General features: G+C 52.9%; 7 protein-coding genes across 11 annotated transcripts in view; 3 read left to right on the top strand and 4 right to left on the bottom strand.

The window, feature by feature from the left end:
* The window catches only part of LOC136303826 (alanine aminotransferase 1-like), a 19,986-nt gene extending 5,728 nt beyond the window's left edge, over window positions 1-14,258 (bottom strand). The window contains 10 exon segments of the mRNA XM_066207542.1: window positions 2,800-2,938; window positions 5,420-5,591; window positions 6,925-7,058; window positions 8,501-8,580; window positions 9,463-9,706; window positions 10,572-10,722; window positions 11,993-12,014; window positions 12,064-12,214; window positions 13,296-13,477; window positions 14,101-14,258. Coding sequence (XP_066063639.1) covers window positions 2,800-2,938; window positions 5,420-5,591; window positions 6,925-7,058; window positions 8,501-8,580; window positions 9,463-9,706; window positions 10,572-10,722; window positions 11,993-12,014; window positions 12,064-12,214; window positions 13,296-13,477; window positions 14,101-14,245 — 1,420 coding nt within the window. The 5' untranslated portion in view covers window positions 14,246-14,258.
* A 29-nt stretch (window positions 14,259-14,287) lies between these two features.
* Window positions 14,288-33,575, top strand: LOC136303917 (alanine aminotransferase 1-like). Its single transcript, XM_066207633.1, has 11 exons — window positions 14,288-14,358; window positions 15,850-16,044; window positions 17,063-17,125; window positions 17,792-17,900; window positions 18,280-18,410; window positions 22,464-22,707; window positions 23,718-23,797; window positions 25,259-25,392; window positions 26,790-26,961; window positions 31,396-31,508; window positions 33,384-33,575. The coding sequence occupies exons 2-11, from the start codon at window positions 15,862-15,864 to the stop codon at window positions 33,472-33,474; spliced, it is 1,320 nt and encodes a 439-aa protein (XP_066063730.1). The 5' UTR covers window positions 14,288-14,358; window positions 15,850-15,861; the 3' UTR covers window positions 33,475-33,575.
* Window positions 33,576-34,857: 1,282 nt separating this feature from the next.
* On the bottom strand, window positions 34,858-52,373 carry GPT (glutamic--pyruvic transaminase). Its single transcript, XM_066207711.1, has 11 exons — window positions 52,117-52,373; window positions 46,960-47,049; window positions 46,760-46,868; window positions 46,540-46,670; window positions 44,997-45,240; window positions 40,760-40,839; window positions 40,482-40,618; window positions 39,619-39,793; window positions 38,462-38,617; window positions 36,508-36,620; window positions 34,858-35,174 (listed from the first exon to the last, which is right to left on the bottom strand). Exons 1-11 carry the CDS (start codon window positions 52,306-52,308, stop codon window positions 35,084-35,086), a joined length of 1,518 nt encoding a protein of 505 aa, XP_066063808.1. The 5' UTR covers window positions 52,309-52,373; the 3' UTR covers window positions 34,858-35,083.
* An 8,394-nt stretch (window positions 52,374-60,767) lies between these two features.
* On the bottom strand, window positions 60,768-75,127 carry PPP1R16A (protein phosphatase 1 regulatory subunit 16A). Of its 5 annotated transcripts, none has more exons than XM_066202344.1 (11): window positions 75,029-75,127; window positions 70,458-70,984; window positions 69,252-69,322; window positions 67,107-67,252; window positions 66,891-66,994; window positions 66,683-66,807; window positions 65,350-65,475; window positions 65,178-65,253; window positions 64,971-65,100; window positions 62,811-62,982; window positions 60,768-61,199 (listed from the first exon to the last, which is right to left on the bottom strand). In XM_066202344.1, the coding sequence occupies exons 2-11, from the start codon at window positions 70,738-70,740 to the stop codon at window positions 60,885-60,887; spliced, it is 1,548 nt and encodes a 515-aa protein (XP_066058441.1). In that variant the 5' UTR covers window positions 70,741-70,984; window positions 75,029-75,127; the 3' UTR covers window positions 60,768-60,884. The 5 variants fall into 5 exon arrangements, with proteins under 5 accessions (XP_066058441.1, XP_066058525.1, XP_066058610.1 ...); XM_066202428.1 differs by lacking the exon at window positions 75,029-75,127 and adding an exon at window positions 74,108-74,249; XM_066202513.1 differs by lacking the exon at window positions 75,029-75,127 and having other exon boundaries at window positions 62,811-62,978; window positions 70,458-71,317.
* A 3,699-nt stretch (window positions 75,128-78,826) lies between these two features.
* FOXH1 (forkhead box H1) lies at window positions 78,827-91,398 on the bottom strand. The gene is made up of 4 exons (XM_066203226.1): window positions 91,201-91,398; window positions 85,254-85,367; window positions 80,294-80,713; window positions 78,827-78,898 (listed from the first exon to the last, which is right to left on the bottom strand). The coding sequence occupies exons 1-4, from the start codon at window positions 91,396-91,398 to the stop codon at window positions 78,827-78,829; spliced, it is 804 nt and encodes a 267-aa protein (XP_066059323.1).
* A 1,421-nt stretch (window positions 91,399-92,819) lies between these two features.
* Window positions 92,820-95,487, top strand: TMEM276 (transmembrane protein 276). The gene is made up of 3 exons (XM_066203213.1): window positions 92,820-92,951; window positions 94,023-94,145; window positions 94,968-95,487. Exons 1-3 carry the CDS (start codon window positions 92,820-92,822, stop codon window positions 95,463-95,465), a joined length of 753 nt encoding a protein of 250 aa, XP_066059310.1. The 3' UTR covers window positions 95,466-95,487.
* A 1,831-nt stretch (window positions 95,488-97,318) lies between these two features.
* Window positions 97,319-120,546, top strand: ZFTRAF1 (zinc finger TRAF-type containing 1). Its single transcript, XM_066207332.1, has 4 exons — window positions 97,319-97,712; window positions 108,507-108,745; window positions 114,316-114,527; window positions 120,075-120,546. Exons 1-4 carry the CDS (start codon window positions 97,353-97,355, stop codon window positions 120,464-120,466), a joined length of 1,203 nt encoding a protein of 400 aa, XP_066063429.1. The 5' UTR covers window positions 97,319-97,352; the 3' UTR covers window positions 120,467-120,546.
* Window positions 120,547-139,969: the final 19,423 nt, after the last annotated feature.

Raw genomic sequence — 139,969 nt, 5'->3', positions numbered from 1 at the left:
GTGTCCCCGCAGTGTCCCCGCAGTGTCCCCGCAGTGTCCCCGCAGTGTCCCCGTGTCCCCGCAGTGTCCCCGCAGTGTCCCCGCAGTGTCCCGCAGTGTCCCCGTGTCCCCGCAGTGTCCCCGCAGTGTCCCCGCAGTGTCCCCACAGTGTCCCCGCAGTGTCCCCGCAGTGTCCCCGCAGTGTCCCGCAGTGTCCCCGCAGTGTCCCCGCAGTGTCCCCAGTGTCCCCGCAGTGTCCCCGCAGTGTCCCCGCAGTGTCCCCAGTGTCCCCGCAGTGTCCCCGCAGTGTCCCCGCAGTGTCCCCGCAGTGTCCCCCCAGTGTCCCGCAGTGTCCCCGCAGTGTCCCCGCAGTGTCCCCGCAGTGTCCCCGCAGTGTCCCCCCAGTGTCCCCGCAGTGTCCCCGCAGTGTCCCCAGTGTCCCGCAGTGTCCCCGCAGTGTCCCCACTGTCCCCGCAGTGTCCCCGCAGTGTCCCGCAGTGTCCCGCAGTGTCCCCAGTGTCCCTGCAGTGTCCCCGCAGTGTCCCCAGTGTCCCCGCAGTGTCCCCAGTGTCCCCAGTGTCCCCGCAGTGTCCCCAGTGTCCCGCAGTGTCCCCGCAGTGTCCCCACTGTCCCCGCAGTGTCCCCGCAGTGTCCCGCAGTGTCCCCGCAGTGTCCCCAGTGTCCCCGCAGTGTCCCCGCAGTGTCCCCGCAGTGTCCCCAGTGTCCCCGCAGTGTTCCCGCAGTGTCCCCGCAGTGTCCCCGCAGTGTCCCCGCAGTGTCCCCAGTGTCCCCGCAGTGTCCCCGCAGTGTCCCCGCAGTGTCCCCAGTGTCCCGCAGTGTCCCCGCAGTGTCCCCGCAGTGTCCCCACTGTCCCCGCAGTGTCCCCGCAGTGTCCCCGCAGTGTCCCCGCAGTGTCCCGCAGTGTCCCCGCAGTGTCCCCGCAGTGTCCCCAGTGTCCCGCAGTGTCCCCGCAGTGTCCCCGCAGTGTCCCCACTGTCCCCGCAGTGTCCCCGCAGTGTCCCCGCAGTGTCCCCGCAGTGTCCCGCAGTGTCCCCGCAGTGTCCCCGCAGTGTCCCCAGTGTCCCTGCAGTGTCCCCGCAGTGTCCCCAGTGTCCCCGCAGTGTCCCCAGTGTCCCCAGTGTCCCCGCAGTGTCCCCAGTGTCCCGCAGTGTCCCCGCAGTGTCCCCACTGTCCCCGCAGTGTCCCCGCAGTGTCCCGCAGTGTCCCGCAGTGTCCCCAGTGTCCCTGCAGTGTCCCCGCAGTGTCCCCGCAGTGTCCCCAGTGTCCCCGCAGTGTCCCCGCAGTGTCCCCGCAGTGTCCCCAGTGTCCCCGCAGTGTCCCCGCAGTGTCCCCGCAGTGTCCCGCAGTGTCCCCCCAGTGTCCCCGCAGTGTCCCCAGTGTCCCCCAGTGTCCCCGCAGTGTCCCCAGTGTCCCCAGTGTCCCGCAGTGTCCCCAGTGTCCCCGCAGTGTCCCCGCAGTGTCCCCAGTGTCCCGCAGTGTCCCCCAGTGTCCCCGCAGTGTCCCCCAGTGTCCCCGCAGTGTCCCCGCAGTGTCCCCGCAGTGTCCCAGTGTCCCCGCAGTGTCCCCAGTGTCCCCGCAGTGTCCCCGCAGTGTCCCCGCAGTGTCCCCAGTGTCCCCGCAGTGTCCCCGCAGTGTCCCCGCAGTGTCCCCAGTGTCCCCGCAGTGTTCCCGCAGTGTCCCCGCAGTGTCCCCGCAGTGTCCCCGCAGTGTCCCCAGTGTCCCCGCAGTGTCCCCGCAGTGTCCCCGCAGTGTCCCCAGTGTCCCGCAGTGTCCCCGCAGTGTCCCCGCAGTGTCCCCACTGTCCCCGCAGTGTCCCCGCAGTGTCCCCGCAGTGTCCCCGCAGTGTCCCGCAGTGTCCCCGCAGTGTCCCCGCAGTGTCCCCAGTGTCCCGCAGTGTCCCCGCAGTGTCCCCGCAGTGTCCCCACTGTCCCCGCAGTGTCCCCGCAGTGTCCCCGCAGTGTCCCCGCAGTGTCCCGCAGTGTCCCCGCAGTGTCCCCGCAGTGTCCCCGCAGTGTCCCCGCAGTGTCCCCAGTGTCCCTGCAGTGTCCCCGCAGTGTCCCCAGTGTCCCCGCAGTGTCCCCAGTGTCCCCAGTGTCCCCGCAGTGTCCCCAGTGTCCCGCAGTGTCCCCGCAGTGTCCCCACTGTCCCCGCAGTGTCCCCGCAGTGTCCCGCAGTGTCCCGCAGTGTCCCCAGTGTCCCTGCAGTGTCCCCGCAGTGTCCCCGCAGTGTCCCCAGTGTCCCCGCAGTGTCCCCGCAGTGTCCCCGCAGTGTCCCCAGTGTCCCCGCAGTGTCCCCGCAGTGTCCCCGCAGTGTCCCGCAGTGTCCCCCCAGTGTCCCCGCAGTGTCCCCAGTGTCCCCCAGTGTCCCCGCAGTGTCCCCAGTGTCCCCAGTGTCCCGCAGTGTCCCCAGTGTCCCCGCAGTGTCCCCGCAGTGTCCCCGCAGTGTCCCCAGTGTCCCGCAGTGTCCCCCAGTGTCCCCGCAGTGTCCCCCAGTGTCCCCGCAGTGTCCCCGCAGTGTCCCCGCAGTGTCCCAGTGTCCCCGCAGTGTCCCCAGTGTCCCCGCAGTGTCCCCGCAGTGTCCCCAGTGTCCCCGCAGTGTCCCCAGTGTCCCCGCAGTGTCCCCGCAGTGTCCCCAGTGTCCCTGCAGTGTCCCCAGTGTCCCCGCAGTGTCCCCGCAGTGTCCCCAGTGTCCCCGCAGTGTCCCCGCAGTGTCTCCGCAGTGTCCCCGCAGTGTCCCCGCAGTGTCCCCGCAGTGTCCCCAGTGTCCCCGCAGTGTCCCCCAGTGTCCCGCAGTGTCCCCACTGTCCCGGGATCCGGACGCGGGGGAAGGCGCGGGGACCCCCGGCCGGGGCCGGGCACCGGATCCCGGGGGCGCGGCCCGGAACCCGCTGGAGCCGCCGGGCGTTGGCGGCCAGAGCCGCGCGCAGCCCGCGCCGGTGCTGCGGGATTCGTGCGGCAGCAATTAGCGGGGCGGTAATTAAGGGGGGATCAATTAATGGGGGAATAATGGGGGATTAATGGGGGGTTAATGGGGGCAACAATGGGGGCATTAATGGGGGATTAATGAGGCATTAATGGGGAGTTAATGGGGGAAATAATGGGGGACTTAATGGGGGAACTAATGGGGTATTAATGGGGAATTAATGAGAGCATTAATGGGGTAATTAATTAATGGGGGAATTAATGGGGTCATTAATGGGGGAATTAATGGGGCATGAATGGGGAATTAATGAGGGCATTAATGGGGGAATTAATGGGGGAATTAATTAATGGGGGCATTAATGGGGCATTAATGGGGAATTAATTGGGGAATTAAGGAGGGAATTAATTAATTTAATGGGGAATTAATTGGGGAATTAATGGGGGAATTAATGGGGGAGTCAATGGGGGAATTAATGGGGTATTAATGGAGAATTAGTGAGAGCATTAATGGAGGAATTAATTAACGGGGGCATTAATGGGGGAATTAATGGGGGAATTAATGGGGTATTAATGAGGGCATTAATGGAGGAATTAATGGGGGCATTAATGGGGAATTAATGGTGTCATTAATGGGATCATTAATGGGATCATTAATGGGGGAATTAATGGGGGAAATAATGGGGTCATTAATGGGGTCATTAATGGGGGAATTAATGGGATAAACATGGGAAAGTGGGATAATGGGATAATTGGATGTCAGGATAATGGGACTGGGATTGATGGCATTGGGATCAATACCAGCATTGGGATTATTAATGGGATTGGGATTATTAATGGGATTGTGATTTATGGGATTGGGATTTATGGGATAATGGGGTTGGAATTAATGGGATTGGGATTATTGAGACTGACGGGATTGGGACAATGGGACGGGATAATGGGATTGATTTGCATTGGATTGATTGAATAATGGGATTGGTGGGATTGGGATTGTAGGGATTCCGATTAATGGGGGTTGGGATTAACGGGATTAACGGGATTATTTGGATTAACGGGATTAACGGGATTAACGGGATTAATGGAATTAATGGGATTAATGGGATTAATGGGATTAACAGTATTGAGATTGATGAGATTGGAATGGCGACTGCGATTGGCGTAATGATGGAGGAATAACGGGATAATGGGATGGAATGGGATGGGATTAATGGGATAGGATCGGAGTGGGATGGGACTGGGATAGGATGGGACAATGGGACAATGGGACAATGGGACAATGGGACAATGGAATTGGGATTGGGATTGGGATAATGGGACACTGTGATATGGGGATAATGGGATTGGGGTAATGGGATAATGGGATAATGGGATTGGGGTAATGGGGTAATGGGATAATGCGATAATGTGGTAATGGGATAATGGGATTTGGATTGGGATAATGGGATAATTGGATAATGGGGTAATGGGATTGGGATACTGGGATACTGGGATACTGGGATAATAGGGTACTGGGATAATGGGATGAGTTAATGGGATAATGGGATAAATGAATGCTCTTGAGGTAGGGATTGACGGAATTGATGGGACTGATGGGATGGGGATCGGGATTTGGATTGGAACTAGGATTGGGACTGGGATCCGGATTGGGATTTGGATTGGAACTAGGATTGGGACTGGGATCGGGATTTGGATTGGAACTAGGATTGGGACTGGGATCGGGATTTGGATTGGAACTAGGATTGGGACTGGGATCGGGATCGGGATTTGGATTGGAACTAGGATTGGGACTGGGATCGGGATTTGGATTGGAACTAGGATTGGGACTGGGATCCGGATTAGGATTTGGATTGGAACTAGGATTGGGACTGGGATCGGGATCGGGATTTAGACTGGAACTAGGATTGGGACTGGGATCGGGATTTGGATTGGAACTAGGATTGGGACTGTGATCGGGATCGGGATTGGAACTAGGATTGGGACTGGGATCGGGATTTGGATTGGAACTAGGATTGGGACTGGGATCGGGATTTGGATTTAGATTGGAACTAGGATTGGGACTGGGATCCGGATTTGGATTGGAACTAGGATTGGGACTGGGATGGGGATGGGGATTTAGATTGGGACTGGGATCGGGTTTGGGATTTGGATTGGGACTAGGATTGGGACTGGGATCGGGATCGGGATTGGAACTAGGATTGGGACTGGGATCGGGATTTGGATTGGAACTAGGATTGGGACTGGGATGGGGATTTGGATTTAGATTGGAACTAGGATTGGGACTGGGATCGGGATTTGGATTGGAACTAGGATTGGGACTGGGATGGGGATTTGGATTGGAACTAGGATTGGGACTGGGATCGGGATTTGAATTGGAACTAGGATTGGGACTGGGACGGGGATGGGGATTTAGACTGGAACTAGGATTGGGACTGGGATCGGGTTTGGGATTTGGATTGGGACTAGGATTGGGATCGGGGTCGGGATTTCACGCCCCCGACCTCCTCCATGGCGTCCGCGGCGGGATCGCCGTGTCCCGGCAGCTCCACGGCCACGTCCAGCATCACCTGGCCCAGGACGGGCGGGTACACCGAGAGCCCCCAGGTGTGGAATTCCCGCAGGACGCTCCGCTCCACGTTCACCAGCGACAGGAAGCCCGCCCGGGCCCCGCCCCTGCCACACGGAATTCCAGGGAAATTCCATGATTTTTCTGGAAAGGGGGGGGGGGGGTTGGGGGATTTGGGGGGGGATTTTTTAGGGATTTTTTTAGGGATTTTTTGGGAATTTTGGGGGGATTTTTTTTTGGATTTTTTGAGGATTTTGGGGGGGATTTGGGGGGATTTTTAGGGAGAATTTTTGAGAAATTTGGGGAAATTTTTTTTAGATTTTTTGGGGGTTTTTTTTGAGACTCTATGGGGATTTTTTTGGGAGTTTTTGAGAAATTTGGGGGATTTTGGGGGTATTTCTTTGGAATTTTGGAGATTTGGGGGTCAAATTTTGGGGGGATTTTTTTTTTTGCAATTTTTTGGGGAAATTTTTGGGGATATTTTGGGATTTTTGGGGATTTTTGGGGGGATTTTTGGGGATGTTTTGGGGGGATTTTTGGGGATGTTTTGGGGGAATTTTTGGGGATGTTTTGGGGCGATTTTTGGAGATTTTTTTTATCTTTTGGGGATTTTTGGGGGATATTTTGAGGAAAAGTTTTCTGATTTTTTTTTAGGATTTTTTGGGAGATTTTTTTTTTAAATTTTGGGGGAATTTTGGGGGGAATTTTGGGGGATTTTTTAAATGGGAATATATGGGGATTTTTTTTTGGATTCTGGGGATTTTTGGGGGTAATTTTTGAGACATTTGGGGGATTTTTGGGTTTTTTGGGGAATATCTGGGGATCTTTTTGGGATTTTGGGGATCTTTGGGGGATTTTTTGAGAAATTCGGGAGATTTTTTTATTATTTTCTGGGGATTTTTGAGGGGAATTTTTTATTTTGGGGGATTTTTGGGGGATCTTTTGGGGGAATTTTGGGGGTTTGGGGGGATTTTTTTGGGAATATATAGGGATTTTTTGGGGAATGGGGGGAATTTTTGGGGGGAATTCTTGAGAAATCTGGGGGATTTGGGGGGGATTTCTTTTTGATTTTGGGGAATTTGGGGGGGTATTTTTTTGGATTTTGGGGATTTTTGGGGGGGATTTTTTTGGATTTTGGGGATTTTTTGGGGGGATTTTTTTTTTGGATTTTGGGGATTTTTGAGGGGAATTTTTGAGAAATTTGGGGGAATTTTTGGGGGGGATTTTTTTGGATTTTTTGGAGAATTTTGGGGGAAATTTGGGGCTTTTTTGGCAATTTTGGGGGGATTTTTTTTTGATTGGGGATTTTTTGGGGGGGAATTTTTGGGAATTTTTTGGGGGGATATTTTTTGGGGGATTTTTTGGGGGATTTTTTGGGGAATTTTTGGTGATTTTTTTGGGAGTTTTTGGGAATTTTTTTTTTTGGGAATTCTGTCTCACCCCGCGATGCCACTGGAAAGGGAGTAGGTGGAGATGATCTGGACGCTGGTGTCCAGCGGGGGCCCCAGCTCGGCCAGGATGCGCCGGAAGGACAGGAAGGGGTGATCGGGGGAGAACGCCAGATCCTGGTGAACCTGCGGAGGGGATTTGGGGAAAAGATTCCCGGGAAAAATGGGAATTCCCCCCAAAAAATTCAACCTGGAAAAATTCTGCCCAGAAATTCTACCCGTTCCCGTTCTCCCGTCGTCCCGTTCCCCCGGTCCTGCTCACCTTGTCCGCCAAAATCCAAAAAAATCCCCCCAAAAATATCCCAGAAAAAAATCCCCCAAAAATCCTCAAAAAATCCCCCAAAAATTCCCCCCAAAAATTCTCCCAAAAATTTCCCCCAAAATTCCTTCAAAAATCCCCCAAAATCCCAAAAAGATCTCCCCAGAAAATCCAAAAAAATCCCCAAAGTTCCCCCCAAAATCCCAAAAATCCCATAAAATCCTCCCCAAATCCTATAAAAAATCGCCAAAAATCCCCCACAAAATCCCCAAAATCCAAAAAAATCCCAAAACTTTTCCCAAAAAATCTCCTCAAAACCCCCAAAATTCCCCTCTAACCCCATCCCCTCCCCGTAGTTCCCACTCACTTCATCCACCAAAATCCCAAAAAATCCCCCCAAAAAGCCCCAAAACCAAAAAAAAAACCAAACCCAAAAATCCCGGAAAGTCCCCCCAAAAATCCCGAAAAAATCCGAAAAATATCCCCAAAATATCCCAAAAAGTTCCCCCCAAACGCCCCCCAAAATCCAAAAAAAATCCCTCAAAAATTCCCAAAAAATTCCCAGAAAATCCCCCAAAATCCCCCCCAAAATCCCCAAAAATACCCCCCCGAAATTCCCAAAAATTCCCCCCAAAATTGCCAAACACTCCCCAAAACTTCCCCCCCCAAAAATACCCCAAACATCCCCCCCAAAATCTCACAAAAATCCCCAAAGAAATCCCCAATCCCCCCAAAATTCCCCTAAAACCCCCCCCCAAAATCTCCAAAAAATCCCCCCAAAATCCCGAAAAATTCCCAAACCCTCCCCCTCCCCAAAATCCTAAAACAATCCCCCAAAAATCCCAAACCCCCCCTCCGAAAAAAACCCCAAAACCCCCCAAAATTCCCCTGTGACCTCGTCCGCCAGCAGCAGCAGCGACTCCAAAAATTCCCCCAAAAAATCTTATAAAAATCCCCCCAAAATCCCCCCCAAAATATCCCAAAAAAATTTCTCAAATATCCCCCAAATTCCCCCCCCAAATCCCCCAAAATTCCCCAAAATTCCCCGAAGAATTCCCCAAAATTCCCCAAAAGATCCCCCAAACCGCCCCCCGGCAAAAAAATCCCCCAAAATTTCAAAAAAAATCCTCGAAAAAATCCCTCCAAAATTAAAAAAAAAAAAAAACACTAAAAAATCCCAAAAATTCTCAAAAAAATCCCCCCAAAATCCCAATAAATCCCCCAAAATTCCCCTGAAAATTCCCAAAAACTTTTCCCGAAATCCCCCCAAATCCCCCCCGGAGCGCGGTCCCGTCCCCGCCCCGCTGACCTCGGCCGCCAGCACCAGCAGCGACTCCTCGGCCGCCAGCACCAGCAGCGCCCGCATGAGGGCGACACTGAGCACGTGACCTGCCGACACCCAGGGGACACTCGCCCGGGGACACCCGGGGGACACCCGGGGACACACAGGGGACACCCGGGGACACCCAGGGGACACCCAGGGGACACCCGGGGGACACCCAGGGGACACTCGCCCGGGGACACCCGGGGACACCCGGGGACACACAGGGGACACCCAGGGGACACCCAGGGGACACCCAGGGGACACCAAGGGGACACCCGGGGACACCCAGGGACACCCAGGGGACACCCGGGGGACACCCAGGGGACACCCAGGGGACACCCAGGGGACACCAAGGGGACACCCAGGGGACACCCAGGGGACACCCCGGGGACACCCGGGGACACCCAGGGGACACCCGGGGGATACCCAGGGGACACACAGGGGACACCCAGGGGACACACAGGGGACACCCAGGGGACACCCGGGGGACACCCGGGGACACCCAGGGGACACCCGGGGGACACCCGGGGACACCCAGGGGACACCCGGGGGACACCCCGGGGACACCCAGGGGACACCCAGGGGACACCCAGGGGACACTCAGGGGACACCCCGGGGACACTCACCCAGGGGACACTCACCCTGGGGACACCCCGGGGACACTCAGGGGACACCCAGGGTACACCCGGGGACACCCAGGGGACACCCGGGGACACCCAGGGGACACTGAACGGACACCCAGGGGACACCCGGGGACACCCAGGGGACACTGAACGGACACCCAGGGGACACCCGGGGACACCCAGGGGACACCCCGGGGACACCCAGGGGCGGGGCCACACGGGCGGGGCCAGCCCCCCGCGGGCCCCGAGTCCCGGCGCCGCCCGCGCTCCCTCCCCCGCGGGGTCCCGGCGCCGCCCCCCGCGCTCGCTCGCTCGCTCGCTGACCCGCGGGGTCCCCGGGGTTGAGCGCCCAGAGCACGGCGGGCCGGCAGCGGCCCCGCGCTCCCCGCAGCTCCCGGCGCGGCGCCGCCTCGTCCGGGGCCCGGCCCCGGGCCGCGTCCAGCGGGTACGGGACGGGCACGACCCCCGCCGGCCCCGCGGCCGCCGCGCACAGCGCCGGGCCCGGCACCGGCACCAGAACCCCCGCGGGCCGCGCCGGCGGCGGCTGACGGGACAGCGACAGCACGAACTGCCAACGGGAGAACGGGAAAAGGGGTGGGGGCAGCGATATCCCAAACCCCGGGCCCAGTCTGGGGTCCCCGTTCCCAGTCTGGGGTCCCCAATTCCCAAACCCCGTTCCCAGTCTGGGGTCCCCGTTCCCAGTCTGGGGTCCCCATTCCCAAACCCCGTTCCCAGTCTGGGGTCCCCATTCCCAAACCCCGTTCCCAGTCTGGGGTCCCCATTCCCAAACCCCGTTCCCAGTCTGGGGTCCCAGTTCACAGTGTGGGGTCTCCATTCCCAGTTTGGGGTCTGCATTCCCATTCCCGAATCCCATTCCCGTTCCCAGATCTCACTGGCAGTTTGAGATCCCCATTACTGGATGCAATTCCTATTTTGGGGTCACCATTCCCCTTCCCATTCACATTCCCACATCCCAAATCCCACATCCCAAACCCCATATCCCAAATCCCACATCCCATATCCCAAATCCCACATCCCAAATCCCAAACCCCAAATCCCAAACCCCAAATCCTTAATCTCACATCCCAAATCCCAAACCCCAAATCCCAAATCCTAAATCCCATATCTTACATCCCAAACCCCAAATCTGTCATCCCAAATCCGAAATCCCACATCCCAAATCCCACATCCCAAATCCCACATCCCAAACCCCAAATCCCAAATCCGAAACCCCAAACCCCAAATCCCAAATCCCAAACCCCAAACCCCAAATCCTAAATCCCAAATCCCACACCACACATCCCAAACCCCAAATCCCAAATCCCAAATCCCATATCCCAAATCCCATATCCCAAATCCCAAATCCCAAATCCCATATCCCACACCCCACATCCCAAACCCCAAATCCCAAATCCCAAATCCAGTTCCCTCACCGGGATCACGGTCTCGACCCCGCTGCACAGGATGATGTTTTTGGGGTCGCAGGGGACGCCATCCCGGAATTCCAGGAACCGGGACACGGTGGCCGGGACCTTGTGGGATCGGTGCTCGTGGTTGTACCCCCCTGTGGGAACGGGATCGACCCCAAATCCAATGGGATCGGCCCCAAATCTGATGGGATCAACCCCAAATCCGATGGGATCGGCCCACATCCAATGGGATCAACCCCAAATCCAATGGGATCGGCCCCAAATCCAATGGGATCAACCCCAAATCCGATGGGATCGGCCCCACATCCGATGGGATCAACCCCAAATCCGATGGGATCGGCCCCAAATCCAATGGGACCGGCCCCAAATCCGATGGGATCGGCCCCAAATCCAATGGGACCGGCCCCAAATCCGATGGGATCGGCCCCAAATCCGATGGGATCGGCCCCACATCCGATGGGATCAACCCCAAATCCGATGGGATCGGCCCCAAATCCAATGGGACCGGCCCCAAATCCAATGGGACCGGCCCCAAATCCGATGGGATCGGCCCCAAATCCGATGGGATCGGCCCCACATCCGATGGGATCAACCCCAAATCCGATGGGATCGGCCCCAAATCCAATGGGATCGGCCCCACATCCAATGGGATCAGCCCCAAATCCAATGGGATCGGCCCCAAATCCAATGGGATCGGCCCCAAATCTGATGGGATCGGCCCCACATCCAATGGGATCAACCCCAAATCCGATGGGATCGGCCCCAAATCCGATGGGATCGGCCCCAAATCCAATGGGATCGGCCCCACATCCGATGGGATCAGCCCCAAATCCAATGGGATCGGCCCCAAATCCGATGGGATCGGCCCCAAATCCAATGGGATCGGCCCCAAATCCGATGGGATCAACCCCAAATCCGATGGGATCGGCCCCAAATCCGATGGGATCGGCCCCACATCCGATGGGATCAGCCCCACATCCGATGGGATCAGCCCCAAATCCAATGGGATCGGCCCCACATCCGATGGGATCAGCCCCAAATCCAATGGGATCGGCCCCAAATCCGATGGGATCGGCCCCAAATCCGATGGGATCGGCCCCAAATCCAATGGGATCGGCCCCAAATCCGATGGGATCGGCCCCAAATCCGATGGGATCGGCCCACATCCGATGGGATCGGCCCCACATCCGATGGGATCGGCCCACATCCGATGGGATCGGCCCCAAACCCGATGGGATCGGCCCCAAATCCAATGGGATCGGCCCCAAATCCGATGGGATCGGCCCCAAATCCGATGGGATCAGCCCCAAATCCAATGGGATCGGCCCCAAATCCGATGGGATCGGCCCCAAATCCGATGGGATCAGCCCCAAATCCGATGGGATCGGCCCCAAATCCGATGGGATCGGCCCCAAACCCATCCCTCCCCAGGTGACCCCAAAATCCCTTTGGGATCGATCCCACCGACACTCCTGGAATCCCCAAAACCCCAAACCCCTTTTAGGATCGGAATTCCGGGAATCCCGGGAACTCCCACCGATATTCCCGGCGTCCATCTCCCGCAGGATGCTCCGGGCTCGATCCCGCGCGGCCTCGGGCAGCGACGGGGATTCCAAAAGTTCCGGCCAAGCGCAGGCGGCCAAAATCTGGGAATGGGGACGGGGACCGGGGGTTGGGGGCACTGAGGGGACATTCCCGGGGGACACTCAGGGGACATTCCCGGTGGGAATCCGTGGGGACATTCCCGGTCGGATCTGGGAGTGGGATTGAGGATTGGGGACACTGGAGGGGATATTCCGGGGGGGACACGAGGGGACATCCCTGGTGTCCCGGGGGACAGGAGGGGACATTCCCGGGGGACAGGAGGCGACATTCCCAGTGTCCCTGGGCACACAAGGGGACACGAGGGGACATTCCCGGTAGTCCCCAGAGCCCTGGCAGGGGACAGGAGGGGACACGAGGGGACATTCCCGGAGCTCCGGGGGACAGCAGGGGACAGCAGGCGACATTCCCGTGCCCTGAGGGACAGCAGGGGACATTCCCGGAGTCCCAGGTGACAGGAGGGGACAGCAGGTGACATTCTCAGTGTCCCAGGGGACAGCAGGTGACATTCCCGGAGCCCCGGGTGACAGCAGGGGACAGCAGGTGACATTCCCGGAGTCCCAGGGGACAGCAGGCGACATTGCCGGGTGACAGCAGGGGACAGCAGGCGACATTCCCGTGCCCTGAGGGACAGCAGGGGACATTCCCGGAGTCCCAGGGGACAGCAGGCGACATTGCCGGGTGACAGCAGGGGACAGCAGGCGACATTCCCGTGCCCTGAGGGACAGCAGGGGACATTCCCGGAGTCCCAGGTGACAGGAGGGGACAGCAGGTGACATTCTCAGTGTCCCAGGGGACAGCAGGTGACATTCCCGGAGTCCCAGGGGACAGCAGGCGACATTCCCGTGCCCTGAGGGACAGCAGGGGACATTCCCAGAGCCCCGGGTGACAGCAGGGGACAGCAGGCGACATTGCCGGGTGACAGCAGGGGACAGCAGGCGACATTGCGGGGTGACAGCAGGGGACAGCAGGCGACATTGCCGGTGCCCTGAGGGACAGCAGGGGACATTCCCGGAGCCCCGGGTGACAGCAGGGGACAGCAGGCGACATTGCCGGGTGACAGCAGGGGACAGCAGGGGACATTGCCGGGTGACAGCAGGGGACAGCAGGGGACATTGCCGGTACCTGGCGCAGCACGGGGATCGGCTCCCGGCCCATGGCCTGGGCGTCGTCGCCGCCGCAGTCCAGGGGTGGCACGAACGGCGACACCGGCGGCGGTGACACCGGGGGAGGTGACACCGGGGGAGGTGACACCGCGGGAGGTGACACCGGGGGGGGTGACACCGGGGGAGGTGACACCGGCGGGGGTGACACCGGGGGAGGTGACACCGGGGGAGGTGACACCGGGGGAGGTGACACCGGCGGGGGTGACACCGGGGGGGTGACACCGCGGGAGGTGACACCGGGGGAGGTGACACCGGGGGGGGGTGACACCGGGGGAGGTGACACCGCGGGAGGTGACACCGGGGGAGGTGACACCGGCGGGGGTGACACCGGCGGGGGTGACACCGGGGGAGGTGACACCGGCGGGGGTGACACCGGGGGGGTGACACCGCGGGAGGTGACACCGGGGGGGGGTGACACCGGGGGAGGTGACACCGGGGGGGGGTGACACCGGGGGAGGTGACACCGGGGGAGGTGACACCGGGGGAGGTGACACCGGCGGGGGTGACACCGGGGGGGGTGACACCGCGGGAGGTGACACCGGGGGAGGTGACACCGGGGGGGGGTGACACCGGGGGAGGTGACACCGCGGGAGGTGACACCGGGGGAGGTGACACCGGCGGGGGTGACACCGGCGGGGGTGACACCGGGGGAGGTGACACCGGCGGGGGTGACACCGGGGGGGTGACACCGCGGGAGGTGACACCGGGGGGGTGACACCGGGGGAGGTGACACCGGCGGGGGTGACACCGGGGGGGTGACACCGCGGGAGGTGACACCGGCGGGGGTGACACCGGGGGAGGTGACACCGCGGGAGGTGACACCGGCGGGGGTGACACCGGGGGAGGTGACACCGCGGGAGGTGACACCGCTGTCCCCAAGGTCCCCGCTGTCCCCTCGGGGGCCGCCATGGCTGTGACGGCGGCGGTGGCCGAGCGCCAGGGGGGAGGGGACAGGGAAAGGGGACAGGACACGGGGACAGCCGGGACGGGGGAAAGGACGGGGAATCGCGGCTGGAAAAAGGGTAAAATGCGGGAACTTGGGGGAGATTTGGGGGAATTGGGGCTGGAAGAGGGAAAATCAGGGATATTTGGGGGAAATTTGGGGGAAATGGGGTTGGGAAAAGGGGTAATGGGGAAAATTTGGGGGGAATTTGGGGAAAATTTGGGGGAATTGGGGCTGGAAATGGGATAAGGGGGGAAATTGAGGGAAATGGAGCAGGGAAAAGGATAAAATGGGGGAAATTTGGGGGAATTGGGGCTGGAAAAAGGGGAAATGGGGGAAATTTGGGGGGAATTTGGGGGAAATTTGGGGGAAATTTGGGGAAAATGGGGTTGGAAATGGGAAAATGGGGAAAATCGAGGGGAAATGGGGCGGGAATTGGGGAAGGGAATGGGATAATGGGGAAATTTGGGGGAAATTTGGGGGAGATTTGGGGGAATTGGGGCTGGAAAAGGGAAAATCAGGGATATTTGGGGGAAATTTGGGGGAAATGGGGTTGGGAAAAGGGGTAATGGGGAAAATTTGGGGGGAATTTGGGGAAAATGGGGTTGGAAAAAGGGGAAATGGGGGAAATTTGGGGGAAATTTGGGGAAAATTTGGGGGAATTGGGGCTGGAAAAGGGAAAATCAGGGAAATTTGGGGGAAATGGGGCTGGAAATGGGGTTCAAAAAGGGGAAATGGGGGAAATTTGGGAGAATTTGGGCTGGAAATGAGACAGTGGGGGAAATTTGGGGGAATTGCAGCAGGAAATGGGATAATGAGGGAAATTTGGGGGAAATGGAGCAGGGAAAGGGCTAAAATGGGGAAAATTTGGGGAATTTCGGCAGGAATTTGGGCTGGAAATGGGATAAGGGAAATTTGGGGGAAATTTGGGGAAAATGAGGTTGGAAAAGGGATATTGGGGGAAATTGGGGCTGGAAATGGGAAAATGAGGGAAATTTGGGGGGAAATTTGGGGGAATCGGGGCTGGAAAATGGATAATGAGGTGATTTTGGGGGAAACGGGGCAGGGATTGGGGTTGGGAGTGGGATAATGGGGAAATTTGGGGCAAATTTGGGGGAAATTTGGGGAAATTTGGGGGAAATTTGGGGGAAATTTGGGGGAAATTTGGGGGAAATTTGGGGGAATTGGGGCTGGAAATGGGAAAATCAGGGAAATTTGGGGGGAATGCGGGGAAAATGGGGTTGGAAATGGGATAATTGGGAAAATTTGGGGGAAATGGGGCCGGAATTGGGGCAGTGCCCAGGACAGCGCGGTGTCCCCGTGTCCCCGTGTCCCCATGTCCCCCGTGTCCCCGTGTCCCCGTGTCCCCGTGTCCCCGTGTTCCCGTGTCCCCCGTGTCCCCCGTGTCCCCGTGTCCCCGTGTCCCCGTGTCCCCGTGTCCCCCATGTCACCCGTGTCCCTCGTGTCACGTGGCGCAGGGACCGGGCGGGGCCCTAATGATTAACCCGGAGCCCAAATCATTAATTAACCCGGAGCCCAAATCATTAATTAACCCGGGCCCTTCCCACAGGGCCGCGCTTCCATGGATCCCGATCCCGATCCCGATCCCGATCCTGATCCCAACCCCGATCCCGATCCCGATCCCGATCCCGATCCCGACCCCGCCCTGGCGGCCCCGCCCCCCGCGGGGGACAGCGATGTCCCCACGGCTGCGGTGACACCTCGGCGGGAGGGGGACGGGGACATGGCGGAGGAGCCGGCACCGGTGAGACCCCGAGGGGACGCCTGGGGACATTGGGGACACCTGGGGACACCTGGGGACACCTGGGGACAGCCAGGGGACATTGAGGACACCTGGGGACATCTGGGGACATTGGGGACACCTGGGGACACCTGGGGACAGCCAGGGGACATTGAGGACACCTGGGGACACCTGGGGACACCTGGGGACAGCCAGGGGACATTGAGGACACCTGGGGACATCTGGGGACATTGGGGACACCTGGGGACACCTGGGGACAGCCAGGGGACATTGAGGACACCTGGGGACATCTGGGGACATTGGGGACACCTGGGGACACCTGGGGACACCTGGAGATATTGGGGACATTGGGGACACCTGGGGACATTGGGAACACCTGGGGATATTGGGGACATTGGGGACACCTGGGGACACCTGGGGATATTGGGGACACCTGGGGACACCTGGGGACACCTGGGGACACCTGGGGACATTGGGGACACCTGGGGACACCTGGGGACACCTGGGGACAGCCAGGGGACGCCTGGGGACACCTGGGGACACCTGGGAACACTCAGGGGACACCTGGGGACAGCCAGAGGAGGCCTGGGGACATTGGGGACACTCAGGGGACACCTGGGAACACCTGGGGACATTGGGGACACCTGGGGACAGCCAGGGGACACTCAAGGGACACTCAGGGACACCCAAATGTCCCCAAAACCACTCAGGTGTCCCCAAGGCCACCCAGAGACCTCCAAAGTCACCCAAATGTCCCCAAGGCCACCCAGGTGTCCCCAGTTCCTGTCCCCAAATTCCCACCCCGGAATTCCCCCTGGGATTTTTGGGGACAGGGGAGAGGGGACACGGCAGTGACGTCACTTTTGTCCCCAAGGCCGTCCTCGATGTCACCCAGGGCCACCCCGAGGGCCACCAGGCGCCTCAGGGTTTGGGATTTGGGGGGATTTGGGGGGATTTGGGGGAATTTTTTGGGATTTGGGGGATTTTTGGGGATGGTGGTGACGTCACTTTTGTCCCCAAGGCCGTCCTCGATGCCACCCAGGGCCACCCCGAGGGCCACCAGGCGCCCGAATTCCTGCGGCAGGTCACGGGAAAATCCCGGCGGAAGGGCTGGGGAGTTTGGGGGAGTTCGGGGATTTGGGGGATTTTTGGAGATTTTGGGGATTTTGGGGGATTTGGGGGATTATTTTGGGATTTGGGGGATTTGGAGGGATTTGCGGGGGATTTGGGGGGATTTCAGGGATTTTTGTAGAATTTGGGGATTTGGGGGGATTTGGGGGATTGTTTTTTTATTTTGGGGATTTGGGGGATTTTTTGGGATTATTTGGGGATTTTTTGGGATTATTTTGGGATTTGGGGGATTTTGGGGATTTTGGGGGGATTTTGGGGGAATTTTTGGGATTTTTGGGGGACTTTTTGGGATTTTTTTGGGGATTTTGGGGGGATTTTAAGGATTGTAGGAATTTTGGGGGATTTGGGGGATTTTTAGGGATTATTTTGATTTTGGGGGATTTGGGGGGATTTTTGTAGAATTTGGGGGTTTTTGGGGATTTGGGGGATTTTTATTTATTTTGATTTTGGGCGTTTTGGGGATTTTTTGGGATTTAGGGGATTTTTTTTAAATTTTGGGAAATTTTTGGGAATTATTTTTTGGGGGGGGATTTTTATTTGGGATTTTTGAGATTTGGGGGGATTTTTGGGATTTTTTGGGGGGGATTTTCGGGAACTGGGGACAGCGGTGTCCCCGCAGGTGGCCGCGGTCTGCGCCTACCCCGCGCTCCTGGACAGCGACAGAATTCCCGAAAATGTGAAGGAACGGGCGAGACGGATCCTAAAGGAGCTGCAGGGAGGGAGCGCAGGTGGGCTTGGGGATTTGGGGATTTGGGATATGGGATTTGGGATATGGGAATTTGGGGAGGGAATTTTTTGGGATTTTGGGAAATGAGGGGATTGAATTCTTGGGAAATTTTGGGGAATCTCGGGAATGGAATCTTCGGGGATTTCGGAAATTGCATTCTTGGGAGTTTTGGGAATGGAATTTTGGAGAATTTGGGGAGTTCCTGGAATTTTGGGGGGAATTTTGGGAAATTTTTTTTTTTTTAAATTTAAAAATTTAAAAATAGGGGATCCGGGATAACGGGATTTGGGATTTGGGACAGACCCAGGACAATCCCAGGGATCAATCCGGGGATCAATCCCGGGATCAATCCAGGCCAATCCCGTGGAATTCCCGCCCAGGTTCCTATAACCTGGAGTACGTCATGGGCCCGGTGGCCGCGCGCGTGTCCCGGTTCCTGTCCCACCGCGACGGCGTCACCTGCGACCCCAAAAACGTCGTCCCCTGCTCCGGCACCGCCGCCGCCATCGTGGTGAGAGAGGGGACAGTGAGGGGACGGCCAGGGGTGGCCTTGGGGACGGCGGTGATGCCGTTGTCACCGTGGCTCTTCCATGCCTGTCCCATCTCAGTTTCATTCCGATTCCCATCCCATTTTCCCATCCCATTATCCCATCAATCCCATCAATCCCATTATCCCATAAATCCCATAAATCCCATCCTCATCCCATGCCATCCCATCATATCCTCATCCCGTTTTCCTGTTACCCCATTATCCCATTATCCCATTATCTGATTAATCCCATCCCATTGATCCCATCCCATAAATCCCAGGAATCCCATCGTTCCCATCCCATCACATCTTCATCCCATGATCCCATTGTCCTGTTATCCCATCCCACTGATCCTGACCCAGTCCATCCCACTCCATCCCATAAATCCCACAGATCCCAGAAATCCTATCCCAGTCCAATTCCATCCCACTGATCCCATCCCACCCCAATCCCCTCCCATGGAGCCCTTCCATCCCATTATCCCATTACCCCATTATCCCATTTTCCCATCCCGTCTCATCATCCCATTGATCCCATCCCCTTATCCCATTGATCCCGTTAATCCATTGATCCTGTTATCCCATTGGTCCCATTATCCCATTGATCCCATTATCTCATTATCCCATTGATCCCATTGACCCCATTAATCCCATTGATCCCATTGTCTCATCTCATTGTCCCATTGATCCCATTGACCCCATTGATCCCATTGATCCCATTGATCCCATTGACCCCATTGACTCCATTGATCCCATTGATCCCATTGACCCCATTGATCCCATTGATCCCATTATCCCATTGACCCCATTGACCCCATTGACCCCATTGACCCCATTGATCCCATTGACCCCATTGACCCAATTGATCCCATTGATCCCATTGACCCCGTTGATCCCATTGATTGCATTGACCCCATTAATCCCATTAACCCAAATAATCCCATTGACCCCATTGACCCCATTGACCCCATTGACCCCATTGACCCCATTGACCCCATTGATCCCATTGATCCCATTGACCCCATTGACCCCATTGACCCCATTGATCCCATTGACCCCATTGATCCCATTGACCCCATTGATCCCATTGATCCCATTGACCCCATTAACCCCATTGACCCCATTGATCCCATTGATCCCATTGACCCCATTGACCCCATTGACCCAATTGATCCCATTGACCCCATTGATCCCATTGATCCCATTGACCTCATTGATCCCATTGATCCCATTATCTCATTATCCCATTGATCCCATTGACCCCATTAATCCCATTGATCCCATTGTCTCATCTCATTGTCCCATTGATCCCATTGACCCCATTGATCCCATTGATCCCATTGACCCCATTGATCCCATTGATCCCATTGACCCCATTGATCCCATTGATCCCCTTATCCCATTGACCCCATTGATCCCATTGACCCCATTGACCCCATAGATCCCATTGATCCCATTGACCCCATTGACCCCATTGACCCCATTGATCCCATTGACCCCATTGACCCCGTTGATCCCATTGATTGCATTGACCCCATTAATCCCATTAACCCAAATAATCCCATTGACCCCATTGATCCCATTGACCCCATTGACCCCATTGACCCAATTGACCCCATTGACCCCATTGATCCCATTGACCCAATTGATCCCATTGACCCCATTGACCCCATTGACCCCATTGATCCCATTGACCCCATTGATCCCATTGACCCAATTGACCCCATTGACCCCATTGATCCCATTGACCCCATTGATCCCATTGACCCCATTGATCCCATTGACCCCATTGACCCCATTGATCCCATTGACCCAATTGATCCCATTGACCCCATTGATCCCATTGACCCCATTGATCCCATTGACCCCATTGACCCCATTGATCCCATTGACCCAATTGACCCCACTGACCCTATTGACCCCATTGATCCCATTGACCCCATTGATCCCATTGACCGAATTGATCCCATTGACCCCATTGACCCCATTGATCCCATTGACCCCATTGATCCCATTGACCCCATTGACCCCATTGACCCCATTGATCCCATTGACCCAATTGATCCCATTGACCCCATTGATCCCATTGACCCCATTGATCCCATTCATCCCATTGACCCCATTGATCCCATTGACCCCATTGACCCCATTGATCCCATTGACCCAATTGATCCCATTGACCCCATTGACCCCATTGACCCCATTGACCCCATTGACCCCATTGACCCAATTGATCCCATTGACCCCATTGACCCCATTGATCCCATTGACCCCATTGATCCCATTGACCCCATTGACCCCATTGACCCCATTGATCCCATTGACCCAATTGATCCCATTGACCCCATTGATCCCATTGACCCCATTGACCCCATTGACCCCATTGATCCCATTGACCCCATTGACCCCATTGATCCCATTGATCCCATTGACCCCATTGACCCAATTGATCCCATTGACCCCATTGACCCCATTGACCCCATTGACCCCATTGATCCCATTGACCCAATTGATCCCATTGACCCCATTGACCCCATTGATCCCATTGACCCCATTGATCCCATTGACCCCATTGACCCCATTGACCCCATTGATCCCATTGACCCAATTGATCCCATTGACCCCATTGATCCCATTGACCCCATTGACCCCATTGACCCCATTGATCCCATTGACCCCATTGACCCCATTGATCCCATTGATCCCATTGACCCCATTGACCCAATTGATCCCATTGACCCCATTGACCCCATTGACCCCATTGATCCCATTGACCCCATTGACCCCATTGATCCCATTGACCCCATTGACCCCATTGACCCCATTGATCCCATTGACCCCATTGACCCCATTGACCCCATTGATCCCATTGACCCCATTGACCCCATTCATCCCATTGACCCCATTGATCCCATTGATCCCATTGACCCAATTGATCCCATTGACCCCATTGACCCCATTGATCCCATTGACCCCATTGATTCCATTGACCCCATTGACCCAATTGATCCCATTGACCCCATTGATCCCATTGACCCCATTGACCCCATTGACCCCATTGATCCCATTGACCCCATTGACCCCATTGATCCCATTGATGCCATTGACCCCATTGACCCAATTGATCCCATTGACCCCATTGACCCCATTGACCCCATTGACCCCATTGATCCCATTGACCCAATTGATCCCATTGACCCCATTGACCCCATTGATCCCATTGACCCCATTGATCCCATTGACCCCATTGACCCCATTGACCCCATTGATCCCATTGACCCAATTGATCCCATTGACCCCATTGATCCCATTGACCCCATTGACCCCATTGACCCCATTGATCCCATTGACCCCATTGACCCCATTGATCCCATTGATCCCATTGACCCCATTGACCCAATTGATCCCATTGACCCCATTGACCCCATTGACCCCATTGATCCCATTGACCCCATTGACCCCATTGATCCCATTGACCCCATTGACCCCATTGACCCCATTGATCCCATTGACCCCATTGACCCCATTGACCCCATTGATCCCATTGACCCCATTGACCCCATTCATCCCATTGACCCCATTGATCCCATTGATCCCATTGACCCCATTGATCCCATTGACCCCATTGACCCCATTGACCCCATTGACCCCATTGATCCCATTGACCCCATTGATTCCATTGACCCCATTGACCCCATTGACCCCATTGATCCCATTGACCCAATTGATCCCATTGACCCCATTGATCCCATTGACCCCATTGACCCCATTGATCCCATTGACCCCATTGACCCCATTGATCCCATTGATCCCATTGACCCCATTGACCCAATTGATCCCATTGACCCCATTGACCCCATTGACCCCATTGATCCCATTGACCCCATTGACCCCATTGATCCCATTGACCCCATTGACCCCATTGACCCCATTGATCCCATTGACCCCATTGATCCCATTACCCCATTACCCCATTGATCCCATTATCCCACTGACCCCATTGACCCCGCTGACCCCATCCATCCCCCCGTTCAGGACGTGCTGTCGCTGTTCCGTCAGCCGCTGCCGGCGCTGCCCGCGGGGGTTCTGGTGCCGGTGCCGGGCCCGGCGCTGTGCGCGGCGGCCGCGGGGCCGGCGGGGGCCGTGCCCGTCCCGTACCCGCTGGACGCGGCCCGGGGCCGGGCCCCGGACGTGGCGGCGCCGCACCGGGAGCCGCGGGGAGCGCGGGGCCGCTGCCGGCCCGCCGTGCTCTGGGTGCTCAACCCCGGGGACCCCACGGGTCAGCGAGCGAGCGAGCGCGGGGGGCGGCGCCGGGACCCCGCGGGGGAGGGAGCGCGGGCGGCGCCGGGACTCGGGGCCCGCGGGGGGCTGGCCCCGCCCGTGTGGCCCCGCCCCTGGCTGTCCCCGGGTGTCCCCTGGGTGGGTGTCCCCGGGTGTACCCTGGGTGTCCCCCGGGTGTCCCCTGGGTGTCCCCCGGGTGTCCCCCGGGTGAGTGTCCCCTGGGTGTCCGCAAAGTGTCCCCTGGGTGTCCCCTAGGTGTCCCCTGGATGTCCCCTGGATGTCCCCGGGTGTCCCCTGAGTGAGTGTCCCCCGGGTGTCCCCTGGGTGTGTGTCCCCTGGGTGTCCCCTGGGTGTCCCCGGGGTGTCCCCTGGGTGTCCCCTGGGTGTCCCCGGGTGTCCCCTGAGTGAGTGTCCCCTGGGTGTCCCCTGGGTGTCCCCTGGGTGTCCCCTGTGTGCCCCCCGGGTGTCCCCTGGGTGTCCCCTGTGTGCCCCCCGGGTGTCCCCTGGGTGTCCCCGGGGTGTCCCCTGGGTGTCCCCCGGGTGTCCCCTGGGTGTCCCCGGGTGTCCCCTGGGTGTCCCTGGGTGTCCCCGGGGTGTCCCCTGGGTGTCCCCGGGTGTCCCCTGGGTGTCCCCTGGGTGTCCCTGGGTGTCCCCTGGGTGTCCCCGGGTGTCCCCTGGGTGTCCGCTCGGTGTCCCCTGGGTGTCCCCTGGGTGTCCCCTGGGTGTCCCCTGGGTGTCCCCGGGTGTCCCCTGAGTGTCCCCTGTGTGTCCCCGGGTGTCCCCTGGGTGTCCCCTGGGTGTCCCCTGGGTGTCCCCGGGTGTCCCCTTGGTGTCCCCTGAGTGAGTGTCCCCTGGGTGTCCCCTGGGTGTCCCCTGGGTGTGCCCCGGGTGTCCCCTTGGTGTCCCCTGGGTGTCCCCGGGTGTCCCCTGGGTGTCCCCTTGGTGTCCCCTGGGTGTCCCCGGGTGTCCCCGGGTGTCCCCGGGCGAGTGTCCCCTGGGTGTCCGCAGGTCACGTGCTCAGTGTCGCCCTCATGCGGGCGCTGCTGCTGCTGGCGGCCGAGGAGTCGCTGCTGCTGCTGGCGGCCGAGGTCAGCGGGGCGGGGACGGGACCGCGCTCCGGGGGGGGATTTGGGGGGATTTCGGGAAAAGTTTTTGGGAATTTTCAGGGGAATTTTGGGGGATTTATTGGGATTTTTGGGGGGATTTTTTTGAGAATTTTTGGGATTTTTTAGGTTTGTTTTTTTTTAATTTTGGAGGGATTTTTTCGAGGATTTTTTTTGAAATTTCGGGGGATTTTTTTTTGCCGGGGGGCGGTTTGGGGGATCTTTTGGGGAATTTTGGGGAATTTTTCGGGGAATTTTGGAGAATTTTGGGGAATTTTGGGGGGGGAATTTGGGGGATTTTTGAGAATTTTTTGGGATATTTTTGGGGGGGATTTTGGGGGGATTTTTATAAGATTTTTTTTGGGAATTTTTGGAGTCGCTGCTGCTGCTGGCGGACGAGGTCACAGGGGAATTTTGGGGGGTTTTGGGGTTTTTTTCGGAGGAGGGGTTTGGGATTTTTGGGGGATTGTTTTAGGATTTTGGGGAGGGGGAGGGTTTGGGAATTTTTCGGGATTTTGGGGGGATTTTTTGGAGATTTTGGGGGGGGTTTTTAGGGGAATTTTGGGGGGATTGGGGATTTCTTTGGGGATTTTTGTGAGATTTTGGGGGGGATGTTTGGGGTATTTTTGGGGGGGAAGTTTTGGGGAGTGTTTGGCAATTTTGGGGGGAATTTTTGGGAATTTCGGGGGGTATTTTTGGGGATTTTGGGGGGGATTTTGGGGGATTTTCTGGGAATTTTTTGGGAATTTTTGAGGGATTTTTTTGGGATTTTGGGGGGCGTTTGGGGGGAACTTTTTGGGATATTTTGGGGATATTTTTCGGATTTTTTCGGGATTTTTGGGGGGACTTTTCGGGATTTTTGGGGATTTTTTTTTTTTTTTTTGGTTTTGGGGCTTTTTGGGGGGATTTTTTGGGATTTTGGTGGATGAAGTGAGTGGGAACTACGGGGAGGGGATGGGGTTAGAGGGGAATTTTGGGGGTTTTGAGGAGATTTTTTGGGAAAAGTTTTGGGATTTTTTTGGATTTTGGGGATTTTGTGGGGGATTTTTGGCGATTTTTTATAGGATTTGGGGAGGATTTTATGGGATTTTTGGGATTTTGGGGGGAACTTCGGGGATTTTTTTGGATTTTCTGGGGAGATCTTTTTGGGATTTTGGGGGATTTTTGAAGGAATTTTGGGGGATTTGGGGGGATTTTGGGGGGAAATTTTTGGGAGAATTTGGGGGGGGAATTTTGGGGATTTTTTGGGGATTTTTTTTTGGGATTTGGGTATTTTTTGGGGGGGATTTTTTTGGATTTTGGCGGACGAGGTGAGCAGGACCGGGGGAACGGGACGACGGGAGAACGGGAACGGGTAGAATTTCTGGGCAGAATTTTTCCAGGTTGAATTTTTTGGGGGGAATTCCCATTTTTTCCGGGAATCTTTTCCCCAAATCCCCTCCGCAGGTTCACCAGGATCTGGCGTTCTCCCCCGATCACCCCTTCCTGTCCTTCCGGCGCGTCCTGGCCGAGCTGGGGCCCCCGCTGGACACCAGCGTCCAGATCATCTCCACCTACTCCCTTTCCAGTGGCATCGCGGGGTGAGACAGAATTCCCAAAAAAAAAAATCCCAAAAAGTCACCAAAAAAATCACCAAAAGTTCCCCAAAAAATCCCACAAAAAATCCCCCAAAAAATATCCCCCCAAAAAATTCCCAAAAATTCCCCCCCAAAAAATCCCCAATCAAAAAAAAATCCCCCCAAAATTGCCAAAAAAGCCCCAAATTTCCCCCAAAATTCTCCAAAAAATCAAAAAAAATCCCCCCCAAAAATTCCCCCAAATTTCTCAAAAATTCCCCTCAAAAATCCCCAAAATCCAAAAAAAAAATCCCCCCAAAAAATCCCCAAAATCAAAAAAAATACCCCCCCAAATTCCCCAAAATCAAAAAGAAATCCCCCCCAAATCCCCCAGATTTCTCAAGAATTCCCCCCAAAAATTCCCCCCATTCCCCAAAAAATCCCTATATATTCCCAAAAAAATCCCCCCAAACCCCCAAAATTCCCCCAAAAGATCCCCCAAAAATCCCCCAAAATAAAAAATTCCCCTCAAAAATCCCCAGAAAATAATAAAAAAAATCTCCCGAATTTCTCAAAAAATCCCCCAAAGATCCCCAAAATCCCAAAAAGATCCCCAGATACTCCCCAAAAAACCCAAAAATCCCCCAAATGTCTCAAAAATTACCCCCAAAAATCCCCAGAATCCAAAAAAAAATCCCCATATATTCCCATTAAAAAAATCCCCCAAAATTCCCCCCAAAATTCCCCCAAAATTAAAAAAAAATCTCCCAAAAAATCCTAAAAAAAAATCAGAAAACTTTTCCTCAAAATATCCCCCAAAGAATCCCCAAAAGATAAAAAAAATCTCCAAAAATCGCCCTAAAACATCCCCAAAAATTCCCCCAAAACATCCCCAAAAATCCCCCCAAAACATCCCCAAAAATCCCCCCAAAACATCCCCAAAAATCCCAAAATATCCCCAAAAATTTCCCCAAAAAATTGCAAAAAAAAAATCCCCCCCAAATTTGACCCCCAAATCTCCAAAATTCAAAAAAAAAATACCCCCAAAATCCCCCAAATTTCTCAAAAAATCCCAAAAAAATCCCCATAGAGTCTCAAAAAAAACCCCCAAAAAATCTAAAAAAAAATTTCCCAAATTTCTCAAAAATTCCCCCTAAAAATCCCCATATATTAAAAAAAATTAAAAATCCCCCCCAAAATAATCCAGAACATCCCAAAAAAGCCCCGCAAATTTCTCAAAAATTCCCCCCAAAAATCCCCCCAAAATCCCTCCCAAAATCCTCAAAAAATCCAAAAAAAATCCCCCCAAAATTCCGAAAAAATCCCTAAAAAAATCCCTAAAAAATCCCCCTCCCAAATCCCCCAACCCCCCCCCCCCTTCCAGAAAAATCATGGAATTTCCCTGGAATTCCGTGTGGCAGGGGCGGGGCCCGGGCGGGCTTCCTGTCGCTGGTGAACGTGGAGCGGAGCGTCCTGCGGGAATTCCACACCTGGGGGCTCTCGGTGTACCCGCCCATCCTGGGCCAGGTGATGCTGGACGTGGCCGTGGAGCTGCCGGGACACGGCGATCCCGCCGCGGACGCCATGGAGGAGGTCGGGGGCGTGAAATCCCGACCCCGATCCCAATCCTAGTCCCAATCCAAATCCCAAACCCGATCCCAGTCCCAATCCTAGTTCCAGTCTAAATCCCCATCCCCGTCCCAGTCCCAATCTAAATCCTGATCCCGATCCCAGTCCCAATCCTAGTTCCAATCTAGATCTCGATCCCAGTCCCAATCCTAGTTCCAATTCAAATCCAAATCCCGATCCCAGTCCCAATCCTAGTTCCAATTCAAATCCCGATCCCAGTCCCAATCCTAGTTCCAGTCTAAATCCCCATCCCAGTCCCAATCTAAATCCTGATCCCGATCCCAGTCCCAATCCTAGTTCCAATCCAAATCCCGATCCCAGTCCCAATCCTAGTTCCAATCCAAATCCCGATCCCAGTCCCAATCCTAGTTCCAAGCTAAATCCCCATCCCCATCCCAGTCCCAATCCTAGTTCCAATCTAGATCTCGATCCCAGTCCCAATCCTAGTTCCAATCCAAATCCCGATCCCGATCCCAGTCCCAATCCTAGTTCCAATCTAAATCCCGATCCCGATCCCAGTCCCAATCCTAGTTCCAATCCAAATCCTGATCCCAGTCCCAATCCTAGTTCCAATCTAAATCCCGATCCCGATCCCAGTCCCAATCCTAGTTCCAATCCAAATCCCGATCCCAGTCCCAATCCTAGTTCCAGTCTAAATCCTGATCTCAGTCCCAATCCTAGTCCCAATCTAAATCCCCATCCCAGTCCCAATCCTAGTTCCAATCCAAATCCCGATCCCAGTCCCAATCCTAGTCCCAATCTAAATCCAAATCCCCATCCCAGTCCCAATCCTAGTTCCAATCCAAATCCCCATCCCAGTCCCAATCCTAGTTCCAATCCAAATCCCCATCCCAGTCCCAATCCTAGTTCCAATCCAAATCCCCATCCCAGTCCCAATCATAGTTCCAATCTAAATCCTGATCCCGATCCCAGTCCCAATCCTAGTTCCAATCTAGATCCCGATCCCAGTCCCAATCCTAGTTCCAATCTAGATCCCGATCCCAGTCCCAATCCTAGTTCCAGTCTAAATCCTGATCCCGATCCCAGTCCCAGTCCTAGTTCCAATCTAAATCCTGATCCCAGTCCCAATCCTAGTTCCAATCCAAATCCCGATCCCAGTCCCAATCCTAGTTCCAATCCAAATCCCGATCCCAGTCCCAATCCTAGTTCCAATCTAAATCCCGATCCCGATCCCAGTCCCAATCCTAGTTCCAATCCAAATCCCCATCCCAGTCCCAATCCTAGTTCCAATCCAAATCCCGATCCCAGTCCCAATCCTAGTTCCAGTCTAAATCCCGATCCCGATCCCAGTCCCAATCCTAGTTCCAATCCAAATCCCCATCCCAGTCCCAATCCTAGTTCCAATCCAGATCCCGATCCCAGTCCCAATCATAGTTCCAATCTAAATCCTGATCCCGATCCCAGTCCCAATCCTAGTTCCAATCTAGATCCCGATCCCAGTCCCAATCCTAGTTCCAATCCAAATCCCGATCCCAGTCCCAATCCTAGTTCCAATCCAAATCCCGATCCCAGTCCCAATCCTAGTTCCAATCTAAATCCTGATCCCGATCCCAGTCCCAGTCCTAGTTCCAATCTAAATCCTGATCCCGATCCCAGTCCCAATCCTAGTTCCAATCTAGATCCCGATCCCAGTCCCAATCCTAGTTCCAATCCAAATCCCGATCCCAGTCCCAATCCTAGTTCCAATCTAAATCCTGGTCCCGATCCCAGTCCTAGTTCCAATCCAAATCCCGATCCCAGTCCCAATCCTAGTTCCAATCCAAATCCCGATCCCGATCCTAGTTCCAATCTAAATCCCGATCCTGATCCATGTCCCAGTCCTAGTTCCAATCCAAATCCCAATCCGGATCCCAGTCCCAATCCTAGTTCCAATCCAAATCCCGATCCCAGTCCCAATCCTAGTTCCAATCCCAATCCGGATCCCAGTCCCAATCCTAGTTCCAATCCAAATCCCGATCCCCATCCCATCAGTCCCATCAATTCCGTCAATCCCTACCTCAAGAGCATTCATTTATCCCATTATCCCATTAACTCATCCCATTATCCCAGTACCCTATTATCCCAGTATCCCAGTATCCCAGTATCCCAATCCCATTACCCCATTATCCAATTATCCCATTATCCCAATCCAAATCCCATTATCCCATTACCACATTATCGCATTATCCCATTACCCCATTACCCCATTATCCCATTATCCCATTATCCCATTATCCCATTACCCCAATCCCATTATCCCCATATCACAGTGTCCCATTATCCCAATCCCAATCCCAATTCCATTGTCCCATTGTCCCATTGTCCCATTGTCCCATTGTCCCATCCTATCCCAGTCCCATCCCACTCCAATCCTATCCCATTAATCCCATCCCATTCCATCCCATTATCCCGTTATTCCTCCATCATTATGCCAATCGCAGTCGCCATTCCAATCTCATCAATCTCAACACTGTTAATCCCATTAATCCCATTAATCCCATTAATTCCATTAATCCCGTTAATCCCATTAATCCCGTTAATCCCGTTAATCCCGTTAATCCAAATAATCCCGTTAATCCCGTTAATCCCAACCCCCATTAATCGGAATCCCTACAATCCCAATCCCACCAATCCCATTATTCAATCAATCCAATGCAAATCAATCCCATTATCCCGGCCCATTGTCCCAATCCCGTCAGTCTCAATAATCCCAATCCCATTAATTCCAACCCCATTATCCCATAAATCCCAATCCCATAAATCACAATCCCATTAATAATCCCAATCCCATTATTAATCCCAATGCTGATATTGATCCCAATGCCATCAATCCCAATCCCATTATCCCATCATCCAATTATCCCATTATCCCACTTTCCCATGTTTATCCCATTAATTCCCCCATTAATGACCCCATTAATGACCCCATTATTTCCCCCATTAATGATCCCATTAATGATCCCATTAATGACACCATTAATTCCCCATTAATGCCCCCATTAATTCCTCCATTAATGCCCTCATTAATACCCCATTAATACCCCCATTAATTCCCCCATTAATGCCCCCATTAATTAATTCCCCCATTAATGCTCTCATTAATTCCCCATTAATACCCCATTAATTCCCCCATTGACTCCCCCATTAATTCCCCCATTAATTCCCCATTAATGACCCCATTAATTAATTCCCCCCTTAATTCCCCAATTAATTCCCCATTAATTCCCCCATTAACTCCCACATTGATGACCCCATTGTTGCCCCCATTAACTCCCCATTAACCCCCCATTAATCCCCCATTATTCCCCCATTAATTGATCCCCCCTTAATTACCGCCCCGCTAATTGCTGCCGCACGAATCCCGCAGCACCGGCGCGGGCTGCGCGCGGCTCTGGCCGCCAACGCCCGGCGGCTCCAGCGGGTTCTGGGCCGCGCCCCCGGGATCCGGTGCCCGGCCCCGGCCGGGGGTCCCCGCGCCTTCCCCCGCGTCCGGATCCCGGGACAGTGGGGACACTGGGGGACACTGGGGACACTGCGGGGACACTGCGGGGACACTGCGGGGACACTGCGGGGACACTGCGGGGACACTGCGGGGACACTGCGGGACACTGGGGACACTGCGGGACACTGGGGACACTGCGGGACACTGGGGGACACTGCGGGGACACTGCGGGACACTGGGGACACTGCGGGACACTGGGGACACTGCGGGGACACTGGGGACACTGCGGGGACACTGCGGGGACACTGCGGGGACACTGCGGGGACACTGCGGGACACTGCGGGGACACTGCGGGGACACTGCGGGGACACTGGGGACACTGCGGGGACACTGCGGGGACACTGCGGGGACACTGGGGACACTGCGGGGACACTGGGGACACTGCGGGGACACTGTGGGGACACTGCGGGGACACTGGGGACACTGGGGACACTGGGGACACTGCGGGGACACGGGGACACTGCGGGGACACTGCGGGGACAGCGGGGATGGGACAGCGGGGACACCAGGGACAGCGACACTCCGGGGGGGACAGGGGCCACCGGGGGGTGACAGGGACACACCAGGGGGACACTGGGGGGTCAGGGGAACCCTCTGGTGTGGGACAAGGGACACCCTGGGGACACCCATGGGACACCCTTGGGGACACCCCGGGGACACTGTGGATGTCCAGGCCACTTTGGGGCCACGGGGACACCTGGGGATGGCCCTGGGGACACCCTGCGGCCATGGGGACACCCTGGGGACACCCTGGGGACACCCTGGGGACACCCTGCGGCCATGGGGACACCCTGGGGACACCCTGGGGACACCCTGGGGACACCCTGGGGACCCCCGGGGCCCCCGGGGCCGAGGCCGTGGCGGTGTCCCCGTGTCACCCCCGGTGCCCCGGGCAGGCGCTGGGCCTGGAGCCCGACGTCTTCTTCTGCCGGGAGCTGGAGGAGGCCACGGGGCTGCTGGTGACACCGGGGAGCCACTTCGGGCTGGGCGGGGACAGCGGCCACCGGGGGTACGCCTGGGGACACCGGGGGGACGGGGGACACTGGGGGGCAGGGGGACACTGGGGACACCGGGGGGACGGGGGACACTGGGGACACTGGGGACACTGGGGGGACAGGGGGACACTGGGGACACCGGGGGGACGGGGGACACTGGGGACACTGGGGGGACGGGGGGACACCGGGGACACTGGGGACACTGGGGACACCGGGGGGACGGGGGGACACTGGGGACACCGGGGGGACGGGGGGACACTGGGGACACTGGGGACACCGGGGGGACGGGGGGACACTGGGGACACCGGGGGGACGGGGGGACACCAGGGACACTGGGGACACTGGGGACACTGGGGACATGGGGACACCGGGGGGACACTGGGGACACTGGGGACACTGGGGACATGGGGACACCGGGGGGACGGGGGGACACTGGGGACACTGGGGACACTGGGATATTGGGGACACTGGGGGGGACATGGGGGACATTGGGGACAGTGGGGGGGACATGGGGACATTGGGGACAGTGGGGACATTGGGGACGCTGCTGGTGGTGACACTTCGGGCTGGGCGGGGAGGGGCCACCTCGGGTACGCCTGGGGACAGCGGGGGGACACTGGGGGGACATGGGGACACTGGGGACAGTGGGGTATTTGGGACATGGAGGGGACATTGGGGACACTGGGGACACCGGGGGATGTTTGGGCCTGGGGGCCGGGGGTGGGGTTGGGTGTTGGGATTTTGGGTCTTGGATTTTGGGGTTTTGGGATTTTGGGGACGTTGGGAGTTGGGGTTTTGGGGTGTTGGAATTCTGGGTTGTTGTGATTTCGGGGTGTTGGAATGTTGGGATGTTGGAATGTTGGGATTTTGGCTGTTGGGACGTCGGGCCTTGAGGATTTGGGGATGTCGGATTCAGGGATTTGGGGGTGTTTGCGTTTGGGGATTGTTGGGATTTTTTGGTGCGTCTTGGGATTTTGGGATGTTGGGATGTTGGATTTGGGGATTTTGGGGGGTTTGGATTTCGGGATTTTTGGAGATCGGCTGTTGGAATTTTGGGATGTTGAATGTTGGGATTTTGGGATTTGGTCTTGCTCGATTTTGGGCTCGTTGGACGTCGGGATTTTGGGATGTCGCACGTTGGGATTTTGAGTGTTCGGATTCGGGGATTTTGGGATTGTTGGGATTGTTGGTGTTGGGTCTTGGATTTTGGGATGTTGGGATTTTGGGGTGTTTGGATGTTGGGATTTGGGGATTTTGGATTTGGGGCTGTTGAATGTTGGGATTTGGGGGTTTGGGGGAGTTCCGTGTCGGGATTTTGGGATTTTGGATTTGGGCATTTTGGGGTGTTTGGATTTTGGGATTGTTGGTGTTGGGTCTTGGATTTTGGGATGTTGAATGTTGGGATTTTGGGATTTGGTCTTGCTCGATTTTGGCCTTGTTGGATTTTAGGATTTTGGGATGTTGGGATGTTGCACCTTGGGATTTGTTGGTGTTGGATTTTAGGACGCTGGATGTTGGGATGTTGGAATTTTGGGGCGTTGGGATTGGTGGGGTTTTGGGATGTTGGAATTTTGGGGCGCTGGGATTGGTGGGGTTTTGGGATGTTGGAATTTTGGGGCGCTGGGATTTCGGGTTTTGGGATTTTGGGATGTTGGGATTTGGGGTGTTTGGTGTTGGATTTTGGGATGTTGAGTGTTGGAACGTTGGGATTTGGGACGTTGGGATTGTGGGGATTTTGGGACGTTGAACGTTGGGATTTTGGGGATTTGGGGAATTTGAATGTTGGGATTTCAGGTTGTCGGGAAGTTGAGATTTTGGATTTCTGAGACTTGGGAATGTTGGGAATGTTGGGAATTCGGGGATGTGGGGACTCCGGGCTGTGTCCCCAGGCTGTCCCTGCTGCTGCCGGCGCCGGTGCTGGAGCGGGCGCTGCTGCTGCTCCGCCACTTCCACGGACAATTCCTGCGGGAATTCTCCTGAGCCGGAACCGCCGGGAACCCCAAATCCCGGGAATTCCCAGCCCCGCAGCCGGGATGATCCCACGGCTGTCGGGACATGGAAAAACTTGGGAATTCCAACAGAGCGGCCACACCCACAAAATTCCCGATTGTTTTTCGGAGGCTCACGTGGGATTTGGGGGCCTGGGATTGGGATTTTTGTGGAATCAGAGAGGATTTGGGAATCGGGGATTGGGATTTGGAGTCTGGGATTGGGATTTTTGCGCAATCAGAGAGGATTTGGGAATCGGGGATTGGGATTTGGAGTCTGGGATTGGGATTTTTTTGGGAATTTGGGGTTGGGCTCAGGAAAGGGGGATTGGATTTTTTTGGGCTCCGGAAGCGAATTTGGGAATCTGGGATTGGGATTTTTGGGAATCAGGGACTGAATTTTGGGAACCGGCCACTGGAAATTGGGAATCTGGGATTGGGATTTTTGGGAATCAGGGACTGAATTTTGGGAACCGGCCACTGGCATTTGGGAATCTGGGATTGGATTTTTGGGAATCTGCCATTGGCATTTGGCGTCTGAGGTTGGATTTTGGGAATCTTCGATTGGATTTGGGAATCTGGGATTGGATTTTTTGGGCTCCGGAAGCAAATTTGGGAACCTGCCATTGGAATTTGAGGTCTGGGATTGATTTGGGAATCTGGGATTGGGATTTTTGGGAATCTGGGACTGGGATTTGGTGTCTGGGATTGGATTTTGTAGCTCTGGAAGCAAAATTGGGAACCTTGGATTGGATTTGGGAATTCGGGATTGGATTTTGGGAATCTGGGAACAAATCGGGGAATTCGGGATTTGAGTTTGGGAAACTGGGATTGGATTTTTTGGGCTCTGGAAGAGAATTTGGGAATCTGGGATTGGATTTTGGGGACCTGCCATTGGAATTTGGGGTCTGGGATCGGATTTTGGGAACCTGGAAACAAATTGGGGAATTCGGGATTGGGATTTTGGAAGCTGGGATTGGGATTGTTGGGAATTTGGGGTTGGGTTTGGGAAACTGGGATTGGATTTGGGAATTTGGGATTGGATTTTGGGACCCAGGAAGCAAATTTGGAAATCTGGGATGGGGATCTGGGAGTCTGGGATTGGGATTTTTGGGAATCTGGGACTGGATTCGGGGTCCGGGATTGGATTCTGGGGCTCTGGAAGTGAATTTGGGAATCCTGGTTTGGATTTGGGAATCTGGAAACAAATTGGGGAACACGGGATTGGGGTTGGGAATCTCGGATTGGATTAATCTGGGAATTTGGGAATAAAATCCAGGACCGAAATCCCCCTTTTCCAGGTCCAAAATCCCCTTTTTCCGAGGGGAAATTCCCAAGGGACGCCCCAAAATTCCCTCCATCCCATAAACCCCCGGCCGGTCACTGTCACTTTATTTTGGGGACACGGGGACAACCCCGAGGGGAGGGACGGAGGGAGGGAGGGAGGGTGGGGACCTGCCCCAGAATTCCCGGAAAAATAAGAAGTCAGGGAAAACCTGGAGACCGCCCGGGGCCCTGTGGGAATTTTGGGGACGGAGGTGACAAGGGAGGTGACAAGGGAGGTGACAACGAGGTGACAGCGAGGTGACATCGACGCCTCGTTAAGAGAATTCCTGGACGAATTTGGTGTAGAAGGAGCTGAGCTTCTCCAGGAGGATCTTCAGCTTGTCCGTGGGCGGCAGGATGGTCATCCTGGAGGGGGGCGGGGAAAAAAAATCGGGATTGGGGATTCCCAAATCCCGGGATTTGGGTTCCAAAATCCCACCCTGGGGGGTCAAAATCCCTTTTTTCCCGTTTTTTTTTTACCCCCCCCCAGGGTTCCCAAATCTGCCCCAAAATTCCACCCCCGGCGCCAAAATCCCTTTTTTCCCCTTTTTTTTCAAAGGATTCCCAAATCCGCCCCAAAATTCCACCAAAATCCCTTTTTCCTTTTTTTTTTTCAAAGGATTCCCAAATCCGCCCCAAAATTCCACCAAAATCCCTTTTTTCCCCTTTTTTTTCAAAGGATTCCCAAATCTGCCCCAAAATTCCACCCTCGGCTCCAAAATCCCTTTTTCCCCTTTTTTTTCTCCCAGGATTCCCAAATCCACCCCAAAATTCCACCAAAATCCCGTTTTCCCCCGTTTTTTTCCTCCCCAGGATTCCCAAGTCTGCCCCAAAATTCCACCAAAATCCCTTTTTTCCCCATTTTTTTTCCCCCCAAAAAAAGTTGTTGAGTTGGGTGTAAAAAACTGGGTGTGGGGGAGAAGGAATTTGGGATGAGGGAATTTGGGAATTTGGGGTGCAAATCCCAAAACCAGTATAATTTGGGATGGGATCACCCAAAACCGGAGAATTTAGGATGGAGGATCCCAAAACCAGTAAAATTTGACATGAGATTTCCCAAAACTAGTAAAGTTTGGGATGGGGAATCCCAAAAACCAGGGAATTTGGGATGGGGAATCCCAAAACAGGGAATTTGGGATGGGATTTCCCAAAAACAAAGAATTTGGGGCGGGGAATCCCAAAACCAGTCAAATTTGGGATGGGAGATCCCAAAACCAGGGAATTCGGGATGGGAGATCCCAAAACCAGTCAAATTTGGGATGGGAGATCCCAAAACCAGTCAAATTTGGGATGGGAGATCCCCAAAAGAGGGAATTTGGGGTGGGATCTCTCAAAAACAGGGAATTTGGGGTGGGGAATCCCAAACCCAATAAAATTTAATTTGGGATCTCCCAAAACCACAGAATTTGGGACGGGACTTCCCAAAACCAGAGAATTTGGGATTGGGGGATCCCAAAGACAGGAAATCTGGGAAGGGAGATCCCAAAAGCAGGGAATTTGGGATGGGGGTTCCAAGAACAGGAAATTTGGGAAGGGAGAGTCCAAAAATACGGAATTTGGGATGGGATCTCCCAAAACCAGTAAAATTTGGGAAGGGAGATCCCAAAAAGAGGGAATTCGGGATGGGATTTCCCAAAAAACGCAGGATTTGGGATGGGATTTTCCCAAGAATTCCCGGGAATTTGGGGCGGGATCCCACCGGAAGTGGAAGGTTCCCTCCTTCTGGCCGAAGCCGCTCCCCGGGACGACGCAGATCCCGGTCTCCTCCAGGAGCCTCATGCAGAAGAACATGTCCGGGGCCAGCTTCTTCTCCTGGGAATCCGGGGTCGGAAAAACGGGAATCAGATCGCCCAGTTTGGACCCGCCCATCCCGGTTCGGACCCGCCCATCCCGGCGTGGACCCGCCCATCCCGGCGTGGACCCGCCCATCCCGGTTCGGACCCGCCCATCCCGGTTCGGACCCGCCCATCCCGGCGTGGACCCGCCCATCCCGGCGTGGACCCGCCCATCCCGGCGTGGACCCGCCCATCCCGGTGTGGACCCGCCCATCCCGGTGTGGACCCGCCCATCCCAGTTCGGACCCGCCCATCCCGGTTCGGACCCGCCCATCCCAGTTCGGACCCGCCCATCCCGGCGTGAACCCGCCCATCCCGGTTCCGACCCGCCCATCCTGGTTCGGACCCGCCCATTCCGGTGTGGACCCGCCCATCCCGGTTTGGACCCGCCCATCCCGGTTTGGACCCGCCCATCCCGGTTTGGACCCGCCCATCCCGGCGTGGACCCGCCCATCCCAGTTCGGACCCGCCCATCCCGGGTCGGACCCGCCCATCCCGGCGTGGACCCGCCCATCCCGGTTTGGACCCGCCCATCCCGGTTTGGACCCGCCCATCCCGGTTCGGACCCGCCCATCCTGGCGTGGACCCGCCCATCCCGGTTTGGATCCCACCCATGCCGGTGTGGACCCGCCCATCCCAGTTTCGATCCCGCCCATCCCGGTTTGGACCCGTCCATCCCGGTTCGGACCCGCCCATCCCGGTTCCGACCCGCCCATCCCGGCGTGGACCCGCCCATCCCGGTTCGGACCCGCCCATCCCGGTTCGGACCCGCCCATCCCGGCGTGGACCCGCCCATCCCGGTTCGGACCCGCCCATCCCGGTTCGGACCCGCCCATCCCGGTTCGGACCCGCCCATCCTGGCGTGGACCCGCCCATCCCGGGTCGGACCCGCCCATCCCGGTGTGGACCCGCCCATCCCGGTGTGGACCCGCCCATCCCGGTTTGGATCCCGCCCATCCCGGTTTGGATCCCGCCCATCCCAGTTTGGACCCGCCCATCCCGGCGTGGACCCGCCCATCCCAGTTTCGATCCCGCCCATCCCGGTTTGGACCCGCCCATCCCGGCGTGGACCCGCCCATCCCGGTTCAGACCCGCCCATCCCGGTTCGGACCCGCCCATCCCGGTTCGGACCCGCCCATCCCGGCGTGGCCCCGCCCATCCCGGTTTGGACCCGCCCATCCCGGTTTGGACCCGCCCATCCCGGCGTGGACCCGCCCATCCCGGTTTGGACCCGCCCATCCCGGTGTGGACCCGCCCATCCCGGTTCGGACCCGCCCATCCCGGCGTGGACCCGCCCATCCCGGTTCGGACCCGCCCATCCCGGCGTGGACCCGCCCATCCCGGTTCGGACCCGCCCATCCCGGTGTGGACCCGCCCATCCCGGTTCGGACCCGCCCATCCCGGCGTGGACCCGCCCATCCCGGTTCGGACCCGCCCATCCCGGCGTGGCCCCGCCCATCCCGGTTTGGACCCGCCCATCCCGGTTTGGACCCGCCCATCCCGGCGTGGACCCGCCCATCCCGGTTTGGACCCGCCCATCCCGGTGTGGACCCGCCCATCCCGGTTCGGACCCGCCCATCCCGGCGTGGACCCGCCCATCCCGGTTCGGACCCGCCCATCCCGGCGTGGACCCGCCCATCCCGGTTCGGACCCGCCCATCCCGGTGTGGACCCGCCCATCCCGGTTCGGACCCGCCCATCCCGGCGTGGACCCGCCCATCCCGGTTCGGACCCGCCCATCCCGGCGTGGACCCGCCCATCCCGGTTCAGACCCACCCATCCCCGTTCGGACCCGCCCATCCCGGCGTTCCCGGCGCACCTGGGCGGCGGCGATGGCGCGCGGCGGGAGGTCGATGCGGGGGAAGGAGTACATGGCGCCCTGCACGGGGTTGCAGTGGATGCCGGGCGTGCGGTTAAACATCTCCTGCGTCAGCCGCGCCTTCTCCGCCAGCGAGCTCAGCACCGCCGCCTTCTCCTGCGGGACCCCGGGAATTCCGGCAGGCCGCCCCGAATCGCTGATCCCAGCCCCAGTCCCAGCCCGAATCCCATCCCAAATCCCATCCCAACATCAAACCACCACATCCCATCCCAAATCCCATCCCAAATCTCATCCCAACATCAAACCACCACGTCCCATCCCAAATCCCATCCCAAATCCCATCCCAAATCCCATCCCAAATCCATCCCAAATCCCATCCCAAATCCCATCCTGACATCAAACCACCACAGTCCATCCCAAATCCTGTCCCAAATTCCGTCCCAAATCCCATCTCATCCCAAATCCCATCCCAACATCAAACCACCACAGCCCATCCCAAATCCCATCCCATCCCAAATCCTAAATCCCATCCTGACATCAAACCACCACAGCCCATCCCAAATCCTGTCCCAAATCCCATCCCAAATCCCATCCCAAATCCCATCCCATATCCCATATCCCGTTCCAATCCCATCATCCCATTATCCCATCCCAAATCCCATCCCCAATCCCACCCCTCATCCCATCCCGCTCCAAATCCCATCCCATCCCAAATCCCGTCTCATCCCGTTATCCCATCCTCGTTTGCATCTCACCCATCCCGTCCCAAATCCCATCCCATCATCCCATTATCCCGTTATCCTCCTCTCATTCCCATCCCAAATCCCATCCCATGAAGTCCCATCTCATCCCGCGGATCCCATCCAAACACACCCCACCCCATCCCAATCCCAAATTTCATCCCATCCCATGGATCCCAATCCCACGGATCCCAGTCCCCAGTGCTCCGTACCGCCTAGAAGCGCTCACAGGAGACGTCTCCGGGCCTACGGAGATCCCATCCCATGGATCCCAATCCCACGGATCCCAATCCCACAGATCCCAATCCCCGGTGCTCCGTACCGCCCGGAAGCGCTCATAGGATTCGTCTCCGGGCCTGGGGAGCTCCCATCCCATGGATCCCAATCCCAGGGATCCCAGTCCCCGGTGCTCCGTACCGCCCGGAAGCGCTCGTAGGATTCGTCTCCGGGCTTGGGCGGGTCCACGATGGCGTCCAGGACCACCTGTCCGGGCACGGGCGGGCACAGCCGCACCGACACCAGCTTGGAGAGCTGCGCCTTCACCTCGGCCTGCAGGTTCACCACCTCCACGTAGCCGCTCCGCAGGCCGCACCTGCCGGAATTCCCGGCGCTCGCCATCGCCCGGGAAACGGGGACGGCATCCGCCAGGGGAGGAGGCCACGGAGGGGGGGAGACGGGGGGGGGTCCCCAGGGGGATGGGATCCAGGGATGGGATCCAGGGATGGGAACCTATGGATGGGATCCAGGGATGGGATCCAGGGATGGGAACCTATGGATGGGATCCAGGGATGGGATCCAGGGATGGGAACCTATGGATGGGATCCAGGGATGGGATCCAGGGATGGGATCCAGGGGTGGGAACCTATGGATGGGATCCAGGGATGGGATCCAGGGATGGGATCCAGGGGTGGGAACCTATGGATGGGATCCAGGGGTGGGAACCTATGGATGGGATCCAGGGGTGGGATCCCATGGGTGGGAATCTATGGATGAGATCCATGGGTAGGAACCTATGGATGGGATCCATGGGTGGGAATCTATGGATGGGATCCATGGGTGGGAATCTATGGATGGGATCCATGAGATGGGACCCAGGAGATCCACAGGGTGGTGACACCTCCATCCCCAACCCCCGGAGATCCACAGGGTGGTGACACCTCCATCCCCAACCCCAGGAGATCCACGGGGTGGTGACACCTCCATCCCACATCCCTCCCCCACATTGCCGTCCCGCGGGGCGCGGCGGGGCGGGGACAGGAGGTGACAATCGCGGCGCTCACTCTCCGTGGTAGCCCTTGGAGATGGAGTGGAAGGAGGCCAACTCCACCGTCTCCGAGTAGGGCGGCCCCATCTCCATCAGCACCTTCTTGAAGGAGTGGAAGGACGAGTCCTTGTCGTAGATGTTGTCCTGGTACACCTTGAGGGGCGGGCGGGGAGGGGACAATTCCCGCCGTGTCACCCCCCGAAATTCCGGGGAGGGGTGTGGTTTTTTTTTTCCCGGGAATTTCGGGGGGGACACACCCCCACCCGCCCACCCCCGGGGGGTGGCCCCGCCCACCTCGTCGGCCATGAGGAAAAGCTTCTCCTCGTAGGCGAACTTGATCACCTCCTCGATGCACTCGCGGCTCTGCACCTGGCCTGGGGACACGGCGGGGGACGTGGGGACACCCACGGGGGGACAACGTGGGGACACCCACGGGGGAACACCCAGAGAGGACGTGGGGACACCGGGGACAATGTGGGGACACCCACGGGGGGACACCCAGAGAGGACGTGGGGACACCGGGGACAACATGGGGACACCCACGGGGGGACACCCAGAGAGGACGTGGGGACACCGGGGACAACGTGGGGACACCCACGGGGGGACAACGTGGGGACACCCAGAGAGGACGTGGGGACACCGGGGACAACGTGGGGACACCCACGGGGGGACACCCACAGGGGGACAACGTGGGGACACCCACGGGGGGACACCCAGAGAGGACGTGGGGACACCCACGGGGGGACGACGTGGGGACACCCACGGGGGACACCCAGAGAGGACGTGGGGACACCCAGAGAGGATGTGGGGACACTGGGGACAACATGGGGACACCCACGGTGGGACACCCACAGGGGGACAACGTGGGGACATCCACGGGGGGACACCCAGAGAGGACGTGGGGACACCGGGGGAGACATGGGGACACCCACGGGGGGACACCCACGGGGGGACAACATGGGGACACTCAGAGAGGACACGGGGACACCCAGAGAGGACATGGGGACACCCACAGAGGGACACACCGAGGGGACATGGGGACACCCAGAGAGGACATGGGGACACCGAGGACAACATGGGGACACCCACAGGGGACATGGGGACACCCAGGGGAGATGGGGACCCTAGCAGGGACATGGGGACACCACAAGAACATGGGGACACCCACAGGGGACATGTGGACACCCACAGGGGGGGCATGGGGACACCCGCAGGGATCAGACCCCACCCCATGGATGCCACCCCATGGATCCCATCCCACCCCATAGATCCCATCCCACCCCACGGATCCCATCCCACCCCACGGATCCCATCCCATTTCAGCTCACCCCACACACCCCACACATTTTTACCCGTGGGGTTGCCGGGGTTGATGATGCACAGCACCCCACACACCCCACACACCCCACACACACACCCCACACACCCCACACACACACCCCACACACACACCCCACACACCCCACACACACCCCACACACCCCACACACCCCACACACACACCCCACACACACCCCACACACACCCCACACACACCCCACACACACCACACACACACCCCACACACACCCCACACACCCCACACACCCCACACACACACCCCACACACCCCACACACCCCACACACACACCCCACACACCCCACACACACACCCCACACACCCCACACACCCCACACACCCCACACACCCCACACACACCCCACACACACCCCACACACCCCACACACCCCACACACACCCCACACACACCCCACACACACCCCACACACACACCCCACACACCCCACACACACACCCCACACACACACCCCACACACCCCACACACACCCCACACACACCCCACACACACACCCCACACACACCCCACACACACACCCCACACACCCCACACACCCCACACACCCCACACACACCCCACACACACCCCACACACCCCACACACACACCCCACACACCCCACACACACCCCACACACACCCCACACACACACCCCACACACACCCCACACACACACCCCACACACCCCACACACACCCCACACACACACCCCACACACCCCACACACCCCACACACACCCCACACACCCCACACACACCCCACACACACCCCACACACACCCCACACACACACCCCACACACCCCACACACCCCACACACACCCCACACACCCCACACACACCCCACACACACCCCACACACACCCCACACACACACCCCACACACCCCACACACCCCACACACACACCCCACAGACATTTTTACCCGTGGGGTTGCCGGGGTTGATGATGCACAGCACCCCACACACCCCACACACACCCCACACACACACCCCACACACCCCACACACCCCACACACACACCCCACAGACATTTTTACCCGTGGGGTTGCCGGGGTTGATGATGCACAGCACCCCACACACCCCACACACACCCCACACACACCCCACACACCCCACACACCCCACACACACACCCCACACACCCCACACACCCCACACACACACCCCACACACCCCACACACACACCCCACACACCCCACACACCCCACACACACACCCCACACACCCCACACACACACCCCACACACCCCACACACCCCACACACCCCACACACCCCACACACACCCCACACACACCCCACACACCCCACACACACACCCCACACACCCCACACACCCCACACACCCCACACACACCCCACACACACCCCACACACCCCACACACCCCACACACCCCACACACCCCACACACACCCCACACACACCCCACACACACACCCCACACACCCCACACACACCCCACACACACACCCCACACACCCCACACACCCCACACACACCCCACACACACACCCCACACACACCCCACACACACACCCCACACACCCCACACACACCCCACACACACCCCACACACACCCCACACACCCCACACACCCCACACACACCCCACACACACCCCACACACCCCACACACCCCACACACCCCACACACCCCACACACACCCCACACACCCCACACACCCCACACACACACCCCACACACACCCCACACACCCCACACACACCCCACACACACCCCACACACCCCACACACCCCACACACACCCCACACACACCCCACACACACACCCCACACACCCCACACACACCCCACACACACACCCCACACACACCCCACACACACACCCCACACACCCCACACACCCCACACACCCCACACACCCCACACACCCCACACACCCCACACACACCCCACACACACACCCCACACACACCCCACACACACACCCCACACACCCCACACACACCCCACACACACACCCCACACACCCCACACACACACCCCACACACCCCACACACACCCCACACACACACCCCACACACCCCACACACACCCCACACACACCCCACACACACCCCACACACACCCCACACACCCCACACACACACCCCACACACCCCACACACACCCCACACACACCCCACACACACCCCACACACCCCACACACACACCCCACACACCCCACACACACCCCACACACACCCCACACACCCCACACACACACCCCACACACCCCACACACACCCCACACACACCCCACACACACACCCCACACACCCCACACACACACCACACACACACCCCACACACACCCCACACACACCCCACACACACCCCACACACACCCCACACACACACCCCACACACCCCACACACACACCCCACACACCCCACACACACCCCACACACACACCCCACACACCCCACACACACACCCCACACACCCCACACACACCCCACACACACACCCCACACACCCCACACACACCCCACACACACCCCACACACACACCCCACACACCCCACACACACCCCACACACACACCCCACACACACCCCACACACCCCACACACACCCCACACACACACCCCACACACACCCCACACACCCCACACACACCCCACACACACACCCCACACACACACCCCACACACCCCACACACCCCACACACCCCACACACACCCCACACACACCCCACACACACCCCACACACATTTTTACCCGTGGGGTTGCCGGGGTTGATGATGCACAGCACCCCACACACCCCACACACACCCCACACACACCCCACACACACCCCACACACACCCCACACACCCCACACACCCCACACACACCCCACACACCCCACACACCCCACACACACCCCACACACACCCCACACACCCCACACACACACCCCACACACACCCCACACACCCCACACACACACCCCACACACACCCCACACACACCCCACACACACCCCACACACACCCCACACACACCCCACACACCCCACACACACCCCACACACCCCACACACACATTTTTACCCGTGGGGTTGCCGGGGTTGATGATGCACAGCATCTCACACACCCCACACACCCCACACACACCCCACACACACCCCACACACACCCCACACACACCCCACACACCACACACCCCACACACACACCCCACACACATTTTTACCCGTGGGGTTGCCGGGGTTGATGATGCACAGCACCCTGGGGCAGCAGCGCCGCCGGCCCTCGCCCAGCGCCCGGCGCAGCTCGGCCACGTCGAGCGCCCAGCAGCGCTCCTCGGCCAGGTAATAGTTCACCTGCGCCGCCTCCAGCTCGGCCAGCGCCGCCGAGTACAGCGGGTACTGCGGGATGGGGATCAGCACGCCCGTGCGCGACGGGCCCGAGCCCGACACCAGCAGCCTCAGGATGTTCTGGGGGGTGACAGTGAGGGGACAGTGAGGGGACACACGGGGGACAGAGGGGACACACGGGGGACACACACAGCGGGGACTGCGGGATGGGGATCAGCACGCCCGTGCGCGACGGGCCCGAGCCCGACACCAGCAGCCTCAGGATGTTCTGGGAGAGGGGACAGTGAGGGGACAGTGAGGGGACAGTGAGGGGACACACGGGGGACACACGGGGGACACACACAGCGGGGACTGCGGGATGGGGATCAGCACGCCCGTGCGCGACGGGCCCGAGCCCGACACCAGCAGCCTCAGGATGTTCTGGGGGGTGACAGTGAGGGGACAGTGAGGGGACAATGAGGGGACAGAGGGGACACCGAGGGGATGGCGTGGGGTGGGAATCAGGAGATCATGGGGACAGCGAGGGGACAGGTTGAGGCGGGAATCAGGACATCGTTGGGACATTGTGGTGACGATGAGGGGACAGGTTGGGTGAAGATCGGGACAGTGAGGGGACAGCGTGGGGTGGCTGTCAGGACATCGTGGGGACAGGATGGGGACATGGGGACAACGAGGGAACAGCGTGGGGTGGGAACCAGGAGATCGCGGGGACAACCAGGGGACAGCGAGGGGACAACGTTGGGCGGGAATGCGGACGTTGAGGGGACACGATGGGGAACACCACGGGGACATCATGGGGACACCGCTGGGGTGGGCATGGTGACAACGAGGGGACGTCAACGGGGACAGGGAGGGGACAGGACGATGGGGGCACAGGGACATCTTGGGCACTCGGTGGATGTGGACATGGGGACAGTGAGGGGACATCGGGGGACACGGTGTGGACATGGACACGGGGACATTGCGGGGACAATCAGGGGACAGGTCGGGACGGGCATGGGGACATCACGGGGACCCGGCTGGGTTGGCCACGGTGACAACGAGGGGACAGCACAGCGGGGACAACGGACAGGACGGCGGCGACAACGAGGGCACAGGAACTCGGGGACAGAGGGGCGACATCGCAGCGCCACCACAACCCCGGCAACCCACGCGGCCTCGGTGACAACGCGGTGCCACCTCCCCCCGCCCCCCACGGAGCTGGCACCGTCCCCGGGGGAGGCGTGGGGACACCAAGGACACGCCACCGAGCGCCACCACCCCCCGTCCCTCCGTCACTGCCAAGAGCGGCACAAAGGTCCCTTTGTCACCCGCCGCCGTGGGAACGGCCGGGGGGTGGCAGCGCGCCCGCTGTCCCCTCGGTGACATCCCAAGGGGGGGGTTGGTGGCCCCCAGGATGTCGCGATGATGTCGCCGTACCACGATGGCGTCGCTGGCGCCGGTGGACAGGAAGATGTCGCCGGCGCTGGCGGGGACACCGTCGCGACGCTCGATGTAGCGCGCCACGTTCTCCCGCACCAACGGGATCCCGGGGCTGGCGCTGTAGGAGCCTGGAGGAGGAGGGAGGGGACAGCTCGGGTGACAGGCAGGTGACACACGAGGAGGTGACAGTGGCCCCCGGCGGGGAGGTGACACCCACCCAGGCTCTGGCCGCCGCAGGCCGCCAGAAGTCGCCGCGCCCGCTCCTTGGCGTCGTCGGGCAGCGCCGGGTCCTTCATGAGCTCCGGGCACAGGCACAGGGCCACCACCTGAGGAGGGGACAGTGACGGCGACAGCGACAGGGGGTGGCGGTGTGTCCGTGTCCCCCCCCCCCCGCTCGCGGTGTCGCCGGGGCCGTACCTGGCGCAGGAAGGTGATGGGCTGCTGGCCCATGGCGTGAGCGTCACCGATGTTGGCCTTGATCACCTCGGTGAAGGGCTTGGGGACACCCTGGGGGCGACAGCGGAGGGGACAGCGGTGGGCATGGGGACAGCGGGGACGGGGACAGCGGGGACGGGGATAGGGGATGGGGACAGGGGTGGCAGGACAGGGATGGGGACAAGGGACAGGGATGGGGACAGGGACAGGGAGGAGGACAGGGACAGGGACAGCGGAGATAGGGATGGGGACAGGGTCGGGGACAAGGGACAGGGTTGGGGACAGGGACAGGGATGGGGACAGGGATGGGGAGAAGGGACAGGAGGGACAGTGGGAGGGGTGGGGACAAAAGACAAGGATGGGGCCAGGGACAGCGGGGGACAGGGATGGTGACAAGGATGGGGACAAGGGACAGGGACAAAGACAGGGACAGCAGGGACAGGGACAATGACAGGTCAGGGGTCACGCCCTGCCTGTCCCCACCCGGGGCCACCCCCGCTGTCACACGGGTGGCACCGCCGCGTCCCCTGCGCTGGGAGTGGCCGCCACACGGGGACCTCGGGGACCTCGGTGGCCTTGGGGACTTTGGGGACCTTGGGGACTCCAGAGACCTCGGGGACCTTGGGGACTTTGGGGACCTCGGGGACTTTGGGGACCTCAGGGACCTCGGGGACCTTGGGGACCTCGGGGACTTTGGGGACCTCGGGGACTTCAGAGACCTCAGAGACCTCGGGGACCTTGGGGACTTTGGGGACCTCGGGGACCTCAGGGACCTCGGGGATTTTGGTGACCTTGGGGACTTTGGGGACCTTGGGGACTTTGGGGACCTCGGGGACCTCGGGGACCTTGGGGACCTCGGGGACTTCGGGGACCTCGGGGACACGGTGCCAGCCCGGCAGGGCGGTGGCCATGTCCCCACCCCCAGCCCAGGTGACCGGCCGGACTTTGGCCGCTCTCGGCGGCGACACCGGACGGACTCTGTCCCCCGGGGGGTGGCACCGCCCCCAAAGTGTCGCCTCTGTCACCTCGGCCTCAGCCCTCTGTCACCTCCTGTCACCGCCGGGATGTCCCCAAATCCTCCCCTCCCCCCCCTCAAAAAAAAGGGTCCCCCCAGGGCGTGGGAAAGTCCCCAGGTGGGAGCAGGGACAGGGGGAGGGGACACTGGGGACACCGGGGACACCGGGGACACCGGGGACACTGGGGACACCGGGGACACTGGGGACAGTGGGGACAGTGGGGACACCGGGGACACCGGGGACACTGGGGACACCGGGGACACCGGGGACACCGGGGACAGTGGGGACACCGGGGACACTGGGGACACCGGGGACACCGGGGACACCGGGGACACTGGGGACACTGGGGACACCGGGGACACTGGGGACAGTGGGGACACCGGGGACACTGGGGACACCGGGGACACCGGGGACAGTGGGGACAGTGGGGACACCGGGGACACCGGGGACACTGGGGACACCGGGGACATCAGGGACACCGGGGACACTGGGGACACCGGGGACACCGGGGACACCGGGGACACTGGGGACAGTGGGGACAGTGGGGACACCGGGGACACCGGGGACACTGGGGACACCGGGGACATCGGGGACACCGGGGACACTGGGGACACTGGGGACACCGGGGACACCGGGGACACGGGGGACACTGGGGACATCGGGGACACCGGGGACACGGGGGACACTGGGGACACCGGGGACACTGGGGACACTGGGGACACTGGGGACACCGGGGACACCGGTGACACGGGGGACACTGGGGACACTGGGGACAGTGGGGACACTGGGGACACCGGGGACACCGGGGACACTGGGGACACCGGGGACACCGGGGACACCGGGGACACTGGGGACACCGGGGACACTGGGGACACCGGGGACACCGGGGACACCGGGGACACCCGGACTTGGGGGAGGGGAGGGGTTGGACCGCGGATTTCGGGGTAAAAAACTTTTTTTGGGGGGGAAAAATCGATTTTTTGGGGAAAAATGGCTTTTTTGGGGGAAAGAATGGATTTTTGGGGGGAAAAATGGATTTTTGGGGGAAAAAATGGCTTTTTGGGGGGAAAATGGCTTTTTGGGGGGGAAAAATGGCTTTTTTAGGGAAAAAAATCCGCTTTTCTGGAAAAAATGGCTTTTTTGGGGGAAAAATGAATTTTTTGGGGAAAAATGGCTTTTTTGGGGAAAAAATTCTGCTTTTCTGGGAAAAATGGCTTTTTTGGGGGAAAATCGCTTTTTTGGGAAAAATGGCTTTTTTGGGAGGAAAAAATCCGCTTTTCTCGGAAAAATGGCTTTTTTTGGGGAAAAAAAGGCTTTTTTGGGAAAAATGGCTTTTTGGGGGAAAATGGCTTTTTTGGGGAAAATGGCTTTTTTTGGGAAAAATGGCTTTTTTTGGGAAAATGGCTTTTTTGGGGGGAAAAATGACTTTTCTTGAGGAAAAATGGCTTTTTGGGAAAAAAAATGGCTTTTTGGGGGGGAAATTTTGCTTTTTTGGGAGGGAGAAATCGATTTTTTGGGGGGAAAAAATCAGGTTTCTTGGAGAAAAAAAATCACTTTTTTGAGGGGAAAAAATCTTTTTTGGGGGTAAAAATCAAATTTTGGGGGGAAAAATTGCTTTTTTTGGAGGGAAAATTTGCTTTTTTGGGGGGAAAATGCTTCCTGGGGTGTCAAACTTCTTTTATTGGGGGGGGAAATAGCTTTTTTGGGGGGAAAAATCCCTTTTTGGGGGAAAAATCGGTTTTTTTTTGGGGAAAAAAATCCGTTTTTTGAGGATAAAAATCCTTTTTTGGGGAAAAAAAGCCTTTTTTGGGGGGAAAATGGCTTTTTTTTTGGGGGGGAATCGCTTTTTGGAGGGGGAAAATCCTTCCTGGGGCATCAAATCCCTTGTTTGGGGAGAATCCCCAAAATCCCTTTTTTTCCTCCCTTTATTGGGGACAAATCGCTTTTTATGGAGAAAAAAAATCCTTTTTTTGGGGGAAAAAAAACCCTTTTTTTGGGGAAAAGTCCCTTTTTGGGGGAAAATCCCTCTTTTGGGAATTTTTTTTTTTTTTTTTGTGAGAGAAATCCTTCTTTTGGGGGGGAAAACCCCTTTTTGCTGATAAAACTCCACTTTTTTGGGGATAAAATCCCATTTTTTGAGGGGATGAACCCCATTTTTTGGGGGGGATAAAACCCCTTTTTTTTGGGATAAAACTCCCATTTTTGGGGGTGCTTATGGGTCCCGATTTTGGGATTGGAGATCCAAATTTTTTGGGAATTCTCCCAGTTTTGGGGGGAAATATCCGGGTTTGGGAAGGGAGTCCTGGTTCCAGGGGAGTTATCCCGGTTCCAGAGGGGTTAACCCGGTTCCAGGAAGGTTATCCCGGTTCCAGGAAGGTTATCCCGGTTCCAGGAAGGTTATCCCGGTTCCAGGGGGGTTAACCCGGTTCCAGGGGGGTTATCCCGGCTCGGGGTCAGATTATCCCGGTTCGGGAACGGTTATCCCGGTTCCAGGGGGGTTAACCCGGTTCCAGGAAGGTTATCCCGGTTCCAGGGGGGTTAACCCGGTTCCAGGAAGGTTATCCCGGTTCCAGGAAGGTTATCCCGGTTCCAGGGGGGTTAACCCGGTTCCAGGGGGGTTATCCCGGCTCGGGGTCAGATTATCCCGGTTCGGGAACGGTTATCCCGGTTCCAGGGGGGTTATCCCGGTTCCAGGGGAGTTATCCCGGTTCAAGGAGGGTTATCCCGGTTCTGGGTCGGGATATCCCGGTCTGGCATGGGCTATCCCGGTTCCAGCTCAGGTTATCCCGGTTCCAGGGGGAACATCTCGGTCCGGGAAGGGTTATCCCGGCTTTGGGTCGGGATATCCCGGTTCCAGGTCGGGATATCCCGGTCCGGGGCTGCTGTTCCCGGTCCGGTACTGCTTGTCCCGGTTCGGGATGGGATATCCCGGTTCGGGATTGCACTCTCCCGGTTCAGGACCGCACCCTCCCGGTTCGGGACGGGATATCCCGGTTCGGGATCACACTCTCCCTGTCGGGAACGGGCTGTCCCGGTTCAGGACCGCACCCTCCCGGTTCGGGACGGGATATCCCGGTTCAGCACCACACTCTCCCTGTCCGGTACTCCCTGTCCCGGTTCGGAACTGGTTTTCCCGGTTGGGGATTGCACTCTCCCGGTACGGGACGGGATATCCCGGTTCGGGACTGCACTCTCCCGGTTCGGGACGGGATATCCCGGTTCGGGATCACGCTGTCCCGGTTCAGGACCGCACTATCCCTGTCCGGTACTCCCTGTCCCGGTTCGGAACTGGTTTTCCCGGTTCGGGATTGCACTCTCCCGGTTCGGGACGGGATATCCCGGTTCGGGATCACGCTGTCCCGGTTCGGGACGGGATATCCCGGTTCAGGACCGCACTCTCCTGGTTCGGGACGGGATATCCCGGTTCGGGATCACGCTGTCCCGGTTCGGGACGGGATATCCCGGTTCAGGACCGCACTCTCCCTGTCCGGTACTCCCTGTCCCGGTTCGGGACGGGATATCCCGGTTCGGGATCGCACTCTCCCGGTTCGGGACCGCACTCTCCCGGTTCGGGACCGCACTCTCCCGGTTCGGGACCACACTCTCCCGGTTCGGGACCGCACTCTCCCTGTCGGGAACGGGCTGTCCCGGTTCGGGACCGCACTCTCCCGGTTCGGGACCGCACTCTCCCGGTTCGGGACCGCACTCTCCCGGTTCGGGACCGCACTCTCCCGGTTCAGGACCGCACTCTCCCTGTCGGGACCGCACTCTCCCTGTCGGGAACGGGCTGTCCCGGTTCGGGACCGCACTCTCCCTGTCGGGAACGGGCTGTCCCGGTTCGGGATCGCACTCTCCCGGTTCAGGACCGCACTCTCCCGGTTCAGGACCGCACTCTCCCTGTCGGGACCGCACTCTCCCGGTTCGGGACGGGATATCCCGGTTCAGGACCGCACTCTCCCGGTTCGGGACCGCACTCTCCCCGTCCAGGCGGGCAGTCCCGTTTCCCGGGCTCATTTCCCCGGTTCTCCCGGGATATATATACATACATATATATATATTTTTTTTTTTTTTCCCGGGGGATCATTGGGATTTTGTGCGGGGTTTTATTTTTTTTTTTTTTTACCTGTCTGAGCTCCTGCTCGATCTCCAGCGCCCGCACGACGATGGGCCCGCGCACGGCGTACTCCACGCGGCGCACGGCGGGGTTCATGCTCTCGGCGGTCAGCACCGGGCCCCGCCGGGCGCCGCCGGCCGCCGCCGCCGCCGCCGCCATGGCCGGGAGCCTGCGGGGCCACAGCGCCCTCAGCGCCCGCATCGTCCCCCGAGGGGACAACCGGCCCCGCCGGGGGTTGGGGGATGGGATGGGGGGGGACACACGCGAGCGACACACCCCAAAAAATGAACCCCCCCCCCCCCCCCCAAAACCACCAAACCCCCGCGACGGACGGAGAACCCTCCCCCGGGCTCGGCTACCGGAGCGCCGCGGGTCCGCCGGGGCAACGGGCAACGGGCGGCGGGCAACGGGCGGCGGAAGGGCAACGGGCACCGGGGGAGGGGACACGGGACACGGCGCGTGGCCCAGGGGACGGAGGGGGTGGGGAAAGGGGGGGACGGCGGGGATGGGACAGGGACAGGGACAGGGACAGGGGCAGGGGTGGCACCGGGGATGGGACGGCGGGGACAGGGACAGGGGGGTGGCACCGGGAATGGGACAGCGGGGACAGCGGGGACAGGGAAAGAGGGGGACGGCGGGGATGGGACAGGGACAGGGACAGGGACAGGGGGGTGGCACCGGGAATGGGACAGGGACAGGGACAGGGACAGGGGGGTGGCACCGGGAATGGGACGGCGGGGACAGGGACAGGGACAGGGGTGGCACCGGGGATGGGACAGCGGGGACAGGGACAGGGACAGGGGGGTGGCACCGGGGATGGGACAGCGGGGACAGGGACAGGGGGGTGGCACCGGGGATGGGACAGGGACAGGGACAGGGACAGGGGGGTGGCACCGGGGATGGGACGGCGGGGACAGGGACAGGGGGGTGGCACCGGGGATGGGACAGGGACAGGGACAGGGACAGGGGGGTGGCACCGGGGATGGGACAGCGGGGACAGGGACAGGGGGGTGGCACCGGGAATGGGACAGGGACAGGGACAGGGGGGTGGCACCGGGAATGGGACAGGGACAGGGACAGGGGGGTGGCACCGGGAATGGGACAGGGACAGGGACAGGGGGGTGGCACCGGGAATGGGACAGGGACAGGGAAAGGGGGGTGGCACCGGGAATGGGACAGGGACAGGGACAGGGGGGTGGCACCGGGGATGGGACAGCGGGGACAGGGACAGGGGGGTGGCACCGGGGATGGGACAGCGGGGACAGGGAAAGAGGGGGACGGCGGGGATGGGACAGGGACAGGGACAGGGAAAGGGGGGCGGCACCGGGGATGGGACAGCGGGGACAGGGAAAGGAGGGTGGCACCGGGGATGGGACACGGACAGGGACAGGGGGGTGGCACCGGGAATGGGACAGCGAGGACAGCGGGGACAGTGGGGACAGGGACAGGGGTGGCACCGGAGATGGGACAACGGGGACAGGGAAAGAGGAGTGGCACCGGGAGCGGAGAGTGGGGACAGCGGGGACAAGGAAAGAGGGGTGGCACCGGGGATGGGACAGCGGGGACAGGGACAGGGAAGGAGGGGTGGCAGCGAGGACAGCGGGGACAGCGGGGACAGCGGGGACAAGGAAAAGAGGAGTGGCAGCAGGGATGGGACAGCGGGGACAGGGACAGGGGTGGCACTGAGGATGGGACGGGGACAGGGCTGGCACCTGGAGCGGAGAGTGTCACCGCGGATGGGACGGGGACAGGGGTGGCACCGGAGATGGGACAGCGGGGACAGGGGTGGCACCGCGACAACGGGAAAAGGGCAGGGGTGGGTGGGTGGGTGACAGCAGGGACACCGGGAATGGTGGCACCGGGAACGGGACACAAGGAGCGGGCGACACGTGGCAGCGGGGACAGCGGGCAAAGGGCAAAGGTGGCACCGGGACACCGCGGGTGGCACCGGGGACAGCGGGGACAACCAGTCCGCGGACCGGTGACAGCTGGCACCGGGGACACGGGGGTGGCACCGGGGACACGGGGGTGGCACCGGGACCGTGTCGCCGCAGGCCTTGGGGACAGGCGACACGAGGGCGGCGGGACGCGGGGATTTGGGAATTTGGGGCCACAGAATCCCCTCCCACCCCGCCACGCCCCAAAAATTGTCCCCAAATGTCCCCCACAGACATGGCGCCCCCCAGCGGCTCCCACCGTCGCGCCCGCGCTGGCCACGCCCCCTCCGGTGTCAATCAGCGCCTGTCCCGCCCGCTCGAAGCTGATTGGCAGAGCGCGGAGGAGGCGGGCCCGGGAGCGGCCAAATGCGGCGCGGGGGGCTCTTTAGACCCCGCCCCCTTGTGAGACCCCAAAAATCCTCATTGAGTGTCCCGATAGGCCCCGCCCCCTTGGGAGACGCCCAAAAATCCTCATTGAGTGTCCCCAAAGGCCCCGCCCCCTTGGGAGACCCCAAAAATCCTCATTGGGTGTCCCGATAGGCCCCGCCCCCATGGGAGACCCCAAAAATCCCTCCGCATTAAGGGACCCCATAAATCCCCCCCCAATTGGGGTCCCTGAAGTCCGCCCCATTAGGGACCCCAAAACCGCCCCCAAATGTGGGAAAACCCCAAATCCCATTTTCCCATAAATTCCTCCTTTTAGGATCCCCAAACCCCACAAATTCCCTTTAGGATCCCCAAACCCCACAAATTCCCCTTTTAGGATCCCCAAACCCCACAAATTCCCCTTTAGGATCCCCCAAACCCCACAAATTCCCTTTAGGATCCCCCAAACCCCACAAATTCCCTTTAGGATCCCCAAACCCCACAAATTCCCCTTTAGGATCCCCAAACCCCACAAATTCCCCTTTAGGATCCCCAAACCCCACAAATTCCCCTTTAGGATCCCCCAAACCCCACAAATTCCCCTTTAGGATCCCCAAACCCCACAAATTCCCCTTTTACGATCCCCCAAACCCCACAAATTCCCTTTAGGATCCCCCAAACCCCACAAATTCCCCTTTAGGATCCCCCAAACCCCACAAATTCCCTTTAGGATCCCCCAAACCCCACAAATTCCCCTTTTAGGATCCCCAAACCCCACAAATTCCCTTTAGGATCCCCCAAACCCCACAAATTCCCTTTTAGGATCCCCAAACCCCACAAATTCCCTTTTAGGATCCCCAAACCCCACAAATTCCCCTTTTAGGATCCCCCAAACCCCACAAATTCCCTTTAGGATCCCCCAAACCCCACAAATTCCCCTTTTAGGATCCCCCAAACCCCACAAATTCCCTTTTAGGATCCCCAAACCCCACAAATTCCCCTTTAGGATCCCCAAACCCCACAAATTCCCCTTTAGGATCCCCAAACCCCACAAATTCCCCTTTAGGATCCCCAAACCCCACAAATTCCCCTTTAGGATCCCCCAAACCCCACAAATTCCCTTTTAGGATCCCCAAACCCCACAAATTCCCCTTTAGGATCCCCAAACCCCACAAATTCCCTTTTAGGATCCCCCAAACCCCACAAATTCCCTTTAGGATCCCCAAACCCCATAAATTCCTCCTTTTAGGATCCCCAAACCCCACAAATTCCCCTTTAGGATCCCCAAACCCCACAAATTCCCTTTTAGGATCCCCCAAACCCCACAAATTCCCCTTTAGGATCCCCCAAACCCCATTTTTTCCCCTTTTAGGATCCCCCAAACCCCACAAATTCCCTTTTAGGATCCCCCAAACCCCACAAATTCCCCTTTTAGGATCCCCAAACCCCACAAATTCCCTTTTAGGATCCCCCAAACCCCACAAATTCCCCTTTAGGATCCCCCAAACCCCATTTTTTCCCCTTTTAGGATCCCCCAAACCCCACAAATTCCCCTTTAGGATCCCCCAAACCCCACAAATTCCCCTTTAGGATCCCCAAACCCCACAAATTCCCCTTTTAGGATCCCCAAACCCCACAAATTCCCTTTAGGATCCCCCAAACCCCACAAATTCCCCTTTTAGGATCCCCAAACCCCACAAATTCCCCTTTAGGATCCCCAAACCCCACAAATTCCCCTTTAGGATCCCCAAACCCCACAAATTCCCTTTAGGATCCCCCAAACCCCACAAATTCCCTTTTAGGATCCCCAAACCCCACAAATTCCCCTTTAGGATCCCCAAACCCCACAAATTCCCCTTTAGGATCCCCAAACCCCACAAATTCCCTTTAGGATCCCCCAAACCCCACAAATTCCCCTTTTAGGATCCCCAAACCCCACAAATTCCCTTTTAGGATCCCCAAACCCCACAAATTCCCTTTAGGATCCCCCAAACCCCACAAATTCCCTTTTAGGATCCCCAAACCCCACAAATTCCCCTTTTAGGATCCCCAAACCCCACAAATTCCCCTTTAGGATCCCCAAACCCCACAAATTCCCCTTTAGGATCCCCCAAACCCCACAAATTCCCCTTTTAGGATCCCCCAAACCCCACAAATTCCCCTTTAGGATCCCCAAACCCCACAAATTCCCTTTTAGGATCCCCAAACCCCACAAATTCCCTTTAGGATCCCCAAACCCCACAAATTCCCTTTTAGGATCCCCCAAACCCCACAAATTCCCTTTAGGATCCCCCAAACCCCACAAATTCCCTTTAGGATCCCCAAACCCCACAAATTCCCTTTAGGATCCCCAAACCCCACAAATTCCCTTTTAGGATCCCCCAAACCCCACAAATTCCCTTTAGGATCCCCCAAACCCCACAAATTCCCTTTAGGATCCCCAAACCCCACAAATTCCCTTTAGGATCCCCAAGCCCCACAAATTCCCTTTAGGATCCCCAAACCCCACAAATTCCCCTTTAGGATCCCCAAACCCCACAAATTCTCCTTTTAGGATCCCCAAACCCCACAAATTCCCTTTAGGATCCCCAAACCCCACAAATTCCCTTTAGGATCCCCCAAACCCCACAAATTCCCTTTAGGATCCCCAAACCCCACAAATTCCCTTTTAGGATCCCCCAACCCCACAAATTCCCTTTTAGGATCCCCCAACCCCACAAATTCCCTTTAGGATCCCCAAACCCCACAAATTCCCTTTTAGGATCCCCAAACCCCACAAATTCCCCTTTTAGGATCCCCCAAACCCCACAAATTCCCCTTTTAGGATCCCCAAACCCCACAAATTCCCCTTTAGGATCCCCAAACCCCACAAATTCCCCTTTAGGATCCCCCAAACCCCACAAATTCCCCTTTTAGGATCCCCCAAACCCCACAAATTCCCCTTTAGGATCCCCAAACCCCACAAATTCCCTTTTAGGATCCCCAAACCCCACAAATTCCCTTTAGGATCCCCAAACCCCACAAATTCCCTTTTAGGATCCCCCAAACCCCACAAATTCCCTTTAGGATCCCCCAAACCCCACAAATTCCCTTTAGGATCCCCAAACCCCACAAATTCCCTTTAGGATCCCCAAACCCCACAAATTCCCTTTTAGGATCCCCCAAACCCCACAAATTCCCTTTAGGATCCCCCAAACCCCACAAATTCCCTTTAGGATCCCCAAACCCCACAAATTCCCTTTAGGATCCCCAAGCCCCACAAATTCCCTTTAGGATCCCCAAACCCCACAAATTCCCCTTTAGGATCCCCAAACCCCACAAATTCTCCTTTTAGGATCCCCAAACCCCACAAATTCCCTTTAGGATCCCCAAACCCCACAAATTCCCTTTAGGATCCCCCAAACCCCACAAATTCCCTTTAGGATCCCCAAACCCCACAAATTCCCTTTTAGGATCCCCCAACCCCACAAATTCCCTTTTAGGATCCCCCAACCCCACAAATTCCCTTTAGGATCCCCAAACCCCACAAATTCCCTTTTAGGATCCCCAAACCCCACAAATTCCCCTTTTAGGATCCCCCAAACCCCACAAATTCCCCTTTTAGGATCCCCAAACCCCACAAATTCCCCTTTAGGATCCCCAAACCCCACAAATTCCCTTTAGGATCCCCAAACCCCACAAATTCCCCTTTTAGGATCCCCAAACCCCATTTTTTCCCCTTTTCTCGCTCTTTCCGGGCCGCCCCATTTCCCTTATCAGCCCCTTCCGGCACCCCAAAAAAAAAAACCCAACCCCAAAAAAAACCCCAAAAACGCCCCCAAACCCCACGACCCCGCCCTACAACTCCTCCTCCCCAAAGTCCCTTTTGGGGTTTTTGTTTTTTTGGGGTCACCCCCACGAGGAGCTCTGACCTTTCCCTGCAGCTGCCGCGGGGCCCGAAAATAGATTTTGGGATTGGGGGGGAGGGGAGGATTTGGGATTTTGGGGGAGCCCCGCCCCCATAAAGGGCCAACCCCGCCCCGAAAATATTAAAGGGTTTGTGGGGGTTGGGATCCCCGGAAAGTTCCTGGAGGGGATTTGGGGGGGATCCTAAAATCCCAAATGTGGATTTGGGGGATCCCAAAAGTTCCCTGGGTGGGTTTGGGGGATTCTAAAAACCCCAAGTGTGGATTTAGGGGATCCTAAAAACCCCAAATGTGGATTTGGGGGATCCCAAAAGTTCCCTGGGTGGGTTTGGGGGATCCTAAAAACCCCAAATGTGGATTCTTGGGGGAATCCCAAAACTTTCCCTGTGGGATTTAGGGGATCCCAAAAACCCCAAATATGGATTTGAGGGATCTCAAAACTTTCCCGTGGGATTTGGGGGATCCCTAAAACCCCAAATGTGGATTTGGGGAAATCCCAAAACTTTCCTGTGGCATTTGGGGGATCCCAAAAACCCCAAATGTGGATTTGGGGGATCCCAAAACTTTCCTGTGGGATTTGGGGGATCCCAAAAACCCCAAATGTGGATTTTTGGGAAATCCCAAAACTTTCCTGTGGGATTTGGGGGATCCCAAAAACCCCAAATATGGATTTGGGGGATCCCAAAACTTTCCTGTGGGATTTGGGGGATTCCTAAAACCCCAAATGTGGATTTGGGGAAATCCCAAAACATTCCTGGTTGGATTTGGGGTCCCCAAAAGTTCCCAGGGTGGATTTAGGGGATCCCAAAAACCCCAAATGTGGATTTTGGGGTCCCCAAAACCCCCCCAATGTGACTTTTGGGGTCCCCCAAACGCCCGAGGTTAAATTTAGGGGATCCCAAAAACCCCGAATGTGACTTTGGGAAATCCCAAAACTTTCCTGTGGGATTTGGGGGATCCAAAAATCCCAAATGTGGATTTGGGGGATCCCAAAACTTTCCTGGTGGGATTTGGGGGATCCCAAAACCCCCAAATATGGATTTGGGGGATCCCAAAACTTTCCTGTGGGATTTGGGGGATTCCTAAAACCCCAAATGTGGATTTTTGGGGGATCCCAAAACTTTCCTGTGGGATTTGGGGGATTCCTAAAACCCCAAATGTGGATTTTTGGGGGATCCCAAAACTTTCCTGTGGGATTTGGGGGATTCTAAAAATCCCAAATGTGGATTTTGGGGAATTCCAAAACTTTCCTGTGGGATTTGGGGGATCCCAAAAACCCCAAATATGGATTTGGGGGATCCCAAAACTTCCCTGTGGGATTTGGGGGATCCCAAAAACCCCAAATGTGGATTTGGGGAAATCCCAAAACATTCCTGGTTGGATTTGGGGTCCCCAAAAGTTCCCAGTGTGGATTTAGAGGCTCCAAAAACCCCAAAATGTGACTTTGGGGGATCCCAAAACTTCCCTGTGGGATTTGGGGACCCCAAAAGTTCCCAGGGTGGATTTAGGGGATCCCAAAAACCCCAAATGTGGATTTTTGGCGTCCCCAAAACCCCCCCCAATGTGACTTTTGGGGTCCCCCAAACCCCCGAGGGTAAATTTAGGGGATCCCAAAAACCCCAAATGTGACTTTGGGGAATCCCAAAACTTCCCTGTGGGATTTGGGGGATCCCAAAACTTCCCTGTGGGATTTGGGGGATCCTAAAAACCCCAAATATGGATTTTTGGGGAAATCCCAAAACTTTCCCGGTGGGATTTGGGTCCCTAAAAGTTCCCAGTGTGGATTTAGGGGATCCCAAAAACCCCAAATGTGGATTTGGGGGATCCCAAAAGTTCCCTGTGGGATTTGGGGGATTCCTAAAACCCCAAATGTGGATTTTTGGGGAAATCCCAAAACTTTCCTGGTTGGATTTGGGGTCCCCAAAAGTTCCCAGGGTGGATTTAGGGGATCCCAAAAACCCCAAATGTGGACTTGGGGGATCCCAAAAGTTCCCTGTGGGATTTGGGGGATCCCAAAAACCCCAAATGTGGATTTTTGGGGAAATCCCAAAACTTTCCTGGTTGGATTTGGGGTCCCCAAAAGTTCCCAGGGTGGATTTAGGGGATCCCAAAAACCCCAAATGTGGATTTAGAGGCTCCAAAAACCCCAAATGTGGATTTGGGGGATCCCAAAAGTTCCCTGTGGGATTTGGAGGATCCCAAAACCCCCAAATGTGGATTTTTGGGGTCCCCAACCCCCCAAATGTCACTTTCGGGGTCCCTTGTCCCCCTCCCCATGATTTTGGGGTCCCCACCCCCCCCCCCGCCGGGCGGAATTTCGTCCGACCCCAAAACGAAAACCCCACAAAACCACCAACCGCTGCCAACTCCGTTTCCTTTCCCCCTTTCCGGGGGGACAAAACCCCGCGAAAAACGGGAACAACAACAACAACAACAAACAACAACAACAAACCCCACAACAACAATAAAAATCCCTTTTGGGGACACCGAAGGTGACAACGCCGCGGTGACACCGAAACGCCCCCACCCCAAAAAAAAACCCCAAAACCGACACCCCAAAAAGTTGTCGTCACATGAGGCGGCAGCAGCGCCGCGCGTCAGCCGGCGCCTCCTCGGCCGGCGCCGTCAGCCGCAGCCGCGGCCGGTCCCCAAGGCTGTCCCCAAGGCTGTCCCCAAGGTTGTCCCCAATGTCCCCAAGGTCGTCCCCCGTGTTTTTTTGGGCGTCCCGCTGGGTTTTGGCGGCGGCCCGGTGTCGCTTGAGGTCGGCCAAGGTGTGCGGGTGGCTTTTGTCACCCGCCGCCGGCGTTGGGGACGTCGGGGACGGCGTTGGGGACAGCGCGGAGCCGTTGGGGTGAGGGGCCGAGGCGGGGGACGGCGGAGGGTCCTGAGGGGACGGAAGAACACAACCAGGGGACGGTGGGGTGACGCCTCCGTGTCACCGCTGTCCCCTCAGTGGTGGCAGAGGTGGCGCCTCGGCCGCGGGCACGCCCACCCAGTGATGGCACCCGGTTGTCCCCGAGGTCCCCCACGATGTCCCCAGTGTCCCTCAAGCCTTGATGTCCCCCCACACTGTCCCCGCTGTCCCCGTTGTCCCCAATGGCCACTCCACGATGTCCCCAATGTCCCTCACACCCACGCCAGCCCACACGGCCCATGTTGTCCCCAGTGTCCCACATGTCCCCAATGTCCCCAGTGTCCCCAATGTCCCTGATGTCCCCGATGTCCCTGATGTCCCCAATTGTCCTCAATGTCCCCAATCTCCTCCAATGTCCCCAAGGTCCCACAATGTCCCCAATGTCCCTCACCCTCACAGTGTCCCCAATGTCCCCAATGTCCCCAATCTCCTCCAATGACCCCGATGTCCCCAATGTCCCCAGTGTCCCCAATGTCCCCAGTGTCCCCGATGTCCCTGATGTCCCCCACCCCCACACTGTCCCCAATGTCCCCAATGTCCCCAACAGCCCCATTGTCCCCGATGTCCCCAACGTCCCCAATGTCCCCAATCTCCTCCAATGACCCCGATGTCCCCAAGGTCCCACAATGTCCCCAGTGTTCCTCACACCCATACCACCCCCAATGTCCCCAACGTCCCCCACCCCCACACTGTCCACAATGTCCCCAACGTCCCCAATGTCCCCAGTGTCCCCGATGTCCCCATGTCCCCAATGTCTCCAGTGTCCCTGATGTCCCTGAAGTCCCCAATGTTCCTGATGTCCCCAATCCCCCCAATGTCCCTGATGTCCCCCACTGTCTCCAATGTCCCCAATATCCCCAGTGTCCCCAAAGTCCCCAACATGTCTGGTGTCCCCCGATGTCCCCAATGTCCCTGATGTCCCTGGTGTCCCCAGTCTCCTCCAATGTCCCCAATGTCCCCAACATCCCCGGTGTCCCCGATGTCCCCCATGCCCCCAGTTGTCCCCAATGTCCCCATTGACCCCGGTGTCCCCAACGTGCCTGGTGTCCCCGGTGTCCCCAACGTCCCCAATGTCCCCAACATCCCCGATGTCCCCAACGTCCCCGATGTCCCCAATGTCCCCGGTGTCCCCAATCTCCTCCAATGTCCCCAAAGTCCCCAATGTCTCCAACATCCCCAGTGTCCCTGATGTCCCCCATGCCCCCAATTGTCCCCATTGTCCCCAACGTCCCCAACATGCCCTGTGTCCCCTGTGTCCCCAATGTCCCCGATGTTCCCGACGTCCCCAGTGTCCCCAATGTCCCTGGTGTCCCCAGTGTCCCCGATGTCCCCAATTGTCCCCAAAGTCCCCAGTGTCCCCATTGTCCCCGATGTCCCCGACGTCCCCATTGTCCCCAATGTCCCTGGTGTCCCCAGTGTCCCCAACATCCCCAACGTCCCCAGTGTCCCCAATGTCCCTGGTGTCCCCAGTGTCCCCGATGTCCCCAATTGTCCCCACTGTCCCCGGTGTCCCCAGTGTCCCCAATCCCCTCCAATGTCCCCAACGTCCCCGCCGTCCCCGGTGTCCCCGGCGTCGCTCACCCCGGCCCCGCGGCGCTGCGGCGCCGGCGTCCCCGCCGCGTCCTCCGGCGTCCCCCTGTCCTCGTCCTCGCTGTCCCCGTGTCCCCCGCGCTGCCACACGATGGCCTCGCGCTGCCGCTGCCGCCGGTACAGGCTGGAGCGCTCCGACACGCTGGCCCGCCGCACCACCTTCCTGGGAATTCCCGGAATTCCCAGAGGTCTGCCCGCGTCCCCGAGGCGCCACTGGTGTCCCCAAGGTGTCCCCAAGGTGTCCCCGGTGTCCCCGAGATGTCCCCGGTGTCCCTCACACCCACGGCGCCCGTGACGTCCCGTGACGTCGCCGAGGTCACCCACCGTCTTTACGGCCGGAATGATTCCAGGAATTATTCCCGGAATTCCGGGGATTCGGGGGAATTGTTCTCGGAATTTCGGGGATTTTTGGGGAGTTAATCCCGGATTTCCAGGGATTTTGGGGAATTGTTCCCGGAATTCCGGGGATTTTGGGGGAGTTCTTATGGGAACTATCCCCAGAATTTTGGGAGATTTCCAGGGATTCTGGGAAGTATTCCCGGAATTTCAGGGATTTGGGGGAATTCTTATGGGAATTTTGGGAATTCTGGGGGATTTCCAGGGATTTGGGGAATTATTCCCGGAATTCCAGGGATTTTAGAAATTATTTGGGGAATTATTCCTGGAATTCTGGGGATTTTGGGAATTATTACGGGGGTTTCGGTAATTCCGAGGGGGGAACAGAGACATCGGATGTCAGCCCTGAACCGCGGCGATCGCCCCCGGTGTCACCCTGACCCCCCCGTGTCCCCCGGTGTCACCCTGACCCCCCCGTGTCACCCAGTGTCACCCTGAACCCCCCCGTGTCCCCCGGTGTCACCCTGACCCCCACAATGTCACCCGGTGTCACCCTGACCCCCCCGTGTCCCCCGGTGTCACCCTGACCCCCCCGTGTCCCCCGGTGTCACCCTGACCCCCCCGTGTCACCCGGTGTCACCCTGAACCCCCACAGTGTCCCCCGGTGTCCCCCAGCCCCATCCTGATGTCCACACACCTGTCCCCATTGCTGTCCCCAGGGCTGTCCCGGTGTCCCCATTGCTGTCCCCAGGGCTGTCCCAGTGTCCCCATTGCTGTCCCCAGCGCTGTCCCGGTGTCCCCATTGCTGTCCCCAGGGCTGTCCCGGTGTCCCCATTGCTGTCCCCAGGGCTGTCCCGGTGTCCCCATTGCTGTCCCCAGCGCTGTCCCGGTGTCCCCATTGCTGTCCCCAGGGCTGTCCCGGTGTCCCCATTGCTGTCCCGTGTCCCCAGGGCTGTCCCCAGGGCTGTCCCGGTGTCCCCAGGGCTGTCCTGGTGTCCCCACTGCTGTCCCCAGGGCTGTCCCCGTGTCCCCATTGCTGTCCCCAGGGCTGTCCTAGTGTCCCCATTGCTGTCCCCAGGGCTGTCCCCAGGGCTGTCCCGGTGTCCCCAGGGCTGTCCCCAGGGCTGTCCCGGTGTCCCCAGGGCTGTCCCGGTGTCCCCATTGCTGTCCCCATTGCTGTCCCCAGGGCTGTCCCGGTGTCCCCAGGGCTGTCCCGGTGTCCCCATTGCTGTCCCCAGGGCTGTCCCAGTGTCCCCATTGCTGTCCCGTGTCCCCAGGGCTGTCCCCAGGGCTGTCCCGGTGACCCCAGGGCTGTCCCGGTGTCCCCATTGCTGTCCCGTGTCCCCAGGGCTGTCCCCAGGGCTGTCCCGGTGTCCCCAGGGCTGTCCCGGTGTCCCCATTGCTGTCCCCAGGGCTGTCCCAGTGTCCCCATTGCTGTCCCGTGTCCCCAGGGCTGTCCCCAGGGCTGTCCCGGTGACCCCAGGGCTGTCCCGGTGTCCCCATTGCTGTCCCGTGTCCCCAGGGCTGTCCCCAGGGCTGTCCCGGTGTCCCCAGGGCTGTCCCCGTGTCCCCATTGCTGTCCCCATTGCTGTCCCCAGGGTTGTCCCGGTGTCCCCAGGGCTGTCCCCATTGCTGTCCCCAGGGCTGTCCCGGTGTCCCCAGGGCTGTCCCCAGGGCTGTCCCGGTGTCCCCAGGGCTGTCCCGGTGTCCCCATTGCTGTCCCCAGGGCTGTCCCGGTGTCCCCAGGGCTGTCCCCAGGGCTGTCCCGGTGTCCCCAGGGCTGTCCCCGTGTCCCCGGTGACCTTTGTCGCTCACCCGCGGCTGCCGGCGCTGGACGTCCTCCGGTGCAGCGGCGCCCCGCGCCTCTCCTGCGCCCTGAGCGCGGCGGCGCGCCGGTCCCTCAGCTCCAGCAGCTTGGCGCGCACCTCCTCGTCCCCGCACACGTCTGGGGGACGTCGCCCGTGTCACCGAAGCGTCGCCGCCGCGCCACCGAACCCCCCCCCAAAAAAACCCCAAACCCACCCAAGGGAGTCTCGTCCAGCAGCGACTTGGCGCCGAGCTCGGCGCCGTGGGCCACCAGCAGCTCCGCCAGCTGCACCTGCACGGGAGACGGGGGACGAACGGTGGGAAAAAACGGGAAGAGAGCGTCCCCGAGGGCGCGGGGACACGGGGACACGGGGACACGGGGACGCACCTGTCCCCAACAGGCGGCGGCGTGCAGCGGCTGCCAGCCGTCGCGGTCGCGGGCGTCGGGGCGGGCGCGGTGCTCCAGCAGCAGCTCGGCCGCCTGCGCGTAGCCGTTGGCGGCCGCCACGTGGAGCTGGGTGACACGGGGGTGACGCGGGGGTGACACGGGGGTGACGCGGGGGTGACACGGGGGTGACACGGGGGTGACACGGGGGTGACGCGGAGGTGACAGGGCTGGGGACGGCGGCGAGGGGACGGGGGGGGGCTTCGGGGTGAGGGGTTGGTGGCCAGCGCGGTGACGTTTGGGGGTGTGGGGAGTCTCGGCCGGTGTCGCCCTGGTCCCCTCCGGTGTCACCCGGTGTCACCCGGTGTCATCCTGGTTGTCGTCCCAGTGAGCTCCGGTGTCACCGTGACCCCTCCCAGTGTCACCAGGGCCATGGGGACACTCACACAGTGATGCCCAGCGTCACCCCAATCCTCCCAAGTGACCCCCGGTGTCACCTCAATCCCCTCCCAGTGTCCCCAGTGTCCCCCTGACCCTCCCAATGTCCCTAGTGTCACCCCAATCCCTCCCAGTGTCCCTCCCAGTGTCCCCAGTGTCACCGTGACCCTCCCAGTGTCCCTAGTGTCACCCCAATCCCTCCCAGTGTCCCTCCCAGTGTCCCCAGTGTCACCGTGACCCTCCCAGTGTCCCCCAGTGTCCCCAATCCCCCCCCAGTGCCCCCCAGTGTCACCCTGATCCTCCCAGTGTCACCCCAATCCGCTCCCAGTGTCCCCAGTGTCACCCAATCCCTCCCAGTGTCCCCCAGTGTCCCCCTGACCCTCCCAGTGTCCCCCAGTATCCCCCAGTGTCACCCCAATCCCCTCCAGTGTCCCCCAGTGTCCCCCTGCCCCCCCCCAGTGTCCCCCAGTGTCCCCCAACCTCCCCAGTGTCCCCCAACCCCCCCAGTGTCCCCCAGTGTCCCCCAGTGTCCCCCTGACCCCCCCAGTGTCCTCAGTGTCACCCTGACCCCCAGGGTCCCCCAGTGTCCCCAGTGTCCCCCAATCCCTCCCAGTGTCCCCAGTGTCCCCCTGACCCCCCCAGTGTCCCCAGTGTCCCCCTGACCCCCCCAGTGTCCCCCAGTGTCCCCAGTGTCCCCCCAACCCTCCCAGTGTCCCCAGTGTCCCCCAGTGACCCTCAATCCCCCCCCAGTGTCCCCCAATGTCCCCCAGTGTCCCCCTGGCCACGCCCCCTCCCCTCCCCCCATCTCCCCCCCCCATTCATTACCCCCCACCCCTGGTGCCACCTCCACCCGCCGCCGTCCCCCCCAAGTGTCCCCGAGCGTCCCCGAGGTTCCCACCAGGGTGGCGCCGTGTCCCCTGGGCGCGTCCAGGTCGCCTCCCCGGCGGATGAGCTCGCGGATCTCGCCGAGCATGGAGCGCTCGGTGGCCGCCCGCGCCTCCTCGATGCGCTCCTGCGTGATCCCTGAGGGGACGGCGGGGACGGCGGTGACGCTCCGGCGTCCCTCGAGTGCCACCCGGCGCGTCCCCGAGCCGTCCCCGGCGCACCTTGCCGGGCCATGGCGCTCTCCAGGCACTCCAGGGTGGCCTCGTCCTCGCACAGGTCGTAGGGCATGTTCCCGTCCGAGTTCACCGCCAGCAGGTCGGCGCCGCTGCCCGCCGCCGAGAGGGAGAGACGCCGGGTCAATTCCCGAAAAATCCATCCCCGCGCACAACTGGACGTCCCCGAGCGTCCCCGAGCGTCCCCGAGCGTCCCCACGGTACCGCTGGATGAGCAGCTGGGCCAGGCCCAGGTGGCCGCAGGTGGCGGCGGCGTGGAGGGGAGTCCAGAGCTCCGCGTCGCGCGCGTTGGCGTCGGCGCCGCCGTCCAGGAGAAGCCGCACCAGGGGGACGGAGTCGTCGATGCAGCACTGGGAATGGCGGCGGGAATGGTGGGAATGGTGGGGAAAACGGTGGGAAAAATGGGAAAAAATGGGAATGGTGGGATTGGGAATCACGGGAATGGTGGGAACTCATGGTGCAGGAGCAGCCGGACCAGAGGGAGGGAGTCATCGATGCAGCGCTGGGAATGGTGGCGGGAATGGTGGGAATGGTGGGGAAAATGGTGGGAAAAATGGGAAAAAATGGGAATGGTGGGATTGGGAATCATGGGAATGGTGGGATTGGGAAACATGGGAATGGTGGGAACTCATGGTGCAGGAGCAGCCGGACCAGAGGGAGGGAGTCGTCGATGCAGCGCTGGGAATGGCGGCAGGAATGGGAATGGTGGGGAAAATGGGGAAAATGGTGGGAAAAATGGGAAAAAATGGGAATGGTGGGATTGGGAAAAATGGGAATGGTGGGATTTGGAATCATGGGAATGATGGGATTGGGAAACATGGGAATGGTGGGAACTCATGGTGCAGGAGCAGCCGGACCATTGGGAGGGAGTCGTCGATGCAGCGCTGGGAATGGCAGCGGGAATGGTGGGAATGGGAATGGTGGGAAAAATGGGAATGGTGGGAATGGGAATCATGGGAATGGTGGGATTGGGAATCATGGGAATGGTGGGATTGGGAATCATGGGAATGGTGGGATTGGGAATCACAGGAATGGTGGGAACTCATGGTGCAGGAGAAGCCGCACCAGGGGGACGGAGTCGTCGATGCAGCGCTGGGAATGGCGGCGGGAATGGTGGGAATGGTGGGAAAAATGGGAAAAAGGATGGAAAAAATGGGAAAAAATGGGAATGGTGGGATTGGGAATCATGGGAATGATGGGATTGGGAATCATGGGAATGGTGGGATTGGGAATGGGAATGATGGGATTAGGAATGGTGGGAATGATGGGATTGCGAATGGGAATGATGGGATTTCATGGTCTGGGAGCAGCCGGACAACTGGGAGGGAATCGTCGATGCAGCGCTGGGAATGGTGGGAATGAGAGGATTGAGAATGGGAATGATGGGAATCACGGGGAAAATGGGAATCATGGGAATGGTGAGAATGGGAATGATGGGATTGGGAATGGTGGGAATTATGGGATTGGGATGTGAATGATGGGATTGGGAATGGGAATGATGGGAACTCATGGTCCAGGAGAAGCCGCACCAGGGGGAGGGAGTCGTCGATGCTGGGAATGGGAATGGTGGGAATGATGGGATTGGGAATCATGGGAATGACGGGAAAAACGGGAATCAAGGGAATGGTGAGAATGGGAATAGTGGGAATGGTGGGATTGGGAATCATGGGAATCATGGGAATGATGGGAGAAATGGGAATCATGGGAATGGTGGGAATGGGAATGATGGGAATGGTGGGATTGGTGGGAATGGGAATGATGGGATTTCACGGTCCTGGACCAGCCGGACCATTGGGAGGGAGTTGTCAATGCAGCGCTGGGAATGGCGGCGGGAATGGGAATGGTGGGGAAAATGGGAATGGTGGGAATGGTGGGATTGGGAATGGTGGGAATGATGGGATTGGGAATGGGAATGGTGGGATTTCATGCTCCAGGAGAAGCCGGAAAACTGGGATGGAGTCATTGATGCAGCGCTGGGAATGGTGGGAACGGGAACGGTGGGAATGGGATTGGGAATGAGGTGGGAATAACGGGAATGGTGGGAACGGGGTGGGATTCACGGTGTCGGGATGTCGGATGGGACGGGAAGGACGCGGGAAACGGGAGATCGGGATCTGGGATCAACGGACGGAGCTGGGACGGAAAACACCCGGAACCACCAGTCAACGGGACGGGAAAGGATCTGGATTCGGGATCACCGGGATCTGGGATCAGCAGATGGAAGTGGGATGGAACAGCCCCGAATGCGGGAGATCAGAGTCAGTGAACGGGGACAGCAAGGACCCGGATCCCGCCGGACCACGGGCAGGAGGGCGGGAATCCCGGGAAGGCCGGGAAGGCCGGGAATACCTGGTGCAGCGCCGTCAGCCCGTCCTCGTTGCACAGGTCGGGGCTGATCCCGCTCTCCAGGAGCTGCCGGACTGCGGAGGAAAACGGGATTGGGAATTCCGAACTGGGGGGGGCTGGAATTCCCGGAATTCCACCAGGGATCCCAAGGGAACCATGGAGCATTCCAAGGGCAATCCCAAGGATTCCAGAGGAACCACCAGGAATCCCAAAGGATTTGAGGAGCATCCCAATGGGAATTCCAAGGTTCCCAATGGCAATTCCAAGGATTTCACCCATTCCCAAGGATCCCAATGGAGCCATGGAGTGCCCCCATGGCAATTCCAAGGATTCCGATGGAACCATGGAGCATCCCAATGGAACCACCAGGAATTCCAATGGAGATTCCAAGGATTCCAGTGGGAATCCCAATGATACCAATGGCAACTCCAAGGATTCCAACAGGAATTCCAATGGCAACTCCAAGGATTCCAATGGGAATTCCAAGGATCCCAGTGGGAATTCCAAGGATTCCAACGGGAATTCCAAGGATCCCAATGGGAATTCCAATGGGAATTCCAATGGGAATTCCAAGGATTCCAATAGCAATTCCAACGGCAATTCCAACGGCAATTCCAACGGCAATTCCAAGGATCCCAGTGGGAATTTCAAGGCTTCCAATGGCAACTCCAAGAATCCCAATGGCAATTCCAAGGATCCCAATGGGAATTCCAATGGGAATCCCAATGATCCCAATGAGAATTCCAAGGATTCCAATGGCAATTCCAACGGGAATTCCAATGGGAATCCCAACGATCCCAATGGGAATTCCAAGGATTCCAACGGCAATTCCAAGGATCCCAATGGCAATTCCAAAGATTCCAATGACAATTCCATTGGCAATTCCAAGGATCCCAATGGGAATTCCAAGGATCCCAATGGGAATTCCAATGGGAATTCCAAGGATTCCAATGGCAATTCCAACGGGAATCCCAATGATCCCAAAGGCAACTCCAAGGATTCCAATGGCAATTCCAACGGCAATTCCAAGGGGAATTCCAACGGGAATTCCAAGGATTCCAACGGGAATTCCAAGGATCCCAAGAGAACCCCCGGCCGCCCCGGCTCCGCTCCCACCCCCCCCATCCCCGCCACATTCCCGCTCCATCCCCACCGCCGCCCTGCCCCAAAATTCCGGGAATTCCCTGAATTTCCGGGAATTCCACCCACCCTCCTCCACATCGTGCCGGGCGGCCGCCTCCAAGAGCCGCACGTTCTCCGGGAACTCCACCCTCTTCCCGCGGCTCTTCCTCCTCCTCCTCCTCGTCCTCCCCCCGCCGCCTTTGGGAATTCCCGGGATTTCGGCTTCGGGAATTCCCGGCATCTCCTTCTCCGCCTGAGCCCATTTCTTCAGCTGCTGGGCGCGGCGTTTCTGAGCGTGCCGGAGCCTGTCGGGCGTGCTGAGGCGGGAAACCGCCGGCATCTCGGCCAGCAGCTCCTGGTGTTCCGCCATCGTCGGCAATTCCCGGGAAAAACCTCGGGAAGCAGCGGCATCACCTCCCGCCGCGGCGCGGCGCGGCTTATCCCGTTCTCCCGAGGGTTTTCCCGGCGTTCCGAGGCGGTTGGAGGTGGGGGAGCATCTCCTTTGGGGGGGTTGTTTTGGGTTCTCGCGGGAATTTTTAGATTCCCGCTGGATTTAGCCCGGGTTTGGGATCCGGAAGTTCTGGGAATGGCGGGATGATGATGGGGGATGGATGCTAAGGAAGGAGGGAGATAAGGGGGTTGTTAAAGTTGGGATTGAGCTCGAATCCAACGGGAATTCCCAAAAAAAAACCAAAAAAAAACAAACTAAAAAAGTAGGAATTCCTTAAAAAAAAAACCAACCCAAAAATGTGAGAATTCCCAAAAAAAAAAAACCCTCCCAAAAAATGTGGGAATTCCAAAAAAAACCCACCCCAAAAATGTGAGAATTCCAAAAAAAACCACCTCAAAAATGTGGGAATTCCCAAAAAAAAAAAACCCCTCCCAAAAAATGTGGGAATTCCAAAAAAAACCCACCCCAAAAATGTGAGAATTCCAAAAAAAACCCACCCCAAAAATGTGGGAATTCCCCCTCCCCCCCCAAAAAAAAACAAACTACAAAAAAAATGTGGGAATTCCCAAAGAAAAGCCCCGAAAAAATCGGGAATTCCCAAAAAAAACACACCTCAAAAATGTGGGAATTCCCAAAGAAAAGCCCTGAAAAAAATCGGGAATTCCCAAAAAAAACACACCTCAAAAATGTGGGAATTCCCAAAGAAAAGCCCCGAAAAAAATCGGGAATTCCCAAAAAACACCCCAAAAATGTGGGAATTCCCAAAAAAAAGTGGAGTTTTGGGGGTTTTTTTCCCGGTTTTCCTAATCCAGGAGAAACACCTCGAATCCACCCAAAATTCCCAAAAAAAAACCCCCAAAAATGTGGGAATTTTGGGAATTCTGACTATTTTTTTTCTTTTTTTGGGAATTCCCACTTTTTTTGGGGCGGTTGTTTTTGGGAATTCACACCTTTTTTGGGAATTCCCCCATTTTTGGTTTTTTTTGGGGGAATTCCCACTTTTTTCGGGAATGCCAACATTTTTGGAGGAGTTTTTTGGGAATTTCTGACCTTTCGGGGGGGTTTTTTTGGGAATTTTTTGGGGGGGAATTTTTTTTTTGGGAATTCCTGACATTTTGGGGAGGGGTTGGGAATTTTTTTGGGGAATTCCCAACATTTTTTGTGGGGTTTCATTTCGGGGAATTCCAACGTTTTTTTGAGAGGTTTTTTGTTTTGGGAATTCCCAACAATTTGGGGGATTTTTTGGGAGGAATTTTTGGGGGGAATTCCTGAATTTTTTGGGGGGGTTTTTTTGGGAATTCCCACGGGTTTTGGGGGCGTTTTATTTTGGGAATTTTTTGGGGCGAATTCCCGACTTTTTTGGGCTATTTTTGGGGGGGAATTCCCAGTTTTGTGGGGTGGGTTTTTTTGGGAATTCTCACTTTTTTTGGAGGTGTTTTTTTGGAAATTTCCACATTTTTAGGTGGTTTTTTTGGGGTTTTTTTGGGAATTCCCACATTTTTGGGAATTTTTTTGGGAATTCCAACATCTTTGGGGTGGTTTTTTTTTGGGAATTCCCACATTTTTGGGTGGTTTTTTTGGGGGGAAATTCCCACATTTTTGGTTTTGTTATTTTGGGGTGTTTTTTTTTGAATTCCCACGGGTTTTGGGAGGTCTTTTTTGGAATTTTTTGGGGGGAAATCCTGACATTTTGGGGGTTTTGGGGGGGGGGAATTTCTGACTTTTTGGGGGGTTTTATTTTGGGGAATTATTTTGGGAATTCCTGACATTTTGGGGGGTTTTTTTGGGAATTTTTGGGGGGGATTCCTGACTTTTTTTGGCTATTTTTGGGGGGGAATTCCCAGGTTTTTGGGAGGGGTTTTTTTTCTGGAATTCCCACATTTTGGGGGATTTGGGGGGGGGGGAATTCCCACATTTTTTGTGGTTTTTTGGGGAATTCCCACGTTTTTTGGGTTTGGCGGGGTTTTTTTGGGAATTTTTTGGGGGAATCCCTGACTTTTTTTAGGGGGGGGGAATTTTTTTGAGGAATTTCTGAGTTTTTTGGGGGTATTTTGGGGGAAATTCCCACATTTTTTGTGGGTTTTTGGGGAATTCCCACGGTTTTTGGGTTTGGCGGGGTTTTTTTGGGAATTTTTTGGGGGAATCCCTGATTTTTTTTTGGGGGGGGGGAATTTTTTTGAGGAATTTCTGAGGATTTTGGGGGGAAATTTTGGGGGGAATTCCCACATTTTTACGGGGATTTTTTGGGGCAATTCCCCACATTTTTTGGGGGTGGTTTTTTTTTGGGGGGGGGGGGAAACTCCCACGGAATTCCCACGGCAGCAGAAAAATCGGGAAGGCCTCCCTCCCCCACGGGCGAGGCCGGGCGGATCCCGGAGGATTCCGGCAGAACCAGATTCCCGAATCCCGGGAATCTCCTCCTCCCTCTCCCGGCTCCTGCCCAAAGAGCAAAGTCCGAGGAAAAAAGGGGAAAAAAAAAGAAAATTCCCTTTAATCCCAAATAAATCCCTGCGGAATGTTGAGGGAAAATCCGAGACCGGGGCGGTTGGGATCGCGCGGAAGTGGGGCCCAGAGGTGGGAAAAAATTGGGAATTTTCATGGAAAAACGGGAGTTGGAATTCCTAATGGTTTTTAGAAATTTCCTACATTTGAAATTTGCTGAAACGGCCCCGAAATTCCTCAAAAAAAAAACCCCAAAATTCCTCAAAATTCCCCCAGAAAAACCCCAAATTCTCTGAAACGGCCCCAAAATTCCTCAAAAAAACCCCAAAATTCCGGGAGTTGACCCCGAAATTAAAAAAAAAAAAAAACCAAAATTCTCTGAAATGACCCCAAAATTCCTAAAAAAACCCAAAATTCCTCGAAAAACCAAAAATCCCTTAAAAAACCCCAAGAATTCCTCCAAAAACCCCAAAATTCCTCAAAATTCCCTCCAAAAAACCCCCCAAATTCTTTAAAATTCCCTCAAAACCCCAAAATTCCCTCAAAAACCCCCAAAATTTCTCAAAACAACCCCAAAATTCCTGGAAATAATCCCAAGATTCTTCAAAAACCCCCAAAATTCCTCAAAATTCCCTAAAAAAACCCCAAAAATCCCTCAAAAAATCCCCAAATTCCTCAAAAATCCCAAATTTCCTCAAAAAACCTAAAAATTCCTCAAGAAAACCCAAAATTCCCCAAGAAACCCCAAAAATTCCCCAAAAATTCCCCCCCAAAAAAACCCCAAAAATTCCTCAAAAACCCCCCAAAGTTCCTCAAAAACGACCCGAAAAATGGGAATTGTCACCTCGATGTCCCCAAAAATCGGGAACTGTCCCCTCTGGGCGACCCCAAATTCCCCAATCCGCCGGGGAATTAGGACGGGGATTGTCCCCAAGGCCACCCCGATGTCCCCAAGGCCACCCCAAGCCCTTGAATTTGTCCCCTGAGGTGACCCCGATGTCCCCAAGGTCCCCCCTGAGGCCACCCCGCTGTCCCCAAAGTCCTCTTGAGGGGCCCCCGATGTCCCCAAAGCCACCCCGATGTCCCCAAAGTCCCCCCTGAGGCCACCCCGATGTCCCCAAAGTCCTCTTGAGGGGCCCCCGATGTCCCCAAAGCCACCCCGATGTCCCCAAAGTCCTCTGGAGGTCACCCCGATGTCCCCAAGGTCCTCTTGAGGCCACCCCGATGTCCCCAAGGCCACCCCGATGTCCCCAAGGTCCTCTTGTGGCCACCCCGATGTCCCCAAGGCCACCCCGATGTCCCCAAAGTCCTCTGGAGGTCACCCCGATGTCCCCAAGGTCCTCTTGAGGCCACCCCGATGTCCCCAAGGCCACCCCGATGTCCCCAAGGTCCCCCCTGAGGCCACCCCGATGTCCCCAAGGCCACCCCGATGTCCCCAAGGTCCCCCCTGAGGCCACCCCGATGTCCCCAAGGCCACCTCGATGTCCCCAAGGCCACCCCGATGTCCCCAAGGTCCCCCCAAAGCCCCGAATTTATCCCCGGAGGCGACCCCCATGTCAGCAGGACCCCCCTGACCGCTCCCCCCCGCCATGTCCCCAAGCCGGAATTTGTCCCCAAGGTCCCCCCAGACCCCGCCCTGTCCCCGATGTCCCCTCACTGTCCCCCCCCCCCCGCCATGTCCCCCTCACGTGACCGCCATTTTGCCCGGCCCCTTCCCGCTCGCCCCCCTCAGCGGGTCCCCCCCGTCACCCCCAGGCTCCGTTACCGGCCGCTGTCCCCTCGCTGTCCCCTCGCTGTCCCCTCGCTGTCCCCTCGCTGTCCCCTCGCCGTCCCCGCTGCGGCCTCGGGCCCTGCCCGCCGCCTCCGCCGCTGCCCGAGGCGGGGCTGTCGCCATGGCGACGGCGCCGCTTCCGGTGACGCCGGAAGTGAGTGCGAGCAACGCGGAAGCGCCGCGGGAAGCGGCGGCGGCGCCGCCACACTCAAGATGGCGGCGCCCGCGCGGAGAGGGAACGACGGCAGAACGGGGCGGGTTGGGAATGGGGGGGGGGGGTGTCCTAAAGTTTGGGGTGCCCGGAGGGATTTGAGGTGCGGCTGTGTCCAGCCAGATCCTTCAAGGCTCCCAATAGAGGGAAAACACCTCCGGGTGTGAACGGGGAACCCCTCCCCTCAGTGTTCGGGTTCGTTGGGGTCCGCTCGGGTTCTGTCGGGGGAGTTCGGGTCCTTTCGGTTCTCTCGGGTGGGTTCGGGTCATTCGGGTCAGTTCGGTTCCGCTCGGGTGTGTTCGGGTGGGTTCGGGTCACTCGGGTGGGTTCGGGTCACTCGGGCGGGTTCGGGTCACTTGGGTCACGCGGGTGGGTTCGGGTCACTCGGGTGGGTTCGGGTCACTCGGGTCACTCGGGCGGGTTCGGGTCACTCGGGTGGGTTCGGGTCACTCGGGTCACTCGGGCGGGTTCGGGTCACTCGGGTGGGTTCGGGTCACTCTGGTCACTCGGGTGGGTTCGGGTCACTCAGGCGGGTTCGGGTCACGCGGGCGGGTTCGGGTCACGCGGGCGGGTTCGGGTCACTCGGGTGGGTTCGGGTCACTCGGGTCACGCGGGTGGGTTCGGGTCACTCGGTGGGTTCGGGTCACTCGGGTGGGTTCGGGTCACTCGGGTCACGCGGGTGGGTTCGGGTCACTCGGGCGGGTTCGGGTCACTCGGGTGGGTTCGGGTCACTCGGGTCACGCGGGTGGGTTCGGGTCACTCGGGCGGGTTCGGGTCACTCGGGTCACTCGGGTGGGTTCGGGTCACTCGGGTCACTCGGGCGGGTTCGGGTCACTCGGGCGGGTTCGGGTCACTCGGGTGGGTTCGGGTCACTCTGGTCACTCGGGCGGGTTCGGGTCACGCGGGCGGGTTCGGGTCACGCGGGCGGGTTCGGGTCACTCGGGTGGGTTCGGGTCACTCGGGTCACTCGGGCGGGTTCGGGTCACTCGGGTGGGTTCGGGTCACTCGGGTGGGTTCGGGTCACTCGGGTGGGTTCGGGTTTCCTCGGGAGGGTTCGGGTCACTCGGGCGGGTTCGGGTCACTCGGGTCACTCGGGTGGGTTCGGGTCACTCAGGCGGGTTCGGGTCACTCGGGTCACTCGGGCGGGTTCGGGTCACTCTGGTCACTCGGGCGGGTTCGGGTCACTCGGGCGGGTTCGGGTCACTCGGGTGGGTTTGGGTCACTCGGGCGGGTTCGGGTCACTCTGGTCACTCGGGTGGGTTCGGGTCACTCGGGCGGGTTCGGGTCACTCGGGTGGGTTCGGGTCACTCGGTGGGTTCGGGTCACTCGGGCGGGTTCGGGTCACTCGGGTCACTCGGGCGGGTTCGGGTCACTCGGGTGGGTTCGGGTCACTCGGGCGGGTTCGGGTCACTCGGGCGGGTTCGGGTTTCCTCGGGCGGGTTCGGGTCACTCGGGCGGGTTCGGGTCACTCGGGCGGGTTCGGGTCACTCGGGTCACTCGGGCGGGTTCGGGTCACTCGGGCGGGTTCGGGTCACTCGGGTGGGTTCGGGTCACTCGGGTGGGTTCGGGTCGGGTCGGTTCCGCTCGGGCGGATTCGGGTGTTCGGGTCGGGTCGGTTCCGCTCGGGCGGGTTCGGGTCGGGTCGGTTCCGCTCGGGCGGGTTCGGGTCGGGTCGGTTCCGCTCGGGCGGGTTCGGCTCCGGTTCGGCTCCGCCCGCCCCCGTCGGTCTCAGTTCGATCGGGGCCGAGCCCCCCCGGGGTGGGCAGCGGGGAGGGGACAGTGACAGCGCCGCCGGCGTCACCGGTGTCGCCGGTGTCACCCGGGCTCCCAGTGCCCTCAGGAGCCCCGGAGCCCTGACCCCACAGGACCCCCCTGAAATCCCAAAATCCCAAATCCCTGAATCGCCCCCCCAATCCCATCCCTCCCAATCCCTATAACCCCAAATCCCAAACCCCTGAATTCCCCCAAATCCCCGAACAACCCCATCTCCCATCCCCCATCCCAAATTTCCCCCAAATCCCAAACCCCTGAACCCCCCCAAATCCCATCACCCCAAATCCCAATCCCAAATCCCTGAATTTCCCAAATCCCTCAATCCCCAATCCCTGAACCCCCAAATCCCTGAATCTCCCATCCCCCCATCCCAAATTTCCCCCAAATCCCCAAATCCCAAATCCCTGAAGCCCCGAATCCCCGATCCCTGAACCCCAAATCCCAAATTTCCCCCATTTCCCAAATCCCAAATTTCCCCCATATCCCAAATCCCCTCCCCCATTTGTCAGTCCCACCCCGCTGGCGCTGCCCCAGAACTGGGAGGGACTGGGAGCAACTGTGATCAAACTGGGAGCAAACTGGGAGTGACTGGGACCAAACTGGGATCAAACTGGGACCAAACTGGGAGGGGACTGGAATCAAACTGGGAGTGACTGGGATGGACTGGGACTGAACTGGGAGTGACTGGGACCAAACTGGTTTAACTGGGAGGGACTGGGACCAAACTGGGACCAAACTGGGAGCAACTGTGATCAAACTGGGAGCGAACTGGGAGCAACTGGAACCAAACTGGGATGAACTAGGACTAAACTGGGACCAAACTGGGACCAAACTGGGAGGGGGCTGGAATCAAACTGGGAGTGACTGGGAGTGACTGGGATGGACTGGGAGTGACTGGGATGGACTCAAATGGGATAATGGGATACTGGGAGGGACTGGGAACAAACTGGAACTGAACTGGGAGTGACTGGGACCAAAGTGGTTTAACTGGGAGTGACTGGGAGCAAACTGGGAGTGACTGGGAGCAAACTGGGACTAAGCTGGGACCAAGCTGGGATGAACTAGGACTGAACTGGGAGTGACTGGGACCAAACTGAGATCAAACTGGGACCAAACTGGGAGGGGACTGGAATCAAACTGGGAGTGACTGGGATGGACTGGGACCAAACTGGGAGTGACTGGGACCAAAGTGGTTTAACTGGGAGAGACTGGGAGCAAACTGGGAGGGACTGGGACCAAACTGGGACCAAACTGGGAGCAACTGTGATCAAACTGGGAGCAAACTGGGAGCAACTGGAACCAAACTGGGATGGACTAGGAGTGACTGGGAGCGAACTGGGAGTGACTGGGAGCAAACTGGGAGTGACTGGGAGCAAACTGGGATCAAACTGGGACCAAACTGGGATGAACTAGGACTAAACTGGGAGCAAACTGGGACCAAACTGGGAGGGGACTAGAATCAAACGGGGAGCGACTGGGAGTGACTGGGACCAAACTGGGTTTAACTGGGAGTGACTGGGATGGACTGGGGCTGAACTGGGAGTGACTGGGATGGACTCAAATGGGATAATGGGATACTGGGAGGGACTGGGAACAAACTGGGTTTAACTGGGAATGACTGGGATGGTCTGGGACCGAACTGGGAGTGACTGGGACCAAACTGGTTTAACTGGGAGTGACTGGGAGGGCGCCGCCCCCAACCGTCTTTATTGGGGGGGGAGGGAGGTGACACCGATGACGTCATCGCCCCGACGGCGATCGCCGCGATGACGTCATCACACGTTGGCGATGATTCCCCGGTGACGTCATCACCCCGGTGGCGATGCCCGCCCCCAAGTTATTGCGGTGACGCCGATGACGTCATCAGCCCGCGCGGGCGACTGCGCCCCCAAATTTGGGGGGACAGTGATGACGTCATCACCCCGATATCAATATACACCCCAGAATTTTGGGGTGGGGCCACGCGGTTTGGGGAGGGCGACGCCCCCAAATTTTGGGGTCACACGTCACTCCGATGACGTCATCGCCTGTTGGCAATATCCGCGCTCAAATTTTGGGGTGGTTCCACCCAATTTTGGGGAGGGGGGGGGGGGGTGACACCCCCAAAATTTTGGGGTCACTCGCGATTTTGGGGTGGTGACACCCCCAGAATTTGTCATTTTGGGGCGCCTGACTCTCCCCCCCCCCCCAACATTTTAGGGGTGACCTCGATGACGTCATCGCCATGACCTCCGTCAAATTTTGGGGGGGGTCCCGCCCAATCTTGGCATGCCACGCCCCCAAAATTTTGGGGTCCCACGTGATTTTTGGGGAGTTGACCCAAATTTCGCCACTTCGTGTTGGCGACCCCCCCAAATTTTGGGGGAGGGGGGCGCCCCTATGACGTCATCACCCCGATATCAATATCCAGCCCAGAATTCTGAAGTGGTCCCACCCACTTTTGGGGGGGGTGACGCCCTCCCCAAATTTTGTCATTTTGGGGCGGTGACACACCCCCCCCAAATTTTGGGGGGCCCCTATGACGTCATCACCCCGATATCAATATCCAGCCCAGAATTCTGAAGTGGTCCCACCCACTTTTGGGGGGGTGACGCCCTCCCCAAATTTTGTCATTTTGGGGCGGTGACACACCCCCCCCAAAATTTGGGGGGCCCCTATGACGTCATCACCCCGATATCAATATCCAGCCCAGAATTCTGAAGTGGTCCCACCCACTTTTGGGGGGGTGACGCCCTCCCCAAATTTTGTCATTTTGGGGCGGTGACACACCCCCCCCCCGAAAATTTTTGGGGGGCCCTATGACGTCATCACCCCGATGTCAATATCCAGCCCAAAATTCTGAAGTGGTCCCACCCACTTTTGGGGGGGTGACGCCCCCCCCCAAATTTTGTCATTTTGGGGCGGTGACACACCCCCCCCCCCCCGAAAATTTTTGGGGGCGCCCCTATGACGTCATCCCCCCTGATATCAATATCCAGCCCGATAATTTTAGGTTGCTCCCACCCGATTTTGGGAAGGAGGGGGGGGGGGTGTGACACCCCCAAATTTTCGACTTTTGGGGCGGTGACCCCCCCCCTTCCCCCTCCCCCAAAAAAATTTTGGGGGGGCGCCCCCCGCCGTGACGTCATCACCCCCTGATGGCGATGTCCCCGGGGTGGCTCAGCCACACGTCGAAGACGCTTTTATTGGGGGGGCGCCCCTCCCGAATTCCCCAAATAATTCCCCAAATCCCCCGAAGCCGGCGGGTTTTGGGGCCGGGGGGGATGTGGGGTCACGGGGAGGACCCCCCAAAAAAGCGGGGTCCCCCCTCGGGGCGGCGCCACGGCGTTGGGGGCCACGGCCGTGCTGTAGGAGGTGGGCAGCTGTCCCCAAAAGTGTCCCCAAAGCCGCGGGGACGTGGCGCCTTTGGGGTCACCCCCTTCTCCGGGCGTCTCCTTGAGCAGGGAATCGATGGAGAAGCTGGAATTTTGGGGAGGTGGAGGAGGAGGAGGAGGAGGGTGAGGAAGGGTCGGGGGGTAGGGACAGCCCGAGAGGACGAAGGGGGACAGGTCGGGGACAAAGGGGACGGTGGCGTTGTCGCCGCCGCCGCGCGCCACCGCCGTGTTCTGCAGCTTCAGCGCCGCGGGCGGGATGCGCGACACGTCCACGGTCCAGAAGTTGCCTTTGGACTGCGGCTTCGAGGGGTCCTTCAGCACCTGCGGGGGACGGCGAGAACAGCCGGAGTTTCAAGGTGGAAGGAGGAAGAGGGAAGAGTTCTGGAAAAGAAAAACCGCCGCCAAAAACAAAAAAAAAAAAAAAAAAATCCTAAAAAAAAAAAAATTCTGAAAAGAAAAAAAAAATTCTGAAAAGAAAAAATCCTGAAAAGAAAAATCCTGAAAGGAAAAATCCTAAAATAAAAACATACTAAAAGGAAAAATCCTAAAAAAAAAAAAATACTTAAAAAAAAAATCCTAAAAGGAGCAATCCTAAAAAAAAAAAAATCCTAGAAAAAAATTCCTAAAAAAAAATCCTAAAAAAAATCCTAAAAAAAAATCCTAAAAAGAAAAATCCTAAAAAAAATCCTAAAAAAAAAAATCCAAAAAAAAACCTAAAAAAGAAAATCCGAAAAAAAAAACCCGAAAAAAACCTAAAAAAAAAATCCTAAAAAAACCCCTAAAAAACCCTAAAAAAACCTTAAAAAAATCCTAAAAAAACAATCCTAAAAAAACTCCTAAAAAAAAACTAAAAAAGAAAATAAAAAAATCCTAAAAAAACCTTAAAAAAAACCCCTTAAAAAATCCTTTAAAAAACCCTAAAAAAAAAACTTTTAAAAAATCCTAAAAAAACGCTAAAAACAACCTAAAAAAATCCTAAAAAAAAATCCTAAAAAAAATCTAAAAAAGAGAAATCCTAAAAGAAAAAAACCTAAAAAAAGAGAAATCCTAAAAAAAAAAAAACCCAAAAAAAGAAATCCTAAAAAAAATTCCTGAAAAGAAAAAGTCGTAAAAAGAAAAAATCCTAAAAAAGGAGAAATCCTAAAAAAAACCCCTAAAAAAACCTAAAAAAGAAAACCCTAAAAAAAAATCCTAAAAAACCCTAAAAAAAACTAAAAAAAAATCCTAAAAAAAAAAATCCTAAAAGGAAAAATCCTAAAAAAAAAAATACTAAAAAAAAAATCCTAAAAAAAATCTAAAAAAAATCCTAAAAAAAATCCTAAAAAAAAACCTAAAAAGAAAAACCATTAAAAAACCCTTAAAAAAAACTAAAAAAGAAAACCCTAAAAAAAATCCTAAAAAACCCTAAAAAAACCTAAAAAAAATTCCTAAAAAAAAATTTCTAAAAAAAACGTAAAAAAAATCCTAAAAAAACCCTAAAAAAATTCCTAAAAATAAACTAAAAAAAATCCTAAAAAAAATTAAAAAATATTCCTAAAAAAACCCTAAAAAAAACCTAAAAAAGAAATCCATAAAAAAACCTAAAAAGAAAAATCCTAAAAGAAAAATCCTAAAAGGAAAAATCCTAAAAAGAAAAATCCTAAAAAAGAAAATCCTACAAAAAACCTAAAAAAAAATCCAAAAAAAAAAATCCGAAAAAAAACCCTAAAAAAAATTCCTAAAAAAACCCCTAAAAAACCCTAAAAAACCTTTAAAAAATCCTAAAAAACAATCCTAAAAAAAAACCTAAAAAAAAATCCTAAAAGGACAAATCCTAAAAAAATAAAATCCTAAAAAAAAAATCCTAAAAAAAACTCCTAAAAAAAAAACTAAAAAAGAAAAAAAAATCCTAAAAAAACTAAAGAAAAATCCTAAAAAAATCCTTTAGAAAACCCTAAAAAAAAACTTTAAAAAAATCCTAAAAAAACGCTAAAAACACCATTAAAAAAATCCTAGAAAAAAATCCTAAAAAAAATCTAAAAAAGAGAAATCCTAAAAGAAAAAAAAACTTAAAAAAAAAAGAGAAATCCTAAAAAAAAAAAAAAACAAAAAAAGAAATCCTATAACAAAATTCCTAAAAAGAAAAAATCCTAAAAAGAAAAAATCCTAAAAAAGGAGAAATCCTAAAAAAAAACCCTAAAAAAAAATCCTAAAAAAAGAAATTCTAAAAAAACCCTAAAAAAAACCTAAAAAAGAATCCTAAAAAAATCCTAAAAAAAACTAAAAAAATAAATCCTAAAAATAAAAATCCTAAAAAGAAAAAATGCTAAAAAAAGAAATCATAAAAAACCCTAAAAAAAACTAAAAAAGAAAATCCTAAAAAAAATCCTAAAAAAAACCTAAAAAAAGAAATCCTAAAAAAACCCTAAAAAAAATCCGAAAAAAAGAAAACCAAAAAAACCCAAAATCTACAGAAAAGAAATCAAAAAAAAATTCCTAAAAAAAACCCTAAAAAAAAATTCCTAACAAAAAATCCTAAAAAAAAAAAAAATCACAAAAAAGTCCCTCAAGAAAAAAAATCACAAAAAAAATCCAATTATAATCCCTAAAAAAACCAAAAACAAAACCAAAAAAACTCCTAAAAATTCCCACGTGGGACCGCAAAAAACCCGAAATTCCAGGTGAGGACCTCACAAGGATGGGACCCCAAAAATCCCCCAAATTGGGACCCCAAAACCCCCAAATTTGACCCCAAAAATCCCCAAATTGGGACCCCAAAATCCCCCAAATTGAGACCCTAAAAATCCCCTAAATGGGACCCCAAAAGCCTGGGAATGGGACCCCAAAAATCCCCCAAATTTGACCCCAAATCCCCCAAATTGTGACCCCAAAAATCCCCAAATTGGGACCTTAAAATCCCCTAAATGTGACCCCAAAATCTCCTAAATTTTACCCCAAATCCCCCAAATTGTGACCCCAAAATTCCCCTAAATGGGACCCCAAAATTCCCCAAGTTGGGACCCCAAAACCCCCAAATTGAGACCCAAAAATCCCCCAAATTGAGACCCCAAAAATCCCCCAAATTGAGACCCCAAAACCCCCAAATTGGGACCCCAAAACCCCCAAATTTGACCCCAAAACCCCCAAATTGAGACCCCAAAACCCCCAAATTGGGACCCCAAAACCCCCAAATTAAGACCCAAAATCCCCCAAATTGGGACCCCAAAATTCCCCAAATTTGACCCCCAAAATCCCCAAATTGGGACCCCAAAACCCCCAAATTTGACCCCCAAAATCCCCAAATTGGGACCCCAAAATCCCCCAAATTGAGACCCTAAAAATCCCCTAAATGGGACCCCAAAAGCCTGGGAATGGGACCCCAAAAATCCCCCAAATTTGACCCCAAATCCCCCAAATTGTGACCCCAAAAATCCCCTAAGATGGGACCCCAAAAATCCCCCAAATTGTGACCCCAAAAATGCCCTAAATGGGACCCAAAAATCTCCTAAATTTGTCCCCAAATCCCCCAAATTGGGACCCCAAAAATGCCCTAAATGGGACCCAAAAATCTCCTAAATTTGTCCCCAAATCCCCCAAATTGGGACCCCAAAAATCCCCCAAACTGGCACCCCAAAGCCCAAATTGGGATCCCAAAATCCCCTAAAATGGGACCCCAAAACATCCAGAAAGGGACCCCAAAAATTCCCTTAATGGGACCCCAAAAGCCCCCAGATTGGGACCCCCAAAAATCCCCAAATTGTGACCCCAAAAATCCCCTAAATGGGACCCCAAAAATCCCCTAAATGGGACCCCAAAAGCCTGGGAATGGGACCCCAAAAATCCCCCAAATTTGACCTCAAACCCCACAAATTGGGACCCCAAAAATCCCCAAATTGGGACCCCAAAAATCCCCTAAATGTGACCCCAAAAATCTCCTAAATTTTACCCCAAATCCCCCAAATTGTGACCCCAAAGTCCCCCAATTTGTGACCCCAAAATTCCCCTAAATGGGACCCCAAAATTCCCCAAGTTGGGACCCCAAAACCCCCAAATTGAGACCCCAAAATCCCCCAAATTAAGACCCCAAAAATCCCCCAAATTGAGACCCCAAAACCCCCAAATTGGGACCCCAAAACCCCCAAATTTGACCCCAAAAATCCCCAAACTGAGATCCCAAAAATCCCCTAAATGGGACCCCAAAAGCTTGGGAATGGGACCCCAAAAATCCCTAAATTGTGACCCCAAAATCCCCCAGATTGTGACCCCAAAAATCCCCTAAATTGGGACCCCAAAATCCCCCAAATTGAGACCCCAAAATTCCCCAAATTCTGATTCCAAAACCTCCAAATTGGGACCCCAAAATCCCGCAAATTTGGACCCAAATCCCCCAAATTGAGACCCCAAAAATCGCCTAAATGGGACCTCAAAAGTCTGGTAATGGGACCCCAAAAATCCCCCAAATTTGACCCCAAACCCCACAAATTGGAACCCCAAAATCCCCCAAATTTGGACCCAAATCCCCCAAATTGAGACCCCAAATATCGCCTAAATGGGACCCCAAAATCCCCTAAATCTGACCCCAAAACCCCCTAAATGTGACCCCAAAATCCCCTAAATGAGACCCCAAAAATCCCATAAATTGAGACCCCCAAGTCACCCAAATTTGAACCCCCGAAATTCCCCAAATTAGGACCCCAAAAATCCCCTAAAAAATTCCGCAAACCCCCAAATCCCCCCAAATTTATTTGACCCCAAATCCCCGATTTTGGGACCCCAAAACCCAAATCCCCCCCCCCTCATCCTACCCCTTTCCCAAAACCCCAAAATCCCCCCAAAAAAACCCCCAAAATCCCCCCAAAAAACCCCAAAAAAGTCCCCAAACCTTGGCGAAGCAGGGGTTGGAGGAGAGGTTGTGACGCACGGAATCCTTCCAGCCCTGGTAGCCGCCCCCGAAAAACGGGAACAGGCTCCGGAGCTGCTGGATGATCTGGGATAAAAAAAAAAAACAACCAAAACCCAAAAAACATTTTGGGGTGATCCTAAAAATCCCAAAAAAAAAAAAAAAAAAAAAAAAAAATCCAAAATTCCCAAAAGAATCCTCATTAATTTTGCCTAAATTGGATTTTTTTTCTTTAAAATCCCACCCCAAAATTCCCCTCCCAGCCCCAATAACCCCAGGAAAATTTGGATAATTTTGGGGGGAATCTCATAAATTTGAGGGGGGTGTCCCATAAATCCCAAAAAATCCCAAAACCCCCCAAAAAATCCCCCCCAAAAAACCAAAAAATCCCCTCAAAAATCCCAAATCCCGACCCCAAAATGGGATTTGTTTTATCCCATCCCAAAATTCCCCTTCCAGCCCTAAAAAATCCCAGAAGAATTTGGATAATTTTTGGGAGATCCCGTAAATTTGGGGATCCCCAAAATCCTAAAAATCCCCCAAAAATCATTAAAAATCCCCCCAAAATCCCAAATCCTGACCCCAAATTGGATTTTTTTTATCCCATCCCAAAATTCCCCTTCCAGCCCCAAAAAATCCCACAAAATTTCGGATGATTTTGGGGGATCCCAGAAACCCCAAACACCGAAAGAAACCCTCCAAAAATCCCCCAAACCGCCCCCCAAAAAATCCCCAAAAATCCCAAACCCGCCCAAAAAAAACCTTCAAAAAACGCCAACCCCTCCGAAAAAACCTCCCCAAAATCTCCCAACCCCCACAAAAAAAAACCCAAACTCCAAAATTCCCGCAAAAAATCCCAACCCTCCCCCCAAAAAAAAACCACAAAACCAAGAAAACCCCACAAAAAAACCAAAAATTCACCCAAAAAACCCAAAAAGAGCCACAAGAACCTTCAAAAACCTCCTAGGAAAAAAAATCCCCTAAAAACTCCCCAAAACTCCCGCAAAAACCCCAAAAAACGGCAAAAAACCTTCAAACCCACCCCAAAATCCCCCAAAACCCCCCAAAAAATCCCGAAAAAAACACCCCAAAATCTCCCCAAAGCCCCAAAACCTCAAAAAAAACCCCAAACGCCCTTTAAACCCCCCAGAAAAGCAAAAAAAGTTTAAAGAAACACCAAAAAATTGCGAAAAAAAACCCCAATGAAACCCCTCAAACATCCCCGAAAAACAACAACAAAAAAACCCAACTCCGCCCCCCCAAAAAAGTCAAAAAACCGCCAAAAACCTCCAAAAACTCCCAAAAACCCCAAAAGAATCCTTCAAAAAAACCCCCAAAACCTTAAAAAAAACCCACAAAAAAATGCCCCCAAACCCCTCAAAAATCCCCCAAAAATCGATCAAAAATCCCCTAAAAACACATCCCCCCAAAAAAACCCTCAAACCTCCCAAAAAACCCCAAATCCCCCCAAAAAACCCCAAAATCCCGAAAAATCCCAAAATCCTCAAAACCCCAAGACCCCCAAAACCCCAAACCCCCAAAAACCCCAAATCCCCCAAAAACCCCCAAATCCCCCCAAAAACCCCAAATCCCCAAAAAACCACAAATCCCCCCAAAAAAACCCAAATCCCCCAAAAACCCCAAAATCCCCCAAAAAATCCCAAATCCCCAAAAAACCCCAAAATCCCCCAAAAAACGCCAAATCCCCAAAAAACCCCAAATCCCCAAAAAACCCCAAATCCCCCTAAAAAACCCCAAATCCCCCCAAAAACTCCAAATCCCCCCAAAATAACCCCAAACCCTCCCAAAGACCAAAAACCCCAAATCCCCCAAAAAATCCCAAATCCCCAAAAAACCCCAAAATCCCCCAAAAAACGCCAAATCCCCCAAAAAACCCCAAATCCCCAAAAACCCCAAATCCCCAAAAACCCAAAATCCCCCCAAAAAAACCCAAATCCCCCCCAAAAAACCAAATTGCCAAAAACCCCAAATCCCCAAAAATCCCCAAATCCCCAAAAAACCCCAAATCCCCAAAAAAACCCAAAACCCCAAAAACCCCAAATCCCCAAAATCCCCCAAAAAACGTCAAATCCCCCAAAACCCCAAATCCCCCAAAAAAACCTCAAATCCCCCAAAAAACCCCAAAATCCCCAAAAAACTCCAAATCCCCAAAAACCCCAAATCCCCCAAAAATCCCCAAAATCCCCCAAAAAACTCCAAAATCCCCCCAAAAAACCCCAAATCCCCAAAAAAACCCCAAATCCCCCCCAAAAAAACCCAAATCCCCCCCAAAAAACCCAAATCCCCAAAAAAACCCAAATCCCCCCAAAAAACCCCAAATCCCCCCAAAAAAACCCAAATCCCGAAAAACCCCCAAAATCCCCAAAAACCCCAAAATCCCCCAAAACCCCAAATCCCCCAAAAACCCCAAATCCCCCAAAAAACCCCAAAATCCCCCAAAATCCCCAAAAAAACCCCAAAATCCCCAAAAACCCCAAATCCCCCAAAACCCCAAATCCCCCAAAAACCCCAAATCCCCAAAAAAACCCCAAAATACCCAAAAATCCCCAAAAAAACCCAAAAAACCCCAAATCCCCCCCAAAAACCCCAAATCCCCAAAAACCCCAAATCCCCAAAATCCCCAAAATCCCCCAAAATCCCCAAATCCCCAAAAAACCCCAAATCCCCCAAAAAACCCCAAAATCCCCAAAAACCCCAAAATCCCCCAAAAAACCCCAAATCCCCCAAAAACCCCAAATCCCCAAAAACCCCAAAATCCCCAAAAACCCCAAATCCCCAAAATCCCCCCAAAATCCCCAAATCCCCAAAAAACCCCAAAAACCCCAAATCCCCAAAAACCCCAAATCCCCAAAAAACCCAAATCCCCAAAAACCCCAAAATCCCCAAAAAAACCCCAAATCCCCAAAAACCCCAAATCCCCAAAAAACCCCAAATCTCCAAAAAACCCAAATCCCCAAAAACCCCAAAATCCCCAAAAAAACCCCAAATCCCCAAAAACCCCAAATCCCCAAAAAACCCCAAATCTCCAAAAAACCCAAATCCCCAAAAACCCCAAATCCCCAAAATCCCCAAAATCCCCCAAAAACCCCAAATCCCCAAAAATTCCAAATCCCCAAAAAATCCCAAAAAAACCCAAATCCCCAAAAAACCCCAAATCCCCAAAAACCCAAATCCCCAAAAACCGCAAAATCCCCAAAAACCCCAAATCCCCAAAAAACCCCAAAACCCCCAAAATCCCCCCGGACCAAACTCCCCCCTCCCCCCCCCCGTGTGTGGCGCCGTTTCCCCGCGCCGCGAATGTCGCGACAGAGGCGACAATGGCGGCGCCGGGGGGTCTGGCACCCCCGCGGCTCTGTCGCCTCTGTCGCCTCTGTCGCCTTTGTCACCTCCTGTCGCCTCCCCTCCCCCAGGGCCCCGGGGGGTGGCGGCGGTTGAGGTTTGGGATTTGGGGGAAATTTGGGGGATTTTGGGGAATTTTGGGGGTTTTTTGGGAATTTTGGGGGTTTTTTTTGTGGGGATTTTTGGAATTTTGGGGGTTTTTTTGTGGAGATTTTTGGGAAATTTTGGGGGTTTTTTGGGGATATTTTGGGGATTTTGGGGGGAATTTTGGGGGGGATTTTGGGGTTTTTTTGTGGGGATTTTTGTCGGGGTTTTTGGGAAATTTTTGGGTTGTTTTGGGGATATTTTGGGCATTTCGGGGGATTTTTGGGAGGTTTTTTGGGGATTTTTTTGTGGGGATTTTTTAGGAATTTTGGGGGGAATTTTTGGGGTTTTTTTGGGGGATTTTTGGGGGAGTGAGTTTGGGGATTTTTGGGATTTTGGGTTTTTTTTGGGGGGGGATTTTTGTGGAGATTTTTGTGGATTTTTGTGGGGTTTTTTTGGATTTTTTTTGGAATTTTGTGGGGTTTTTGGGGGATTTTTTGGGGGGTTTTTTGAGGTTTTTTTGGGTGGGGGTTGATGGTATTTGGGGATTTTTTGAGAGGGTCTGAGGAATTTTTTGGGGGATTTTGGGGATGTTTTGAGAGTTTAGAGGCATTTTTTGAGGGATTTGGGATTTTTGGGGGGAATTTGGGGGAATTTTTGGGTTTAGTTTTTTTTTGAGGGATTTGGGGATTTTGGGGGGATTTTTTGGAGGGGTTTTGATTTTTCTTTTTTTTTAGGAATTTTTTGGGGTTTTGGGGGGAGTTTTTGGGTTTTTTGGGAATTTTGGGTGAATTTTTGAGGGGTTTTTTTTGGAGGTTTGGGGGCTTGATGCGTTTTTTTCCATTTTTTGGGATTTTTTGGGTTTTTTGGGGCAGTTTAGGGAATTTTTTTTAATTTTTGAGGGATTTTGGGGAGGTTTTGGGGAGTTTGGGGGATTTTTTGGGGCAGTTTGGGGGATTTTTTTCAGCGTTTTGAGGGATTTTTGGGGTTTTTTAGCGGGGTTTTGGATTATTTGGGGTTTTTGAGGGGACTTCGGGGGATTTTTTGGGAATTTTTTTTTTGAGGGCTTTTGCGATTTTTCGGGGTTTTTTAAAAGAATTTTTTTTAATTTTTTGAGGGGTTTAGGGAATTTGGGGGGGGGTGGGATTTTCGGGGGTTTTTTTTTTTTTGAGGATTTGGGGGGTTTTGGGGTGGTTTGGGATTTTTGGGGAGTTTTTGGGATTTTGGGGGGGTTGGGTGTTTGAGTTTTTCGGGGTTTTTTGAGATTTTGGGGGGGATTTTATTGGGGTTTTTTTTTTGAGGGGTTTTGGGAATTTTTAAAAATTTTTTTTCAGGGGGGTTTGGGGTATTTTAGGGATTTTTTTTGGAGGAGTTGTGGGGATTTTTATGGGATTTTGGAGGATTTTTTTGAGGGATTTTGGGAGGTTTTATTGGATTTTTTGGAGCGGGGGTTTGGGAGAGGTTTTTTTTGGAGTTCTTTGGAAGTTTTTTGGGGATTTTTTTTTTTTTTTTGACGGGATTTTTATCCCGGCGTTTTGTAATTTGGGATTTTTAGGGTTTGGGTTTTTTGTTGGGTTTTGATTGTTTTTTTTTTCTTTCGGGGGGAGTTTTTGGGATCTCGGGGCTCCCGGCAATTCCAGAATCCCGGCAATTCGGGGAATTCCGGGCTGCCGAGTCCCGGAATGGGGATCCCGGGCAGTCCTGGCGACAACTGGGGGGTCCCGGGGAGAATTTTGGGGGGGTCCCGGGGGTCTCCCGGTGATCTCGGAGCTGGATCGGGGATCCCGAGGGGATCTCCCGGTGATCCCAGTTTGGGGAGTCCCGGGATTGGATCGGGAGTCCCGGGGTCAGTTTGGGAGTCCCGGGGATGGATGAGGATCCCAGTTTGGGGATCCCGGGATTGGATCGGGAGTCCCGGGGCTGTCCCGTGGGTCCCGGGGATGGTTTGGGGGTCCCGGGGATGGATGAGGATCCGAGTTCGGGAGTCCCGGGGCTGTCCCGGGGGTCCCGGGGGTGGATGAGGATCCCAGTTCGGGGGTCCCGGGGCTGGATCGGGAATCCCGGGGTTACTTTGGGGGTCCCGGGGGTGGTTCAGGATCCCAGTTCGGGGGTCCCGGGGCTGTCCCGGGGGTCCCGGGGATGGTTTGGGGGTCCCGGGGATGGATGAAGATCCCAGTTCGGGGGTCCCGGGGCTGTCCCGGGGGTCCCGGGGATGGTTTGGGGGATCCCGGGGCTGTCCCGGAGGTCCCGGGGATGGTTTGGGGATCCCGGGATGGATGAAGATCCCGGTTCGGGGGTCCCGGGGCTGTCCCGGGGGTCCCGGGGATGGTTTGGGGATCCCGGGATGGATGAAGATCCCAGTTCGGGGGTCCCGGGGCTGTCCCGGGGGTCCCGGGGATGGTTTGGGGATCCCGGGGATGGATGAGAATCCCGGTTCGGGGGTCCCGGGGCTGTCCCGGGGGTCCCGCGGGGGTCCCGGCGTTACCTGTGCGAGCTTGAGGCGGCGGCCGGGGGCGGCGCGGATGACGAGCGCGATCAGAGCCAGGTACGAGTACGGGGGTTTGGGGTGACGCCGGTAGCGCTGAGACCCCCCCCCGGGATCCCCCCCCGGGAGCCCCGGGAACCCCCCCGGGAATCCCCCCGGGAATCCCCCCGGGAATCCTCCCGGGAATCCCCCCGGCATGGGGCAGCGGCTCCCGGGAGCGGCGGCGGCGGCGGCATCGAGGGGGCGGCGGGGGAGGGGAGAAATCGGGATTTGTCCCGGGGGAGGGGAGAAATCGGGATTTGTCCCGGGGGAGGGGAGAAATCGGGATTTGTCCCGGGGGAGGGTCGGGATGGATCCCGGGGGAGGGGAAAAATCGGGATTGAATCCGGGGGGAAGGGGGGGGGGAGAAATCGGGATTTGAGATCGGGATTTGTCCCGGGGGAGGGGAAGGGAATTTGGGGAGGGTTTGGGGTAAAGGGTGGGCCGGGATTTGGGATTTGGGATTGGGATTTGGGATTTGGGGTAAGGGGTAAAGGGTGGGCCGGGATTTGGGATTTGGGATTGGGATTTGGGGTTTGGGGTAAGGAGTAAAGGGTGGGCCGGGATTTGGGATTTGGGATTGGGAATTTGGGATTGGGGAGAAATGTAAGGACTGGGACGGGATTTGGGATTGGGGTTGGGGGTTTGGGATTTGGGATTTGATATTTGGGATGGGATGCACGGGGATTTGGGGTTTGGGGTTTGAGATTGGGATTTGGGATCCATGTTAAACTTTGGGGTTTGGAATTTGAGATTGGGTTTGAGATTAGAAATGGGATTTGGGATCTGAGATTTGGGATTTGGGATTTGGGGGTTGGGATTTGGGACGGGATCCATGGGATGAGATTTGGGATTTGGGATTTGGGATGGGGTGGGATGGAATTGGGATTGGGATAGAGCCGGCATGGGATCCACGGGATGGGATTTGGGGTTTGGGACTGGCCCAACAGACAAACCCCAGCCCTAATTACCCTAATTAGCCCCGCCCACCCCATAACCACGCCCAATGGTGATCCTAAAACCTAATTACCTTAATTAGCCACGCCCACCCCATAACCACACCCAATACCCCATCCCCATCCTTAATTACCCTAATTAGCCCTGCCCACCTCATAACCTCATCCAATATCCCATCCCCAGCCCTAATTATGCTAATTAGCTCCGCCCACATCATGACCACGCCCAATGACCGCTCCCCATCCCTAATTCCCCAAATTAGCCCCGCCCACTCCATAACCACGCCCAGTGTCCTCCCTCCGTCCTAATTATGCTAATTAGCCATGCCCACCCCATAACCACGCCCAATATCCCAGCCCCAGCCCTGATTATGCTAATTAGCCCCGCCCACCCTGTAGCTACACCCATTATCACATTCCCGAGTCCTAACTACCTTGATTAGCCCCGCCCACCCCATAACCACACCCACTATCCCCGTCCCTAATTACCCCGATTAGCCCCGCCCATTCCATCACCACGCCCACTATCCCGTCCATCCCCAATTACTCTGATTAGCCCCGCCCACGCCGAGACACGCCCACCCAGCGGCGCGCCTCGCTCTTAGCCCCGCCCCCCGCCGTCCCATGCCCATATATGGTGTGTTATCCCCGCCCATCGCGACCTTCAGCCAATCAGATCGCTCGGCCCCGCCCCTGGCCCCGCCCCTTCCTCGGCCCCGCGCGCGCTCCTGGTCGCGGCCGCTGCCGGAACCGGCGGTACCGGGGGGGACACGGGGACAGGAGGGGACACGGGGACACCCGGGGGGCTTGGGGACACCGGGGGGGACACCGAGGGGGCTTGGGGACACCGGGGGGACACGGGGACAGCGGCGGGACACCGGGGGGGCTTGGGGACAGCGGGGGGACACCGGGGGGGCTTGGGGACACCGGGGGGACACGGGCACAGCGGCGGGACACCGGGGGGCTTGGGGACAGCGGGGGGACACCGGGGGGGCTTGGGGACACCGGGGGGACACCGGGGGGGCTTGGGGACACCGGGGACAGCGGGAAAATGGCGGGACACGGGGACAGGGGGGACAGGAGGGGACACGGGGACACCCGGGGGGGCTTGGGGACACCGGGGGGACACCGGGGGGGCTTGGGGACACCGGGGGGACACGGGGACAGCGGCGGGACACCGGGGGGGCTTGGGGACAGCGGGGGGACACCGGGGACAGCGGGGACAGCGGGAAAATGGCGGGATACGGGGACAGGGGAGGACACGGGGACACCCGGGGGCTTGGGGACACCGGGGACAGCGGGGGACAGCGGGAAAATGGCGGGACATGGGGACAGGGGGGGACACGGGGACACCGGGGGGGGACACGGGGACACCACGGGGACACGGGGACATGGGAGGGACACGGGGGACAGCGGGAAAATGGCGGGGACACGGGGACAGGGGGGGACACCGGGGTGGGCTTGGGGACACCTGGGGGACACGGGGACAGCGGGACTGGATGGGGACAGGGTGGGCTTGGGGACATGGAGGGGACACCGGGACAGGGGAGGGACATGGGGGACATGGAGGGGACACTGGGATAGGGGAAGGGACTGGGGACGGCGGGGGCTTGGGGACACGGGAGGGACATGGGGACAGGGGAGGCGACATGGGGACACAGGAGGGGACATGGGGACACCTGAGGGACATGGGGACACCTGAGGGACATGGGGACAAGGGAGGGACACGAGGGGTTTGGGGACACGGTGACACAGGGGGACACAGGGGGAGGTGGCACTTGGGGGGAGGGGCGGAGGGGACACTCTGAGCCCTCGTTGTCCCCGCAGGTCCCCGGGGGTTGTCCCCATCGGCCATGGGGGGACATCGGGGACATTGGGGACACTGGGGTGGCCCTGGGACAGGCGCTGCTGTGTGTCACCAGCCTGGGCTGTGCCCTCCGCGCCAGAAAGGTGGGGACATTGGGGACATTGGGGACACTGGGGACACTGGGGGAGTGGGGGGACATTGGGCTGGGACATTGGGGACATTGGGGACACTGGGGGAGTGGGGGGACATTGGGGACATTGGGGACATTGGGGACACTGGGGGAGTGGGGGGACATTGGGGACACCCTGGGGACGTTGGGGACACTGGGGGAGTGGGGGGACATTGGGGACACCCTGGGGGACATTGGGGACATTGGGGGGACAGGCGGGGACTGGGGGGACAGAGGGCGGGTGGGGACAGGGGATGCTGAGGGGACAGGGGGAGCGGTGTCACTGTCCTGTGTCAGCTGTCCGGTGTCACCTGTCCTGTGTCACCTGTGCCATCCGGTGTCACCTGTGCAACCCTGTGCCACCCACATCACCCATGTCACTCATGCCACCCGTGTCACCCATGTCCTCATGTCCACACAGGTGACAGGTGTCCCCACAGGTGACAGGTGTCCCCCATGTCCCCACAGGTGACAATTGTCCCCATGTCCCCACAGGTGACAATTGTCCCCGTGTCCCCACAGGTGACAGGTGTCCCCACAGGTGACAGTTGTCCCCATGTCCCCACAGGTGACAATTGTCCCCGTGTCCCCACAGGTGACAGGTGTCCCCACAGGTGACAATTGTCCCCGTGTCCCCACAGGTGACAGTTGGCCCCCTGTCCCCACAGGTGACAATTGTCCCCATGTCCTCACAGGTGACAGTTGGCCCCATGTCCCCACAGGTGACAATTGTCCCCATTGTCCCCACAGGTGACAGGTGTCCCCACAGGTGACAATTGTCCCCGTGTCCCCACAGGTGACGGGCGGCCCCGCGGCCGGTTTCCTCCTGCAGGCGCTGGCGGCCGCCGGCGACGCGCTGTCACCGAGCTGTCCCCGCGGTGTCCCCGAGGGTGACGCCGCCGTGCCGGGCTCCTGGCTCGGCTCCGTGCTGGCCCAGCCCTTGGTGGCCTTCGGTTGTCACCTGCTCGGCGGGGACAGGGCCACCGCCAACCTGCTGCTGGCCTCGGCCACCTCGGCGGCGGCGGCGGCCTGCTGGTGGCGCGGGGACGGCCGCGTCCTGGCGTGTCACTTTGTCACCGCGCTGACGGCCGGCTCGCTGCTGGCGCTGGCCGCGCTGACCGGCAGCGTCACCCGGCGCGGTGGCCGCGGCGCTGGTGGCGCTTGGGGACGTGGTGGCACCCGGGAGTGTCCCCTGGGTGAGGGTGGCGGCCTGCTTGGCGCTGTTGGGGACGCTGCGGGAGCTGAGGGCGGCGACGGAGGGGGACAAGTAAAGCCCCGAGGGGACATTGTGTGACACTGTGTGACATTGTGTGACGCTGGGGTGACGGGGCTGGTGGCACTGGGGTGGTGGCACTGGGGTGGTGGCGCTGGGGTGGTGTTGCTGGGGTGACACTGTGGTGGTGGCGCTGGGGTGACACTGTGGTGGTGGCGCTGGGGTGACACTGTGGTGGTGGCACTGGGTGACACTGTGGTGGTGGCGCTGGGGTGACAGGGGTGGTGCTGGGGTGACAGGGATGGTGGCACTGGGGTGACACTGTGGTGGTGCTGGGGTGACAGGGATGGTGGCACTGGGGTGACACTGTGGTGGTGCTGGGGTGACAGGGGTGGTGGCACTGGGGTGACACTGTGGTGGTGGCACTGGGTGACACTGTGGTGGTGGCACTGGGGTGACAGGGGTGGTGGCACTGGGGTGACACTGTGGTGGTGGCACTGGGTGACACTGTGGTGGTGGCACTGGGGTGACAGGAGTGGTGGCACTGGGATGACACTGTGGTGGTGGCACTGGGTGACAGGAGTGGTGGCGCTGGGGTGACACTGTGGTGGTGTCGCTGGGTGACGGGTGGTGGCGCTGGTGGGTGGTGGCACTGTGTGGCACTGGGGTGACAGGGGTGGTGTCACTGAGGTGACACTGGGGTGACAAGGGTGGTGGCACTGGGCTGGTGGCACTGGGCTGGTGGCAGTGAGGTGACGCTGATGACACTGGGGTGGTGGCACTGTGTGACACGGGTGGTGGCACTAGGGTGACAAGGGCGGTGGCACTGGGGTGGTGGCACCGGCGACAGGTTTGTCACGGCGGCCAGAGGTGACACTTTGGGGTCCCTTTGGTGACATTTGGGGTCCCCGAGGTGACATTTGGGGTGGACGGGGGCATGACAAGCCCACCCCAATTCTTACTGGTCCATACTGGTCTATACTGGTGTGTACTGGTCCACACTGCTTCATACTGGTTCATACCGGTTTATACTGGTTTATACTGGTCCACACTGGTTTATACTGATCCATACTGGTTTATACTGGTTTATACCGGTTCTTACTGGTCCATGCCGGTCTGTACTGGTTTATACTGGTCCCATACTGACCCACACTTGTCTGTACTGGTTTACACTGGTTTATATTGGTCCATACTGGTCTATACTGGTTCATGCTGGTTTATACCAGTCCATACTGGTTTATACTGGTTCTTACTGGTCCATACTGGTCCATACTGGTCCATTCTGGTTTATACTGGTTCTTACTGGTCCATACTGGTCCAATACTGGTCCATACTGGTTTATACTGGTCCCATGCCAGTCCATTCTGGTCCATACTGACCCCATACTGGTCCATACCGGTTTATACTGGTCCCATACCGGTCCATATTAACCCCATACTGGTTTATACCAGTCCATACTGGTTTATACTGGTTCTTACTGGTCCATACTGGTCCAATACTGGTTTATACTGGTCCCAAACCAGTCCATTCTGGTCCATACTGACCCCATACTGGTCCATACCGGTTTATACTGGTCCCATACCGGTCCATATTAACCCCATACTGGTTTATACTGGTCCACACTGGTGGCCCCGAGCGCGCCCCCCCGCGGGCGCTCCCGCCCCAAGCCCCGCCCCTCAAGCCCCGCCCCATCCGCTCCCATCTCCCATTGGCCCACTCCCCAGTGACGTCACCAATCCCCCGCCCCCTCCCCCCGGCACCGTCCCCGACGTCCCCGCCCCCAACCCCGACTCCCGCCCTCCCATTGGCCGCCTCCCCCTTCGCTCCTCCCTCCCCGCCCTCCCATTGGCCGCCCCCCTTTCTCCCGCCCCGCCTTTCCCGGGTTGTGATTGGCCGCACCCCCTCTGAAGGGGAAGGGGGGGGGGGGGAGAAAGCCACCCAAGATGGCGGCGGGGTGAGGCGGCGGCGATGGCGGCGATGTCCGGGCCGGAGGAGCGCGATGGCGGCGGCGGCGGCGGCGGCGGCCCCGCCGCTCCCTCCGCTCCTTCCGCGGCCCCTCCCGGCCCCGCGGCCTCCGCTTCGCTCGGTGAAAGCGGCGGAGCGGAAGAAGCGGCGGCGGCGCTGCTGCTGGAGGCGGGCGCCGATGCCGACGCGCCGCCCAAGAAGCGGCTGAGGGCGGCCGGGGGGGGCGGCGGCGGCGGCGGCGGCGGCGGCGGCGGCGGCGGCGGCGCCGAGGGGGCGGCGGGCAGCGGGAAGCTGGAGGAGCGGCTGCACTCCGTGCTCTGCTGCACCGTGTGCCTCGACCTGCCCAAGGCCTCCGTCTATCAGGTGCCGGGGCGGCTTCGGGGACACCTTCGGGGACACCTTCGGGGACACCTTCGGGGACACCTTCGGGGACAAGGCGTGAGGGGGATGAGGGCGGCGCCACCCCCTCCCCCCCCCTCCCCTCTGGGGACAGTCGGTGGGACCCTTCGCGGGGGGTTTTGTCACCTCAGGGACGGCAAAAGTGTCCCGGGGTGTTCCTGGGTTGGTGTGGGCGGTTAAATGTCATCTCGGGGTCACCAAAAGTGTCCCGGAGGGTCCCTTGTGTCCTCCTGGGCTACCGAAGTCCTCTCAGGGCCAGCGGTGTCACCTCAGGGCCACCAAACTTCTGCCAGGGGCCACCAAAGTCCCCTCAGGGTGTCCCTGTCCCCTCATGGGGCCACCAAAGTCCCCTCAGGGTGTCCCTGTCCCTTCATGGGCCACCAAAGTCCCCTCAGGGCCACCAAAGTCCCCTCAGGGTGTCCCTGTCCCTTCATGGGCCACCAAAGTCCCCTCAGGGCCACCAAAGTCCCCTCAGGGTGTCCCTTGTCCCCTCATGGGGCCACCAAACCCCTGCCAGGGGCCACCAGTGTCCCCTTGTCACCTCAGGGCCACCGAAAGTGTCCCAGAGTGTCCCGGTCCCTTCATGGGCCACCAAATCCTCCCCCCCGCCCCCCCGGGGCCACCACATGTCCCTTTGTCACCTCATGGGCCACCAAACCCCTGCCAGGGGCCACCAAAACCACTCCAGAGTGTCCCTGTCCCCTCACGGGCCACCAAAGTCCTCCATGGGCCACCAATGTCCCCTCAGGGCCACCAAAACCATCCAGGGGCCACCAAAACCCATCTGAGGTCGCCAAATGTCCCTTTGTCACCTCATGGGCCACCAACCCCCTGCCAGGGGCCACCAAAACCCCTCAGGGTGTCTCTGTCCCTTCATGGGCCACTGAAGTCCCCCAGGGGCCACCAGTGTCCCCTCAGAGCCACCAAAGTGTCCTCAGGGCCACCAAAACCCCCCAGAGGGTCCCTGTCCCCTCCTGGGCCACCAAACTCCTCCTCAGGGCCACCAATGTCCCCTCAGAGTGTCCCTGTTCTCTCAGGGGCCACCAAACCCCCCCCAGGGTCACCAAAACCATCCCAGGGTGTCCCTGTCCCCTCCTGGGCCACCAACCCCCTGCCAGGGGCCACCAAACCCCCTCAGGGTGTCCCTGTCCCCTCACGGGCCACCAAAGTCCTCCATGGGCCACCAATGTCCCCTCAGGGCCACCAAAACCATCCAGGGGCCACCAAAACCCATCTGAGGCTGCCAAATGTCCCTTTGTCACCTCATGGGCCACCAAACCCCTGCCAGGGGCCACCAAAACCCCTCAGGGTGTCCCTGTCCCCTCATGGGCCACCAAAGTCCTCCATGGGCCACCAATGTCCCCTCAGGGCCGCCAAAACCATCCAGGAGCCACCAAAACCCATCTGAGGCCGCCAAATGTCCCTTTGTCACCTCATGGGCCACCAAACCCCTCAGGGTGTCCCTGTCTGCTCCTGGGCCACCAAACTCCCCCTCAGGGCCACCAAAACCATCCCAGAGTGTCCTTGTCCCCTCAGGGGCCACCAAACGTCCCCTCAGGGCCACCAAACCCCTGCCAGGGGCCACCAGCGTCCCCTCAGGGCCACCAATGTCCCCTCAGGGTGTCCCTGTCCCCTCAGGGGCCACCAGTGTCCCCCGCAGGGCCACCGAATGTCCCTTTGTCACCTCAGGGGCCACCAAATGTCACCTCATGGATTGATTGATTGATTGATTGATTGATTAACCAGCCCAGGGATTGATCGATTAGTGCTGGGATTGATTAGTTAGTGCTGGGATTGATTAAAGCTGGGATTAGTTAATCCAGGGATTGATTAATTAATGATGGCATTGATTAATTAATGCTGGGATTGATTGATTGATTGGTTTGTGCCGGTATTGATTGATTGCTTCGTGCTGGGATTGATTGATTCGCCCTGGGATTGATTGGTTAGTGCTGGGATTGGTTGATTAGCCCTGGGATTGATTAAAACTGGGATTAGTTAATCCAGGGATTGATTGATTGATTAATGCTGGGATTGATTGATTAGTGCTGGGATTGATTGATTGATTAGTGCTGGATTGATTGATTAGCCCTGGGAGTGATTAAAACTGGCATTAGTTAACCCAGGGATTGATTAATTAGTGTTGAGATTGATTAATTAGTGCTGGGAGTGTTTTATTTATTAATTAGTGCTGGGATTGATTGATTAATTAACCCGGGGATTGATTGATTAGTGCTGGGATTGATTAATTAGTCTGGGATTGATTAAAACTGGGATGCGTTAAATCAGGGATTGATTGATTAATGCTGGGATTGATTAACCCAGGGATTGATTAATTGATGCTGGGATTGATTGATTCATGCTGGAATTAATACTGGGATTGATTGATTAGTGCTGGGATTGATTAACCCAGGGATTGATTAACCCAGCGGTTGATTAATTGACTGATTGATTGATTGATTAGTGCTGGGATTGGTTGATTGATTGATTAGCACTGGGATTGATTAATTAGCCCTGGGGTAGATTGGTACTGGGATTAGTTAATCCAGGAATTGATCGATTAGTGCTGGGATTGATTGATTAGTGCTGGGATTGATTAATGCTGGGATTGATTGATTAGTGCTGGGAGTGATTAAAACTGGGATTAATTAATCCAGGGATTGATTGATTAACCCCGGGATTGATTGATTGATTGATTAATGCTGAGATTAGTTAATCCAGGGATGGATTAATTAGGGCTGGGATTAGTTGATGCCGGGATTAGTTAATCAGGAGATTGATTAATTAGTGCTGGGATTAATTAACCCGGGGATTGATTAATTAGTGCTGAGATTGATTAAAGCTGGGATTGACTAATCCCGGGATGGGATCCAGTGGATTGATTGATTAAGGCTGGGATTGTTTAATTAGTGCTGGGATTGATTAATTAAGCCTGGGCAAGATTAGAGATGGGATTAGTTAATTCAGGAATTGATTAATTAAGTAATTAATTTGGGGATTTATTAAAGCTGGGATCAATTAATCCCGGGATGGGATCCAGTGGATCGATGGATTGATTAATTAAGCCAGGGATGGATTAATTACTGCTGGGATTGATTAAAGCGGGGATTAATTAATCCCTGAGGGTATCCAATGAATTGATTAATTAATCCAGGAATCGATTAATTATTTCTGGGATCTCTTAAACCTGGGATTAATTAAACCTGGGATTAATTAATCCCAGGATGAGATTCAGCCCAGAAGTTAATTAAAGCTGGAATTAATGAGTTCCAGAATTAATTAATGCCTGGATTGGATCCCATTCTGGCGTTAATTAAACCCAGTTTTAATTAAATCCCGAGATTAACTAAATCCTGGGATTAATTAAATCCTAAATTTAATTGCATCCAATTAAATCCCAGGTTTAATTAAATCCTGGATTTACTTAATCCCCAGTTTTAATCCCATCCTGGAATTAATTAATCCCTGGTTCCCTCCCACCCGGGGATTAATTAATCAATCAATTAAAGCTGGAATTTAATTAACTCCAGGGATTAATTAATTCTAGGCGAGGATTTAATCCAGGATTTAGTTAAACCCGGGATCAAAATTGGGATTAATTAATTAAATCCCAGGCCGGATTTAGGATCGGGATTAATTAATTTTGGGATCTCATTAAATCTGGGATTAATTAATTAGTCCCGGGATTAATTAGTCCTGGGATGGGCTCCTACGATTGCATTAATTGATTAATTAATCCAGGGATTGATTAATAATTTCTGGGGTTTAATTAAAACTGGGATTAATTAATCCCGGGATTTAATTAACGATGGGATTAATCAATCCTGGAATTTAATGACATCTGGGAGTAATTAATTCCAGTAAAGGATGGAATCCAGAATTTAATTACATGCGGGGATTAATTAAATCTGGGATTGATTAATTAATTCCAGGATGCGATTAATTAAACCTGGAATTAATTTAATCTGGGATTGATTAAAGCTGAGATTTAATTAAATCTGGGAATAATTAATCCCACTTTAGCATGAAATCCTGGGATTAAGTAAACCTGGAATTAATTGAAGCTGGGATTAATTAATTCTGGTATTGGATTTAATCCTGGGATTAAGTAAACCTGGAATTAATTGAATCTGGAATTAATTAATCCCAGTTTTCGGTCACATCCTGGATTTTGATGAACTCTGGGAGTTAATTAGGGCTAATTAACGCTGCCGTTAATGAATTTGGGCTCCGGGGCGGCTCCTTTCCCTTTTCCCGACAATTCCCAGCTGGGATTTGCCCAATTTTTTTCAGGAATTCCCGACTTTTTTTTCAGAATTCCCAAATTTTTTTTTAGGATTTTCCAGTTTTTTTACGGCATTCCCTATTTTTTGTTTTGAAATTCCCAAATTTTTTTTAGGAATTCCCAAATTTTTTTAGGAATCTCTAAATTTTTTTTGGAATTCCCAAATTTTTTTTTGAATTTCTAAATTTTTTTTGGAATTCCCAAAAATTTTTTTTTTAATTCCCAATTTTTTTCAGGAATTCCAAATTTTTTTTAATTTCCCGGATTTTTTCAGGAATTCCCAATTTTTTATAAGGAATTCCCAACTTTTTTGCAGAATTCCCAACTTTTTTTTCAGAATTCCCAAATTTTTTCTTTTTTGGGATTCCTAATTTTTTTTCAGAATTCCCAAATTTTTTTTCAGGATTTTCCAAATTTTTTAAAGGAATTCCCAAATTTTTTTTTCCCCAATTCCCAGATTTTTTTCAGGAATTCCCAATTTTTTTTAGGAATTCCCAGAATTTTTTTTGGAATTCCCCAATTTTTTTTTCCTGGAATTCCCCCCCCCCCCCTTTTTTTTTTCAGGAATTCCCAATTTTTTTTTCAGGAATTCCCAAATTTTTTTTAGGAATTCCCAGATTTTTTTTTCGGAATTCTCCCATTTTTTTTTCCTGGAATTCCCCCCCCTTTTTTTTTTTTCCTGGAATTCCCTTTTTTTTTCAGGAATTCCCCTTTTTTTTTTTTCAGGAATTCCCAATTTTTTTTTCAGGAATTCCCAAATTTTTTTTAGGAATTCCCAGATTTTTTTAGGATTTTTTTTCTTGCAATTCCCATCCGTTTCTCAGGATTTCCGTCCATTTTTGGGGATTCGTTTCGATTTTTTGGGAATTTCGTTCGATTTTGGGGGAATTTCCCTCAACCTTTTGGGAATTTTTCTCCTTTTCCATGGAATTCCCTTCGATCTTTTGGGGGATTTCTCCCAATTTTTTGGGAATTCCCATTTTTTTCCCCCCCTTGGAATTCTCCTCAATTTGTTGGGATTTTTCTCAAATATTTTTGGGATTCCCATTTTTTTTTCTTGGAATTCTCCTTCATTCCCTTGGAACGTCCCTTCAAGTTTTTGGAATTCCTCTCAATTCCGTCGGATTCCTCTCGATTCTTTTGGAATTTCTTCTGATTTTTTGGGAATTTCTCCCATTTTTTGGGGGGAGGGGAATTCCCATCTTTTCTCTTGGAGTTCGCCAGAATTTCTTGGAATTCTCCGCAATTTTTTTGGAATTTCTATTCGGTATTTTGGGAATTCCTTTGGATTTTTTTGGAATTTCCATCAATTTCCGTGGAATTCTCTCTGATTTCTTGGGATTTCTCCTCAATTTTTGGGATTCCCATCTTTTTCCTTGGAATTCTCATCATTTTCCCAGGATTCCTCTCAATTTTTTTGGGGGGGGAATTTATTTTGATTTTTTTGGGAATTTCTTTCGATTTCTGAGAATTCCTTGGAATTCTCAATTTATTGGGATTTTTCCCCAATTTCTTTGGGAATTCTCCTCAATTTCTTTGGGAATTTCTTTCAATGTTTTTGGAATTTCTTGAGGGTTTTTTTTTTTAATTTCTTTGAATTTTGGGGGGAATTTCTTCCAGTGTTTTAAAACTCTTTTTGATTTTTTGGGAATTTCTTTCGTTTTTGGGGGAATTTCTTTCAATTTCTTTGGAATTTCCTTCAATTTTTGGGGGGAATTTCCTTCATTTAAAAAAATATTTTGATTTTTTTGGAATTTCTTTTTTTTTTTTGGAATTTCTTTAATTTTTAAAAAAATTTCTTTGAATTTTTTTGGGAATTTCTGCCGATTTTTTAAAAATCTATTTTGATTTTTTGGGGAATTTCTTTCAATTTCCTTGGATTTTTTTGGGAATTTCTTTCATTTTTTTCTTGGAATTCTTCTGAAATTCTTGGAATTTTTCTCAATTTCTCAAAATTCCCTTTTTTATTATTTTATTTTCCCTCCATTTTTCCTCGTTCCCAACTTTATTCTTTGGGAATTTCCGTTGGGAAAAGCCGGACCCTGCCCGAGAGCCACCAAAATTTTCCTGGAATTTTCAGGAATTTGGGAAATGTTGGGGATTTGGGGGAATTTTCTCTCAAAATTTCAATGGAATTTCCGTGGATTTGGGGGTAAGAAAAAGGTCGGGAAGAAGAAATATTAATAAAATATTAATAAAATAAAATAGAATTTAAAAAATAATTTTAGAAAAGAGAATTAAAAGGTGGAAAAAATGGGAAAAAAAGGTGGTAAAAGGGGAAAAAAGGTGGAAAAATGAGAATAAAAGGAGAAAAAAATGATAAAAAGAAGGAAAAAATCAGAATTAAATTAAAGGGAAAAATGGGAGTAAATATGGAATATTAGGAATTAATAATAGGGAAAAATATTAATAAATAAAATGGGAAAAGGTGGAAAAATGGTGGAAAAATGAGAATAAAAAGAGGAGAAAATGATAAAAAAGAAGGAAAAAATCAGAATTAAATGGAAAATGGGAATAAATAGAAAATATTAGGCATTAATAATAGGAAAAATATTAATAAATCAGGTGAGAAAAGGAGGAAAATGAGGTGGAGAAATGAGAATAAATAAGATGGAAAATGGGAATAAATGAGGAATATTTGGGATTAATAATAGGGAATATATTAATAATTAGGACAATCATAAATTAAGTGGAAAAATCATCGTAATTAGGTGGGAAAATGAGACTAAATTAGGAATATTAAGGATTAATAACAGGGGAAAATGTTAATAAATGAAGTGGGAAAAGCAGGAAAAAAAGACAAAAAGATGAAGATAGAAGGAGAAAAAATGGTAAAAAAGAAGAAAAAATCAGAATTAAATGAAATGGGAAAATGGGAATAAATGAGGAATATTAGGAATTAATAACAGGGAAAAATATTAATAAATAAAATGGGAAAAGGAGGAAAAAATTGTGGAAAAAAATGAGAATAAAAAGAGGAAAAAATGATAAAAAAGAAGGAAAAAATCAGAATTAAATGGAAAAATGGGAGTAAATATGGAATATTAGGAATTAATAACAGGGAAAAATATTAATAAGGTGGGAAAAGGAGGAAAAAATGGTGGAAAATGAGGATAGAAGGAGAAAAAACCAAGAAGGAAAAATCATAATGAATGGAATGGAAAAAATCATAATTATTAGGTGGAAAAATAATGATAAATTAGGAATATTAAGGATTAATAATAGGGAAAAATAAAGGGGCAAAATGGGGGAAAAGTGCAAAAATGGGAAAAGGAGAATGGCAATGTTAGGGCGGGAAAATAGGGAAAAATGAGAATAAATGGGGAATTTTTGGGATAAATAATAGGGGGAAAATATTAATTAATGGGGGAGGAAAACGAGGATAAAAGGAGGGAAAAAATGATCAAAAAAAAAGGAGAAAAGTCTAATGAGTCAAAGGGAAAAATGGGGATAAATAGGGAATATTAGGGAAAAAAAACAGGGAAAAATATTAATAAATAAGGGAGGAAAAGATCTAAAAGTGAGATTTAAAGAAATGGGAAAATGCGAATAAGTGGGGAATATTAGGGATAAATAACGGGAGAAATATTAATGAGTGAGGGAGGGAAATGAGGGGAAAAAATGGAGAAACGGAAATGAAAAGAGGAAAAAAAAGCGAAAAAGAAGAAAAAAAACCCCAGAAAAATCGCAGAAAGAAGAGAAATAAAGGAAAAAATAAATAATAATAATCAATAAAATAATTAATAATTATGTAAATTAAATAATAATTGGAAAAGTGGAAAAGTGAGGATAAAAGGAGGGGAAAAAAGGTAAAACGAAGGAGAAAAATCGGAATTGAATTAAATGGAAAAATGGGAATAAATAGGGAATATTAGGAATAAATAACGGGGGAAAATATTAATGAGGGAGGGAGGGAAATGAGGGGAAAAAATGGAGAAACGGAAATGAAAAGAGGGAAAAAAAGCGAAAAAGAAGAAAAAAAAAACCAGAAAAATCGCAGAAAGAAGAGAAATAAAGGAAAAATAAATAATAATAATCAATAGAATAATTAATAATTATGTGAATTAAATAATAATTGAAAAAGTGAGGATAAAAGGAGGAAAAAAAGGTAAAATGAAGGAGAAAAATCGGAATTGAATTAAATGGAAAAATGGGAATAAATAGGGAATATTAGGAATAAATAACGGGGGAAAATATTAATGAGTGAGGGAGGGAAATGAGGGAAAAAAATGGGGAAACGAAAATGAAAAGAGGAAAGAAAAAGCGAAAAAGAAGAAAAAAAAACCCCGAAAAATCGCAGAAAGAAGAGAAATAAAGGAAAAAATAAATAATAATAATCAATAAAATAATTAATAATTATGTAAATTAAATAATAATTGAAAAAGTGAGGATAAAAGGAGGGGAAAAAAAGGTAAAATGAAGGAGAAAAATCGGAATTGAATTAAATGGAAAAATGGGAATAAATAGGGAATATTAGGAATAAATAACGGGAAAAATATTAATAAATAAAGGGGGAAGAGGGAGGGGGAAATAGGAGAGATGAGAATTAATCGGGTGGGGAAAAAATAATAATAAAAGGAGGAATATTAGGGATAAATACCGGGGCAATACGTTAATCAACGAAGTGGGGGGAGAGGGAGGAGGCGAAGGTGGGGAAATGAGAATAAATAAGGAATTTTCGGGGCAAAAACTGGGAAAACATTAATAAACGAGCGGGAAAAATATTAATAGACGAAATCGGGAGCGTTGCAATAATTAAGTGGGGAGAAAAAAAAAACGTGGCGGGTAAGGAATACGAGGGGTTAAAAAATCGGGAATAAAAGTTGGGAATGTTTAGGGGGCGGGGAATTGCGGTTGGAAAGATGGGGGAGTGGGGGAGAAAGAAGGCGGGAAAACGAGGGGGGAAGTTGGATTTATTAAGGATTAATAATGGGGGGAGGTATTAATAAATAAAAGGGGGGAAAAGGTGGGGAAAGGGGGATAAATGGGAAAATGGGAGTGGGGGTATTCGAGGTAAAAAAACGGGAAAAATGGGAATAAATTGGGAATATTAGTGATGAATAACGGGGGGAAATATTAATAAATGAGGGTGGGGGGGTGGGAAAAGGGGAATTAAATGAGGAAAAACCCCCAAAATAAGGGAAATTTATAATTAATGGAAGAAAAAAATCAGAATAAATGAGATTTTATTTTATTTTATTTTATTTTATCTAATTTTACTTTATTTTATTTTATCTAATTTTATTTTATTTTATTTTATTTTTACTTTATTTTATTTTATTTTACTTTATTTTATTTTATTTTTACTTTATTTTATTTTATTTTTAGTTTATTTTTACTTTATTTTATTTTTACTTTATTTTATTTTATTTTACTTTATTTTATTTTTTTATTTTATTTTACTTTATTTTTTTATTTTATTTTACTTTATTTTATTTTATTTTATTTTATTTTAATTCTATTTTATTTTATTTTATTTTATTGTCTTCCCAGTGGCGCCCGCTGCTGTGGAAACAACGGGAATAAAAAAATGTGGGAAAATGGCAATAAAAGGAGGGAAAAATGATAAAAAATACAGAAAAAATTCTTAAAAAAACCCAAAAAATCCCAATAAATTTTATTTTTATTTGATTTTCTTCCAGTGCACCAACGGGCACCTGATGTGCGCCGGCTGCTTCATCCCCCTGGGGAAAAACGGGAATAAAAATGGTCCAAAAAAGAGAATAAAACGCGGAAAAAAACTTAAAAATACGGAAAAAATCCTAAAAAAAATCCCAATAAATTTTATTTTTATTTGATTTTCTTCCAGTGCACCAACGGGCACCTGATGTGCGCCGGCTGCTTCATCCCCCTGGGGAAAAACGGGAATAAAAATGGTCCAAAAAAGAGAATAAAACGCAGAAAAAACCCTCAAAAATACGGAAAAAATCCTAAAAAATCCTAATAAATTTTATTTTTATTTGATTTTCTTCCAGTGCACCAACGGGCACCTGATGTGCGCCGGCTGCTTCATCCCCCTGGGGAAAAACGGGAATAAAAATGGTCCAAAAAAGAGAATAAAACGCGGAAAAAAACTTAAAAAATACGGAAAAAATCCTAAAAAATCCCAATAAATTTTATTTTTATTTGATTTTCTTCCAGTGCACCAACGGGCACCTGATGTGCGCCGGCTGCTTCATCCCCCTGGGGAAAAACGGGAATAAAAATGGTCCAAAAAAGACAATAAAATGCAGAAAAAACCTCAAAAAATACGGAAAAAATCCTAAAAAATCCCAATAAATTTTATTTTTATTTGATTTTGTTCCAGTGCACCAACGGGCACCTGATGTGCGCCGGCTGCTTCATCCCCCTGGGGAAAAACGGGAATAAAAATGGTCCAAAAAAGACAATAAAATGCAGAAAAAACCTCAAAAAATACGGAAAAAATCCTAAAAAACCCCAATAAATTTTATTTTTATTTGATTTTTTTCCAGTGCACCAACGGGCACCTGATGTGCGCCGGCTGCTTCATCCACCTCTTGGCCGACTCGCGGCTGAAGGAGGAGCAGGCGACGTGCCCCAACTGCCGCTGCGAGATCTCCAAGAGCCTGTGCTGCCGCAACCTGGCCGTGGAGAAGGCGGTGAGCGAGCTGCCCGCCGAGTGCGGCTTCTGCGCCCGCCAGTTCCCCCGCTCCCTGCTCGACAGGCACCAGAAGGACGAGTGCCAGGACAGGTCAGAGGCTGCTTTGGCAGTTTTGGGGAGTTTTGGGGGGAATTTGGGGGATTTTTTGGGAATTTTTTGGGAATTTTTTGCGATTTTCTGTGATTTTTTTGCGGCGATTTTAGGTGGGGTTTTGCGCCTAAAAGTTCTCCCGATCTCTTCTCGAGAGGCACCAGAAGGACGAGTAGCAGGACAAGTGAGGAGGTTTTTTGGGAAATTTTTGGGAATTTTTTGGAATTTTTTGGATTTTTTGTGATTTTTTTGCGATTTTCTGTGATTTTTTGGGGCGATTTTTGGTGGTTTCACGTCGGGTTTTGCGCCTAAAAATTCTCCCGATCGCTTCTTGAGAAGCACCACCAGAAGGACGAGTAGCAGGACAAGTGAGGAGCTTTTTTGGGATTTTTGGGGAGTTTTTTGGGAATTTTGGGGATTTTTTGGGAATTTTTTGCGATTTTTTTGCGATTTTCTGTGATTTTTTGGGGCGATTTTAGGTGGATTTTTGCGCCAAGTTTTGCGCCTAAAAGTTCTCCCGATCTCTTCTCGAGAGGCACCAGAAGGACGAGTAGCAGGACAAGTGAGGAGCTTTTTGGGAATTTTGGGGATTTTTTTTGGAATTTTTTGGATTTTTTGGGATTTTTTTGATTTTTTGGGGTTTTTTTTGCGATTTTCTGTGATTTTTTTGGGGCGATTTTAGGTGGTTTCGCGTCGGGTTTTGCACCTAAAAGTTCTCCCGATCTCTGCTTGAGAAGCACCACCAGAAGGACGAGTAGCAGGACAAGTGAGGAGGTTTTTTGGGAATTTTTTGGGAATTTGGGAATTTTTGGGGATTTTTTTGGAATTTTTTGGATTTTTTGTGATTTTTTTGCGATTTTCTGTGATTTTTTGGGGCGATTTTTGGTGGTTTCACGTCGGGTTTTGCGCCTAAAAATTCTCCCGATCGCTTCTTGAGAAGCACCACCAGAAGGACGAGTAGCAGGACAAGTGAGGAGCTTTTTTGGGATTTTTGGGGAGTTTTTTGGGAATTTTGGGGATTTTTTGGGAATTTTTTGCGATTTTTTTGCGATTTTCTGTGATTTTTTGCGGCGATTTTAGGTGGATTTTTGCGCCAAGTTTTGCGCCTAAAAGTTCTCCCGATCTCTTCTCGAGAGGCACCAGAAGGACGAGTAGCAGGACAAGTGAGGAGCTTTTTGGGAATTTTGGGGATTTTTTTTGGAATTTTTTGGATTTTTTGGGATTTTTTTGATTTTTTGGGGTTTTTTTTGCGATTTTCTGTGATTTTTTGGGGCGATTTTAGGTGGTTTCGCGTCGGGTTTTGCACCTAAAAGTTCTCCCGATCTCTGCTTGAGAAGCACCACCAGAAGGACGAGTAGCAGGACAAGTGAGGAGGTTTTTTGGGAATTTTTTGGGAATTTTGGGAATTTTTGGGGATTTTTTTGGAATTTTTTGGATTTTTTGTGATTTTTTTGCGATTTTCTGTGATTTTTTGGGGCGATTTTTGGTGGTTTCGCGTCGGGTTTTGCGCCTAAAAGTTCTCCCGATCGCTTCTTGAGAAGCACCACCAGAAGGACGAGTAGCAGGACAAGTGAGGAGGTTTTTTGGGGAATTTTTTGGGAATTTTGGGGATTTTTTGGGAATTTTTTGGATTTTTTGTGACTTTTTTTGCAATTTTCTGTGATTTTTTGGGGTGATTTTTGGTGGTTTTGGTTCAGGTTTTGCACCTAAAAGTTCTCCTGATCACTTCTGGAGAGGCAGCAGAAGGACAAGTAGCAGGACAAGTGAGGAGCTTCTTTGGGAATTTTGGGGATTTTTTGGGAATTTTTTGGGAATTTTTTGCGATTTTTTTGCGATTTTCTGTGATTTTTTGCGGCGATTTTAGGTGGTTTTTGCGCCAAGTTTTGCGCCAAGTTTTGCGCCTAAAAAGTTCTCCCGATCTCTTCTCGAGAGGCACCAGAAGGACGAGTAGCAGGACAAGTGAGGAGCTTTTTGGGGAATTTTTTGGGAATTTTGGGGGATTTTTTTGGGAATTTTTTGGATTTTTTGTGATTTTTTTTTTTGCGATTTTCTGTGATTTTTTGGGGGGATTTTAGGTGGTTTTTGCGCCAAGTTTTGGGCCTAAAAGTTCTCCCGATCTCTTCTTGAGAGGCGCCTGAAGGATGAGTGCCAGGACAGGTGAGGGAGGTTTTTGGGCAGTTTTTGGCATTTTTTTCAGGATTTTTTGGGAATTTTTTGGATTTTTTTGGGAATTTTTTGGGATTTTTTGGTGGTTTCGCGTTGGGTTTTGCGCCAAAGAAGTTTTCCCGATCCTCCTGGAGTGGCGTCGGAAAGAGGAGTGCCAGGACAGGTCAGGGCTGGGAATGGTCCTGGATGGGTTTTCTTGGAATTTTTTGAGGACTTTTGGGGATTTCTTGGAATTTTTTGGGAATTTTGGACGGTTTTTGGTGGTTCCGGGTGGGTTTTGTGCCTAAAAATTCCTGAGGTTTTTCCTGGAGCGGTGTCGTCAGGACCAGGGGAGGGTCGGGATCCAGCCTGAGGGAATTTGGGATGATTTGTGGGAATTCTGGATGATTTTAGAGGAATTCCGGATGTTTTTGGTGGAGTTCTGAATGATTTTGGGGAATTCTGGCTGGTTTTTTTGGGAATTCCAGAGGGATTTTTTTGGGAATTGTCGCTGGTTTCTGTCGGGAATTCCGGTGCTTTGGAAGAGTTTGGGGATGGTTCCAATCCTGGCAGAGAATCCCAGATTTTCCTCATCCATCCATCCCAAATTTCCCTCTCTGCTTTTCCATGTTTTTCCCACATTTTCCCTCTTGATTTTCCCTCTTTCTCCCAATATTTCCACTCGGATCTTCCACGTTTTTCCTGAATTTTTCTCCCAGATTTTGCCATTTCTCTTCCAGGTTTTGCCATTTCTCTCCCAAATTTCCCTCCCTGCTTTTCCATTCCCTCCGAAATTTCCCGCTCCCATTTTCCCTCCCAATTTCTCCTCAACCCCAGCCCCAAAAACACCCCAAAAAACACCCTAAAAACACCCAAAAACACCCAAAAAACCACCGAAAAAACCCCAAAAAACGCCAAAAAACGCCAAAAAAACCCAAAATTTCCTTTTTTCCGCCCAGGGTGACCCAATGCAAGTACAAGCGGATCGGCTGCCCCTGGCAGGGCCCCTTCCACGAGCTGTGTGTGCAAAAACCCCCAAAAACACCCAAAAAACACCCTAAAAACACCCAAAAAACCACCGAAAAAAACCCAGAAAATGCCAAAAACGCCAAAAAACCCCAAAATTTCATTTTTTGCGCCCAGGGTGACCCAATGCAAGTACAAGCGGATCGGCTGCCCCTGGCAGGGCCCCTTCCACGAGCTGTGTGTGCACAAACCCCCAAAACACCCTAAAAACACCCAAAAAACACCCAGAAAACACCCAAAAAACACCCAAAAACACCCAAAAAAACGCCAAAAAATGCCAAAAACGCCAAAATTTCATTTTTTCCGCCCAGGGTGACCCAATGCAAGTCCAAGCGGATCGGCTGCCCCTGGCAGGGCCCCTTCCACGAGCTGTGTGTGCACAAACCCCCAAAACACCCTAAAAACACCCAAAAAACACCCGAAAAACACCCAAAAAACACCCAAAAACACCCAAAAAAACGCCAAAAAATGCCAAAAACGCCAAAATTTCATTTTTTCCGCCCAGGGTGACCCAATGCAAGTCCAAGCGGATCGGCTGCCCCTGGCAGGGCCCCTTCCACGAGCTGTGCGTGCACAAACCCCCAAAACACCCGAAAAACACCCAAAAAACACCCGAAAAACACCCAAAAAACACCCAAAAAACCACCGAAAAAAACCCAAAAAACGCCAAAAACCCCAAAATTTCATTTTTTCCGCCCAGGGTGACCCAATGCAAGTCCAAGCGGATCGGCTGCCCCTGGCAGGGCCCCTTCCACCAGCTGTGTGTGCAAAAACACCCAAAAACACCCGAAAAACACCCAAAAAACACCCAAAAAACCACCGAAAAAACCCCAAAAAACACCAAAAAACCCCAAAAATCGCCAAAAATGCCAAAATTTTCCTTTTTTCCGCCCAGGGTGACCCAATGCAAGTACAAGCGGATCGGCTGCCCCTGGCAGGGCCCCTTCCACGAGCTGTGCGTGCAAAAACCCCCAAAACACCCTAAAAACACCGAAAGAACACCCAAAAAACCACCGAAAAAAACCCCAAAAAACGCCAAAACCGCCAAATTTTCCTTTTTTCCGCCCAGGGTGACCCAATGCAAGTCCAAGCGGATCGGCTGCCCCTGGCAGGGCCCCTTCCACGAGCTGTGTGTGCAAAAACCCCCAAAACACCCGAAAAACGCCCAAAAAAACACCCAAAAAACCACCGAAAAAACCCCAAAAAACGCCAAAAAACGCCAAAAAACGTCAAAAAACCCCAAAATTTCCTTTTTTGCGCCCAGGGTGACCCAATGCAAGTCCAAGCGGATCGGCTGCCCCTGGCAGGGCCCCTTCCACCAGCTGTGCGTGCACAAACCCCCAAAACACCCGAAAAACACCCAAAAAACACCCAAAAAACCACCGAAAAAACCCCAAAAAACCCCAAAAAACGCCCAAAAATGTCAAAAAAACCCAAAATTTTCCTTTTTTCCGCCCAGGGTGACCCAATGCAAGTACAAGCGGATCGGCTGCCCCTGGCAGGGCCCCTTCCACGAGCTGTGCGTGCACAAACCCCCAAAACACCCGAAAAACACCCAAAAAACACCCGAAAAACACCCAAAAAAACGCCAAAAAACGCCAAAAAACGCCAAAAACGCCAAAATTTCATTTTTTGCTCTCAGGGTGACCCAATGCAAGTCCAAGCGGATCGGCTGCCCCTGGCAGGGCCCCTTCCACGAGCTGTGCGTGCACAAACCCCCAAAACACCCTAAAAACGCCCAAAAAACACCCAAAAAACACCCAAAAAACCACCGAAAAAAACCCAAAAAACGCCAAAAACCCCAAAATTTCCTTTTTTCCGCCCAGGGTGACCCAATGCAAGTACAAGCGGATCGGCTGCCCCTGGCAGGGCCCCTTCCACGAGCTGTGCGTGCACAAACCCCCAAAACACCCAAAAAACACCCAAAAAACACCCTAAAACACCCAAAAAACACCCAAAAAAACCCAAAAAACGCCAAAAAACGCCAAAAACCCCCAAATTTTCCTTTTTTCCGCCCAGGGTGACCCAATGCAAGTACAAGCGGATCGGCTGCCCCTGGCAGGGCCCCTTCCACGAGCTGTGCGTGCACAAACCCCCAAAACACCCAAAAACACCCTAAAAACACCCAAAAAACCACCGAAAAAACCCAAAAAAAACGCCAAAAAACGTCAAAAAACGTCAAAAAAACCCAAAATTTCCTTTTTTGCGCCCAGGGTGACCCAATGCAAGTCCAAGCGGATCGGCTGCCCCTGGCAGGGCCCCTTCCACGAGCTGTGCGTGCACAAACCCCCAAAACACCCCGAAAAACACCCAAAAAACACCCAAAAAACCACCGAAAAAACCCCAAAAAACACCCAAAAATGTCAAAAAAACCCAAAATTTTCCTTTTTTGCGCCCAGGGTGACCCAATGCAAGTACAAGCGGATCGGCTGCCCCTGGCAGGGCCCCTTCCACGAGCTGTGCGTGCACGAGGCCGAGTGCAGCCACCCGACGAAGACGGGCAACGAGCTCATGGAGATCCTGGACGAGATGGACCAGAGCCGCAAGAAGGAGATGCAGCTCTACAACAGCATCTTCAGCCTGCTCAGCTTCGAGAAGATCGGCTACACGGGTACGGGGCCGGGGGAACCGGCGGGTTTCGGCAAAATTCCCGAAGGGTCCCGGGAATTCCCCCCCTCCCCCCACGAAGGATTTCTGCTTTCCCCAGGTTTTTGGAAGGATTTGTTTTTTCGGCGTTTTCCGAAGGGTTTTCGAAGGTTTGCCAAAGGGGGTTTTTTTTGGCGTTGTCCAAGGTTTTTATGAAGGTTTTCCGAGAGGGTTTTTTGGGGGTTTTTCCCAAGGTTTTCCCAAGGTTTTTTTCGGGATTTTCCCCTGGTTTTTATGAAGGTTTTCCCAGAGTTTTTTGGGCGTTTTCCAAAGGTTTTCCAAAGATTTTTTCCAGCGTTTTCCAAGGTTTTTATGAAGGTTCTGCCAGAGTTTTTAGGGGTTTTCCAAAGGTTTTCCCAAGGTTTTTCCAAAGATTTTTTTTGGTGTTTTTCAAGGTTTTTATGAAGGTTTTCCAAGAGGGTTTTTTGGGGGTTTTTCCCAAGGTTTTCCCAAGGTTTTTTTTGGGATTTTCCCATGGTTTTTATGAAGGTTCTTCCAGAGTTTTTTGGGGGTTTTCCAAAGGTTTTCCCAAGGTTTTTCCAAAGATTTTTTTTGGTGTTTTCCAAGGTTTTTATGAAGGTTTTCCAAGAGGGTTTTTTGGGGGTTTTCCAAAGATTTTTTTCAGGGTTTTCCAAGGGTTTTATGAAGGTTTTTCCAGAGTTTTTTGGGGGTTTTCCAAAGGTTTTTCCCAAGGTTTTTCCAAAGATTTTTTCGGGGTTTTCCAAGGTTTTTACGAAGGTTCTCCCAGAGTTTTTTGGGCGTTTTCCCCAAGGTTTTTCCCAAGGTTTTTCAGGAGTTTTCTGAAGGTTTTCCAAAGGGTTTTCTGGGATTTTCCTGAAGGTTTCTTCAGCCTGCTCAGCTTCGAGAAAATTGGGGAACACAGGTGGGGGAAAAATCAGGGAATTTTGGGGGATTTCCAGGAATTTCTGGGAATTTCTGAGTGCCGGGATCGATGCTGACCATCTTCTTGGTTGATACTCCCCGATTGTTGTTTTTTTGAAGGTTTTTCCAAAGGTTTCCCGGGGTTTTCCAGCGGTTTTCCAGGGTTTTCCAACATTTTTCCGGGGGTTTTCCGAAAGGTTTCGGAAGGTTTTCCTAAGGTTTGCCACAGTTTCCTGAAGGTTTTTTGGGGTTTTCTCGAAGTTTTCTGGGATTTTCCGAAGGTTTTGTTTTTCAGCCTGCTCGGCTTCGAGAAGATCCGATACGCAGGTATGGAGGAAAGCGTGGAATTCCCAAAAATTCCCAAAAATTCCCAAAAATTCCCCCCCCCAAAAAAATTTCTGCTTTCCCGAGGTTTTAGGGAGGATTTTTGGGATTTTCCGAAGATTTTTTCCAGGGTTTTCCGAAGGTTTTCCACAGTTTCCTGAGGGGTTTTCCGAGGATTTTTGTTCAGGGTTTTTCTGAAGGTTTTCCAAAGGGTTTTCTGGGATTTTTCCTTCAGCAAACTGGGGACACAGGGAGGGGGAAAACCGGGAATTTTTGGGAATTTCTGGGAATTTCTGGCGTTTTCTGAGTGCCGGGATCGATTCTCAGCGGATTCCCGACGTGGCGATTGGCTGATACTTCCGGTTTTCCAAAGTTTTTTTTTTTTTTTGGGTTTTCCAAAGGTTTTCCCAAAGGCTTTTAGGGATTTTCCCAAGTTTTTCTTCGGCGGTTTTCCAAAGGTTTTCCGCAGTTCTCTCAGTGTTTTGGGGGGGGGAGTTTTTCCAAAGGTTTTTGAAGGTTTTCCTGAGGGTTTTCCAAAGGTTTTCCAAAGGTTTTCCAAAGGTTTTCCGGGATTTTCCAGAGGTTTTTTTGGGGGGAGTTTTCCAGGGTTTTCCCAATGGGTTTTTTTGGGGATTTTCCAAATGTTTTTTCAGGGTTTTCCCAAGATTTCCGAGGGTTTTCCATTGTTTTCTGTAGTTTTTCCGGGGTTTTCCAAAGGTTTCCCGAGGTTTTACGAAGATTTTTTTGAGGTTTTTCCAAAGGTTTTTTTGAGGTTTTCCCAGGGTTTTCCAGGGTTTTTCCAAAGATTTTTTTGGGGTTTCCTCACATTTTCCAAAGGTTTTCCAAGGATTTCTGAGGGTTTCCTGAAGTTTTCCAAGAAAAAAACTCGGAAAAAACTTGAAAAAAGTTTCTCCAAAGGGTTTTTTGGGGGATTTTCCGAGGATTTTCTGAAGGTTTTCGGGAGTTTTCCAAAGGTTTTCCGGGGTTTTCTCAAGATTTTCCAAAGATATTTTGGGGTTTTCCAAAGGTTTTCCACAGTTTTCTGAATGTTCGGGGGTTTTTCCAAAGGTTTCCCAATGTTTTTCAAAGGTTTTCCGAGGTTTTCCGAGATTTTTCCAGGGTTTTCCGAAGGTTTTTTGGGATTTTCCAAGCGTTTTTTGAGGTTTCCTGAAGGTTTTTTGGCGTTTTCCAGAGTTTTTTGGGCGGGTTTTCCAAAGGTTTTCCAAAGGTTTTCCAAAGGTTTTCCAAAGGCTTTTTGGGGTTTTCCAGAGTTTTTTGGGTGGTTTTCCAAAGCTTTTCCAGGGTTTTTCAAAGGTTTTCCAAAGGTTTTGTTTGGGGTTTTCCAAAGGTTTTCCAATGGTTTTCCAAAGGTTTTCCAGGGTTTTCCAAAGGTTTTCCAAAGGTTTTGTTTGGGGTTTTCCAAAGGTTTTCCAAAGGTTTTCCAAAGGTTTTCCAGGGTTTTCCAAAGGTTTTCCAATGGTTTTTTGGGGTTTTCCAGAGTTTTTTGGGTGGTTTTCCAAAGGTTTTCCAATGGTTTTCCAAAGGTTTTCCTGGGTTTTCCAAGGGTTTTCCAAAGGTTTTGTTTGGGGTTTTCCAAAGGTTTTCCAAAGGTTTTCCAAAGCTTTTCCAGGGTTTTCCAAAGGTTTTCCAAAGGCTTTTTGGGGTTTTCCAGAGTTTTTTGGGTGGTTTTCCAAAGGTTTTCCAATGGTTTTCCAAAGGTTTTCCTGGGTTTTCCAAAGGTTTTCCAAAGGTTTTGTTTGGGGTTTTCCAAAGGTTTTCCAAAGGTTTTCCAAAGGTTTTCCAGGGTTTTCCAAAGGTTTTCCAATGGTTTTTTGGGGTTTTCCAGAGTGTTTTGGGGGGGTTTTCCAAAGGTTTTCCAGGATTTTCCAAAGGTTTTCCAGAGTGTTTTGGGGGGGTTTTCCAAAGGTTTTCCAGGATTTTCCGAAGGTTTTCCAGGGTTTTCCAAAGGTTTCTTTCAGCCTGCGTAGCTTCGAGGGGATCGGGTCCACAGGTGTGGGGGAGAATCAGTGAATTGTGGGAAATTTCTGGGAATTCCTGGGAATTTCTGGGAATTCCTGGGAATTTCTGAAGATGTTCCAAGGTTTTCCAAAGGGTTTTCTGACATTTTCCAAAGGATTTTGGGGGTTTCCCAAAGGTTTCCCGAAGGTTATCCGATGGTTTCTGAAAGTTTCCCGGAGTTTTTTCAAGATTTTTCCTGGGTTTTCCAGAATTTTCCGAAGGTTATCCATTGTTTTCCAAAGGTTTTCCAGGGTTTTCCAAGAGTTTCCCGGGGTTTCCCAAAGGTTTTCCCAAGGTTTTTTTGGATTTTCTGGGATTTTTCCGAAGGTTTTTTTTATCAGCCTGCTCAGTTTTGAGCAGATCGGCAACACCGGTATGAGGGGGAAAACACGGAATTCTGGGAATTCCCAAAAAATTTCTGGGAATTTCTGAGTGCCGCGATCGATCCGCATTGGAATCCGGGCGGGGCTTTGGTTTTCCAGCACCACCAAACTGGAGATTCCCGGAAGTTTGGGATTTGTTTCCTCGACATTCCTGATTTCCTGAAGGTTTTCCAAAGGTTTTCCGGGATTTTCCAAAGGTTTTCCGGGGTTTTCCAAAGGTTTTCCACAGTTTCCTGAAGGTGTTTTGGGATTTTCCAGGGTTTTCCAAAGGTTTTTCGAGGATTTTCCAAAGTTTTCCAAAGGATTTTTTGGGTTTTCCGAAGGTTTTCTGGGATTTTCCAAAGGTTTTCCAGGATTTTCCCGAAGTTTTGCACCGTTTTCCAAAGGTTTCCTGACGGGTTTTCCATTGGTTTCCGAAGATTTTCCGGGCTTTCCCAAAGATTTTCCAAAGCTTTTTAGGGGTTTTCCAATATTTTTTCCAGGGTTTTCCGAAGGTTTTCCAAGGGTTTTCCAAGAGTTTTCCCGAGGTTTTCCCTGGTTTCGCGGTTGGACAAGAGGACGGAATTTGGGATGGGGCAATGAGGAAAGGCTGCTGGGAATTTTGGGAATTTGCTCGGATAATTGGGAATCCTTTCGGGGATCCCGGAAGAAATCCAGGATTTTTGTAGGATAACAGTGAATTCTTGTAGGATCCGATGAGAATTCCAGGAATTTTTGTAGGATCCTGGGGAATCCTTTTAGGATTCCGTGATAATTTGGGGAATTTTATGGGAGCCTGGTGAATCCTACTGGGATCTGATGAGGAATTTGGGAATTTTGTAGGATAACGATGAATCCTTTTGGGATCTGAGGAGAATTCCAGGAATTTTGTAGGATAACGGTGACTTCTATTGGGATCTGATGAGAATTTCGGGAATATTGTAGGATTCTGGTGAATCCTGATAGGATCCATTGAGAATTCCAAGAATTTTGTAGGATAACGATGAATCCTTTTGGGATCCGGTGAAAATTCCAGGACTTTTGTAGGATCCTGGTGACTCCTATTGGGATGTGATGAAAATTCTGGGAATTTTACAGGATTCTGGTGAACCCTCTTCGGATCCATTGATAATTCCAAGAATTCTGTAGGATAACAGTGAACCCTATTTGGATCCATTGATAATTCCGGGAATTTTGTAGGAGAACGGTGAACCCTGTTAAGATCCGTTGATAATTTTGGGAATTTTGTAGGATAACGATGAATCCATTTGGGATCTGATGAAAATTCCAAGAATTCTGTAGGATAACGGCGAATCCTCTTAGGATCCGGTGATAATTCCCAGAATCCCGTAGGATAACGGCGAATCCTCTTAGGATCTGCTGTTAATTCCCAGAATCCCGTAGGATAACGGCGAATCCTCTTAGGATCCGGTGATAATTCCCAGAATCCCGTAGGATAACGGCGAATCCTCTTAGGATCTGCTGTTAATTCCCAGAATCCCGTAGGATAACGGCGAATCCTCTTAGGATCCGGTGATAATTCCCAGAATCCGGTAGGATAATGGCGAATCCTCTTAGGATCCGGTGATAATTCCCAGAATTCTGTAGGATAACGGCGAATCCTCTTAGGATCTGCTGTTAATTCCCAGAATTCCGTAGGATAACGGCGAATCCTCTTAGGATCTGCTGTTAATTCCCAGAATCCCGTAGGATAACGGTGAATCCTCTTAGGATCTGCTGTTAATTCCCAGAATTCCGTAGGATAACGGCGAATCCTCTTAGGATCCGGTGATAATTCCGGGAACTTCGCGGGGGATAACGGCGAACCCTATCGGTCTCCGGCGAAAATTCCGGGGATTTCTTCGGCCGGAAAACCCCGCGACCGCTTTCACCCCGACCTTTCTCTCCCCCCTCCCTTCCCCCAGAGGTCCAGTTCCGCCCGTACCGCACCGACGACTTCATCACGCGCCTGTACTACGAGACGCCGCGCCTGACCGTGCTCAACCAGACGTGGGTGCTGAAGGCGCGCGTCAACGACTCCGAGCGCAACCCCAACCTCTCCTGCAAGCGCACGCTGAGCTTCCAGCTGATCCTCAAGAGCAAAGTCAACTCGCCCATGGAGTGCTCCTTCCTCCTCCTGGAGGGGCCCTACGACGACGTCAAGATCAACCCCGTCATCTACCACTTCGTCTTCAGCAACGAGAGCAACGAGACCGACTACATGGCGCTGCCCATCGTCGACTCGGTGGAGTGCAACAAACTGCTGGCGGCCAAGAACATCAACCTGCGGCTTTTTATATTCCAGATCCAAAAATAAAAAAAAAAAAAAAAACCCGACAGGAAAAAACGAAACAAAACAAACAAAAAAAAAAAAAAACGGACCTTGGAGGGGGGTTTTTTTCCCTGGTTTTTGGTGGGGGTGGGGAGGGGGGATGAAGTTTTAGCGGCGGCGGTGGGCGGGTGGCGAGGGTGGGGTTGGAAGCGAATAAAAAGCTGGAAAAGGAAAAAAAAAAAAAAAAAGGCCGCGGTTGGGAAAGCGTCGGCAGCGGATTGAAAGTCGTCGAAAAGTGGGATTGAAAGCGTCGAAAATGGCGAAGATGGGATTGAAACGGTCAGAGATGGCTTGGGAGTGGCGAAAATGGGATTGAAACGGTCAGAGGTGGCTTGGGAGTGGCGAAAATGGGATTGAAACGGTCAGAGATGGCTTGGGAGTGGCGAAAATGGGATTGAAACGGTCAGAAATGGCTTGGGAGTGGCGAAAATGGGATTGAAACGGTCAGAGATGGCTTGGGAGTGGCGAAAATGGGATTGAAACGGTCAAATGTGGCTTGGGAGTGGCGAAAATGGGATTGAAACGGTCAGAGATGGCTTGGGAGTGGCGAAAATGGGATTGAAACGGTCAAATGTGGCTTGGGAGTGGCGAAAATGGGATTGAAACGGTCAAAGGTGGCTTGGGAGTGGCAAAAATGGGATTGAAACGGTCAAAGGTGGCTTGGGAGTGGCGAAAATGGGATTGAAACGGTCAAATGTGGCTTGGGAGTGGCGAAAATGGGATTGAAACGGTCAAAGGTGGCTTGGGAGTGGCGAAAATGGGATTGAAAGGGTCAAAGGTGGCTTGGGAGTGGCGAAAATGGGATTGAAACGGTCAAATGTGGCTCGGGAGTGGCGAAAATGGGATTGAAACGGTCAGGAATGGCTTGGGAGTGGCGAAAATGGGATTGAAACGGTCAAAGGTGGCTTGGGAGTGGCGAAAATGGGATTGAAACGGTCAGAAATGGCTTGGGAGTGGCGAAAATGGGATTGAAACGGTCAGAAATGGCTTGGGAGTGACAAAAATGGGATTGAAACGGTCAAAGGTGGCTCGGGAGTGGCGAAAATGGGATTGAAACGGTCAAATGTGGCTTGGGAGTGGCGAAAATGGGATTGAAACGGTCAGAGATGGCTTGGGAGTGGCGAAAATGGGATTGAAACGGTCAGAGATGGCTTGGGAGTGGCGAAAATGGGATTGAAACGGTCAAATGTGGCTTGGGAGTGGCGAAAATGGGATTGAAACGGTCAGAGATGGCTTGGGAGTGGCGAAAATGGGATTGAAACGGTCAAATGTGGCTTGGGAGTGGCGAAAATGGGATTGAAACGGTCAAATGTGGCTTGGGAGTGGCGAAAATGGGATTGAAACGGTCAAAGGTGGTTTGGGAGTGGCGAAAATGGGATTGAAACGGTCAGAGATGGCTTGGGAGTGGCGAAAATGGGATTGAAACGGTCAAAGGTGGCTTGGGAGTGGCGAAAATGGGATTGAAACGGTCAGAGATGGCTTGGGAGTGGCGAAAATGGGATTGAAACGGTCAAATGTGGCTTGGGAGTGGCGAAAATGGGATTGAAACGGTCAAAGGTGGCTTGGGAGTGGCGAAAATGGGATTGAAACGGTCAAATGTGGCTTGGGAGTGGCGAAAATGGGATTGAAACGGTCAAAGGTGGCTTGGGAGTGGCGAAAATGGGATTGAAACGGTCAGAAATGGCTTGGGAGTGGCGAAAATGGGATTGAAACGGTCAAATGTGGCTTGGGAGTGGCGAAAATGGGATTGAAACGGTCAGAAATGGCTTGGGAGTGGCGGAAATGGGATTGAAACGGTCAGAGATGGCTTGGGAGTGGCGAAAATGGGATTGAAACGGTCAGAAATGGCTTGGGAGTGGCGAAAATGGGATTGAAACGGTCAAATGTGGCTTGGGAGTGGCGAAGATGGGATTGAAACGGTCAGAGATGGCTTGGGAGTGGCGAAAATGGGATTGAAACGGTCAGAGATGGCTTGGGAGTGGCGAAAATGGGATTGAAACGGTCAAATGTGGCTTGGGAGTGATGAAAATGGGATTGAAACGGTCAAAGGTGGCTTGGGAGTGGCGAAAATGGGATTGAAACGGTCAGAAATGGCTCGGGAGTGGCGAAAATGGGATTGAAACGGTCAGAGGTGGCTTGGGAGTGGCGAAAATGGGATTGAAACGGTCAAAGGTGGCTTGGGAGTGGCGGAAATGGGATTGAAACGGTCAGAGATGGCTTGGGAGTGGCGAAAATGGGATTGAAACGGTCAGAAATGGCTTGGGAGTGGCGAAAATGGGATTGAAACGGTCAGAGATGGCTTGGGAGTGGCGAAAATGGGATTGAAACGGTCAAAGGTGGCTCGGGAGTGGCGAAAATGGGATTGAAATGGTCAGAAATGGCTTGGGAGTGGCGAAAATGGGATTGAAACGGTCAGAAATGGCTTGGGAGTGGCGAAAATGGGATTGAAACGGTCAAATGTGGCTTGGGAGTGATGAAAATGGGATTGAAACGGTCAAAGGTGGCTTGGGAGTGGCGAAAATGGGATTGAAACGGTCAGAGATGGCTTGGGAGTGGCGAAAATGGGATTGAAACGGTCAGAAATGGCTCGGGAGTGGCGAAAATGGGATTGAAACGGTCAGAGGTGGCTTGGGAGTGGCGGAAATGGGATTGAAACGGTCAGAGATGGCTTGGGAGTGGCGAAAATGGGATTGAAACGGTCAGAGATGGCTTGGGAGTGGCGAAAATGGGATTGAAACGGTCAGAAATGGCTTGGGAGTGGCGAAAATGGGATTGAAACGGTCAAAGGTGGCTTGGGAGTGGCGAAAATGGGATTGAAACAGTCAAAGGTGGCTTGGGAGTGGCGAAAATGGGATTGAAACGGTCAGAGATGGCTTGGGAGTGGCGAAAATGGGATTGAAACGGTCAAATGTGGCTTGGGAGTGGCGAAAATGGGATTGAAACGGTCAGAGATGGCTTGGGAGTGGCGAAAATGGGATTGAAACGGTCAAAGGTGGCTTGGGAGTGGCGAAAATGGGATTGAAACGGTCAAATGTGGCTTGGGAGTGGTGAAAATGGGATTGAAACGGTCAAAGGTGGCTTGGGAGTGGCGAAAATGGGATTGAAACGGTCAAATGTGGCTTGGGAGTGGCGAAAATGGGATTGAAACGGTCAAAGGTGGCTTGGGAGTGGCGAAAATGGGATTGAAACGGTCAAAGGTGGCTTGGGAGTGGCGAAAATGGGATTGAAACGGTCAGAAATGGCTTGGGAGTGGCGAAAATGGGATTGAAACGGTCAAATGTGGCTTGGGAGTGATGAAAATGGGATTGAAACGGTCAAAGGTGGCTTGGGAGTGGCGAAAATGGGATTGAAACGGTCAAAAGTGGCTTGGGAGTGGCGAAAATGGGATTGAAACGGTCAAAGGTGGCTTGGGGAGTGGCGAAAATGGGATTGAAACGGTCAGAGATGGCTTGGGAGTGGCGAAAATGGGATTGAAACGGTCAGAGATGGCTTGGGAGTGGCGAAAATGGGATTGAAACGGTCAGAGATGGCTTGGGAGTGGCGAAAATGGGATTGAAACGGTCAGAGATGGCTTGGGAGTGGCGAAAATGGGATTGAAACGGTCAAAGGTGGCTTGGGAGTGGCGAAAATGGGATTGAAATGGTCAGAAATGGCTTGGGAGTGGCGAAAATGGGATTGAAACGGTCAGAAATGGCTTGGGAGTGGCGAAAATGGGATTGAAACGGTCAAATGTGGCTTGGGAGTGATGAAAATGGGATTGAAACGGTCAAAGGTGGCTTGGGAGTGGCGAAAATGGGATTGAAACGGTCAGAGGTGGCTCGGGAGTGGCGAAAATGGGATTGAAACGGTCAGAGGTGGCTCGGGAGTGGCGAAAATGGGATTGAAACGGTCAGAGATGGCTTGGGAGTGGCGAAAATGGGATTGAAACGGTCAGAGATGGCTTGGGAGTGGCGAAAATGGGATTGAAACGGTCAGAAATGGCTTGGGAGTGGCGAAAATGGGATTGAAACGGTCAGAGATGGCTTGGGAGTGGCGAAAATGGGATTGAAACGGTCAGAAATGGCTTGGGAGTGGCGAAAATGGGATTGAAACGGTCAAATGTGGCTTGGGAGTGGTGAAAATGGGATTGAAACGGTCAAAGGTGGCTTGGGAGTGGCGAAAATGGGATTGAAACGGTCAAATGTGGCTTGGGAGTGGCGAAAATGGGATTGAAACGGTCAAAGGTGGTTTGGGAGTGGCGAAAATGGGATTGAAACGGTCAGAGATGGCTTGGGAGTGGCGAAAATGGGATTGAAACGGTCAGAGATGGCTTGGGAGTGGCGAAAATGGGATTGAAACGGTCAGAAATGGCTTGGGAGTGGCGAAAATGGGATTGAAACGGTCAGAGATGGCTTGGGAGTGGCGAAAATGGGATTGAAACGGTCAAATGTGGCTTGGGAGTGGCGAAAATGGGATTGAAACGGTCAAAGGTGGCTTGGGAGTGGCGAAAATGGGATTGAAACGGTCAAATGTGGCTTGGGAGTGGCGAAAATGGGATTGAAATGGTCAGAAATGGCTTGGGAGTGGCGAAAATGGGATTGAAACGGTCAAATGTGGCTTGGGAGTGATGAAAATGGGATTGAAACGGTCAAAGGTGGCTTGGGAGTGGCGAAAATGGGATTGAAACGGTCAAAAGTGGCTTGGGAGTGGCGAAAATGGGATTGAAACGGTCAAATGTGGCTTGGGAGTGGTGAAAATGGGATTGAAACGGTCAAAGGTGGCTTGGGAGTGGCGAAAATGGGATTGAAACGGTCAAATGTGGCTTGGGAGTGGCGAAAATGGGATTGAAACGGTCAAAGGTGGTTTGGGAGTGGCGAAAATGGGATTGAAACGGTCAGAGATGGCTTGGGAGTGGCGAAAATGGGATTGAAACGGTCAGAGATGGCTTGGGAGTGGCGAAAATGGGATTGAAACGGTCAGAAATGGCTTGGGAGTGGCGAAAATGGGATTGAAACGGTCAGAGATGGCTTGGGAGTGGCGAAAATGGGATTGAAACGGTCAAATGTGGCTTGGGAGTGGCGAAAATGGGATTGAAACGGTCAAAGGTGGCTTGGGAGTGGCGAAAATGGGATTGAAACGGTCAGAAATGGCTTGGGAGTGGCGAAAATGGGATTGAAACGGTCAAATGTGGCTTGGGAGTGATGAAAATGGGATTGAAACGGTCAAAGGTGGCTTGGGAGTGGCGAAAATGGGATTGAAACGGTCAAAAGTGGCTTGGGAGTGGCGAAAATGGGATTGAAACGGTCAAAGGTGGCTCGGGAGTGGCGAAAATGGGATTGAAACGGTCAGAGATGGCTTGGGAGTGGCGAAAATGGGATTGAAACGGTCAAAGGTGGCTTGGGAGTGGCGAAAATGGGATTGAAACGGTCAAAGGTGGCTTGGGAGTGGCGAAAATGGGATTGAAACGGTCAAATGTGGCTTGGGAGTGGCGAAAATGGGATTGAAACGGTCAGAGATGGCTTGGGAGTGGCGAAAATGGGATTGAAACGGTCAAAGGTGGCTTGGGAGTGGCGAAAATGGGATTGAAACGGTCAAATGTGGCTTGGGAGTGGCGAAAATGGGATTGAAACGGTCAAAGGTGGCTTGGGAGTGGCGAAAATGGGATTGAAACGGTCAAATGTGGCTTGGGAGTGGCGAAAATGGGATTGAAACGGTCAGAGATGGCTTGGGAGTGGCGAAAATGGGATTGAAACGGTCAGAGATGGCTTGGGAGTGGCGAAAATGGGATTGAAACGGTCAAAGGTGGCTTGGGAGTGGCGAAAATGGGATTGAAACGGTCAAAAGTGGCTTGGGAGTGGCGAAAATGGGATTGAAACGGTCAAAGGTGGCTCGGGAGTGGCGAAAATGGGATTGAAATGGTCAGAAATGGCTTGGGAGTGGGGAAAATGGGATTGAAACGGTCAAATGTGGCTTGGGAGTGATGAAAATGGGATTGAAACGGTCAAATGTGGCTTGGGAGTGGCGAAAATGGGATTGAAACGGTCAGAGGTGGCTTGGGAGTGGCGAAAATGGGATTGAAACGGTCAGAGATGGCTTGGGAGTGGCGAAAATGGGATTGAAACGGTCAAATGTGGCTTGGGAGTGGCGAAAATGGGATTGAAACGGTCAAAGGTGGCTTGGGAGTGGCGAAGATGGGATTGAAACGGTCAGAGATGGCTTGGGAGTGGCGAAAATGGGATTGAAACGGTCAGAAATGGCTTGGGAGTGGCGAAAATGGGATTGAAACGGTCAAAGGTGGCTTGGGAGTGGCGAAAATGGGATTGAAACGGTCAGAGATGGCTTGGGAGTGGCGAAAATGGGATTGAAACGGTCAGAAATGGCTTGGGAGTGGCGAAAATGGGATTGAAACGGTCAGAAATGGCTTGGGAGTGGCGAAAATGGGATTGAAACGGTCAAAGGTGGCTTGGGAGTGGCGAAAATGGGATTGAAACGGTCAAATGTGGCTTGGGAGTGACGAAAATGGGATTGAAACGGTCAGAGATGGCTTGGGAGTGGCGAAAATGGGATTGAAACGGTCAAATGTGGCTTGGGAGTGGCGAAAATGGGATTGAAACGGTCAAATGTGGCTTGGGAGTGATGAAAATGGGATTGAAACGGTCAAATGTGGCTTGGGAGTGGCGAAAATGGGATTGAAACGGTCAAAGGTGGCTTGGGAGTGGCGAAAATGGGATTGAAACGGTCAAATGTGGCTTGGGAGTGGCGAAAATTGGTGGGAAAGCATCAAATACGACGTGGAATCGTAGAAATTGGCTTGGAAGTGACACCGAATGGTGAGAAACCATCTAAACTGTTTGGAGTTGGCAAACTTGGGTTGGAAGGGGAAAAAAAACGGGTTGAAACGGTTTTTAGAAAGTGGTTTGGAAGTGGCAAAAATCGCCTTGAAACCACCGAAAACCGGGTTTGAAAACGGCGTCGATTGGTGGGAAAGCGGCAAAAATTGGCGGTGAACAAGCGGAATTGGCTCGGAACCATCAAAAATCGGTTTGAAAGTGGCAAAAGTGGGTGGGAAACATCGAAAGTGGTCCGAAGGTTGTAAAAAACGGGCTTGAAACCATGGGAAAGTGGGTTGGAAGTGGCAAAAATTGGTGGGAAACGGTCAAAAGTGGTTCACGAGTGACGACGGTTGGTGGGAAACCATCAGAAGTGGTTTGAAAGTGGCAAAAATTGGCTTGAAACTGTCAAAAGTGGCTGGGAAGTGACAAAAATTGGTGGGAAACCGTCAAAAGTGGTTTGAAAGTCATAAAAAGGGGTTTGAAAGTGACAAAAATTGGTGGGAAACCATCGAAAGTGGTTTGAAAGTGGCAAAAATTGGCTTGAAACTGTCAAAAATGGCCGGGAAGTGACAAAAATTGGTGGGGAACCGTCAAAAATGGCTTGAAAGTGACAAAAAATGGTGGGAAAGCATCAAAAGTGGTTTGAAAGTCATAAAAAGGGGTTTGAAAGTGACAAAAATTGGCTTGAAACTGTCAAAAGTGGTTTGAAAGTGGCAAAAATTGGCTTGAAACTGTCAAAAATGGCCGGGAAGTGGCAAAAATTGGTGGGAAAGCATCAAAAGTGTTTGAAAGTCATAAAAATGGGTTTGAAAGTGGCAAAAATTGGCTTGAAACTGTCAAAAGTGGCTGGGAAGTGACAAAAAATGGTGGAAAACCATCCAAAATGGCTTGAAAGTGACAAAAATTGGTGGGAAAGCATCAAAAGTGGTTTGAAAGTCATCAAAAGGGGTTTGAAAGTGGCAAAAATTGGTGGGAAACAGTCAGAAGTGATTTGAAAGTGGCAAAAATTGGCTTGAAACTGTCAAAAGTGGCTGGGAAGTGACAAAAAAATGGTGGGAAAGCATCAAAAATGGCTTGGAAGTGAAAACAGTTGGTGGGAAAGCACCAAAAGTGGTTTGAAAGTCATCAAAAGTGGTTTGAAAGTGGCAAAAATTGTCTTGAAATGGTTGAAAAATGGCTGGGAAGTGACAAAAATTGGTGGGAAAGCATCAAAAGTGTTTGAAAGTGGCAAAAATTGGCTTGAAACTGTCAAAAGTGGCTGGGAAGTGACAAAAAATGGCGGGAAAGCATCAAAAATGGCTTGGAAGTGACAAAAATTGGTGGAAAAGCACCAAAAGTGGTTTGAAAGTCATAAAAAGGGGTTTGAAAGTGGCAAAAATTGGTGGGAAACGATTGAAAGTGGCAAAACTTGGTGGGAAAGCATCAAAAAATGGTTTGAAAGTCATAAAAAGTGGTTTGAAAGTGACAAAAATTGGCTTGAAACCATCGAAAGTGATTTAAAAGTGGCAAAAATTGGCTTGAAACTGTCAAAAATGGCCGGGAAGTGGCAAAAATTGGTGGGAAACCATCAGAAGTGGTTTGAAAGTCATAAAAAGGGGTTTGAAACTGACAAAAATTGGCTTGAAATTGTCGAAAGTGGCTGGGAAGTGACAAAAATTGGCTTGAAACCGTCAAAAATGGCTTGGAAGTGACAAAAATTGGTGGGAAAGCATCAAAAGTGGTTTGAAAGTCATCAAAATGGGTTTGAAAGTGACAAAAATTGGTGGGAAAGCATCAAAAAATGGTTTGAAAGTCAAAAAGGGGTTTGAAAATGACAAAAATTGGTGGGAAACAGTCGGAAGTGGTTTGAAAGTGGCAAAAATTGGCTTGAAACTGTCAAAAATGGCCGGGAAGTGACAAAAAATGGTGGGAAACCGTCAAAAGTGGTTTGAAAGTCATAAAAAGGGGTTTGAAAGTGGCAAAAATTGGTGGGAAACCATCAAAAGTGGTTTGAAAGTGGCAAAAATTGGCTTGAAGACATGAAAAACGGCTTGGAAGTGACAAAAATGGTGGGAAACGGTCAAAAACGGCTGGGAAGTGGCCAAAATTGGTGGGAAAGCCTCGAAAGTTGTTTGAAAGCGACAAAAATTTGCTTGCAACCTCGGAAAATGGCTTGAAATGGGCAAAAATGGGTTGAAAGCGAAAAGAATGTGCTTGAAACCGTCAAAAATGGCTTGGAAGTGGCAAAAATCGGCGGGAAAGCATCAAAAAAGGGCTTGAAAGTGACGAGAAGGGAGGGGAACCACTTTGGGGTTGAGAAGTGCAAAAAATTTGGCTCGAAACCGCCAGAAATTGGTCAAAGCTTAAAAGAGAGGTCTTGAAACGGTCAAAAATTGGTTTGAAACCGTCAGAAATTGGTAGAAAACCACCTGAAAGGTTTCGAAGCCACAAATATGGCGTGAAACAGCCCAAAAATGGGTGAAACCACCCAAATCGGTTTGAAACCGCCAAAACGTGGGCGAAACCCACCAGGAAGGTCTTAAAAGCGTCAGAAATTGGCTGAAATCGTCGAAATCGGCTCGAAACCACCAGAATTTGGCTTGGGAGCGAAATAAAATCGTCTGAAAGTGGCAAAAATTAGTGAGGAACCCACGGAAAGGTCTTGAAACCACCAAAAATTAAAAATTGGCTTGGCAACGACAAAAGATGGTGGAGAACCGACGGAATTGGCTTGAAACCATCAAAAAATCGGTTTGGAAGAGGCCAAAATGGTGGGAAACCGTCGGAAGTGGTTTGAAAGTAACAAAAATTGGCTGGAAGCTGAGAAAAACTGGTGGTTACAAATGGAATTGGCTCGGAGCCATCGAAAATGGTCTTGAAACACCAAAAAAAAAATGGGTGGAGCCGTCAAAAATCGGTCCAAACCCGACAGGAAGGTCTTGAACCCGCCAAAATTTGCTTGAAGCCACCAAAAGTTGGTTTGAACCCATCAAAACTGGCCGGAAACCATCAGAAGTGGCTGGAAAGCCACAAAAATTGGTGAGGAACCAAGAGAAGGTGTTGAAACCGTCCAAAATTGTCTTAAAAGCGGCAAAAAAAAAAAAACCAAACGGTTGAGAGTGAAAAAAAATTGGATTGAAACCACCAAAAATGGCTTGAAAATCAAAAAAAAAAAGAAAGGGGTGGGAAAGCGACGGAAAAGTCGTGAAAGCATCAAAAGTTGGTTTGAACCGGCAAAAATCGGCTCCAAACCACTCACAATGAGCTTGAAATCGTCATAAATGGATGAAAACAATCAAGAGTTGGTGTTAACCCAACAGAAAGGTCTGGAGACCACCAAAAAATGGGCTCAAACCAACAAAATTGATTTTAAAGTACCAAAGGTCGGTCCGAACCTGACAGGAAGGTCTTGAAGCCGTCGAAAATCGGTTTAAACCATCAAAAAATGGGTGGAAACCGCCAGAAATGGATGGAAACCCCATGGAAAGGTCCTGAAGCCGGCAGAAGTTGGTCGAAACCCATCAAAATTGGCTTGAAACCACCAAAAATTGGTCCAAACGCGATGGAAATGTCTTGAAACGGTCAAAAATCGGCCCAGGATCAATAGAAAGTTCTTTAAACGGTGAAAATTTTGGGTTAAACCACCAAAAATAGGTCAAACCCATTCAGAGATTAGTCAAACCTCGACAGAATGGTCTTGAAGCCATCAGAAATCAGTTTAGAATGAGTAAAAAGGTCTTGACACTGTCTAAAATTGGTTTCAGCCACCAAAAATCGGTCAAAAACCCAGCGGAAATGTCTTGAAGCCATCGAAAATCGGTCTAAAGCCACCGAAAAATGGTTTGAAGCCACCAAATGTTGGCCCAAAGCCGACAGAAAGGTCTTGAGATTGTCAAAAAAATGCTTTAAAGCACCAGAGCTTGGTCAAAACCCACCAGAAAGGTCTTAAACCCACCAAAAGTTGGTATAAACCCACCAAAAATGGTTTGAAGCCGTCAAAAAATGGTGCAAGACCATCAAAAATTACTTGAAATCCCCCCAAAAAACTCCCCAAACCCGCCAAAAATGGTTTGAAACCGCCGGGAATGGTTTGAAACCAGGAAAAAATGGTCCGAACCCACCAAAAACGGTTTGAACCCACCGAAAATGGTTTGAACCCACCGAAAATCGGTCAAAACCCAAGGGAAAGGTCTTGAACCCACCAAAAATGGTTTGAAATCGCCCAAAATGAATTGAAACCCTCGAAAATTGGTCCAAACCCAACAGAAAGGTCTGGAAACATCAAAAACTGCTTTGAAATCCGCAAAAATTGTTCGAAACCACCAAAAAATTGGCCCAGACCCAACAGAAAAGTCTTAAATCCACCAAAACTGGTTCGAAACCACCAAAAATTGGTCAAAAACCCAACGGGAGGAGGGTGAAACCACCGAAAATGGGTCAAAACCACCACTAAGGTCTTGAAACCACCAAAACTTGGCCTAAACCCACCAAAGTTTGTTTCGAACAATCCAAAATGGGTCTAAACCCACCAAAAATGGTTTGAAACCGTCAAAAATTGGTCTAAATGCACCAAAAAGTCTTTGAAACCACCAAAAATGGTTTGAAACCATCCAAAATCGGTCAAAACCCAATGGAAAGGTCTTGAAACCACCAAAATTGGTTGGAAAGCCTCAAAAAATTGGCAAAACCATCACAAATTATTTGAGACCATCAAAAATCGGTTTGGAATGGCCAAAAATGGCTCGAAAATGCCCAAAATCGGTGTAAACCCCACAGAAGGGTCTTGAAGCCATCAAAAATTGGCCTAAACTCACCAAAAACGGCTTGAAACTACCAAAAAAAATGGTCCAAACCCAACACAAGGGTCCTAATACCACCAAAAATGGTTTGAAACCGGCAAAAATTGGTCAAAACCCAACAGAAAGGTCTTGAAACCACCAAAAATTGGCCTAAACCCACCAAAATTTGTTTGAAACCGTCAAAAACGGGTCTAAACCCGCCAGAAATGGTTTGAAACCATCGAAAAATGGTCTGAAACCGTAAAAAATAGTTCAAACTCAACAGAAAGGCCTTAAACCCACCAAAAATCGGCCTAAAACCACCAAAAATTGGTCAAAACCCGACAGAAAAGTCTTGAAACCGTCAAAATCTGACCCAAACCCAACGGAAGAGTCTTAAACCCACCAAAACCGGTTCGATTTTACCAAAGCCGGTTCGAATTTACCAAAACCGGTTGGAAACCGCCCCAAACGACCTCAACCCACCCAAAACTTGCTCCGAACCCACCCTAAAGATCCCGACCCCACCCGAAACCCCAAACACCCAAAAATCGTCGGCGAAACCTCGGATCCGACCCGGAAAGGCCCGAAAAAAGACGGGAATCGACGGAATTCGGCGTCGCCGGAGGATTTTGGGGGGATTTTTGGGGAGGGTGGAAGGGGCGTCGCGGCCGCCGCCCGTTTTATTAGAGAATAAAAATTTGGGGGAGTTTTCCAATTCTTTGGGGTTTGCGGGGGGCGGTGGGGGGGAGAATTGGAAGGGTTTGAGGCAAAATTGGAAGTTTCGGGGCGGTTTAGGTGAAAATTGGATCTTTTGGGGTGGTTTGGGTGAAAATTGGAGGTTCTTGGAGGGGTTTGGACAAAGATTGGAAGTTTTGGGGTGGTTTGGGTGAAAATTTGGAAGTTTTGGGGTGGTTTTGACCAAAATTGGAAGTTTTGGGGGTGGTTCGGGTGAAAATTTGGAAGTTTTGGGGTGGTTTTGACCAAAATTGGGGAGATTTGGGGTGGTTTGGGTGAAAATTTGAAAGTTTTGGGGTGGTTTTGACCAAAATTGGAGAGAATTGGGGTGGTTTGGCTGAAAATTTGAAGTTTTGGGGTGGTTTTGACCAAAATTTGAGGTTCTTGGAGGGGTTTTGGCCCAAAATTGGAAGTTTCGGGTGGTTTGGAGCAAAATTTGAGGTTCTTGGAGTGGTTTGGGTGACAATTTGAAGTTTTGGGGGTGGTTTGGGTGAAAATTGGAACTTTTGGTGAAAATTTGAGGTTCTTGGATGGGTTTCGAGGCAAAGTTGGAAGTTTGGGGGTGGTTTGGGTGAAGATTTGGGGTTTTGGGGGGGGTTGGACCAAAATTGGAAGTTTTTGGGGTGGTTTGGGTGAAAATTTGGGGGTTTGGGGTGATTTGGACCGAAATTTGTGGTTCTTGGAGGGGATTTGAGGCAAAATTGGAAGTTTTGGGGTGGTTTTGAAAAATTTCTGGGGCTCTTGGGGCGATTTTGGGGAAACTTTGAAGTTTTGGGGGTGGTTTGGGCGAAAATTTGAAGTTTTGGGGTGGTTTGGGTGAAAACTTGAAATTTCGGGGATGGTTTTGACCCAAATTTGAGCGATTTGGGTTGGTTTGGGTCAAAATTTGAGGTTCTTTGGGTGGTTTGGGTGAAAATTTGGGGTTCTTGGGCTGGTCCGAACCAAAATTTCCTGATCTGGACCCAAATTTGCTGCGTTTGGCCAAAATTGGAGGGATTTGGAGCGGTTTTAACCCCAAATTTGCGGATTTGGGGTGATTTTGACCCAAAATTTGTGGGGTTTGGGGGTGTTTGTTGTCCAAATCTGAGGATTTGGGGTGGTTTTGAGGGAAATTGAGGCGTTTGGACAGAATTCGAGAATTCGGCGTGGTTTCGGTCAATCTTGAGCTTCTTGGGGTGGGTTCGACCAAAATTTGAGGATTTTCAGAGGGTTTTGACCAAAAGTTGAGGGGGTTGATCAAAAATCGAGGGGTTTGAGGCACCTTCGACCAAAATTTGAGATGGTTGGACAAAATTGGAGCTTTTTGGGGTGGTTTGGACCGAAATTTGATGGTTTTGTCCCAAAATTTGAGAGTCTTAAGGTGGTTTTAAAAAATAAATTGAGGGATTTTGCCAAAATTGGAGGGTTTGGACCAAAAATTTGAGGGGTTTGGGGCTGATTTTTAACCAATTGTTGCAGATTTTGAGTCTTTTTGACCCAAATTCGATGGGTTTGGCCAAAATTTGGGAGGTTTTGGATGGTTTTGGTGAAAATTTGACGTTCTTGGGATGGTTTCGACCAAAATTGGTGGATTTTGACCAAAATTTGTGGATTTTGAGGCCAATTTGACCCAATTTTGGGGGGTTTGACCCAAATTTGAGGGGTTTTGGGGGGTTTTGTCCAAAATTTGCAGATTTTGGGTGGTTTTGACCCGAATTTGAGGTTTTGACCAAAATTTGAGGATTCTGGGCTGGCTTTGACCAAATTTTGAGGTTTTGACCGAATTTTGAGGCTTTTGGGGCAGTTTTGACCAAGATTTGGGGCGTTTGGGGTGGTTTTCACCAAAATTTTAAACTATTTGTGAATTTTGAACCAAAATTTGGCTTTTTTAACCCCGAAAAATTTAAATGTGTTGAGCTTTTTAGCCAAACGTTCAAAGGGTTTTTACCAAAATCGAATTTTTTGGGGGAGTTCTCAATTAAAAATTTCGAGAGTTTGAGTGTTTTTACTAAAACATGATGATTTCAACCCAGAAATTTAAATTTTGGGGGGTTTTGAACTCAAATTTCAGGGGGTTTGGTTTTAAACCCCAAATTTGGGTTTTTAACCCCAAATTTCAGTTTGTTCACTAAAATTTGATGGTTTTTACATTAAAAATTCTGAATTTGTTGAGGGGTTTTTTCCCCCACAAAATTGCACAACTTGAACGCAAAATTTGAATTTGTTGCTGTTTTTTTAACCAAAATTTGCGGAGTTTCGAGGTTTTTTAACCAAAATTGAATTTTTTAAAACAAAAATTAGTTTTTTTTTTAACCGCCAAAATTTCTTTTTTTTTTTGGTGTTTACTAAAGTAAATTTTGGGTTCGATGAATTTCTCTTTTTTTCCACCAAAATTCCATTTCTTTTTTATTTTAACAATTGATTTATTTCTTCCTTTTAACCAAAATTCGAAGATTTTGATGGATTTTTCCCCAAAATTTGATTTTGTCGCTTTGGCTTTTTCCCCAAATTTACAGAAATTCGGAGGTTAATAAAAAACCTGATTTTTTACCCCAAATTTTTCAGGTTATTGGCTTTTAACCCCAAATTGGAAGATTTTCATGGATTTTTCACCAAAATTGGGTTTTTTTAACCCAAAATTCAGATTTATTCCTTTGGCTTTTTTAATCAAAACTGGAGGAATTTCTGTTTTCCTCAAAGTCAGACTTGTGACCTCAAAATTGGATCTTTGAATGTTTAAAAACCAGATTTGAATATTCCGATGGGGTTTTAACCAAAACTGCGCGTTTTCAACCCAAAATTTTAAATTTGGGGTTTTCACCAAAATCAGGATTTTTTGATCCCAAAATTGGGGGTTTTGGGGGTTTTTTAGAACCAAATTTGACTAAAAAAACACTTGAGATATGGGAGAATTTTTAACCAAAATTGGAGCTTTTAAACCCAAAGTTTAAAACCGAACTAGGAGTGAACTGGGAGTAAACTGGGAGTTACTGGGAGTTACTGGGAGTTAACTGGGAGTTACTGGGAGTGAACGGGGAGTAAACTGCGAGTTACTTGGAGTCACTGGGAGTGAACTGGCAGTGAACTGGGAGTGAACTGGGAGTTACTGGGGGTTACTGGGAGTTACTGGGAGTGAACTGGGACTAACGGGGAGTTACTGGGTGTGAACTGGGAGTGAACTGGGAGTTACTGGCAGTTACTGGGAGTGAACTGGGAGTGAACTGGGAGTTACTGGGTGTGAACTGGGAGTGAACTGGGAGTTACTGGGAGTTACTGGGAGTGATCTCGGAGTAAACTGGGAGTTACTGGGAGTTACTAGGAGTGAACTGGGAGTGAACTGGGAGTTACTGGGAGTGAACTGGGAGTTACTGGCAGTTACTGGGAGTGAACTGGGAGTTACTGGGAGTTACTGGGAGTGAACTGGGAGTAAACTGGGAGTTACTGGGAGTGAACTGCGAGTTACTGGGAGTTACTGGGAGTGAACTGGGAGTTACTGGGAGTTACTGGGAGTGAACTGGGAGTGAACTGGGAGTTATTGGGAGTGAACTGGGAGTGAACTGGAGTTACTGGGAGTGAACTGGAAGTTACTGGGAGTGAATTGGGAGTTACTAGGCGTTACTGGGAGTTACTGGGAGTGAACTGGGATTTGCTGAGAGTGAACTGGGAGTTACTGGGAGTCAACTGGGAGTTACTGGGCGTGAACTGGAAGTTGCTGGGAGTGAACTGGGAGTTACTGGGAGTGAACTGGGAGTAACTGGGAGTGAACTGGGAGTTACTGGGAGTTACTGGGAGTTACTGGGAGTGAACTGGGAGTTACTGGGAGTTACTGGGAGTTACTGGGAGTGAACTGTGTGAACTGGGAGCTAGTGGGAGTTACTGGGTCTTACTGGGAGTTACTGGGAGTGAACTGGGAGTAACTGGGAGTGAACTGGGAGTTACTGGGAGTTACTGGGAGTTACTGGCAGTTACTGGGAGTGAACTGGGAGTTACTGGGAGTGAACTGGGAGTGAACTGGGAGTTACTGGGAGTGAACTGGGAGTGAACTGGGAGTTACTGGGAGTTACTGGGAGTGAACTGGGAGTGAACTGGGGGTTACTGGGGGTTACTGGAAGTGAACTGGGAGTGAACTGGGGGTTACTGGGGGTTACTGGGAGTTACTGGGAGTGAACTGGGAGTAAACTGGGAGTTACTGGGAGTGAACTGGGAGTTACTGGGAGTTACTGGGAGTGAACTGGGAGTGAACTGGGAGTTACTGGGAGTGAACTGGGAGTGAACTGGGGGTTACTGGGGGTTACTGGGAGTTACTGGGAGCGAACTGGGAGTTACTGGGAGTGAACTGGGAGTGAACTGGGAGTTACAGGGAGTGAACAGGGACGGAACTGGGAGTAAACTGGGAGTCACTGGGAAAGAACTGGGAGTTACTGGGAGTTACTGGGAGTAAACTGTGAGTTACTGGGAGTGAACTGGGAGTGAAATGGGAGTGAACTGGGAGTAACTGGGAGTTACTGGGGGTTACTGGGAGTCACTGGGAGTGAACTGGGAGTAACTGGGAGTGAACTGGGAGTTACTGGGACCTACTGGGACTTACTGGGAGTGAACTGGGAGTAACTGGGAGTGAACTGGGAGTTGCTGGGAATTACTGAGAGTGAACTGGGAGTTGCTGGGAGTGAACTTGGAGTGAACTGGGAGTTACTGGGAGTTACTGGGAGTAAACTGGGAGTGAACTGGGAGTGAACTGGGAGTGAACTGGGCGTGAACTGGGAGTGAAATGGGAGTTACTGGGCGTTGCTGGGAGTTACTGGGAGTGAACTGGGAGTGAACTGGGAGTCACTGGGAGTGAATTGGGAGTTACTGGGAGTTACTGGGAGAAAACTGGAAGTTACTGGGAGTTACTGGGAGTAAACTGGGAGTGAACTGGGAGTTACTGGGAGTAAACTAGGAGTTACTGGGAGTTACTGGGAGTTGCTGGGAGTGAACTGGGACTGAAATGGGAGTTACTGGGAATTAACTGGGAGTTAGTGGGAGTGAACTGGGAGTTACTGGGAGTGAACTGGGAGTGAACTGGGAGTGAACTGGTAGTTACTGGGAGTTACTGGGAGTGAACTGGGAGTGACCTGGGACTTGCTGGGAGTGAACTGGGAGTTGCTGGGTGTGAACTGTGTGAACTGGGAGCTAGTGGGAGTTACTGGGTCTTACTGGGAGTTACTGGGAGTGAACTGGGAGTAACTGGGAGTGAACTGGGAGTTACTGGGAGTTACTGGGAGTTACTGGGAGTGAACTGGGAGTGAACTGGGAGTTACTGGGAGTGAACTGGGAGTGAACTGGGAGTTACTGGGAGTGAACTGGGAGTGAACTGGGAGTTACTGGGAGTTACTGGGAGTGAACTGGGAGTGAACTGGGAGTGAACTGGGAGTTACTGGGAGTTACTGGGAGTTACTGGGAGTGAACTGAGAGTTACTGGGAGTGAACTGGGAGTAGCTGGGAGTGAACTGGGAGTTACTGGGAGTGAACTGGGAGGGAACTGGTAGTTACTGGGAGTGAACTGGGAGTTACTGGGAGTGAACTGGGAGGGAACTGGTAGTTACTGGGAGTGAACTGGGAGTTACTGGGAGTGAACTGGAAGTTACTGTGAGTTACTGGGAGTAAACTGGGAGTTACTGGGAGTTACTGGGAATTACTGGGAGTGAATTGGGAGTTACTGGGCGTTACTGGGAGTCACTGGGAGTGAACTGGGAGTTACTGGGAGTTACTGGGAGTTACTGGGAGTTACTGGGAGTGAACTGGGAGTGAACTGGGAGTGAACTGGGAGTGAAGTGGGAGTTACTGGGAGTTACTGGGAGTCACTGGGAGTGAACTGGGAGTTACTGGGAGTTACTGGGAGTGAACTGGGAGTGAACTGGGAGTTACTGGGTATTACTGGGAGTTACTGGGAATTACTGGGAGTGAATTGGGAGTTACTGGGCGTTACTGGGAGTCACTGGGAGTGAACTGGGAGTTACTGGGAGTTACTGGGAGTGAACTGGCAGTGAACTGGGAGTGATCTCGAAGTTACTGGGAGTGAACTGGGAGTTACTGGGAGTTACTGGGAGTGAACTGGGAGTGAACTGGGAGTGAACTGGGAGTGAAGTGGGAGTTACTGGGAGTTACTGGGAGTCACTGGGAGTGAACTGGGAGTTACTGGGAGTTACTGGGAGTCACTGGGAGTGAACTGGGAGTTACTGGGAGTCACTGGGAGTGAACTGGGAGTAACTGGGAGTGAACTGGGAGTTAGTGGGCGAGAACTGGGAGTGAACTGGGAGTTACTGGGACTTACTATGAGTTACTGGTAGTTACTGGGAGTGAACTGGGAGTTACTGGGAGGGAACTGGGAGTTACTGGGAGTTATTGGTAGTGAACTGGGAGTTACTGGGAGTGAACTGGGAGTCACTGGGAGTTATAAGGAGTGAACTGGGAGTGAACTGGGAGTTACTGGGGGTTACTGGGAGTTACTGGGAGTGAACTGGGAGTTACTGGGAGAGAACTGGGAGTGAACTGGGAGTTACTGGGGGTTACTGGGAGTTACTGGGAGTGAACTGGGAGTTACTGGGAGTGAACTGGGAGTTACTGGGAGTTACTGGGAGTTACTGGGAGTTACTGGGAGTGAATTGGGAGTTACTGGGCGTTACTGGGAGTGAACTGGGAGAGAACTGGGAGTGAACTGGGAGTTACTGGGAGTTACTGGGAGTTATTGGGAGTGAACTGGGAGTGAACTGCGAGTGATCTGCGAGTTACTGGGAGTTTCTGGGACTTACTGGGAGTAACTGGGTATTACTGGGAGTGAACTGGGAGTTGCTGGGAGTGAACTGGGAGTTACTGGGAGGGAACTGGGAGTTACTGCGATTTATTGGTAGTGAACTGGGAGTTACTGGGAGTGAACTGGGAGTGAACTGGGAGTTACTGGGAGTGAACTGGGAGTGAACTGGGAGTGAACTGGGAGTGAACTGGGAGTTACTGGGAGTGAACTGGGAGTGAACTGGGAGTTACTGGGAGTCACTGGGAGTGAACTGGGAGTGAACTGGGAATTACTGGGAGTGAACTGGGAGTTACTGGGAGTTACTGGGAGCGAATTGGGAGTTACTGGGCGTTACTGGGAGTTACTGGGAGTGAACTGGGAGTGAACTGGGAGTGATCTGGGAGTTACTCGGAGTGAACTGGGAGTTACT

The sequence above is a fragment of the Chamaea fasciata genome, unplaced genomic scaffold (genome assembly GCF_029207755.1).
Source record: "Chamaea fasciata isolate MVZ Bird 193981 ecotype frontalis unplaced genomic scaffold, bChaFas1.0.hap1 SCAF_1, whole genome shotgun sequence".
NCBI lineage: Eukaryota > Metazoa > Chordata > Aves > Passeriformes > Sylviidae > Chamaea > Chamaea fasciata.
The sequence above is the reverse complement of the archived record's forward strand: the minus strand, read 5'-3'. Positions and strand labels throughout refer to the sequence as shown.

What these genes read in the sequence shown, in the direction of transcription:
- LOC136303917 (XM_066207633.1), top strand. Translation starts at nt 15,862, where the DNA reads ATGGATCCCGATCCCGATCCCGATCCCGATCCTGATCCCAACCCCGAT. An exon ending in CGCCCGAATTCCTGCGGCAG is followed by an intron (nt 17,126 to 17,791) that starts GTCACGGGAAAA and finishes GTGTCCCCGCAG; the next exon opens with GTGGCCGCGGTCTGCGCCTA. An exon ending in GCTGCAGGGAGGGAGCGCAG is followed by an intron (nt 17,901 to 18,279) that starts GTGGGCTTGGGG and finishes ATTCCCGCCCAG; the next exon opens with GTTCCTATAACCTGGAGTAC.
- GPT (XM_066207711.1), bottom strand. Translation starts at nt 52,308, where the DNA reads ATGCGGGCGCTGAGGGCGCTGTGGCCCCGCAGGCTCCCGGCCATGGCG. An exon ending in CAACCCCGGCAACCCCACGG is followed by an intron (nt 40,840 to 44,996) that starts GTAAAAATGTGT and finishes CCGTGTCCCCAG; the next exon opens with GCCAGGTGCAGAGCCGCGAG. An exon ending in TTTTCCTCATGGCCGACGAG is followed by an intron (nt 40,619 to 40,759) that starts GTGGGCGGGGCC and finishes CCGCCCCTCAAG; the next exon opens with GTGTACCAGGACAACATCTA.
- PPP1R16A (XM_066202344.1), bottom strand. Translation starts at nt 70,740, where the DNA reads ATGGCGGAACACCAGGAGCTGCTGGCCGAGATGCCGGCGGTTTCCCGC. An exon ending in GCCCAGCTGCTCATCCAGCG is followed by an intron (nt 66,995 to 67,106) that starts GTACCGTGGGGA and finishes GGCGGCGGGCAG; the next exon opens with CGGCGCCGACCTGCTGGCGG. An exon ending in GCTGGACGAGACTCCCTTGG is followed by an intron (nt 65,101 to 65,177) that starts GTGGGTTTGGGG and finishes GACGTCCCCCAG; the next exon opens with ACGTGTGCGGGGACGAGGAG.
- FOXH1 (XM_066203226.1), bottom strand. Translation starts at nt 91,398, where the DNA reads ATGCCGGGGGGATTCCCGGGAGGATTCCCGGGGGGATTCCCGGGGGGA. An exon ending in GCCGCCTCAAGCTCGCACAG is followed by an intron (nt 85,368 to 91,200) that starts GTAACGCCGGGA and finishes TGTTTTTTTTTT; the next exon opens with TTATCCCAGATCATCCAGCA. An exon ending in CCAACCCCTGCTTCGCCAAG is followed by an intron (nt 80,714 to 85,253) that starts GTTTGGGGACTT and finishes CGTCCCCCGCAG; the next exon opens with GTGCTGAAGGACCCCTCGAA.
- TMEM276 (XM_066203213.1), top strand. Translation starts at nt 92,820, where the DNA reads ATGCCCATATATGGTGTGTTATCCCCGCCCATCGCGACCTTCAGCCAA. An exon ending in GGCCGCTGCCGGAACCGGCG is followed by an intron (nt 92,952 to 94,022) that starts GTACCGGGGGGG and finishes TTGTCCCCGCAG; the next exon opens with GTCCCCGGGGGTTGTCCCCA. An exon ending in GTGCCCTCCGCGCCAGAAAG is followed by an intron (nt 94,146 to 94,967) that starts GTGGGGACATTG and finishes GTGTCCCCACAG; the next exon opens with GTGACGGGCGGCCCCGCGGC.
- ZFTRAF1 (XM_066207332.1), top strand. Translation starts at nt 97,353, where the DNA reads ATGGCGGCGATGTCCGGGCCGGAGGAGCGCGATGGCGGCGGCGGCGGC. An exon ending in AAGGACGAGTGCCAGGACAG is followed by an intron (nt 108,746 to 114,315) that starts GTCAGAGGCTGC and finishes TTTTGCGCCCAG; the next exon opens with GGTGACCCAATGCAAGTACA. An exon ending in CGAGAAGATCGGCTACACGG is followed by an intron (nt 114,528 to 120,074) that starts GTACGGGGCCGG and finishes CCCTTCCCCCAG; the next exon opens with AGGTCCAGTTCCGCCCGTAC.